Raw genomic sequence first — 130,690 nt, forward strand, 5'->3', positions numbered from 1 at the left:
CTCGTTTGTTTCAGTTCGTCAGTTGCAACAAGACAGCTTACCAACGTGTACGTAATAAGCTAATACTCCTGGGTGCTACACACTACAGTGTACGCTGTACACCTACTTACTGGTTTTGTCGCATCAGTCTGTGTCTCTGAGTTAACTTGTGTTTCTCCTACAGCTCCGGACCACTAAAAATGCGCGTGCTCTTTGTGAGCTCGTTCTCGTCTCGTAACCAGCGCGTTCTGCCGTCAAGGGCGATCATTGGTTAAATGTGATCATGTGACTGATGCAAGCCAGATCCTTTTATTTAGCAAAACTGTGATTAATAGTTAAATATTATTGTTGAGGGGCACAGACAAGACTCCACACGCACACACACATAAAAAAAAAAAAAAAATTTTTTTTAAAAGTTGCCTTATCAAAAGGGCACTTTGGGCACCCATCAGGGAAGGGGCGGGTGCTCAAGCCCCACCTCTGCACGTGCCTGATGCACATTGGTAGAGTTTATGCTATAAAGATGATAATTTTGCCTAAGTGGTTATATTTATTTCAAAATCTCCCTGTGTTTCTTCCTAAATCATCCATTGCGTGTTTCGGTCTGTGTGTTTCCTGTTTTATTTTGATAGTTCCTTGTCCCATGTTCAGTGTTTTCAGTTTTCCTTCTTCCCTGTCTTGTTATGTGTGATTACTCCCAGCTGTGCTCTCCTCTTGTCTCATTCCCTCGTTCCTCCTCTGTATTTAGGGCCTTTGTTTTTCTCCGTCTGCTGTTGCGTCGTTACCCCACATTGCTTGCTTTTCCTCCGTGCTTCTGGTAATTTCTAGTTCTCTGTTCCTGGCATAGTTTCCTAGTTTGAGTTATGTGTTTCTATTTTTTTTAGTTTTATGTTTAGATATTTTGATACTGCAGTAAGGATGTCTCCCTTGGTTCATTCCTTTGTTTGGGTCCAATCCCTCCTGCCATACCGCGCTACATGACAAACTGGTTTGAAGGAAATGGTCACCTTGCGATTAAAGGTAATAACATAACATATAAAAAGACTCGAGTATAATTAAAGGCCCTTCATTCAAAGCATTACTGAAGGTAATATGTATGATTAACATAAGGTAAATGAACAACAAAAAACAGAAATTGCCTTGTTTAAGTATATTTCTGATTCATAGTACATTAATTTACATGTCTTCTAATGTATATACTGCTGAGTTGTTTAATCTATTATTTTGCATCGTAATTGTAATCTATAACATCAATTGTGCATGGTAAATGTAGTGTGGAAAAATATCATTTATGCCACTGAGGTGTGGTGTTGTTGAAGTACATGCACATAATTTTCATCAATCAAATTTGTGTTTAAATAGAGGTCACTATAATTTGCTACTAAATAATGTGAATAAACATGCTGGACTGTAACGCTTTCTGATCTCTTAAGATTCATTTTGATGGCAACTGCAAGTTGATTAGGTGGCGCTTGGACCTGCATTGCTGTGTTGATGGCTTCAGCCAAACTATTATATACTTACTTGAAAGACTAAACTCAGAGTTGTATGAAGACACATAAATATTTTTAACTTTTTGGATTCACTGAATGAGCTACATTATAGATTATACATTATGTTTATTTGACAAGGAACTTGACTGAGGCAGGCGAATTTGGAAATATTAAAACCTTGACAAGTTAATGCGCAATTTCAGGCAGCAATACACAGTAAGGAAAAGTATGGTCATGCATTTTTATTTTTCCAAGCGAGACTAAGACAAAAGAGAAACACGAAAAACTCATACAGCATAATGTGTTCATACTCTGTCAGACCTGGAAGTGTTACGTAATGCAATAATGAAAGGTCACTGGCAACCTAATGCAGTTAACAAACGTGTCGCCAAGAGGGAAACTACTGTAGAAAAGCAGTCATCTCCTCTATGAATAACTCAATGGAGCGTGCTGGGAAAAAGTCAGTAGGTGGCACCATAGTTGCTCTTGTTGCAAAGGCCAATATCTTCCGTAATTTGGAAAGTCCTTCTTATTCTGCAAAACAGAAAATGAATAAAATGTTATTACAACTGAGAGGATACTTAAGGGGCAATGGAAGCTGTGTAGTCACCGTTATACAAGTATGTTATGTAATATAAAAATTTCAGAAATGTGTTTATTGTAAACTAAATTGCCAATTACTTTCTGCATCCTGGAAAAAAAATCTCTCCAGAAGGTAACAACCATCTGCTCAGCAGCTCTTCTGTTGCTAGATGAGATAGATGAAAAGATCATCCACCTAAATCAACATCTTCCTCATTTTTGCCTAATTTACCTGAGAATTGTATACAGATCATCAAGTTGTGATCATAAGATATCCTTTGGAGACATGCAAGGCTTCCTTCTGCACAGCAGCGTGTTTTATATTAAATTTGCACTGCTGGTTTTTTTTGCTAATTTTGCTCCAGCAGTATCTGTTGAACTTGCACTTTTTCTGCACTAAAAACTGAAAATAAAACACAAAATTAAATACATCAACCACGTAATCATGTTACAGAATTTGAGAAACCGGTCATGGATAACCAGTTAATGCAATTTATGTGTCATACTCATCACAGAGGTTTAAAGCCAAAGTTTTATGTTGATTTGACATTTCTGGAAAGCTATAATCAAACTCAAATTCTGTGGGTTTGCTGCTCACATGTGACTCTCCAAGCTCACAATAATAGCTTGATTAAAATGCTTATCATCTGAAGAACTGCCAGAAAGAGATGCCATTAGAGTTAAATATGAAGAGTAATCTTCATCATTAACACTCATGGTTAACCCTTTAAGACCTACCATAGAACCAAGTCCGCCAGAGCTTATATTATATTTTTACATGGTGTGGTGCCATTTTTGGGAGCATTTCAAGTTGCTATACATCAATACAACAATTATAGCCCAGATTTTAATAATATGTATTCATTAAGTGCATAGTAATTACATAAATTGCAAAAAAGTGCAATAAACTACAAAAAAACTGAAAATCGTTTTTGCTTTTTTAACATATATTTCTAGTTGGAGAAATTTAAGAGGCTTATCCCTCAAAACTGTAAATACAAGAAAGTTGCACAAAATAGTTTCCTACCACAGGAAATTTATTTTGAGTGTCTTCATAGTTCTATTTTTGAAATATACCAATTTTTATATACTGCAGGAAAAACGAAAATAAATATTATACTGCAAATTTGCAAAAAAAGCAGCATATGCATCAAAATAAACTATTTCTAGCAGTGCAATATGAGTCCTAAGCATCCCAGAAACGACACAGAAAGTCATAAAGTCAAAGATAACTCTTAAAAAGACCAGTATAGGCCCTGATGGTAAAAAGAACTACATTTCCGCGAAAATGACGTCACTTCCGGTTTCGGGCAGGTAATGGCGGACATGCAAAAGTTCGCGCTGACGTCTATTCCAACGTAGGAAGTGTTATGAACAGCTGATCGGATCGGCAAAGCGTGTTTCTGGAATATTATGTTTTTGTTGCTGCAAGTGCTTTTTATGCAGTTTTTGCAAAGCTTTAAGTGGAAGGAAACCGTGACCGAGGACAAGCTGATGGCATAAGATGTAAGTACAACTCCTCCGGTTTCATATGCAAAAGAAATTATTGCGCTAGCTTACGTGGTTGCAGAGCTACCGGGATTTAAAAATAGTTACGCAAAACAGAGCGTGCCCGCTCCGACCGGCTCTAAAGGGTTAAAGGGCAGGGGTAGCTCAGTAGGTAGAGTGGTGGCCCCATGATCGGAAGGTCAGGGTTTCGACTCCACTGAACGGCTACCCTGAGGTACCCCTGAGCAAGGTACCGTCCCTACACACTGCTCCTCGGGCGCTGCACTGGTGGTTGCCCACTGCTTCACTGGGTGAATGGGTTAAATGCAGAGAAACTATTTCACTATGGGGACTAACACATAACACATACACACATGGTAGGGATGTAATCACTTCTTGCCATGTAGGCTTGATCACAAATGCTGCTCCCATCACTTCCTTGCTTTGCTCTTCACCTTTTACCAACACTCCTGGCAATCCACTTGTTGCCAGTATCATTTTATTCATCACTGCTTGTGCCAGGGTCGTCACCTTTAACGTGACTTCTTCTGTTCAGTGTATCACAGACCTTAAAACGCTACTGGTGTATTTCATGTTTTAAATAATAATGATTTATATCTTTGGCTTCTTCATTTTGTAACACTCATTACACGAATACACACAGTATCAATAAACAATAGTATTTTGCTTGACATCCTCTCAAATGGGTTTAGCAAAGCTATCTTTGATGTGTTTCACGACAGTTTGGTTGTCCCAGGTCTTATGGAATTCAAAAGCACTGAGGATGTGCCCATGTTTGTGTAACCATGATTTTGAACCTTGTTTGCACACTACTTCCCATGATTGATTTGGAAATAGTGTTGTAAGTAAGCATTCTTGTTGAAATGGTCATGCTGCTGTTCCCTAGTTCTGAAATATAACTATTAGATATCATAAACAACACCAAGTGTCAACTAATAATGCTGAAATGCAGACAGCAGAACACTATCCAACCCTCTGCATGCAACACTTCCATAGACCAAATTGTTAGTTAGGTAAACAGAAGGGGTCATTTATGTATATAATTAAAAAAAGATTCCTCCCACAGTCCAAAGACATGCACTTTGTGGGGATAGGTTAATTGAACAATCTAAATTGCCCATAGGTGTGAATGCGGGAGTGAATGTGAGTGCGAATGGTTGTCTGTCTCTGTGTGTTAGCCCTGCGACAGACTGCCGACCTGTCCAGGGTGTACCCCGCCTCTCGCCCTATGACAGCTGAGATAGGCTCCAGCGCCCCCCGCGACCCTGAAAAGGATAAGCGGAAGCAAATGGATGGATGGATGGATGGATGGATGGATGGATGGAAGATATATTCCCCTCTTACCCCTGCGGGCAGTCTATCCTTCAGGCTCAGGTCCTCTATCAGAGGCCTGGGAGCTTGAGCGTCCTGCACACTATCTTTACTGTTCCTAGGACTGCACTTTTCTGGACTGACAGCTCGGATGTTGTTTCCGGGATGTGCTGCAGCTACTTGCCTAGCTTGGGAGTCACTCCACCTAGTGCTCCAATTCATGTAACCTGTTCTGCTGGGGCTACTTGCCTAGTAGCATTCCAACAGCACCCTATTTTCGTCCCTTTGTCACAGCCCGTGGCTCGGCATCCAGGGAGCCGTGGGAGGCTGCGGTGGCCACACCCTTGGGCTGGGCCGCCTCCTAACCACCTGCGTCTCATCTGAGGCAATCACCGGAGGACTACTTCAGCCAGCTCTGACGGCTTCTCCTCGCCAGTCCGTAAGTCTCCTCCCAGTGTGACCAGCATTCGGCGTGGAAGCCTGTGGCCTGCCTGTCCTCCTGCCTGACTGCCTCCCTCCCTAGGATTCCCTTCACGGGCGCCTCTCCCCTCCAAGCTCCACGGTCCTGCTCTACCTGTAAGCCTCGGCAACTTATGAAGTCTAGCTGTTCATTTCTTGACAACCTGCGTGCTGTTAACTGTGTCTCCCCTTTCTGTTGCAGTTTCCCCACAGTCCCGATTACGGCGCTCCTGGGCTCCACGCTCCTCGTTTACCCCCGTGGCATGAGCCTTAGTTTTTCATTTCCTTAGCTGTGTTAAAAATATTCCTCAGTTAAATAAAACTTGTACATAGTTCTGAGCTGCGGTGTGCTGAGTCCGCTTTTGGGGTCCTGTTACCTGAACACTCCGTGTTCTGTGACACTCTTCCCCATCTTGTTCCAGTAGTCCACTTCTCATCAGGGTGCCTTGGTTCCTCAACACCTGACATGAACCTTGTTAATCCGGGTGACGTCCGAGCCAGTATGGCTTCTTATTTATTTTAACATATTTACTATATGATGTAACCATGACATACAGTCTATTACTTGAATTGTTGCGGCAAGCGGATCAGACTCAGGCACAGACTAGAATCACAAGTTAAAAGTTCTTTTATTTACACAAAAACACCAGGTGCAGAACATAGGTGGGGGAAAGCCAGGGGTTCCAGTGGTCCACAGGAAAGATTCGAGGAAGAGAAACCGATCCTTCTCACTCGTTCGCTCTGTTTGAGAGATCCCACACATGCCACTTCAAACTGCCCAAATCCACGCTTAAGGTTCCAAGGTTCGGGGAGTCTAAGCACAGAGTCATGAATAGGTACACACATGAACATACTAGAATTCACCAAGCTGGATTTACACTAACGTATCAAAACTCAAAGTCCAGCTCAGAGCCAGTGCCTTAAGAAGTTGCCCGAGAACATGATGTATCACCGGTGTGTGATTATGAGCAGGAGCATGGGCCAAAGAAGCAGAAGATAACAGTGAGCACCACCCAGGCAGAGCAATGAGAGAGAGAGAGCAAAACCAAAACAAAACATGTAGCCTTGCAGAGCCACCCGGGTAGACACAGGGGCCATGACATAAAACATATGTTTACTTTTTCTTTACCGTCAACACATGTTCCACCATTTTGATTTCAGCCTATAAATCTACACTGTATCCTAAATATTAATATATGTTCTAACATGAATTATCAGTCCAATTTATTATTTACTTACAGTAAATTAATAAAATGAGTATTAGAAAAACAAGTTTAGAAACATTCATATAATTTGAGAAATAAGCACACCAGTTCACCAACTTTGTTTCAACTTCACATCGTGGATCAAACGCGAGTTTGATAAGACTGAAGTTGTCCCTGTCTGACCTTTCTCATCATAGCTGAGAGCCTTATGTGAATAAAAATGATCAAAGTGCTAAAACAGAGATTTTCCCTATTTTCCAATAATAAAGCATTTTTATTCTTAATGAAACGTGTATGTGTAACTGAAGTAAGAGTATTTAAACTAAATGAAACATGTAGTAAATTATTATCACGTCTGACCAAATGTTTAAATGTGGTGGAATTTTCTCTCTGTTATAGAAAAGATGCAACTTTAAAAAGTGAAGTGATTTTAAAGTTCAAGGTTTAAAACTCTGTTTTAAATCACGTATGTGGAAAAAAGCTTTCTCTTCCCTTTTGTCTTCTGCGAAATCAGCAGTTCTGAAGCTTGGACTCAAGACATTGAAGGTTCCAGAGACACTAGACGGACTGACCCAGCCTGACCTTTGAACCTGCAAATTGGTTGCATGTTTTTCATTGTCCTCCCTGCTCATTTTTGCCATGTTAGATGGGGTTAACTCAGAAAGATTTACATTGTACTTTCACTGAATGCCCAGGGGATGCTGCTTTCCTGTTCTGTGATTGTAATCAACACAGTACATGGGGATAAGTGCATCTTCTGATCCAGTTGTGGTCATCCTTCCTCCGACCTCTCCTTACCAAAGATGAGAACAAAATCAGCATTAACTCAGAGTAGGTTAGTTAGATAAGTATAATTGAGGTGATTTGATCATTGTTTGTAGTTGAAGAGTCTGGGTGCTAAACTGGTTCACCAACTGAACACACTTGGCACATCACGGAATGAATGTAGCTATAAATAAAAGAAAACAGATAGAATTAACAAAGTTGATTGTAACAAACTTTCTATTTGATTAAAAGTCATTATGAAAGGAAAAATCCCAGCACACAATGAAAAACCTGTTTGACTGCCACACGAATAGCTTTAGTTGCTAACTGCGATGGCATTTTAGTTGGCTGACAGCACTAACACATTAACCCAGTTGTGCTTTCAAAATTCTGGGTTTAGGAATTAGCTTTAGCTGCGTACTTTCAGTTTCATTTTATACCCACCCACCAGCAGTAAGGTCAAAATAAAACAACTAATTTGACTGCATGTACACAAACTGTTGGGATTTCTTAAATCTAATCTACAATTCACAATTTATATTCTGTTTTGTGTTACTAATTGTGTCTTTGTTAAATTCAAATACAACCCTTTGCCTATGACTCATAAACACTAAGTGATGTACTCCTACAGAGTGCTTCCATTCATAGCCTGCAATAAGAATGAGAATTTTACTTAATAAGATCATGAAGACACTACAAATCAGACACTACCAGATACGGCAAACTAAGTTAAACTTGTAGAGATTGTAATGACATTTACTGTTGAAACTGGACTGCCACCCTGTGATGCTGCAAGGCCTATAGTGTAAGTGTGTGATAATATTAATAAATAATTAAAAAGTAAAAATGAATTTGTCCTACATTACACAGATATGTATTTTCCCGTGCACATACCTATTTTTTTCAGTTTCTATGAACGTTGTCTCTGTCACAAATCCTTAAACATTCCTTTGAATAGTGGAGGGAGGAGCATTTCATGATCTAAGTACAATGCACAATCAGACATAAAAACAGTCTGTGCTGAGAGCAGTGAGAAGTAACTACAACCATCATGGAAAGAAAAATTATTTGCTGGATAATACTGCTTGGACATTTTCATGCAGCACAGAGTAAGTAGTTATTACAAGTCATATCTGTATCATTGTTTGTGGGATAGTAAGAACTAAATTATATTTATTTTAAAGTAAATAAATGTTCCAGGATAACTGCATGCTTTCAGTGCATCCTCAAAAAATAATTAATATTCTCATAAAAACAAAATGTCAACTGTCCAGACGACTTCCATATTTATTCCATATTTCCACAAATAAGCTCAAACCTGGACTGAATTGTTGTTTAGCTGTTAGCCATTTCAAAGTACTGAGTAACGACAGGGTAAGTACATGCACTAGAGCTAGAAGAAAGTATCATTCCCAATGCACATTTAGGTTACATGTATAAAATAATACAGTACCTTAGTAAATTGGGTCGGAGATGGATGGATCAACAGCTCTAGATTGCATTCTGGATAATACATTTTGGACAATATCCATGGAGACGAAAGGGAAGTGCAAAGAAAACCAAAAGATTCCATATAAATAAAATGGTAAAAAGACTGATCAGCATTGTTTAATATGACTGGTAGACAATTTCTTGTGGCATTTATACATTAAAATAAAATAAAGGAAGTAGTTAAAATTATACATGGAGCAAACATATCAAATTATAATATAGAGGGTATTATTAACCCTTTCACGCATAGTGGTCACTACCGTGAACAGCTATTCAAAGACTGTTTCCTTGTATTTGTGTTAGTGTTGAATGTATACATGCACATAAACTACTACATTGGACACTCATGTGTCACTCTATACCCTGCCACCCACTGGTCTTTCAACGTTATTTTCATTGCAATTATTGTTATTTAACCCTGTCATGGATGAATTATGACAACCTCCAGTAGCGGGTTGGCAGGGGATTTACTGGCTGGCTGGAGCAGCATCTAATAACCAACTCGCAAAATAAAACAAAATAAAAACAAACCAACAAACACGAAAACACCAGACATTATGATACAGACTTATAATTTGCACCGATGTTTTTTCGAAACTCTACAAAGTGAGCGCGAGAGCCCTCGGTGCGCCTGCTTGCTGCTGTGCTGAAGTCAAAGTAAACTTTATTGTCATCTCCGCTATAAACAGTACAGTATAAAGAGAGACAAGACGACGAGGCTCCAGTTACAACAGTGCGAGTAAATGTCACACAGTGGAAATCTGTGTTTTTATGTTTTATCAATCTGTGTACTGGTACATAGTGTTGATTTCATTTGCATGATTTGATTGTGATATTTATATTGCATGGTTTTATCCTCATATTTATATTATGTATTTTAGTGTTGTTGCACAATATTCTTCTAATCCACTGTGGACTAAGCAGACAATTGTAGGCACCTGTGAGGTGGGGGCGTTCCCCGAGGTGGCCTATCAGCCGCCAGGCTTACCTGTTAAAGGGGATAGTGAGTGCAGAGACAAAAGAACGACGCACAAAAGGTGAGCAGGAGAAAAAGAAACGTGTGTAAGCCCACACCTCACAGGTGCCTACAATTGTCTGCTTAGTCCACAGTTGGAGGAACTGCTGCCTGACTGTGGGGTGCAACGAGCCTTCGGTGATCCAGTCCCAGCGGCATACTATGCATACTCTCTCTCTTCATATATATATATATATAAAAAAAAAAAAAACACCCAGCACGCCCCTGCGGGCGGTTTATCCTTCAAGCTCGGGTCCTCTACCAGAGGCCTGGGAGCTTGAGGGTCCTGCGCAGTATCTTAGCTGTTCCCAGGACTGCGCTCTTCTGGACAGAGATCTCCGATGTTGTTCCCGGGATCTGCTGGAGCCACTCGCCTAGCTTGGGAGTCACCGCACCTAGTGCTCCGATTACCACGGGGACCACCGTTACCTTCACCCTCCACATCCTCTCGAGCTCTTCTCTGAGCCCTTGGTATTTCTCCAGCTTCTCGTGTTCCTTCTTCCTGATATTGCTGTCATTCGGAACCGCTACATCGATCACTACGGCCGTCTTCTTCTGTTTGTCTACCACCACTATGTCCGGTTGGTTAGCCACCACCATTTTGTCCGTCTGTATCTGGAAGTCCCACAGGATCTTAGCTCGGTCATTCTCCACCACCCTTGGGGGCATCTCCCATTTTGACCTCGGGACTTCCAGGTTATACTCGGCACAGATGTTCCTGTACACTATGCCGGCCACTTGGTTATGGCGTTCCATGTATGCCTTGCCTGCTAGCATCTTGCACCCTGCTGTTATGTGCTGGATTGTCTCTGGGGCATCTTTACACAGCCTGCACCTGGGGTCTTGCCTGGTGTGATAGACCCCAGCCTCTATGGATCTTGTGCTCAGAGCTTGTTCTTGTGCTGCCATGATTAGTGCCTCTGTGCTGTCTTTCAGTCCAGCTTTGTCCAGCCACTGGTAGGATTTCTGGATATCAGCCACCTCCTCTATCTGCCGGTGGTACATACCGTGCAGGGGCCTGTCCTTCCATGATGGTTCCTCGTCTCCCTCCTCTTTCTTGGGTTTCTGCTGCCTGAGGTATTCACTGAGCACTCGGTCAGTTGGGGCCATCTTCCCAATGTATTCTTGGATGTTCGTTGTCTCATCCTGGACTGTGGTGCTGACACTCACCAGTCCCCGGCCCCCTTCCTTCCGCTTAGCGTACAGCCTCAGGGTGCTGGACTTGGGGTGAAACCCTCCATGCATGGTAAGGAGCTTTCTTGTCTTTATGTCAGTGGCTTCTATCTCCTCCTTTGGCCAGCCTATTACCCCAGCAGGGTACCTGATCACGGGCAGGGCATAGGTGTTGATGGCCCGGATCTTGTTCTTACCATTCAGCTGACTCCTCAGGACTTGCCTGACCCTCTGCAGGTACTTGGTGGTTGCAGCTTTTCTAGCGGCCTCTTCATGGTTCCCATTCGCCTGCGGGATCCCCAGGTACTTGTAACTGTCCTCTATGTCTGCAATGTTGCCTTCTGGTAGTTCAATCCCCTCAGTTCTGACTACCTTCCCTCTCTTTGTTACCATCCGACTACACTTCTCCAGTCCGAACGACATTCCAATGTCATTGCTGTATAGCCTGGTAGTGTGGATCAGTGAATCGATGTCTCGTTCACTCTTGGCATACAGCTTGATGTCATCCATGTACAGGAGGTGGCTGACAACTGCTCCGTTCCGTAGTCGGTATCCATAGCCAGTCTTGTTAATGATCTCACTGAGGGGGTTCAGGCCTATGCAGAACAGCAGTGGGGACAGAGCATCTCCTTGGTAGATCCCGCACTTGATGGTGACTTGTGCTATGGGCTTGGAGTTGGCCTCTAGTGTTGTACGCCACATCCCCATTGAGTTCCTGATGAAGGCTCTTAGGGTCCCATTGATCTTGTACAATTCTAGGCATTCCAGTATCCAGCTGTGGGGCATTGAGTCATAGGCCTTCTTGTAATCAATCCAGGCAGTGCACAGGTTGGTCAGTCTGGTCTTGCAGTCTCGGCTGATTGTTCTGTCTACCAGTAGCTGGTGTTTTGCGCCTCTGGTATTCTTGCCAATTCCTTTCTGTGTCCCGCTCATGTATTGACCCATGTGCCTGTTCATCTTAGCCGATATGATGCCTGACAGGAGCTTCCATGTAGTACTGAGGCAGGTTATTGGTCGGTAGTTGGAGGGGACCGGTCCCTTCTTGGGGTCCTTGGGGATCAGGACCGTCCGACCTTCGGTTAGCCATTCCGGGTGTCTCTCGTTAACTAGCAGCTGGTTCATTTGTGCTGCTAGACGCTCGTGGAGTGCAGTCAGCTTCTTTAGCCAGTAGGCGTGAACCATGTCGGGCCCTGGTGCTGTCCAACTCTTCATACTGGAGACCCTTTCTTGGATATCTGCCACTGTGATGGTTACTGGATCCTGTTCGGGGAGGTTGCTGTGGTCTGCCCTCAGATCCACTAGCCACTGAGCATTGCCGTTATGGGTTGCGTCCTTCTCCCATATGCTCTTCCAGTATTGCTCGGTCTCCAGCCTTGGTGGTGCTGTTCTCTTATTGTTCCCTTGCCACTGAGAGTACACCTTTGCTGGTTCTGTGGAGAACAGCTGGTTTATTCTCCTGCCTTCTATCTCTCTGGTGTACCTTCTCAAGCGGCTGGCCAAGGCTGTGAGTCTTTGCTTGGCAGTTTCTAAGGCCTCAGGTATGGACAGCTTGCTGTATTTCTTATGCACCTTCTTTGTCGCACCTTTCTGCAACTCCGTTAGTTGGCTAACCTCCCTCCGTGCTACTTTGATCTTGCCCTCTAGCCTCCTTCTCCATGGAGGGTACTGCCCCTTGTGGCTGTTCAACTTGTAGCCAAGCATCTCACTGATCACTGCTGCCGTATTGTAGATCAGCTTGTTAGTGTCGGTAATCGTAGTTGTAGGTATCGTCCGTAGTGCTGCATTAACATCATCTAGCAGACCTTCTGAGGGTACTTCACGTAATCTTGGTAACCGGCTACGGGGGATCCAGGTTTCAAGCTTGGCCATGATCCTATCTTTCAGGTCAGTTCCTCTCGCACTTAACGATCCTTCTCCTATCGCACTTGGGGCTATGTACCCAATCTCGGGTGGGGGTGATGATATCGCCCCCCTGACCTGGCGTCCTGACTCCTCCTTGCCGTAGCATTTGTGTTGTACCTTGTCAATCTCTAGCTGTGAGAGCAGTCCCTTCTTTCGAATGTTGGAACACTGAGCTACTAGTTGTTTCGCCGTCATTGTGGATGTTGGGTATCGAAGAATCCATAGGTCCCTCAGCCTATTCATGTAGCCCCTTCCGCCAGGGTTACTTGCGTAGTAGCATTCCAACAACGCCCTGTTTTCGTCTCTTGCCCACCTATATATATATATATATATATATATATATATATATATATATATATATATATATATATATATATATATATATATATATATATATATATATATATATATATATATATATATATATATATATATATATATCCAGCTATCCAGCAGCAGCTGGATAGCGTAGTGGTTAGACTACACGCCTTTGGAACAGAGGATCGCAAGTTCGATTCCTGCCTGGGGCGTCTGTATCCAGTAAGGGTCCTAAGGCTAGACCCCCTATGCTAAGCAAGCCTACCGCAGACATGAGCGAGACAGATAAATATGAAGGCATGCCGGCTCGGACGTCGCCCGGATCAACAAGGTCCGCGTCAGGTGTTGAGGAACCAGGGCACCCTGACGAAAAGTGGGCTACTGGAACAAGAAGGCATCGGTGGGCAAGAGACGAAAACAGGGCGTTGTTGGAATGCTACTACGCAAGTAACCCTGGCGGAAGGGGCTACATGAATAGGCTGAGGGACCTATGGATTCTTCGATACCCAACATCCACAATGACGGCGAAATAATACCAAGGGCTCAGAGAAGAGCTCGAGAGGATGTGGAGGGTGAAGGTAACGGTGGTCCCCGTGGTAATCGGAGCACTAGGTGCGGTGACTCCCAAGCTAGGCGAGTGGCTCCAACAGATCCCGGGAACAACATCGGAGATCTCTGTCCAGAAGAGCGCAGTCCTGGGAACAGCTAAGATACTGCGCAGGACCCTCAAGCTCCCAGGCCTCTGGTAGAGGACCCGAGCTTGAAGGATAAACCGCCCGCAGGGGCGTGCTGGGTGTTTAGTTTTTTTTTATATATATTTATATATATATATATATATATATATATATATATATATATATATATATATATATTAGGGGTGCAACGATACACAAAATTCACGGTTCGGTTCGGTTCGATACTTTGGTGTCACGGTTCGATATTTTTTCGATACAAAATAAAATGTTCATGCCTTTTTAATTTGTCATTTATTAAAATTATAAATATATATTTTAACTCAAAAGTACAGTTTTTAAATTTAACCCTAACCCTTGTGCGTGTTTTTTATTTTGACAGCGAATGCGCACCTGCGGACCACTTATGTGCACCCCTGGTTATTTAGCTCATCATATCGCAGCCACAGAAATTCTTTTGTCCATGAAACCATAAAGCTGCACTTTCTTTTTGCCTTATAGTCTGATTTGTCATAACTTTTCCGTTTTGTGGTAAGCTTTTCTTTGGCTGTCACTTCTTCACCCTGACCTGTCTTATTTGGCTCAGCAGAACTGAAATATATATCCTGCTGCTTTTACACACGCACTCACATAAGCTCAGCGATTCTCTGCGCGATCAACCTCTCACATGTTTAAGCTTGCTGCGGGAGATTTCACTTGTCATATTTGCATAGTAAGCTAACGATTAATAAGATGATGTCAGAGGAATTGGTGCACAAATTATCATCACTCACCAATCAGTGCTGTCGCTCTCTATACACAGTTCACGCGATTGCAAAGTGAAAGCAAAAAAACAAGCGCAAATTCAAACGCGATTTCTATATGTCACATATTGACAGTGGCTCACCGATGCCAATGACATAGTTACCCAGCTGCATTTCTGAAAGAATGCAAAAGCATTGACATATATTTTTCCTTCCTACAATAGCCCGACGGGCAGGGCAGAGATAGATTTTGGTACCCGACTGGAAAAAATCGCTAGCCCCTGGACGTCGGGCTAGCGATATTGCGAGCCCTGTATCTGATTGAGGAATCACTCATCTTTGGAAAAGAGAGTTTATTACAGAGAAATGGCTCTTTCTAAAATAAAAGCTATACTATCCGCTTCTTCTGGGCTATATTCTCAGCAGCATATTAAACATATCAGGTCCCCATAAGGAGAATCATGTGCTAACGGCTGTCTAAATGACTCGGGTAAAGTTTGTAGCATGCTTGCTTGTTGTTTTTGTCTTTGCACTAGGATGATGTCGGCGTAAATGTGCAGTCATATTCGTTGTGTTCTCACTAGTGCTTTCAGGTTCACCTCGTTAAAATGACCTTAACGCCACAACACGGCAAATCTCCGTTAACGAGCTACCCCTGATAGCCCTGTGCATGGGGCTAGACGGCCAACACGTTAACGAGCTAACTGCGCTAACACACTAGCTCCCACCCATGTAATTGAGCATTGCGTGGCACATCCAACATACTGTTTTACTTTAGTCCATGACTCGCTTACCTTCAGGGTCATACGTCACATGAAAACCAAAATAATTCCAAATGCCAGATCTGAATGAGGGTGGGGGAGGTTCAATTTGCCATGTTGCAAGGAGAGCTTAACTTCTGTCTCGCTAGCTTGCCCTGCGCTCTTCCTTCTGACTATGCTGTCTGTGTGGAGCGCTCAGTGGATCTGCGCTCGACAGTGCAGCCTAGGCGGAGTAGTCGAATGCAGATTCACTGAGCGCTCCACACAGACAGCATCGTCAGAAGGAAAGTTGATAAAATAAATTACAAATGTTGTATTGTTCGATACATATGCGTACCGAACCGAAAGCACTGTATCGAACGGTTCAATATCAATACGAATATCGTTGCACCCGTAATATATATGTATATATATATATATGTGTGTGTGTGTGTGTGTGTGTGTGTGTGTATTTATGTTTATCTAGTTAAATTCAGTATGGTTCCAACCAAGGTTTTTACAGTAAAATATATTTTATATGTATGTGCAATCCTTAATATACATATATGGAGGTTGTCAGAATTAATGCATGAAAGGGATAATTAGTAAAGCGGTTCCATTGCTTTAGTCTACTATAATACGCACAGTACAACATGAAAACTGTAGTGATGAAGTAAAAGTTTGTGTTAGGGCTGGGAAGTCAAACTAATTTATGGCGCTCTTCAAAACTATTTAAAAAATAAGAATAAACTTTTGCATCAACAGTCATGACGACAGCACAAAGCACAACGCCAGCAACCACCACTACAAAAGGAGCAACAAACACCACAACGGCACTACCAACAACTGCAAGTGGACATCCGACATCCACAACAACAACACCTCCAACTATGACAACAGAACTACCAACCACTACAACAGCATCGCCGACCACCACAACAACACCACCAACCACTACAACAGAACCTTCGACGACCACAACCACACCACAAACCACCACAACAGCCCCACAAACCACCACAACAGCACCACTGACCACCACAACAACACCATCAACTACAAACACAGGGCCTCTGACCACAACAACAGCACCACCAACCACTACATCAGCACCACCAACCACTACAACCAAAGCACCAACTACCACAACAGGACCTATGACCAGCACAACAACACCACCAACCACTACAACGGCACCTGCGACTACCACAGCGGCACCACAAATAACCATAATAACACCTCTGACAACCACAATGACAACCCCAACCACTACAACTGTACCTCCAACCACTACAACAGCACCTCTGACTATTACAACAGCACCACAGACAACCACATTCACAACACCAACCACTACAACAACAGCTCCAACCGCCACGACACCACCACCAACTACAACAGAACCTCCGACCACCACAACAGCTCCACCAACCACAACAACAGCACCACTGACAACCACACTCACAACACCAAACACTACAACAGCAGTTCCGGCCACCACAACAGCACCACCAACAAGCACTACAACAGCACCACCGACCACCACAACCACAGCACAAACTACCACAACAGCACCTTTGACCAGCACAACAGCACCAATAACCACTACAACAGCACCTCCGACTACCACAGTGGCACCACAAACCACCACAACAACAACCACAACAACTGTACCTCCAACCACTACTACAGTACCTCCAGCCACTACAACAGCACTACCAACCACTACAACAGCACCACCGACAACGACAACAGCTCCACCAACCACTGCAACAGCATCTCCAACCACCACAACAGCACCTCCGACCACTACAACAGCACCACCAACAACCACACTCACAACACCAACCACTACAACAGCACCTCCAACCACCACAAAAGCACCAACAAGCACTACAACAGCATCACCGACCACCACAACGGCAGAACCAACTACAAACACAGAGCCTCTGACCACAAGAACAGCACCACCAACCACTACATCAGCACCACCAACCACTACAACCAAAGCACCAACTACCACAACAGGACCTATGACCAGCACAACAACACCACCAACCACTACAACGGCACCTGCGACTACCACAGCGGCACCACAAATAACCATAACAGCAACTCTGACAACCACAATGACTACCCCAACCACTACAACTGTACCTCCAACCACCACAACAGCTCCACCAACCACAACAACAGCACCACTGACAACCACACTCACAACACCAACCACTACAACAGCAGCTCCGGCCACCACAACAGCACCACCAACAAGCACTACAACAGCACCACCGACCACCACAACCACAGCACAAACTACCACAACAGCACCTTTGACCAGCACAAAAGCACCTCTGACTACCACAGTGGCACCACAAACCACCACAACAACAACCCCAACCACAACAACTGTACCTTCAACCACTACTACAGTACCTCCGGCCACTACAACAGCACTACCAACCACTACAACAGCACCACCGACAATGACAATAGCTCCACCAACCACTGCAACAGCATCTCCAACCACCACAACAGCACCTCCAACCACTACAACAGCACCACCAACAACCACACTCACAACACCAACCACTACAACAGCACCTCCAACCACCACAAAAGCACCAACAAGCACTACAACAGTGTCACTGAATACAACAACAACACCAGCAACCACTACAACAGCAACTCCACTCATCACTACAAATACACCACTAACCACTACTACAACACCAACCACTACAACATTAACAAACAACACTATAACAACACCACCAACCACTATAACACCACCAACAACCACTACAACCACCACTACAACCACCACTACAACAGCACCTCCAACCACTACAACAGCACCTTTGACCACGACAACGACATCACTAACCATTACAACAGCACCCCCAATCACCACTACAACAGCACCTCCAGCCACAACAACAACACCAACACCAACAACAATTACAACAACACCAACAACCACTACAACATTACCTCCAACAACCACTACAACCACCACTACAACAGCACCTCCAACCACCACTACAACAACACCACCAACAACCACTACCACCACCACTACAACAACAACACCAACCACTACAACACCACCAACCACTACAACATTACCAACCACCACTATAACAACACCACCAACTACTACAACAACACCAACCACAGTTACAACAACACCAACAACAACTACAACAACACCTTCAACCACCACTACAACAACACCACCAACCACTAGAACACCACCAACCACTACAACAGCACCTTCGACAACAACACCGACAACACTAACATCTACAACAGCACCTCCAGCCACAACACCACCACCAACCACTACAACAACACCAACCACAGTTACAACAACACCAACAACAACTACAACAACACCTTCAACCACCACAACAACCACCACTACAACAACACTAACCACCACTACAACAACACCTACCCTTACAACATTACCAACTACCGTTACAACAACACCAACAACCACTACAACAGCAACTCCAACCACCACTACAACACCACCACCAAGTACTACAACAACACCACCAACCGCTACACCACCACCGACCACTACAACAGAACTTCCAACCACGACAATGACAACACCACCCACTGCAACAGCACCTTTGATGACAACACAAACCACTACCATGACACCTCTGACCACTACAACAGCACCCCCAGCCACATCAACACCCCCAACCACTACAACATTACCAACCACCACTATAACAACACCAACAACCAATAGAACAGCACCTCCAGCCACAACAACACCACCAACCAATACAACAACACCAACCACCATTACAACAACCACGACAACAGCTCCACCAACCGCTACAACAACACCACCAACCACTACAAAATTACCAACCACCACTATAACAACACCACCAACCACGACAACAGCACCTCCAACCACCATTACAAGAACACCACCAACCACTACAACACCACCAACAACCACTACAACAGCACCTCCAACCACCACTACAACACAACCACTAACCGCTACAACAACACCAACAACCACTACAACAGCACCTCCAACCACCACTACAACAACACCCCCAACCACAACACCTGTACCACCAACCACTACAACAGCTCCTTCGACCACAACAACAACAACACAAACCATTATAACAGTACCTCCAACCACAACAAAACCACCAACCACTACAACACCACCACCAACCACCACTATAACAACACCACGAACTACTACAACAACACCAACCACAGTTACAACAACACCAACAACAACTACAACAACACCTTCAACCACCACTACAACAACACCACCAACCACTAGAACACCACCAACCACTACAACAGCACCTTCGACAACAACACCGACAACACTAACATCTACAACAGCACCTCCAGCCACAACACCACCACCAACCACTACAACAACACCAACCACAGTTACAACAACACCAACAACAACTACAACAACACCTTCAACCACCACAACAACCACCACTACAACAACACTAACCACCACTACAACAACACCTACCCTTACAACATTACCAACCACAGTTACAACAACACCAACAACCACTACAACAGCAACTCCAACCACCACTACAACACCACCACCAAGCACTACAACAACACCACCAACCGCTACACCACCACCGACCACTACAACAGAACTTCCAACCACGACAATGACAACACCACCCACTGCAACAGCACCTTTGATGACAACACAAACCACTACCATAACACCTCTGACCACTACAACAGCACCCCCAGCCACATCAACACCCCCAACTACTACAACATTACCAACCACCACTATAACAACACCAACAACCAATAGAACAGCACCTCCAGCCACAACAACACCACCAACCACTACAACAACACCAACCACCATTACAACAACCAAGACAACAGCTCCACCAACCGCTACAACAACACCACCAACCACTACAAAATTACCAACCACCACTATAACAACACCACCAACCACGACAACAGCACCTCCAACCACCATTACAAGAACACCATCAACCACTACAACACCACCAACAACCACTACAACAGCACCTCCAACCACCACTACAACACAACCACCAACCGCTACAACAACACCAACAACCACTACAACAGCACCTCCAACCACCACTACAACAACACCCCCAACCACAACACCTGTACCACCAACCACTACAACAGCTCCTTCGACCACAACAACAACAACACAAACCATTATAACAGTACCTCCAACCACAACAAAACCACCAACCACTACAACACCACCACCAACCACCACTATAACAACACCACCAACCACTACAACACCACCACCAACCACTACAACAACACCAACCACCATTACAACAACTCCAACAACCACTACGACAACATCACCAACCACTACACCAGCACCTCCAACCACCACTATAACAACACCACCAACCATTACGACAACACCACCAACCACTACAACAGCACCTCCGACCCCGACAACAACAACACCAACAACTACAACAGCACGTCCAACCACCACTACAACAACACCACCAACCAATAGAACACCACCACCAACCACCACTATAACACCACCACCAACCGCTACAACAGCACCTCCGACCACGACAACAACACCAACCACTACAACAACACCAACCACCAATACAACAACTCCAACAACCGCTACAACAGCACCTCCGACCACGACAACAACAACACCAACCACTACAACAGCACCTCCAACCACCGCTACAACAACACCACCAAGCACTACAACAGCACCATCAACCATTACAACAGCGAAAGGTGAGTCTAATTTCTTGGAAAAATATATAGCATATGATAATACACTGAGACTTAAACAGATACCATATGGCTGAATAGATCCTAATGTGTGTTAACACCATGCTTGTTAAATAAATGTCTAACATACCACACAGAGTGAATGGGTTAAATGCAGAGAGGAATTTCCCCATGGGGATCAATAAAGTATACATTATTATCATTATTAGAATTTCGATCCATAATCAAAGGAGCTTGCAAAGAAAAGCATCTGGACTTCTTTAAGTTACTTGAAGACGTTTCACCTCTTATCCTAGAAGCTTCTTCAGTTCTAAGGTCAAATGGTGGAGAGTCCCAGATATAAACCTAGTGGGAGTATCCCCCCACAGAGGGACAAAAGGACCCCCTGATGATCCTCTAATCGCCTGAGCCAAGGTGTGAAACTGGGTGTGGGTCCCAATCAGCCAGAGTTTCGGGTGAGTTCATTGTGAAACCTGGCCCCACCTTATCATGCGAATTCCTGAGATCAGATGGCCCAGGATGTGAGTGGGCGTTCAGGCGTCTGGGAAGGGAACTCAAAACTGGATTATAGATGGCAGAGAGTTGGTGTCGTAAACCACCGCCTCTGTTCAAAGATGGTCGCTCACAGTGGACATAGATGGCTTCTTTCACTCCTCTTTCAAACCATCTGTCCTCTCTGTCCAAAATGTGAACATTGGCATCCTCGAAAGAGTGTCCTTTATCCTTAAGATGCAGATGGACAGCTGAGTCTTGTCCTGTGGAGGTGGCTCTTCTTCTATGTTGTGCCATGCGCTTGTGAAGTGGCTGTTTGGTCTCTCCAATGTAGAGGTCTGGGCATTCCTCGCTGCACTGTACAGCATACACCACATTGTTAAGTCTGTGTTTTGGCGTTTTGTCTTTTGGGTGAACCAGTTTTTGTCTGAGCGTGTTGCTGGGTCTGAAATGCACAGGGATGTCATGCTTGGAGAAAACCCTCCTGAGTTTTTCTGATACACCGGCTACATAGGGGATGACAATGTTGTTGCGTCTGTCCTTCTTATCCTCCCTCGCTGGTGTCTGATCTTCTTTTCTGTGCCTCTTTGCTGACTTTAAGAACGCCCATTTAGGATAGCCGCAAGTTTTGAGTGCTTCCTTTACATGTGTGTGTTCCTTCTTTTTTTCCTTCAGGCTTAGAGGGAACATGTTCTGCCCGGTGGTGTAGGGTCCTAATTACTCCAAGTTTGTGTTCCAGAGGGTGATGGGAGTCAAACAGGAGGTACTGGTCCGTGTGTGTGGGCTTCCGGTAAACTTCGATGTTGAGGTTGCCATTCTCTTCAATGTGCACGGCGCAGTCCAGGAAAGGCAAACAGTTGTCCTTTGTGTCTTCCCTGGTGAACTTGATGTTTTTATCCACAGCGTTAATGTGCGCAATGAAGGATTCCACTTCTTGTGTCTTGATTTTGACCCAGGTGTCGTCTACATATCTGTACCAGTGGCTGGGTACTCTTCCTTTGAAAGAGCCAAGAGCCTTCCTGTCCACCACCTCCATGTAAAGGTTGGCTACAATAGGTGACACGGGGGAGTCCATGGCACAGCCATGTTTTTGTCTGTAAAAGCCTTCATTGTCTCCCTGGATTTTGAGGGGGACTGAGAAACATGGAGAAGCACTGCTTACTTCACATGTCCAAAGAAAGCTGTTAGTTGCAGCCTACCTCAATCTATAGCTACCACACTCGTGTCAGAGGCAGACCACTTTCAGACTGACGTAACTGAAAGTCACTATGAAGTGGCAGCTGTAGTGGTAAGGGCATTAATGTGTTTACTTCATGTTCGCTGCTATAAAGTAATCAGTAACTAATTACTGATTACTTATTTTCAAAAGTAATTAATTACTTAGTTAGTTACTTTTTAAAAACACGATTTACAACCTGAAGAGGTGATAAAGTGGTAGATCTTTCAGCCCAATTCTACTTTTTCTGCATAATCCATTATACAAAATGTAACCAAATGGAAAAGTATCTTTTTTTAACTTGTTTTATCAGTTTTAATCTTTTAACTTTATGCATCAAGCAAAAATTAAATTATATGCACCATTCTTTGACTTGAATAAATTAGTTTAACATTTAAACCTATTTTCTGCACATTCCAGCCCATAAAATAAAATATTTTTTGTGTTTACACTCAGTCTTTCAAATAGATGCAAGTATAACACAGCAGAAAATAAATAAAGTCAAAGACTAACGGTCCTTTTGCTCTATTTTCACCTGTAAAGCAGGAGTGGGGTAGGCGGAGGTTTACCCTGGTGCAGGTGTGCTGCAGCGGTCAGTGGAAGAATCCGCGAGTTTCTCTGTGAATTTCCCATTACGGCGTAGCGCACGTGGTGCTTGTTTAGGGTTTTTTTTTTCGCTGTAAAAATAAGTTTTCTTCCCACGCACAACGAACACTAATGTTTTTGTCACTTTTTATGGAATCAAACTCAAAGTAAGGTCAGTACTTCCACACTTTAAACGCTGCACGCTTATACTCTCTCCCGCACTGATATATTATCCATTGTTGATCTGCACACAGCTGATCAACAATGGATCACGAACGTTGCACTCGCTTACGTCACTGTCATGAGACATTCTCGCAAAAAAATCACGGTTTTAGTAACGCAGTAACGCAGCGTTCCTATGGGAAAGTAACAGTAATCTAATTACCGTTGTTGCAATAGTAATCCCTTACTTTACTCGTTACTTGAAAAAAGTAATCAGATTACAGTAACAAGTAACGCATTACTGCCCATCTCTGGTGACTATAATGCAGCTGCTGGTCTATTTTTCTGTTGTATTACTGTTATATTGGTAACCAGGCTTACAGTACACAAGCTACTTAAGGTGTGTTGTTCTGCTAAGGTCGTTCCACTCACCAGCTAGTTAGAATTGGTGGAATGAGACAAATGTTTGTGAGGAAAACACAGGGAGGTGCATCCCATAGTGAGACGTCTCACTTATGCTACTCTGACAACTGAGGTTATGCAAGTAACATAAAGTTTTTACCAGTTTCAGCAACAGATTGAATGAGATTTTTAAAATGAAATTGTTACAAAAAAATACTTTATCTTTACATTGTCCTTTTGCCAATGGCAACACATTTGTTTCTTAAAATACAAAAATATATATGGGTTTCAGCTGTAAATTAAATCAGTACTTTCAGGTTATTAATTAATCATATTGTCCTAAAAGAACCAGAAGTGTGTCACAAAGTGAGACTGAATTGCATTTTAAAAATGTATATTCTTTATATTATTTTATTATTGACTTCTAAATGCAATGTTTTCAAACTCTAAAGCCCTGCAAGCACTGGCACATATGAAGATGAGGATAACTACCTACGGAGAGGTCAGCAATGCAACCATCATTAAACTTATTGAAGAGGTATGCCTATAAAATTATATTATTATATTCATATAACATATATTTAAAATTTGTTTTCTTTGTGGATTATTTAAACTTGCTTTTGAAACTGAAGTAAATATTTAGATGTTTAGTCTTTGTGTTTTCTCTCTTTTTAGTTTTTTAGCAACCAGATCCTGAATGGAACAGCCCACAGTCTCTCTGTGACAAATATTCAACAAGTGAGAGTTGGCCCATAAAAGCTTTGCATGGACAGAAGTCAAAAGTGACTGAATAAAGACAACAATTCAAGGATGTATTTGGTTTAACATAATGTGAAGCAGCAGTATGACTGAACTGTCATACTGCCTCTTCACATGTCTTGAAATAAAGCAAGCCATCAATTTACAATTCAAGAAAAGAATTTCTGAGTAAAAAAGAAGATTAAATTACAACCAGCTTTGTAATTCCACACCTTTGCCTGTATTTTACATAAATATGAGAATTGGAAATGTGCTCTTGGTGTGAGTGTCAACTTGAAAAGTATAATAGAAATCTCAAACCAGGAAATTTGATCTGTCACAGATTTGTAAGAGGCGTTATCAGTTCTTCAGCTCGAGAAGCAGAGGTCACTCTGACAAGCCTGGTAACCAAAAACTGTAAAGCAAGCTTCTTGCTTATATAGACAAAGAAAAGTGAGTGAAGCATACCAAGTGCATGAATACTGTCCCTCAAATCGGGAAAATCAATTGTCTGTCAGATATTACTGGCAGAACTTTTTTATTATGAGTGATTCTGTTGTACTCAAGGTCACCTTTCCAGTTCATTGGCAAGACAGAATTTGAAAGCATTCCTTTGTATTTTACTTTAAAGAATAACTAAAATTTGGAGGATGTACAACATACTGTGTGTTCAGAGAAACTCTGAGAAAGTTTCTGTCACAAGCATCAGGGATCACTGCAGTCTGGAGAGAATGGTCAAGAAAAATCCATCCTTCTTTTGATATAGGATAAATTTGAATAAAAATGAACTAATGCCTATACGTGTGAGTAACTCCTCTTAGCTACAAAACCTCACGTTTAGTATAACTTATGAGAGGTTCACTCTGGGTATTCAGGATACAAAGTGCTGGCAACCTAATGCAGTTAACAAACGTGTCGCCAAGAGGGAAACTACTCGCTTGGCGACACAAAGCAGTCATCTCCTCTGTGAATAACTCAATGGAGGGTGCTGGGAAAAAGTCAGTAGGTGGCACCATAGTTGCTCTTGTTGCAAAGGCCAATATCTTCTGTAATTTGGAAAGTCCTTCTTATTCTGCAAAACAGAAAATGAAAACAATATGCTTTAAGGTATCTTTATATTATCTCATTTGGCCTAAATAAATTGCCAATGTGTCATGTCTGAGTTGTTTTCCTGAATGGACACAAAATGCAGACACGATGTCTAAGTTCATTGTGTTTATTTATAGTGAATGATTTGCAAATAAAGACAATTGAAACTTCAGAACGTTAGTGGTAGCAGGCAACTCCAAGCCGTCTGATCCTCAACCTCCCAGTTACAAAAGATACCCGTCAACACAATTGCTTCTTCCTTTCACTTTAGTAACTCATGCGTTTCATCTTTCAACAGTCTCAAGGAACTATGTAAAAATGTTATTACAACTGAGAGGATACTTAAGGAGCAATGGAAGCTGTGTAGTCACCGTTATACAAGTATGTTATGTAATATAAAAATTTCAGAAATGTGTTTATTGTAAACTAAATTGCCAATTACTTTCTGCATCTTGGAAAAAAAATCTCTCCAGAAGGTAACAACCATCTGCTCAGCAGCTCTTCTGTTGCTAGATGAGATAGATGAAAAGATCATCCACCTAAATCAACATCTTCCTCATTTTTGCCTATTTTATCTGAGAATTGTATACAGATCATCAAGTTGTGATCATAAGATATCCTTTGGAGACATGCAAGGCTTCCTTCTGCACAGCAGCGTGTTTTATACAGGGAGTGCAGAATTATTAGGCAAGTTGTATTTTTGAGGAATAATTTTATTATTGAACAACAACCATATTCTCAATGAACCCAAAAAACTCATTAATATCAAAGCTGAATGTTTTTGGAAGTAGTTTTTAGTTTGTTTTTAGTTTTAGCTATTTTAGGGGGATATCTGTGTGTGCAGGTGACTATTACCGTGCATAATTATTAGGCAACTTAACAAAAAACAAATATATACCCATTTCAATTATTTATTTTTACCAGTGACACCAATATAACATCTCCACATTCACAAATATACATTTCTGACATTCAAAAATAAAACAAATCAGCGACCAATATAGCCACCTTTCTTTGCAAGGACACTCAAAAGCCTGCCATCCATGGATTCTGTCAGTGTTTTGATCTGTTCACCATCGTTCCACCACTTGACCTCCGTCAGACTCTCAGCCAGGTTCCCCATAGCACTCCTTTTATTGTGGTTACATGAATATGCATAGGGTCATTAACATATAACATCTTACATAGGTATACATGTGAACAAAGAATACTGTGTGTGTGTGTGTGGGGGGGGGGTCAGAGTGTGGCCCCATAAACGACTTCCCTTAACCTGCTGGTCTGGAAAATCCAACAGTTCATCTATATGTAAAAAGGCGCTTAGACTAAAACTGACATAGCTACGTTAATCCTACCGTAAAGCAATAAAACAAGGTACGACCTCTTCCCATGCTCCCAGGGTGTAGGTGTGCATTCCAGAGTGGAATGCACACAAAGTTTGCAGACTATTAAGGATCAAACCTCTACCAATCTAAAACTAATTATAAAACTCTAAGCATATATAAGTAGATATTTCTAAGCATAAATGACAATCGACAATACAAAACCTAACAGAAGGTGTCTTCCAGAAACTGGCAGTAGGACTGGGAGTTGAACTTGACTCCATCCTCAACCCGAAAAGGCCCAACAAGCTCATCTTTGATGATACCAGCCCAAACCAGTACTCCACCTCCACCTTGCTGGCGTCTGAGTCGGACTGGAGCTCTCTGCCCTTTACCAATCCAGCCACGGGCCCATCCATCTGGCCCATCAAGACTCACTCTCATTTCATCAGTCCATAAAACCTTAGAAAAACCAGTCTTGAGATATTTCTTGGCCCAGTCTTGACGTTTCAGCTTGTGTGTCTTGTTCAGTGGTGGTCGTCTTTCAGCCTTTCTTACCTTGGCCATGTCCCTGAGTATTGCACACCTTGTGCTTTTGGGCACTCCAGTGATGTTGCAGCTCTGAAATATGGCCAAACTGGTGGCAAGTGGCATCTTGGCAGCTGCACGCTTGACTTTTCTCAGTTCATGGGCAGTTATTTTGCGCCTTGGTTTTTCCACACGCTTCCTGCGACCCTGTTGACTATTTTGAATGAAACGCTCGATTGTTCGATGATCACGCTTCAGAAGCTTTGCAATTTTGAGACTGCTGCATCCCTCTGCAAGATATCTCACTATTTTTGACTTTTCTGTGCCTGTCAAGTCCTTCTTTTGACCCATTTTGCCAAGGGAAAGGAAGTTGCCTAAAAATTATGCACACCTGATATAGGGTGTTGATGTCATTAGACCACACCCCTTCTCATTACAGAGATGCACATCACCTAATATGCTTAATTGGTAGTAGGCTTTCGAGCCTATACAGCTTGGAGTAAGACAACATGCATGAAGAGGATGATGTGGACAAAATACTCATTTGCCTAATAATTCTGCACTTCCTGTATTAAATTTGCACTGCTGTTTTTTTGCTAATTTTGCTCCAGCAGTATCTGTTGAACTTGCACTTTTTCTGCACTAAAACCTGAAAATAAAACACAAAATTAAATACATCAACCACGTAATCATGTTACAGAATTTGAGAAACCGGTCATGGATAACCAGTTAATGCAATTTATGTGTCATACTCATCACAGAGGTTTAAAGCCAAAGTTTTATGTTGATTTGACATTTCTGGAAAGCTATAATCAAACTCAAATTCTGTGGGTTTGCTGCTCACATGTGACTCTCCAAGCTCACAATAATAGCTTGATTAAAATGCTTATCATCTGAATAACTGCCAGAAAGAGATGCCATTAGAGTTAAATATGAAGAGTAATCTTCATCATTAACACACATGGTAGGGATGTAATCACTTCTTGCCATGGCTTGATCACAAATGCTGCTCCCATCACTTCCTTGCTTTGCTCTTCACCTTTTACCAACACTCCTGGCAATCCACTTGGTGCCAGTATCATTTTATTCATCACTGCTTGTGCCAGGGTCGTCACCTTTAACGTGACTTCTTCTGTTCAGTGTATCACAGACCTTAAAACGCTACTGGTGTATTTCATGTTTTAAATAATAATGATTTATATCTTTGGCTTCTTCATTTTGTAACACTCATTACACGAATACACACAGTATCAATAAACAATAGTATTTTGCTTGACATCCTCTGGAATGGGTTCAGCAAAGCTATCCTTGATGTGTTTCACGACAGTTTGATTGTCCCAGGTCTTCTGGAATTCTTCCCCATCTTGTTCCAGTAGTCCACTTCTAATCAGGGTGCCTTGGTTCCTCAACACCTGACGTGGACCTTGTTAATCCAGGTGACGTCCAAGCCAGTATGGCTTCTTATTTATTTTAACATATTTACAATATGATGTAACCATGACATACAGTCTATTACTTGAATTGTTATGGCAAGTGGATCAGACTCAGGCACAGACTAGAATCACAAGTTAAAAGTCCTTTTATTTACACAAAAACACCAGGTGCAGAACATAGGTGGGGGAAAGCCAGGGGTTCCAGTGGTCCACAGGAAAGATTCAAGGAAGAGAAGAGTTCAAGGTTTAAACTCTGTTTTAAATCACGTATGTGGAAAAAAGCTTTCTCTTCCCTTTTGTCTTCTGTGAAATCAGCAGTTCTGAAGCTTGGACTCAAGACATTGAAGGTTCCAGAGACACTAGATGGACTGACCCAGCCTGACCTGTGAACCTGCAAATTGGTTGCATGTTTTTCATTGTCCTCTCTGCTCATTTTTGCCATGTTAGATGGGGTTAACTCAGAAAGATTTACATTGTACTTTCACTGAATGCCCAGGGGATGCTGCTTTCCTGTTCTGTGATTGTAATCAACACAGTACATGGGGATAAGTGCATCTTCTGATCCAGTTGTGGTCATCCTTCCTCCGACCTCTCCTTACCAAAGATGAGAACAAAATCAGCATTAACTCAGAGTAGGTTAGTTAGATAAGTATAATTGAGTTTACTTGATCATTGTTTGTAGTTGAAGAGTCTGGGTGCTAAACTGGTCTGCATGCAGTCTACACCGTTCACCAACTGAACACACTTGGCACATCACGGAATGAATGTAGCTATAAATAAAAGAAAACAGATAGAATTAACAAAGTTGATTGTAACAAACTTTCTATTTGAGTAAAAATTATTATGAAGGGAGAAACTTCAGCACACAATGAAAAACCTGTTTGACTGCCACACGAATAGCTTTAGTTGCTAACTGCAATAGCATTTTAGTTGGCTGACAGCACTAGCACATTAACCCAGTTGTGCTTTCAAAATTCTGGGTTTAGGAATTAGCTTTAGCTGCATACTTTCAGTTTCATTTTATACCCACCCACCAGCAGTAAGGTCAAAATAAAACAACTAATTTGACTGTATGTACACAAACTGTTGGGATTTCTTAAATCTAATCTACAATTCACAATTTATATTCTATGTTTTGTGTTACTAATTGTGTCTTTGTTAAATTCAAATACAACCCTTTTCCTATGACTCATAAACACTAAGTGATGTACTCCTACAGAGTGCTTCCATTCATAGCCTGCAATGAGAATAAGAATTTTACTTATTAAGATCACAAAGACATTACAAATCAGACACTACCAGATACGCTAAACTAAGTTAAACTTGTAGAGAGTGTAGTGATATTAACTGTTAAAAGTGAAAGGATGCCAATGTTTCTAAAGTGTGATGCATTTTACTATTAATAACAAAAAACAAAAAATTATTTGTTGTACATTACAAATACATGTATTTTCCCGTGCACATGCTTAGTTGTTTCAATCTAAATGAAACTGGTCTCTGATAATAATTGTTTAACTCTCCCTTTGAATAGTGGAGGGTGGAGCATTTCATGATCTAAGTACAATGCACAGTCACACCTAAAAACAGTCTGCGCTGAGAGCAGTGACAAGTAACTACAACCACCATGGAAAGAAAAATGATTTGCTGGATAATACTGCTTGGACATTTTCATGCAGCACAGAGTAAGTATTTATTACAATGTGGGATTAATAATGAGCAAGAATAAATATTCAAAAGATAAAAAACACAGCTCTTTCAAATTGAACTGCGCTTTAGTTTCCTTTTTAGATACTGCTATCTTTTAAAAGATTATTTTACGTTCCATACAACAGCAGTTCCGACCACCACAAGTGCAATAACTATACCAACCACAATCAACATGACCTTTGCTACAAACATTATAGGAGAAAATATTTAACACTGTTATATACTAACAAAATGCATATTTACAGTACAAGAGAAACTTGTAGGCAAAGTGAGAATGATACAATAAATAATCATGTAAGGGTTGGAAAGTCAAACTGCTTAATAGTTATCTTCAAAACTGTATCAACAGTCATGACAACAGCACAAAGCACAAGTGGAGCATCAACCACCACAACTGCACCTCCAACAACAACTAATGCAGCTGCGACTACCACATCAGCAGCACCAACAATAGCTACAGCAACACCAAATAACGTGACCGCAGCACCAACCACCAAAACTGCAGTACCATTTATTACAACAACACCTCCGTCCATCACAACAGCAGCTCCAACCATCACAACTGCAGCTCCAACCACCACAACTGCTTTTTAACTTTATTGACAAACAACAGTATCAGCGCAACGGAGGCTAGACCGTCCCATTACACAAGCCTCGCACTTCCGGCCTTAGCGGTCTTTGAGTACGCGGCCCTTGAGGATCGTTGAGGCTGTGTACTTTAAGGCTGCAGACCCTGAATTGGGATACAGCCTCTGTGTTTCATGTAGTCTGTGTTGCGTCGTCTGTGTTCCTACCCTCCATGTCCATCTCCCGGTCAGTCTGTACATCATCGTCATGGTTTTCTGAGTCTCCTTAGTTTATCAGTATCTGTTTCCCAGTTTAGTTTAGGTTCAGTTTAGTCACGGTGTTTCTGCTTTGTGTTGAGACCTGTCATCAGCCACAATAAAGGCTCGCTTTCAGTTTAAGTTTACTCCGGTCTACTCTCTTGTGTTCGCAGCTGGGTCCACCACACACACCCCCACAAGGTCTGTCCCCTCAGATCGTGACACCTCCGACCACCACAACTGCAGCACCAACCAATACAACTGCAATAACACTCATTACAGCATCAACTTCAGTTATCACAACTTCAGCACCACCAACAAAAACAACAGCCACAGAAGGTGATTCCAATATATTTGAAAAAACTATAGAGAGCATATTTATATATTAATATACATATTAATTAGAAAATTACTAGCAGCAGCCAGTAGTACGCCTCAGCCTAGCAGATGCAACTATGACATTAATTTCAAAATCCTACATTTTCTTGTTCTCGCGTTAATGGATTGACAAGGTTTTTAGAAAACTTGACCTCTGAACTCTAACCTTGAGGTTGAGGTAACTGAGATTTATACTCATGAGACTTTTAGTAGACACACCTGTGGCAATTTGCATCTCCTACATCCTACGAAATGGACGGAGGCACATCCCATAGTGAGACATCTCAGGCATTTTACTCTGAGAACTGGGGTTACGTAGGTAACCTAAACTTTACATTTGTGTTAGCAATTGGTTGAATGAGGATTTTTAAAATGAAATTTTTACAAAAACATTTTTATCTTTAAGTTGTCCTATTGCCACTAGCAACAAGTTTGTTCTTGAAAATCAAAAGAAATATTCATCAGTTTCAGTTGCAAACTGAAAAATAACCATAAGTATGTGACAAAGGGAGACTAAATTGCATTTACAATATATTATATAGATAATTTGGCCACATGTTGTTGTAGTTTTTAAAGTGCAGGGCTCAAATACAAAGGCAAACCTCAAATTGATAGAAGTTTTCACTCGTAGATTTTGTTGTCTTTTCATATGTGAAAAGGGTTACATATCAATTAAAAGTTCCACAATTATATGTTCTTTTATTCACTCCTAATTGTAGTGTTTTAAATCCTAAAGCCCTGCAAGCACTAGCACATATGAAGATGAGGATAACTTCCTATGGAGAGGTCAGCAATGCAACAATCATTAAACTTCTTGAAAAGGTATAACTATATAGAATTATCTCTTATTTACAATGAGTTTGGTTTCTGGATTCTTTAAACTTACTTTTAAGATAAAAATTATTTGTATTTTCTTTCTCTTCAGTTTTTTAGCAACCAGATCCTGCATGGAACAGCCCACAGTCTCTCTGTGACAAACATTCAACAAGTGAGAGTTGGCCCATAAATGCCTTGCATGGATCAAAGTCCATATGAAGACATAACATGTTTAGCTGCATGTTCCATAGCACGTTTAGCTGACCTTTCTTACTAAATTGTTGGCTGTCTGAGTGGAGTCCAAAGAACAATGTGGGCTTTATAGATGCTTGGTAAACTTTCTGGGGGAAAATGGGTCTTGTTAAAAGAGATGGTATCCATCTCACTTTGCATGGAGCAGCTCTCATTTCTATAAATCTGGCAAAATTTAATAAACCCTCAAAACGTGACTATCCAGAGTTGGGACCAGAAAACAGAGTTGCAGTCTTACACACCTCATTGCAGCTTCTCTCCTCCCATTATTCCCCCAAAACCATAGCCTCTTAGAAACTATGCCAGCTCCCAAATAGACAAAAATAAAGTAAAAATCTGCAAAAAATGACTTAAACATAAAAGAATCACAAAGAAAGAACATCACAGTATCCACATCTGCACCAAATAGTAAAACAGCAAAATGTAGATTATTAAACTTTAGGTCTCTGTCTTATAAGTCCCAGTTAGTACATGAATTAATAATTCAACAAACTGCTTTACTCTACAGGAAACCTACAAATACCTGATAACAGCAGGATAATTATATTAGTTTAAATGAATCAACACCTCAAAATACAAAATCCCCGAAGTACAAGACGAGGGTGTGTGTGCTAACAATCGTCTCACTAATCTAGAAGATCATCATTTACCTTGGAAAAATAGTTTGCTGCTTTATTAAAATAAGGCCTTTGGTGAAGCTAGAACATCTTACTATTTATTCATGAATTTCTTCACAAATAAAATTTTAACTATTAGAGCAACAATTACTCATAAACAGGCGTAACATTATGTTCAGCTACTTTCAGTAACATTAATATTCCAACTGATATTTCTGACTTACTAATTACTTCCTCCAAACCATCAACGTGTCTTTTAGACCCCATTCCTACAAAACTGCACAAAGAAGTCCTGCCATTAATTAATGCTTCAGTTGTAAATGTTATCAACCTATCTCTAATAATCGGCTATGTACCACAGGCCTTCAAGCTGGCTGTAGTTAAACCTTTACTAAAGCCATCTCTACACCCAGTGGTCTTAGCTAATTATAGGCCAGTCTCCAACATTCCTTTCATATCAAAAATGTGGACTCATCTCATCTCTGTGTTTATCCTGCTAGACCTCAGTGCAGCGTTCGATACTGTTGACCATTATATTATACTATTAGAATGATTAGAACATGCTTTAGTTATTACAGGTACTGCACTGCAGTGATTTGAATCGTATCTATCCTAGAGATTCCAATTTGTTCATGTAAATGGAGAGTCCTCTTCACACTCTAAGGCTTATTATGATGTTCCACTGAAAAGCCATCAGCTGATCCAAAATGCTGCAGCTACAGTACTGTCAGAGACTAGAAAGAGAAAGCATATTTCTCCCATACTGGTTTCCCTTCATTAGCTCAATCCAGAATCGCATTTAAAATACTGGTCCTCACATACAAGGTCTTTAATAATCAGGGCCATCTTATCTTAATGTCTTTATAGTAGCTACCGTATCACTCCATTACAATACTCTCAGACTGCTGGCTTAATTATGGTTTGCAGAGTATAAAAGTAGAATGGGAGGCAGAGCCTTCAGTTTGGATTCGGGAGACAGACACCCTCTCTGCTTCTAAGATTAGGCTTAAAACTTTCCTTTTTGAGTAAGCATACAGTTAGGACTCAATCAGGTGACCCTTAGTTATGCTGCAATAGCCCGAGGCTACTTGGGGATTCCCATGATGCATTGAGTGTTTCTTTTTCAGTCACCTTTTCTTTTGTTTCTTTTTTCTTTTTGTTGCCTGTCCCGTTTGGCTCTTTTGCCATCAGAATTATTGTCTAAAGGCGAAGAAAGATGCCCAACGGATTTACTTTACCAAATGGATCATCCCAGCCTTGCCATAATGGTCTATTTGATTCACCTTTTATTTTTTATTGTATTTTATTTTCACTTGCTAAATACGGGACAGACTTGACTGGGGAAAAGAAAGGGGAGAAAGAAAGAGGGAAAGAAAAACAGCGGAGAAGAGGGACGGGGATAAGGGGCAAAAAACAAAAACCAACAAAATAAGCAGACAAAAAATACATATATCAATCACCTGGATCACCTGTTGAGAAAGAAAAAAAGAGAAAACAAGCAGAAGAAAAAGAGAGCAATATAATAAACAACATCACGATGATCTATGGAAATATAACAGTAAATACTAAATATTAAACATTCAGTCACCTTTTCCACTCACATTTTTTGTTTAGTAACATATGTGTTCATACACCTCTCTGCATTTTATTATTAGTTATTACCTTTACCTTACCTAACAATTTAAAACGCTTTGAGACATCTTTTGTTGTGATTTTTTGCTAAATAAATAAAATAAATACATAAATAAAATGTGCTTTTTGGTTTGGTTTTGGATCTAAGACCAGGAAATTAGATCTGTCACAGATTTGTAAAAAGGTGTTTTTGGTTCTTCAGCTCGAGAAAAGCATGCTTCTTGCTCCCTCTTCTTTTTGTATAAACATGGAAATCACAGTGAGTGAAGTGTACCAACTGCATGAATATTGTCCCTCAAATTGGGGAAAACAATTGTCTGTAAGGTATCACTGACAAAACCTGTTATTATGAGTGATTCTGTTGTACTCATTAGCAAGACATTACTTTAAAGTACATGTATAACTAAAATTTGGATGAGGTCCAACACACTGTGTGTGCAGAAGAACTTGGAGGAAGTTTCTGTCATGATTGTTTAAACATCCTTTTTCAAACTTGCCTATCTTGCTATTCAAATATCAATTACATATTTATGTTGGGAAAACAGCTCCCTCTGCAGCTGGATCCTTAGCTTCCTGTCTGACAGACGCCAGGTGGTCAGACTGGGCAGCATCACCTCATCCCCCATCACACTGAACACTGGTGCTCCACAGGGGTGTGTACTGAGCCCTCTCCTGTACTCACTCTACACCTACGACTGCACAGCCACTAACAGCTCCAACATCATTGTGAAGTTTGCGGACGACACTACAGTGGTGGGTCTTATCACCAACGGTGATGAGACGGCTTACAGGGAGGAGGTCAGCGCCCTGACCCACTGGTGTCAAGACAACCATCTCACCCTCAACGTCGCAAAGACAAAGGAGTTGATAGTGGACTTCCGGAGGTGCAGAGAAGTACACACCCCCATCACCATCAACGGCGCTGCTGTGGAGAGAGTGAGCAGCTTCCGGTTCCTTGGAATACATCTGGCTGAGGATCTTACGTGGTCAGTACACACAAACAAAACAGTGAAGAAGGCGCAGCAGCGCCTCTTCTTTCTCAGGAGACTGAAAAGATTCGGCATGAGCCCCCGCATCCTCAGGACCTTCTATCACTGTGCCATTGAGAGCATCCTCACTGGATGCATCACCACCTGGTATGGCAACAGCACCGCCTACAACTGCAAAGCTCTCCAGAGAGTAGTGCGGTGCTCTGAACGGATAATTGGAGGTGAGCTTCCCTCCCTCCAAGACATCTACAGGAAGCGCTGCCTGAGGAAAGCGGGGAGGATCATCAAGGACTCCAGTCACCCCAGCCATAAACTGTTCAGACTGCTTCCATCAGGAAGGAGGTTCTGCAGCATCCGGTCCCGTACCAGCAGACTGAGAGACAGCTTCTTCCACCAGGCCATCAGACTGCTGAACACGTCATAGACACCTCAGCTTCACTACTGGAACTTTAACATTATGCACTCCACACTGTATATAAATGCCACTTGTTTTGCACATATTCAACTCTGTATATTTTATATATTTTATTATTATTATTATTATTATTTTATTTTTATTTTTTTACTATTTAATTTGTAAAAATGTGTATACACACACACACACACACACACACACACACACACACACACACACACACACACACACACGTAGGAAAATATTTAGTATACACATCCAGAAATGCATATACTATTATATATTGTACATATATTTATTAGTTTCAGGTTGGCCATTCTTGTATTTTGCTCGTTTGTGTTGTTGTGTTTGCACATCTCTGTTGCTTGTGGGGCTCGCACACAAGAATTTCACTCGCATGTGCTGTGCCAGTGTGCCTGCACATGTGATGTGACAATAAAAAGTGATTTGATTTGATTTGATTTGTTGTTCTTCTTGTTTTATAGCTATAAGCCTATGCAATGTATATATTTTCTATTTAACCAAATTACTTTTATTCCTAATAATTTATGGAAGAAGATTTTATGGTTTAGTGTAAGTAACCCAAAACTGTCTTTAACATGTTCCCAAGTAATGTTTTACTGTAATCACATTACACTTTTCAGTAACATGGTCATACAATGTGTTACTGTGCTAAATTCAATAATCACAGTTACAATTGTGCCATTATTTGTGCTGCAAAGGTTCTTCCATTGTCTGCTTGAAGGACATATAAATAGAAAGCATCAAACATGGCTTTTTCTTCCTGTGCACTTGCACTGCCGTCACCTGATGTCAGTTAATGTGGCTGAAGGTATAATGAGATGACAGCCACTGACATCTCCTCAAAGAGAGTAAGCCACAGAAGGTCATTTTTAGGAAAGATGCCTGTTCACAGAGTGCTGTATCAAAGAATATGGAACCTTGACATCAACAATGGCTGCAGTCTGGAGAGGATTGTCAAGAAAAATCCATTCAAGAAGTGGATCTGAGGCCCACCCATGTCAGTGCCACTGAACATAGATGCCACCAGGAAAGGACCTACAACTGTCACAATCCTAAGACCAAGCAACTCCTGAACCAGAGACAACACCTCAGCCCACATAAAAAATTAATATTCTGCAGAAAAATGTTCTCTCTAAGTGTTAAATGGATTAAGGTCGAGCTCATTTTAATACTTTCTATTCTGTTTAATTGGAGTAATATCTGTGTCCCTGAAATCACCTCATATCAGTTCAGTTGGCCTAGATTTATTTAGTTAAATTTATAGAGCAGCTGATTTAAAGTTTCAAGTTTTATTGTCATGTACAGATAAACAGTGTAGCCACATTTTAATTCTTTGGCTCGTGCTCCTCAGTTTTACATGAGCATACTGAAAGTGTGAAGTTATATTAAGAAGAAAATAGCAGAGAAAAAAGAGAAAAATAAATAAATATTTAGAGAATTTAAGACAAGTTGTGCAAGACGTGTGCAATGAGCACTTAAGTGGCATCTGTTGAGTGAGTCCTGTAATTGTAATGAGTGTGTAATAGTGTGTATGGAATGTCAGCAATTCAAAAGCCTGATGGCTTGTGGGTAAAAACTGTCTCTGTGTCTGGTAGTGCAGGGTTTAATGCTCCTGAACTGCCTGCCGGATGGCAGGAGTGTGAAAAGTCTGTGGCTGGGATCAAAGAGGATCCGCTGCGTCTTTCTCACACAGTGCTGTCTGTAGAGATCCTGCATGGCTGGTAGTTCGGTCCTGGTGACGCGCTGTGCTGATCTCCCCACCCTCTGAAGAGCTTTGCGGTCCAGAACATTACAGCTGCTGTACCAGGTGGTAATGCAGCCAGTCAGAATACTCTCAATGGTGCATCGATAGAAGTTTCAAAATGGGACTGGAACTCAAAACACAGCTTTATTGCTGGCAAAACTTTTTCACAAAAGCAAAACTCAGAACAGAGGTGCTGGAAGACTGGACATAACAAACACACAGCATGTTGAGGATACAACACAACAGAGGGTAAAGGCAAACACAGGGCTTATATACACAGGGGAGTAATCAGGGAATGGGAAACAGGAGGGAGACACAGCTGGGAGAGATTAGGACTAACGAGACAGGGGCAGGTAAAACTGAATACACTGACATAGGACTAGGACTATCAAAATAAAACAGGAAATAAGAAACAAATCACAAAAATGCAAACTCGACACTGAGAGACAGACAGAAAGAATATAACACATAAAACAGAGAAGACAGTGACTTAACGTAAAGAGAACAAAACCAAGAATAACCCTTAATACAAAATCAAACCAGCACAACTCAAACCCCAAACAAATCATAATTTAGAAAAACACCAAAACAGAAACAGAAAAAGCTGGGTCAAGATGAGCCAGAACCGTGACAGCCAGATGGAAATGAAGGAATATAGTGTATAATCTGAGTTTGTTGTGAACTACATGTTTGAAAAACTGTTTGGCGACTTCACTAAGTGGCTTTCTGTTAAAGGCTTTTTACTAGGTACCATGACTTTTAAGCAGTGTTGGGACTGACGCGTTATTAAGTACAGTAACTACGTTATTATTATGGTAACGATCACGGTAACTAGTTATTATGCGAAAACCAGGAACGCGTTACTCGTTACTGGGATTTACATTGTTATTCGTTACTTTGTGTGGTGGTTATCGTGGAGCTTCCACAGATTCAATAACATTAGCAAGTGGTGGAGGCCAGCAGGTGGATGAGGGAAAGGGGAGGCAGGAGGGGGAGAGACCCGAGGCGGCCGCAGGTCCAAGTGTCAGGTGAACTGAACTTCAGGTAATAAGTTATGACCTGCAGTCTATCTGGGTCAGTTATAAACCAAGTTTAGGTGGAGTTTATTTTCGTTGTTCTGACTTTTTCGTACTGCGTACTAGCTAGCATAACGGAGTTTCTATACAGTTGGGTGGGTGCTATGTTACTGATGTTGAACTTTATTTTGTTCATAAGGTTAATTATTAGTGTTGCCAACCGTCCCGTAAAAAACGGAATCGTCTCGTATTCAAAGAAAATATTTCGCGTTTCGTATTGAGGTGAAAAGGAACACAGTTTGTTCAGCTACAATGAAAAAGACACAAAGCTGGAGTTATTCTGTGTTCACGCTGCACAGCTGCCTCTTCTCCTCTCATTCTCTCCTCCTCTCTCTCCTGTTTCTACTTCAATCATTAAACTGATCAATGATCAGCTGATCGGCCTTTCTCTCTTGTTTGTTTATCGCCCACTTTGCGCCAGAAAGAGGAAACCAGTCGCGCTAAACAACAGCAGCATGTTTAAGCTTGATCAGCTGTTGTTAGAATTTATTTAATATTAATTTCTAGTATCAGCTGATGTTTGCTGGAGCCACAGCTGTAAACCTGCTGGTCTTGATGTCGGTTTGGATATGTGGTGAGAGGGAAACATGAAGATGAAACCAGGAGACGTCCTTACTGAATCATCAGAGCTGAACAGTTGATGGAGAAACAGGTTTACCTTTTAGGTGACATGAATGAGTTGAAGGGAAGTTATGAACTGTTTCTGAGAGACAAATAACACTAGGATCCTTTTCTAAGTAGCTGACAGCTGGTAACTGTGCAGGGGTGGATCTAGGAAAGTTTTGCCAGGGGGCAGGTAGGGCATTAACAGGGAAAGGTGGGGCACAAAGACATACTTTTCTTTCTTATTCTCATTTAAAATATCTAGCTTTTATTAAATAATTATCTAAATCTTACAACCAAAGTTTTTATCTGACGTAAAATGTATAGAAATCATACATATACCAACAAGACTGTGTACATATGGAAAAGATATATATAAATCTTATAAAGTTTGTATCTGTCTTGTGTGAAACTTGTATGAAAAGCATACAAGAGTAAAAACAGATATAAGATCCCTTGGAAAAATTATATAATGAAACTTGTATGTTTTGGATACTTACTAAAACAATATATCCCCTCGACTACAATTCGGACCTTTCCCAATCAAAAACCTTGGGTTGACTCTACTGTCAGGAGAGCTCTCAAAGCACGGACCACGGCCTACAATATGGGGCTCACATCGGGCGATATGACCAACTATAAAGCAGCTTCTTATGGTTTAAGGAAGACTGTGAAAGCGGCTAAAAGGCGTTACAAGGACAAGGTGGAGTCGCATTTCCAATGTGGCGACTCCCGACGTATATGGGACGGGCTACGAACAATCACAGATTATAAACCCAGCACTGTGAGATGTACGAAACCGGAATTAGCTGACGAACTCAATGCTTTTTTTGCGCGTTTTGAGGCGCCTCAGTTTCAATCTCAGAGCCCTGCACCCGCCCCCGCTGCTGAACCAGCACCACTGATACTCTCTGAGCATGATGTGAGGAAAGCTCTGAGGGCAACCAACTGCAGGAAGGCAGCGGGACCAGATAGCATACCGGGACGTGTGCTAAGAGTATGTGCAGATCAGCTAACTACAGTTTTCACTAACATCTTCAATGCCTCCCTGGCCCAGCAGGTAGTCCCCACCTGCTTTAAAACATCAGTGATTGTTCCGATCCCTAAGAACACCCGCCCAGCCAGCCTAAATGATTATCGCCCAGTGGCCCTAACATCTGTAGTGATGAAATGTTTTGAGAGGCTCATGAAACCCTTTATTAGTTCTTTCCTCCCTCCCGACTTGGACTCATTGCAGTTTGCATACCGGACAAATAGATCCACTGGAGATGCTGTAGCACAGGTCCTGCACACCACACTGAGCCATCTAGATGAGGGACGTGGGAACTATGTGAGAATGCTGTTTATAGACTACAGCTCAGCGTTCAACACCATAGCGCCCCACATCCTTACGGATAAGCTCTGGGATCTGGGATTCAGCACATCCTTGTGCAGGTGGATTCACAGCTTTTTGACTGCGAGACCACAGTCGGTGAGAATAGGGGATGTGTACTCTCATACCCTTTCACTGAACATAGGGGCCCCCCAGGGATGTGTGCTTAGCCCTCTTCTTTATTCCCTCTACACCGCGGACTGCACGGCCAGATACCCCACTAACTCCATTGTGAAGTTCGCTGACGACACAGTGGTGGTAGGACTCATCTCCGGGAATGACGAGAGGGCCTACCGAAGCGAGGTGGACGGATTAGCAAAGTGGTGTGTGGCAAACCACCTCTCCATGAATATCAGCAAAACAAAGGAGATGGTGATTGATTTTAGGAGACAGAGAGGCAAGAAAACTCACACCCCAATTCAGATCAATGGAAACCCTGTGGAGAAAGTCTCTAATTTTAAATACCTCGGTGTTTATATCAACGAGGACCTTATTTGGAACACACATACGGACTTCCTCATCAGCAAAGGCAGACAGCGCCTCTATCATCTGAGGCGTTTAAAGAGGTTTAAGATCTCCAAGAACATCCAGAGGAGATTCTACACCGGGGTCATTGAGAGCATCCTGTGTAATAACATCACGGTGTGGTACGGGAACTGCACAGTACAGCAACAGAAAGCCCTGCAGAGGGTCGTGCGCACAGCTGAACGCACTATGGGAACATCTTTACCAACACTGCAGGACATCTACACTGAAAGGTGCAGATCCCGGGCCATCAGGATCACTAACGACTCCAGCCATCCCGCTTACAAACTGTTCAGGCCACTGAGGTCAGGGAAACGCCTCTGTAGCCTGAAAACAAGAACTGAAAGGTTCAGGAGGAGTTTTTACCCACAAACAGTGAGACTCCTCAATCAAAACACAAATCGGACAACATGATGGACAATTCCATACACAGTATATAATTTTCCTTTGAGTTTTATCCTTATTTTTATTTGTATTTTATCATATACATCTGTATTTATGTAAATACGTACACTATAGCTCTTAACTATTACAGCGTAATATTTTGCACGATATTATACATTTTTATACTTTTATATAGATATTTTTTATTATAAGTTTAGTAAGATGCACAGTCGGGGGGGGAGTACTTTTTAGCCGGAAAAAACATTTCACTGTGTGTTGTACTAGTTATAACTACATGTGACAAATAAATAAAGAATTGAATTGAATTGAATATATGAAAGTAATGAGAAAGTGGCCACTTTCATGAGTAAATCATATAAGTTTTTACTATTTCTTTTCCATATGGGCACTGTCACAACAGCATTTGTTTTCATTCAAAGGCTTTATGGCTTTAATACCTGGTGGGCCGGTCTGTAGTCAAAATGCCCGATTTTCTGTCCCAGTCCAGCCCTGCAGGTTAATACTGGCAGTGTCACCATGCCAGCTGACTGTATTTCATCATCAGCCAGTGTTGTTCTTTATCAATATTACCAAAGTTTACCATAAGTCAGCATAGAAAGTATTTACTTGCTTTCAGGTTTTATTCAAATGTTAGTCTTTTCAGTTGTTTCCCCACTTTTTTCCTGTTTCAAAATCAAACACCAGTTTGTGAGAAGATTATCTTCTTTTTTTAACAGGCAGATAAAGTTTTACATTGGAACTGACTAATTTGTCAATTGTTTGTTACAAATGTTCGTATTTTAATATTCAAAAATGCTTTTGCCCAAAACATATGTGCACTATATGTCAGTAAAAATACTATGCAAATATTGCTGTCCTTGAATGCTGAGAAAACACTGACAAAGCACTGATTGTATCTCTTGTACTTTATCAACGCAGTATCTAAAAACTTTGCACCGTAATGGTTAAAATCTCATTCTAATAAGAGTTAAAAGCGCATTCGGTTATTAGGTTTATAGGATTATTGAATTGTGGTTAACGGTTGGTAGAATATTTTTTAAACATTATCTGCCAATTACATCTGCCACCCTTCTCCAAATCTGTGCCCCTACCTGGCCCCCCCAACAAAGATTTTCTAGACACGCCACTGCTGGTGAGAGGGAAACATGAAGATGAAACCAGGAGATGTCCTTACTGAATCATCAGAGCTGAACAGGTGATGGAGAAACAGGTTTACCTTTTAGGTGACATGAATGAGTTGAAGGGAAGTTATGAACTGTTTCTGAGAGACAAATAACCCCAGGATCCTTTTTTAGGTAGCTGACAGCTGGTAACTGTGCAGGGGCGGGTCTAGCAAAGTGTTGCCAGGGGGCAGGTAGGTCATTAACAGGGAAAGGGGGGCACAAAGAAATACTTTTCTTTCTTATTCTCATTTAAAATGTCTAGCTTTTAAAAAATAATTATCTGAATCTTACAACAAACGATTGATAGATTGATGCATATATACCATCAAAACAGTGTACATCACTGTCACAACAGTGTTTATTTTCATTCAAAGGCTTTATGATTTTTCCTATAATGGTGGGCCAGTCTCTAGTCAAAATGCCCAGGACGATTTTTCGTCCCAGTCCAGCCCTGTATGCAGCTCATCTGCAGTCTGGTGTTGCCTACATCTTCCTATTCAAAAGGCAGAATTTCCGAGTTCTGAGTACAATCGAAAACACCACGACTGCAGTTTTTGTGTTGGATGTAAAAGGCACACATGACGCTGTGACGTAGGCTAGAATCATGGCAGCAGTCAATGACGGTCCAGGCATGGGATTTCTCTCGTGAAAATATGCACATTATCTTTTCCTTTCTATTGGTAGGTGGCACAGTGCACTTGTGGCAAGTAAGCAAGCTAGAAGACTGGCAAAGTTATGGAAGAAACACATTAACAAGAGAATTCTGAGTAAAACCAAAGTTACTTTCCCTAGTAACTAGTTACGTTGAAAGTAACGAGTAACTTGAAGTAACTGAGTTACTTTTGAGAGAAGTAACTAGTAATGTAACTAAGTTACTATTTTAAAGTAACTAACCCAACACTGTTGGTACCATAACGAGCGGCCCAACCTGTTCTATAGCCCCAACTACTGCAGCACCAACCACAACTACTGCAGCACCAACCACAACTACCGCAGCACCAACCACAACTACTGCAGGACCAACCACAACTACTGCAGCACCAACCACAACAACTGCAGCACCAACCACAACTACTGCAGGACCAACCACAACAACTGCAGCACCAACCACAACTACTGCAGCACCAACCACAACAACTGCAGCACCAACCACAACTACCGCAGCACCAACCACAACTACTGCAGCACCAACCACAACTACTGCAGGACCAACCACAACAACTGCAGCACCAACCACAACTACCGCAGCACCAACCACAACTACTGCAGGACCAACCACAACAACTGCAGCACCAACCACAACTACCGCAGCACCAACCACAACAACTGCAGGACCAACCACAACAACTGCAGCACCAACCACAACTACCGCAGCACCAACCACAACTACTGCAGCACCAACCACAACTACTGCAGCACCAACCACAACAACTGCAGCACCAACCACAACTACTGCAGCACCAACCACAACTACTGCAGGACCAACCACAACAACTGCAGCACCAACCACAACAACTGCAGCACCAACCACAACTACTGCAGCACCAACCACAACAACTGCAGCACCAATCACAACTACTGCAGCACCAACCACAACAACAGCAGTTCCAACCGCTATAACAACAACAACAACCACAGAAGGTGATTACAAATTATTTGAAAAACATATAGCTAATGATTAACTACAGAGACTTAAAAAGATGCCTTAAATCTGAATAGATTCTTCGGTGGGTCAACACAAGTAAATCTAAAATTCACCCGGAGTCAGAAATCTTTTAAATAGTAGAAACTGGTGCTGCAGCTGACTGTGTAAAATAAAAATGAATAAAAGATTCTGTCATGGGTGTTGTTTAATCCAAAATTACACCAATTACTTTGCTTTTTCTTATATTTATCGACCCCCTGTGTATTCCTTAGAAGCAGTTTGCACTACTATGCAGTCATTATTCACACACCTCGTCTCACTTGGGGGCATTTCTCAGCCAGATATGGCTAGCTAGTCCAACTGTCCACTGGCAGGAGTGTTTAGCTAAGCTCTGTTGTCGGACACTACATGCTTTTTCTCATCTGAGCCTGAGTCTTCATCATAGATTGATGCATTGTACCATTAACCCTCCAGTAAGGTTTTTTTATTTGTACAGTTTAGGAGTTCATGTAGCACTTCCCTGTGGTCACTCCGGCAACCAAACTGACCTGTTGGGAACAGTTCTGCCCTCTGTTCCTCTTTCACCTCTTGTCCCAATGTGCTGCTCCAGTAGGGGAGGAGTAAACCAATGATGATCTCAGGCTGTGTTTCTCAGCCTCCCCTGGCACTGTCACCTGAACACAATGCACCACCTCCTCTGTAGCTGACCCACAAACCGCATACTCCTACTGCTTGACTAGCGAAGGCAAAGGGCCATTCCAACCTGATCTGAAAAAAGCAGCAGTGGTCCTCTGGAACAAGCCAAAGTTGGCCCCTCACTGCCACCAGAAGGCTCAGCGCCTCTCCAAATAGAAGTAGCAGCCGCATATAAAAATATTGGAGAGCTCAAATGCAAACTTCTGTAGTTTTGAAAGACATGTAACACTTTTCACATGGAAGACTAACAACAAAATTCAGTTTTAAAATCTTATGCTCTTTTATTCACTTCTGATTGTAATGTTTTTAAAATCTAAAGCCCTGCAAGCACTAGCCCACATAGAGATGAGGATAACTACCTATGGAGAGGTCATCAATGCAACCATCATCAAAGTTCTTGAAAAGGTATGCCTATATAAAATTATATCTCATTTAAAATAAGTTTGCTTTGTGGATTCTTTAAACTTACTTTGAATAATAAGAAAGTGAGATAAACATTTAGATGTTTAGTCTTTGTGTTTTCTCTCTGTTTAGTTTTTTAGGAACCAGATCATGAATGGAACAGCCCACAGTCTCTCTGTGACAAACATTCAACGAAAGAGAGTTGGCCCATAAAAGCTCCACGTGGACAGAAGTCAAAAGTGTCTGAATGAAGACAACAATTCAAGGATGTCTTTGTTTTAACATAATGTGAAGCAGCAGTATGCCTCAGCTGTTTTATCAAATCTTGAAACAAGACAGTTGTAGACACCGGCTGTTTCCACAAGCCATCAGATTTACAAGTCAAGACAGTAATTTCTGAATGAAAAGAAATAACAAACAGTTTTGTAATTACAGACTTTTGGTTGTATTTTACATAAATGTGAGAACTGGAAATGTGCTTTGATCTGTCAGAGATTTGTAAGAGGCGTTTTTTTTTTCAGTTCTCCAGCTTGAGAAGCAGAGGTCCCTCTGACAACCCTGGTAACCAGAAAACGTTAAAGTTGGCTTCTTGCTTCCTCCTCCTTTCTATATTAAAAATAAGTAAAATTACAGTGAGTGAAGCATGCCAAGTGAACGAATACTGAACCTCAAAATGGGAAAATCAATTGTCTGTTAGGTATTACTGTTATTGTGACTGATTCTGTTATACTCAAGGTCACCTTTCCAGTTCATTGGCAAGAAAGAATTTGAAATCACCCCTTGTTTGCTGAAGGTTGTGTATTTTTACTTTAAAGTATAAATAAAATTTGGAGGAAGTCCAAAACATTGTGTGTGCAGAAGAAGTCTCAGGAAGCGTCTCTTGCTATTGAAATGTCAGGTAGATATTAACTATAAGTCTCATGGGACCACCACTCTACCTACTGAGCTATCCCTGCCCCCAAAACTAAATACCAAACGAAATTTGTTTCTAAATATTTTTGCACTTTGTGGTGTAATATATACTGTATAATATAATGTATAATGCACTTTTGTATAACAATTTTGGGATTATAGTAGCAACATTCACTAAAAATGTCCTCTTCAACATGTCATTTGGGCCACTGTGGCCAGCCCACCTGGGCCCGACTGGGCAAGCCTCACATGTGCTTTTATTTGAGCCACCAAGTGGCTACTTTCGGCTACTTTCTTTTTCACATGGGATCACACCACAGTTGATGTGGTGACACCAAATGCCCTTCTTCACACAACCCACGATAGATTTATGTTTTATGGGGCGATCGTGGCTCAAGAGATGGGAGTTCGCCTTGTAATCGGAAGGTTGCCGGTTCGAGCCCCGGCTTGGACAGTCTCGGTCGTTGTGTCCTTGGGCAAGACACTTCACCCGTTGCCTACTGGTGGTGGTCAGAGGGCCCGGTGGCACCAGTGTCCGGCAGCCTCGCCTCTGTCAGTGCGCCCCAGGGTGGCTGTGGCTACAATGTAGCTTGCCATCACCAGTGTGTAACTGTGTGTGGAGTCATGTGTGGAGGTATTTCACCTCCACAAACACCCAAGACATGGTTTGCGATACATGTGGCAAGACAGTGAGGTGTTGTGGCAACACCACTAACCTCGTCAAAAACCTCAGAGTAAGTCATATCACAGAATATGACGAGCGTATGTTGAGGCGAACTGAAGAGGAGGAGAGGGACAGGTGCTGCTAGGGGGAGAGAGACGTCTCTTGCAGAGTCCTTCAGTGCGGCAGGCAACATGCTTCAACTTCAGGAGTTTTTATTCTATATGATTATTCTGCATTATTAAGCAATAAGAACAAGTCGTCTGATGTCCTGTAATCATTATGAAGCTATATTATTATATTATTATGACAATTACATAATACAATTATATATTGTATTATTTTGGTATCGATCTGATACCAAGTAAATACAGGAACAGTAATGACGATGCCAATACTTTTATGTAATAAATTTATGTAGGGAAGAGCCGTGTATCATGACTCATGAGATTAATTATTAATTTACAAATTTCTAACACAATAACTAAATCATTGTTAATTAAACAAAACACACCTTTCAGCTTTTCGCGTAATTTGAAACTGGCTTTTTTGAAGACCTGGAAAGTAAATGTGTCTGTCTCTGAAGCTCTTTTGGTCAGCTCCTGTTCTTTTAATATGTTATACGCTATAAATAACATTGATGTGACAGTCAACACAAAAAGCTGACAAAAAGATTTTTCATTGTGCATGTTTGAGGTTCAAAAAAGTGATTCAACACAATTCAATATTGAACGTAGAAGAGAGAAACAAAGTATCAACCCTATTGTGCTAGTATAATGTCGATATCATTGATATTTGGATCGATTTGCTCAGCTTAAGCCAGGGCTCAAAGTCCAGTAAAGTGTCGGAATTGTAGATCAGAATTAATAATCACAAAATATATTAATAAATAAATGCAAAATACTAAAACACACTAGAAGTGACAACATGTTACAAGCATACATAAAATAATATTTACAATAACTATAATTGTTGGTCCATAAAACCTCATGTGCACAGAAGACTAAAGTAAAAGTATGAAAGCAACAATTCATGAGTGTGTTGGTGGATTTGTTTTAGCAAATGCGGAGCACCCGCTCACTTTATCACATCATGACATATATGTTTCATGTTGTGGCAATACAAGACATCAGCTGTGTTGCAGGGATCACAAAGTAACATCCACAACACACCAGATTGGTAGACTTAGTTTCCAAGTGTAAGAAAGTATTCCGACTACACAGAACATTAGATGATCTGATAAGTTTTATGATCATTTTGTGAAATTAACTTATGTTGGCTTATTATGGTTGTTTGTCATTTAAGTGTCAGCTTGCACAGTACATCAAGGATATTAAACCAGACAATCTGATCAAAGACCATTTGAAAGAGGTGTCATTACAGTTTTTTACAGTCGCTAACAAGCGTTTGTCCAAACAGTTGTCACATTTGCAAAACTCTAAACACAATTAGCACAGGATCGGTCTGTTGTGGCCATACCATTCACACATTTCATGTCGTGTTCACCCAATATGCAGTCAGTGAACACATTTCCACAATGCTTACATTTTCTTAACAGACAAGTTATACCTCCCAACAAAACTATGGACTGTTCTTGTAGTATCTACGAATGTTAACACACAACATCCCACAATAGCAAAAACAATATTCCAAACCTTAGATACAGTATAAAAGCCTCTGCTTCTGCAATGATATCAGTACAAAAACAATATCAATATCAAAAATATATCTCAGCTGATAATAAACAAACAACTGAATAATTGAGACACAGCTTATTTATGTTGGGTAAATTGGGCCAACCACACCTTCTTCCATTCTGGCTTAGACTCAGTGGGGTTTATAAGGCAAGACCTTGAGGAGTGATGTTTTTGGAAACAAAAAAAAGACAAACACTGTAATGTCTGGTCGAGGAAGAGTAAGAGCAAGGGGCCCAGGGAGAAGAGCAGGCCCAAGGAGAGGGCAAGGTAGAGGTGTAAGAATGCGTGGTGGTGGCATTCCAAGGGCTGCAAGAACAGTAGTCAGTGATGAAATCCGTGCCACTATCATTGACCATGTAATCAACCATGGTCTTTCACTAAGAGAGGCTGGTGAAAGAGTGCAGCCCAATTTGAGGCGGTCAACGGTTGCCTCCATTATACGCATCTTTCAACAAACCAACAGGTAAGTATTGCATTTTACATGGATTGTTTCTATTCTCACTTGACATGTCAATATGGTCATACAGTAATGCATATGTTGAATTTTTTGTCTTTCTAAAGAATGCAACGTCTTCCACCCTCTGGGGGAAGAGGAAAGCTCCTCAGTAATGATCAGGAGCTTGCCATTGTAGAAATGGTTACTGCAAATAATGCAATAAAACTGCGTGAAATTCAAACTAGAATTGTGGCGGACCATGAGATATTTGACAATATCGATAGAATCAGCCTCACAACCATTACGCGGACATTGTCCAAACACAGAGTGCGGATGAAGCAGCTCTACACTGTTCCCTTTGAGAGGAACAGTGAGAGGGTCAAGGAGCTACGACGACAATATGTCCAGGTATAGTGTATATTCAATCCAATGTCCAGTTCTATAAGCTTTGCACTTTGCAAGTAGGTAACCTACACAATACTAGGTTACAGTACAGTATGGTATACAGTAATAACATGACTTACATAAACTTTGTTTCAGAGAGTTATGGAATTGGATGCCAACCAGGCCCCTCATGAATTCATATACATCGATGAGGCAGGATTCAATCTGGCCAAAAGGCGTCGACGTGGACGAAATGTAATTGGAAAAAGGGCCACAGTTGATGTGCCAGGACAGAGAGGGGCAAACATCACCATGTGTGCAGCAATTGCAAATGCAGGATTACTCCTTCACAGATGTCAGGTTGGACCCTATACAGTTTTTTACAGTCGCTAACAAGCGCCTACCCATACTTCAGATACTTTTTCTAAACTCTTAACACAGACCCACACCTACAAAACACAATTGGCCAAATGGATAATATCCTTCCCAAAAATACACTTTGTTAAATATATACTAACTCCTCATTTCAAAATTAGAACACATCTTTCTCTGCACACACTAACTGTACAAAAACACTATAAATCTGACTCAAAATGAAATTAGTCTGTCAAAGAATAACACTTGTTTTCACTTCACAAGGTACATGCAGTCAATCAAAGTACACCAGGTTTCAAAATACTGGCTATTATTGACATTACAAAAACTGCATAGACTTTTATGTTTCAGTGTCACAGGTATTTGCATGCGAAACATGCAATCCACCATATTGACACCAGAAATGTCTTGGTTGGTAACTGTATGTCCACATGTACAGTAATGTTCACATTCAAAAGCATTCCAGTAAAAAGCAAACAAGTTTTTGTTTCTTTACTGTTTACCACAGGAGGTACAGTAGAAACACGGTATGATAGGACAGAGAAAGTTTTACAGTATTGCTTACAGTGAACAAAATATCCATGAAACACACAAGAGCATTCTGAACAAAAAAACAACAGCAAAAAGCCAAGATCAAAAGGGGGGGAGGGGGGCTAAAAAAAAGGCAAAAACTTTGCATCTAATCTCTGCGATCTTCAGGGTTAGGCCACATTTTTTCATCAACATCACATCTGATGTTATCCAAGTCGATGCACCTGGGATAGAACCGCCTGGTATGTCGGATCCACCCTTGGCAATCGTCAACTGTGATGTCCCTGGAGCCAGCATCCATGGCTTCGAGGAGGGACATCTGGTCATGTGGCTGATGGTCATAAACCTTCCACCTCCATGCAGAAAAGAACTCCTCTATGGGGTTGAGGAAAGGTGAATAGGGTGGAAGGAAGAGACTTACCAGTCTTGGGTGGACTTCAAACCATGTTGTTATTGCTTGCGAGTGATGGAAAGCCACATTGTCCCAGGTAATTACAAAGGTCCTCATGTTTTCACCCTCCTGACCTTGCTCTGGAACCAGGCGCTGGTGGAGATCATTGAGAAAGGCAAGCAAGCGCTCTGTATTATAGGGTCCAACCTGACATCTGTGAAGGAGTAATCCTGCATTTGCAATTGCTGCACACATGGTAATGTTTGCCCCTCTCTGTCCTGGCACATCAACTGTGGCCCTTTTTCCAATTACATTTCGTCCACGTCGACGCCTTTTGGCCAGATTGAATCCTGCCTCATCGATGTATATGAATTTATGAGGGGCCTGGTTGGCCTCCAATTCCATAACTCTCTGAAACAAAGTTTATGTAAGTCATGTTATTACTGTATACCATACTGTACTGTAACCTAGTATTGTGTAGGTTACCTACTTGCAAAGTGCAAAGCTTATAGAACTGGACATTGGATTGAATATACACTATACCTGGACATATTGTCGTCGTAGCTCCTTGACCCTCTCACTGTTCCTCTCAAAGGGAACAGTGTAGAGCTGCTTCATCCGCACTCTGTGTTTGGACAATGTCCGCGTAATGGTTGTGAGGCTGATTCTATCGATATTGTCAAATATCTCATGGTCCGCCACAATTCTAGTTTGAATTTCACGCAGTTTTATTGCATTATTTGCAGTAACCATTTCTACAATGGCAAGCTCCTGATCATTACTGAGGAGCTTTCCTCTTCCCCCAGAGGGTGGAAGACGTTGCATTCTTTAGAAAGACAAAAAATTCAACATATGCATTACTGTATGACCATATTGACATGTCAAGTGAGAATAGAAACAATCCATGTAAAATGCAATACTTACCTGTTGGTTTGTTGAAAGATGCATATAATGGAGGCAACCGTTGACCGCCTCAAATTGGGCTGCACTCTTTCACCAGCCTCTCTTAGTGAAAGACCATGGTTGATTACATGGTCAATGATAGTGGCACGAATTTCATCACTGACTACTGTTCTTGCAGCCCTTGGAATGCCACCACCACGCATTCTTACACCTCTACCTTGCCCTCTCCTTGGGCCTGCTCTTCTCCCTGGGCCCCTTGCTCTTACTCTTCCTCGACCAGACATTACAGTGTTTGTCTTTTTTTTGTTTCCAAAAACATCACTCCTCAAGGTCTTGCCTTATAAACCCCACTGAGTCTAAGCCAGAATGGAAGAAGCTGTGGTTGGCCCAATTTACCCAACATAAATAAGCTGTGTCTCAATTATTCAGTTGTTTGTTTATTATCAGCTGAGATATATTTTTGATATTGATATTGTTTTTGTACTGATATCATTGCAGAAGCAGAGGCTTTTATACTGTATCTAAGGTTTGGAATATTGTTTTTGCTATTGTGGGATGTTGTGTGTTAACATTCGTAGATACTACAAAAACAGTCCATAATTTTGTTGGGAGGTATAGCTTGTCTGTTAAGAAAATGTAAGCATTGTGGAAATGTGTTCACTGACTGCATATTGGGTGAACACGACATGAAATGTGTGAATGGTATGGCCACAACAGACCGATGCTGTGCTAATTGTGTTTAGAGTTTTGCAAATGTGACAACTGTTTGGACAAACGCTTGTTAGCGACTGTAAAAAACTGTAATACAGAGCGCTTGCTTGCCTTTCTCAATGATCTCCACCAGCGCCTGGTTCCAGAGCAGGGTCAGGAGGGTGAAAACATGAGGACCTTTGTAATTACCTGGGACAATGTGGCTTTCCATCACTTGCAAGCAATAACAACATGGTTTGAAGTCCACCCAAGACTGGTAAGTCTCTTCCTTCCACCCTATTCACCTTTCCTCAACCCCATAGAGGAGTTCTTTTCTGCATGGAGGTGGAAGGTTTATGACCATCAGCCACATGACCAGATGTCCCTCCTTGAAGCCATGGATGCCGGCTCCAGGGACATCACAGTTGACGATTGCCAAGGGTGGATCCGACATACCAGGCGGTTTTATCCCAGGTGTATCGACTTGGATAACATCAGATGTGATGTTGATGAAAACATGTGGCCTAACCCTGAAGATCGCAGAGATTAGATGCAAATTTTTTGCCTTTTTTTAGCCCCCCCCCCCCCCCCCCCCCCCCCCCCCCCTTTTTTTTTATCTTGGCTTTTTGCTGTTGTTTTTTTGTTCAGAATGCTCTTGTGTGTTTCATGGATATTTTGTTCACTGTAAGCAATACTGTAAAACTTTCTCTGTCCTATCATACCGTGTTTCTACTGTACCTCCTGTGGTAAACAGTAAAGAAACAAAAACTTGTTTGCTTTTTACTGGAATGCTTTTGAATGTGAACATTACTGTACATGTGGACATACAGTTACCAACCAAGACATTTCTGGTGTCAATATGGTGGATTGCATGTTTCGCATGCAAATACCTGTGACACTGAAACATAAAAGTCTATGCAGTTTTTGTAATGTCAATAATAGCCAGTATTTTGAAACCTGGTGTACTTTGATTGACTGCATGTACCTTGTGAAGTGAAAACAAGTGTTATTCTTTGACAGACTAATTTCATTTTGAGTCAGATTTATAGTGTTTTTGTACAGTTAGTGTGTGCAGAGAAAGATGTGTTCTAATTTTGAAATGAGGAGTTAGTATATATTTAACAAAGTGTATTTTTGGGAAGGATATTATCCATTTGGCCAATTGTGTTTTGTAGGTGTGGGTCTGTGTTAAGAGTTTAGAAAAAGTATCTGAAGTATGGGTAGGCGCTTGTTAGCGACTGTAAAAAACTGTAATACCATTGTTTTACTGCTATAAACGCACATCTCACTCTGAGAAGCCTGTCGACTAGGAAAATAAACTTCTCACTCACTCCTCGTCTAAACAAGGAAATTGACGGCTGTAATTTTAGTGTGGGGAGCATACCAAGTGTTTGAGTGTTGTATCTTGTACCTGTTGTACGACAAAAGGCCTCTGGAAATTTCATCCTGAACTATTATTCTACTATTCATCTTTCCAGTTCACTTGATGAACTTTAAAGCTCTCCCTGTTTGTTATTGTGTACTGTTTGTATTGTGCTTTGAAACACTATAACTAAATTTAGAGCTGGTCCAAGACATTGTGTGTGCAGGGGAACCTTTTATTATGCATCATTAGTTATAATTATAATTCTTATTTACATTTGTAGATACACTGGCACAGATATCCATATGACAATTTAAATCTGGCACACAAAAAACAAACACACAAAAAATAAAGAAAAATGCAAGTATAGCATTTTTCACACTTTGAAGTTATTGTTGAAATATTTATTCATGTTTCAAAGTTCCCTAGTTTTATAGTATAAATTATTTTAATTGTTCTGGCATAGAGCAAAATAAAAAATGTCATGCAGTTTGGGAAAATGGAGCAACAATTGCATATTTTTAGGAAAGTCGATGAGAATTTGTGATTTTTGTCCACAATTTGATACATGAGTAAATAAATCTTAATCTTTACCACAGTTGTCACATGACTGTAGGAACAGTAATGACAAAGCACAAGAGCAATGAATCCAGTCCAGGTGTGTATCCTTCTCAATGCTGCCACCTCCTGATGGAGCTGAGGAGGCGCAGGCTGAAGCCCTGGAAGGTTTCTTTGGACAGAGGCTCCAAAAAAAAACACGACAGATGGAGCTGACAGCAGAGACTGCACACAGGACCAGGAGCAAAACCATTTACAGAACAATGACTAAATAAAAATAAACTAAAATTATATTTTTGTCAAACATCAACAAGTTTTTTTTAACTTTCCAAAAGCTAAATTAATAACTAACACAAACTCCTATGTTTAATGTTTTTTATTATTATTATTTCATTCATTTAGCAGCAGACTGGGTGCATTTCTGCTTTATTCAGTGCATGCTCATACTAAAAGACTACATTTGTCTAGTAATTACACTTTCATAACAAATACATTTTCATCGCTGCTTGCTTTTGTACTTTTCTCAATTAAACTATTAAAAGCTATTTTAATCAAAGGTGGGTGCCTTAACATGACTAAACATTTTAGCCAAGATATCTGTGCCTGTGTTACTCACTCTCACAGTTTACTGGTGCATTTTGCTAAGCAGGCTAACTAACATTAGAAAGAACTGAACTTGCATCACTTAAATACAGAGTTGTTACTCAAACTTTTTGGTGATAAGACTTAGATGAGGCATCATAGCAGAGCAAAGTTTAACGATGGTAGGAAGCTCATAATAACAGATGACGCACATGAACGCTTATAGACACGGATCTTTGAAGCCTACATGATAACATTATTCCAGCAACAATGTGGAGATCAACTTGTTTTTAGATCCAATTAAAATAAATTAACTCAAAAAGATCCTCTAGAACAGTGGTTCCCAAACTTTTTTGCTGGGCCCCCTTTGTTTTAAAGAAAAATGTTCGCTGCACGCTCATACTCTCTCCCGCACTCGATATGTGATCCATTGTTGATCTGCACACAGCTGTTGTCATGAACGTCGCACTTGCTTACGTCACTGTCGTGAGACATTCTCGCAAAAAAAATCACGGTTTTAGTAACGCAGTAACGCAGCGTTCCTACGGGAAAGTAATGGTAATCTAATTACTGTTTTTGCAATAGTAATCCCTTACTTTACTCGTTACTTGAAAAAAGTAATCGGATTACAGTAACGCGTTAATGCCCATCTCTGGTGGTGATGATGGTGAATTGGAGTCATGGCAGGCATCCTGGCAGCTTTATGAGACCATAGATTGACATGCTTGATCTTTTCCAGATTGCCTGGTAGAGAACCATTGGTCATATCATCCCGTAAAAGTGCTGACATGGTAAGGAAAGTCTTCTGATGTTGTCCTGTTGGGATGCCAGCTTCGCCTTCATCATACTGTGTCTGACATGCCCTGTTATATGGAACTTGGCCTTTAATTTTGGAATAGAACTTGAGTCTTATTCCTTAATATCGCTGCAACTTGATTTTGTAGAACACCAGCTTGAAGATGTTCTATGCCATCTGTCAAATGTGGCACGCTTGGTGCAGACACCAACTGACAGCTGTAGCAGGGTCCATGCTTACAGATGCTGCTAATCAGACAACAGTCAGGCACCTGATTATCAGCACCTGGCGTACCAGAAACTCAGCACAAGTCAATAGCACATACTTCACATGCAATTCAAGTAAATAAATTTGAGACTGGCACTATGCATAAATTTAGTCAATAAATACATACAAGTGGCAGCCCCTACAAACAAACAAATATGTCAAGCGATATATATGAAGTTTATTATACCAAGTGATAAGCAGCACACAGGAAAACTTAAATAAGAGTGTAAGATTGCCATACATCTCATAGGAAGAGTAATAGCATTTTAATATAATTACAAATGCTTTGAACCTGGCAACTGCTCTGCCAGGAAAAACAAAGTGACTGAATGAATTAAACTGTAAAGTGTTCAGTAATTACAGAGATTAGTGGTGGCTAAGGTGAAAAGCAGGATGACCAGAATAAAAGGTGAGCTACATTTTATGAAAAACTGGTTTGCCAACTTCTGTGACGATTTCCAGTAAGTCATACTATGACATAGGTTGACGTTTTTTAGTTTAGGTGAACTCACATGGCTGAAAGCACTGTACTTCCCTCTTGACCTCGGAAAGTTGCTTTTATATCCACTGTGTTGTTTGTGTGTGCTGTTTTTCTACAATTGTTAAACAATAAAAAGAAAGTGCAAGCTACACCTGTTGAAAACAAATGAATGGCAAGTACTGAGCAAATATATATAAATATCTTTTTGAAAACCCAATGTATTTCAGTTAATTCCACAGGAAGGAAAATAAGTTCATACTGAGCAGTTAACCATCAGGGTGCAATCAAGGATCTGGCTATTTGTTCTATTATGATGATTTGTAGTTCCTTTGAAGCTTTAAAGTGTTAGTCCTTACATACTGCATCAGTATTGTCATAACTCAGTCACTCAGATTTGGAGATTGGCAAAGCTGAAGAGAATTTCACAGCAAATCTATAGTAGAATATTAAAAAAAGAATACTTCAGTTCTCAAGCACTTCCAATATTAACTTGAAGTAAAACTAATTTCATCTATGCTTCCCCTGTTACTACACTTAACATACTTTTAATGAGGAAAAGCTCTCAGTATATGTACCAGTACTCCTATCATGCAATTAAACATTTAGTGACATTTACTCATTTTGAACTTTGTGGAGCATTTTTACTATTTAACTTGACCTGCATTATATAAAGATGTAAGTTTCAGTGCACATACCTTTGGTTTGTGGTTTTTCAGGTCATGTGACACTCTTTAATATTGGAGGGAGGAGCAAATCATGTCATCTAAGTAAAGTGTGCAGACACAGAAAACAAACAGTCAGAGTCTGAGACAATCTGGGAGTAGTGAGTAGTAGCAGAGTTCATCATGGATAAAAGAATACTTTGCTGGATATGTCTGCTGGCATATTTTCAGACATCTTTGGCACAAAGTAAGTGTTTATTGCAAGTTATAGCATTGTTTGTACTTTTTATATTAGACAGCTTTAGAGTGATTCAACTACAACAAATGTAGTACAATACTAAAACAAAATGATAATAGCACAGACTCCACAAAATATTAATAATCAGCTTTTTTTAAACTGTAGTACTGTGAGCAAAATTTTGGTTACCTCCAAGAACATACATCCTGGGATCACTGGAATGCACAAACTCCTGGAGAATGAAGACTTCAGTGATCCCATGTAACAATATGACTAGAGCATCCAAGGTGCTCTAGTCATATTGTTACAATTTAATAAACACAAATAAGTTGGGGAATTTGTGTTTATTAAATTGTAACAATATGACTAGAGCACCTTGGATGAGTAGGTTTAATGACAGTTTATTAAACTGTAACATTGGATTGGGTGTATGATATATGTAATGATATGGCATATAAAACCCATTTTCAGTTCATGTTTTTTATAAATCAAATTTTCTGTCTACAGATGGCTTCTTTGAAACTAAGTGAAGTTGAATATTTTCATGCTCTGCTGACCACACAGCACATATTCAAGATGAAGCTTAACATGTTCAATAAAGCTTACCTTAAGTTAGTGCTTCTAAGCTTATACAGTGGGTCAAAAAAGTATTTAGTCAGCCACCGATTGTGCAAGTTCCCCCACTTAAAATGATGACAGAAGTCAGTAATTTGCACCAGAGGTACACTTCAACTGTGAGAGACAGAATGTGAAAAAAAAATCCATGAATCCACATGGTAGGATTTGTAAAGAATTTATTCGTAAATCAGGGTGGAAAATAAGTATTTGGTCAATAACAAAAATACAACTCAATACTTTGTAACATAACCTTTGTTGGCAATAACAGAGGTCAAACGTTTACTATAGGTCTTTACCAGGTTTGCACACACAGTAGCTGGTATTTTGGCCCATTCCTCCATGCAGATCTTCTCGAGAGCAGTGATGTTTTGGGGCTGTCGCCGAGCAACACGGACTTTCAACTCCCGCCACAGATTTTCTATGGGGTTGAGGTCTGGAGACTGGCTAGGCCACTCCAGGACTTTCAAATGCTTCTTACGGAGCCACTCCTTTGTTGCCCGGGCGGTGTGTTTTGGATCATTGTCATGTTGGAAGAGGGTGCATGGGAGTTTGCCCAACCAGTCCAACATGTGTTTTGTGGACTTGGAGAAGGCATTCGACCGTGTCCCTCGGGGTGTCCTGTGGGAGGTGTTGCGGGAATATGGGGTGTCTGGCCCATTGCTACGGGCCATTCGATCCCTATACAACCGTTGCAAGAGCTTGGTTCGCATTGCCGGCAATAAGTCGGACTCGTTCCCGGTGGGTGATGGGCTTCGCCAGGGCTGCCCTTTGTCTCCGGTTCTGTTCATAATTTTTATGGACAGGATTTCTAGGCGCAGCCAAGTGGCGGAGGGCTTTCGCTTTGGTGGCCTCAGAATCTCATCTCTGATTTTTGCAGATGATGTGGTTCTGTTGGCTTCATCGGGTGAAGGCCTCCAGCTCGCACTGGAACGGTTCGCAGCCGAGTGTGAAGCAGCGGGAATGAGGATCAGCACCTCCAAATCTGAGGCCATGGTTCTCAGCCGGAAAAGGGTGGAGTGGCCACTCCGGGTCGGGGATGAGTTCCTGCCCCAAGTGGAGGAGTTCAAGTATCTCGGGATCTTGTTCGCGAGTGATGGGAGAAGGGAGCCGGAGATCGACAGACGGATTGGGGCTGCAGCTGCAGTAATGCGGACGCTGCACCGGTCCGTCGTGGTGAAGAGGGAGCTGAGTGTAAAAGCGAAGCTCTCAATTTACCGGTCGATCTACGTCCCTACCCTCACCTATGGCCACGAGCTGTGGGTAGTGACCGAAAGAACGAGATCGCGGATACAAGCGGCAGAAATGAGCTTCCTCCGAAGGGTGGCTGGCCTCTCCCTTAGAGATAGGGTGAGAGGTTCGGCCATCCGGGAGGGGCTCAGAGTAGAGCAGCTGCTGCTCCACATCGAAAGGAGCCAGCTGAGGTGGTTCGGGCATCTGACAAGGATGCCCCCTGGGCGCCTCTTGGGTGAGGTGTTCCAGGCATGTCCCACCGGGAGGAGGCCCCGGGGCAGACCCAGGACACGCTGGAGAGATTATATCTCTCGGCTGGCCTGGGAACGCCTTGGTATTCCCCCGGACAAGCTGGAGGAGGTGGCTGGGGAGAGGGAGGTCTGGGCCTCTTTGCTTAGGCTGCTGCCCCCGCGACCCGGCCCCGGACAAAGCAGAAGAAGATGGATGGATGGTCATGTTGGAAGACCCAGCCTCGTTTCATCTTCAGTTCTCACTGATGGAAGGAGGTTTTGGCTCAAAATCTCACGATACATGGCCCCATTCATTCTGTCCTTAACACGGATCAGTCGTCCTGTCCCCTTGGCAGAAAAACAGCCCCATAGCATGATGTTTCCACCCCCATGCTTCACAGTAGGTATGGTGTTCTTGGGATGCAACTCAGTATTCTTCTTCCTCCAAACACGACGAGTTGAGTTTATACCAAAAAGTTCTACTTTGGTTTCATCTGACCACATGACATTCTCCCAATCCTCTGCTGTATCATCCATGTGCTCTCTGGCAAACTTCAGACGGGCCTGGACATGCACTGGCTTCAGCAGCGGAACACGTCTGGCACTGCGGGATTTGATTCCCTGCCGTTGTAGTGTGTTACTGATGGTGACCTTTGTTACTTTGGTCCCAGCTCTCTGCAGGTCATTCACCAGGTCCCCCCCTGTGGTTCTGGGATCTTTGCTCACCGTTCTCATGATCATTTTGACCCCACGGGATGAGATCTTGCGTGGAGCCCCAGACCGAGGGAGATTATCAGTGGTCTTGTATGTCTTCCATTTTCTGATGATTGCTCCCACAGTTGATTTTTTTCACACCAAGCTGCTTGCCTATTGTAGATTCACTCTTCCCAGTCTGGTGCAGGTCTACAATACTTTTCCTGGTGTCCTTCGAAAGCTCTTTGGTCTTGGCCATGGCGGAGTTTGGAGTCCGACTGTTTGAGGCTGTGGACAGGTGTCTTTTATACAGATGATGAGTTCAAACAGGTGCCATTCATACAGGTAACGAGTGGGGGACAGAAAAGCTTCTTACAGAAGACGTTACAGGTCTGTGAGAGCCAGAGATTTTCCTTGTTTGAGGTGACCAAATACTTATTTTCCACCCTAATTTACGAATAAATTCTTTACAAATCCTACCATGTGAATTCATGGATTTTTTTTTCACATTCTGTCTCTCACAGTTGAAGTGTACCTCTGGTGCAAATTACTGACCTCTGTCATCATTTTAGGTGGGGGAACTTGCACAATCGGTGGCTGACTAAATACTTTTTTGCCCCACTGTACTTGAAACTCCTGTCAATATCAAATGATTGCATGGAATGACTTTGAGTTGCTACTAAGATTAGTAGACAGATTATTTTCTGTCGAGTTATTTGGAGAGGGGCCAGCAGTCTGTGGCTGTTACTGAAATTATGAATGAAAGTTTCATCGTGTTAAGTCATTCTAATCTGCGCTTAACTCACTGTCTTTAAGCAACCACAACTGCAGCACCAACCACAACAACTACAACTGCAGCACCAGCAACCATAACTGCAGCGCCAACCACTACAACTGCACCAACAACCACTACAACTGCAACGCTAACCGCAACTGCAGCACCAACCACACCTGCGTCACCAACAACCACTGCAGCACCAACAACCACTACAACTGCAGCACCAGCAACCATAACTGCAGCACCAACCACTACAACTGCACCAACAACCACTACAACTGCAACACTAACCGCAACTGCAGCACCAACCACACCTGCATCACCAACAACCACTGCAGCACCAACAACCACTACAACTGCAGCACCAGCAACCATAACTGCAGCGCCATTCACTACAACTGCACCACCAACAACAACCACTACAGCTGCAGCACCGGCAACCATAACTGCAACAGTAACCACAACTACTGCACCAACAACCACAACACTAACCACCACTACAACTGCAGCACCAACCACCACTACAACTATAACACCAACCACAACTGCAGCACCGGCAACCACAACTGCAGCACCAACGAATACAACTACAGCAACAACCACAACTGCACTACCAACCACCACTACAACTACAGCACCAACCAACACAACTACAACACCAACCATAACTGCAGCACAAACCACTACAACTACAGCACCAACAACCACAACTGCAGCGCCAACTACTACAACTACAACTAAAACTGCAGCACAAAGCACCACAACCCCTACAGAAGGGTCAACCACCATTCAAAGTATGTGATTTAAATTAAAAGTACTTAATGTGTGCAACAGTTTCTCTTCCTACCTTCTGTTGTCCTTCCAACATTCACACTCTAATACTAGGGTGGGAAACTCCAGGCCTCAAGGGTTGAAGTCCTGCAGGTTTTAGATCTCACCCTGGGTCAACACACTGGAATCAAATGATTAGTTCATTACCAGGCCACTGCAGAATTTCAAGACATGGTGAGGAGGTAATTTAGCCATTTAAATTAGCTGCGGTGGTTCTAAAACCCGCAGGACACCAGCACTTGAGGCCTGGAGTTCCCCCACCCAGGGTTGGACTGGGACAAAAAAACGGCCTAAGCATTTTGACTAGAGACCAGCCCACAAAGTACTATAGGAAAAGCCATAAAGCCTCAAATGCTGTTGTGACTCCTGGTTTCATCTAAAAATCTAAAAATGTTATAGTGTAATTGTTTCAGTATTGAGGGAAATGTGCCTTATAGCAATAATCAAATGCATTTTATGGTGTATAATTACTTTACACTTACCAATTATACTTTTATAATTCTTTTTTTCAGTTCCAACAGGCCCACAAGCACTTGCACATCTAAAGATAAAGATGACTACATACGGGCAGGTTAGCAATGCAACCATCATTGCCCTTCTTGAACAGGTATAGCTATATCTTAAAGTTTGCTTCGTACATTCTTGACTTATCAGTAATTTCACACACACAAATCACGTCTTAAAAATTCAAATGTTTAATCTCTGTGTTTTCTTTCCATTTAGTTTAACACCAAGGTCCTGAATGGAATACCCCACATTCTCTCTGTGACAAACATTAAAAAAGTTGAAGCATAAAAATTGAATGTGGACACAAGTCAAAAATAAAAATATAAAGGCAAGAATTTAACAGTGAGTTAGTAGATTTGTTTCAACATGATCCGGAGCGGCAGTTTGCCTCAGTCGCTTCATCATATCCTGAATGATTAGTACGTTGGTGTGAGAAGGAGACATCAGCTGTGCTGCAGTGGTCGACAGCCAGATGGGCTTGGATTGCTCTGTGAATGTATGAAACCTAAACCTGGGTGAAAGCAGATCATATTTAAATATCAATCCCCTTACATGATCATTTCTGAAATTAAATCAAACTGCAGAAACACAATGCTGTAGTTCCCATGAATTACAAATGCGCTTTTGGTTTATCATCTTGAAAAGTACAATAGGCATCTCAAACCAGGCAGCTGGCTAATAATGTCAATACTTACTCACTCTGACAAAATGGTGACTAGGAAATCAAATAATTTATATGCTTTGAAACAAAAAAAATATTTTATTTATTGGTTACGTGTTTTAGTAATATCACTTTTGAGTCATTTAAAAGTTCAGATCCGGAAAAGCATTAATTGTACTGCACACACAGCTAGGCCTCTGAGAAAGTGGGTGACACTCAGTGGGTGAGAATTCCACAGGTGTTAACTTACTGCTCACCGTGTCAATAGATTTTAATTAAATTTCCGTAACAGATTCTTGTTAACTCGGCTTTTCCACATGGAAAACAAGGAAAATTATTACTGTTGGTGCATAAATACTGCACCCTAATGAAGAAAATAAATCAGTTTTCAGATATTACTGACCAACAACACACTTTTTCCCCCTTTGTGGTATTAGAATCAAATCTGTTTTTCACAATTTGTTTTTGTATGTCTGCTGATTTGTACTGTACTTTAAACTGTGACTAAATTTTACAAACTTGTCACTCCTGCTACTAAAGTCTCATATACACAGAAATATATCTGATTCTGATTATTCTGAATAAAGAGATAACCATTTGTAATGGCCATTCTTTGTATCATTTATTCTTTCAGAATTCTTTTTAAATGAAACTTTATTCAACTTGTGAATTTAAAGCAGATTTATACCCATATACAGAATATCAAGAACAACAGCTGTTAGAAAATACAAGAGAAAGTGAAAACATAGATTGCTATTCAATGTTAAATGTGCTCTTCGTAAGTGCCATTTTAATAATTAATGAAAGAAAACACACACCTTATCTGCATCAACAAATAAACTCAACATGGATCCATCAACTCTGACTTGGCCCTGCCAAAAACATCTAAGACCTTGTGTGTTGAGTACCATTCCTTCCCGTTCTTTTAAAATACATGATTCTACTTATCAAAAAATGCGCACAGGTTCTATTATAAACACTACACGGTTTAAAACCATCAGACTGAGGTCTTTACAAAATACAAACACTGGTCTAATCTACAGCATCGTGTCACCAGCACCAAAGTGCACACAGAGCAAATTGCGTCCTTTTAGTCATGTTGTTAACATCACACAGAAACGTTTAATCTCCAGTGAGAGGGAATTCTCTTCATAATCTCATCATCACTTCTCTTCAGTTGTCCTCTCCGTCTCGCAGCACCTTGTGCACAGCTCTGTTTAACAGGGCCAGCAGGTCCACAGCCCCAGCCACTCCCCTTGGCAGGTAGAGCTCCAGAGAAGAGGAGGCGACATGAGGCAGGCGCAAATCTTGCATGCTGGCATCCTGAGAGGGGGAAAAAAAAAAAAAAAAAAAAGGAATAGTGAGGGAAATGTGACAAAGATTCATCTCTTGACAAAGGAAAAGGAGCTATATTTTATCACCTTGGATAGTTGATGCTGGTGGTGATTCTTGTGAATTTGAATCACAATTAAAGGCAGGATTTTAAGGATTTTTATGTTAAACACCAACCTGAGAGTAAAAACACAGAGAAATGAATCTGGGGAAGCCAAGAGGAGGCAAACGGTCAGCTCCTGTGATGAAGGTGAGGAGGTCTTCAAAGGAAAACTCTGCCTTGCCGTCTGATTGTGCAAACAGAGACATATTTTATCTAACCTGAAACACTAGAAGCATCTTTATTCTTTCCACCACACCCTCCAACCTTACCACGCACTAAAGTGAGGATTGTTTCCCAGTGTCCAGCTGTGGCCTCCTCATCTGCCCTCAGTTGGGCATCTGAAGTGCTAAAGCTGATGGTAAAAAGCTGCTTGAACTCTTCCAGACTCAGAGGCTGCTGCGGTGCACTCGTCATAACTGGGGCAAAAATTTCCCAGTGGGACTGAACCATGTCCCACAGCCCACCACAGCTATTCAGCCCCTCAGTAAACTGGGAGATCATTTTAGTCACCCTGAAGGACAGCAAGTGGATTAAATTTAACTTTTGTATTTAGAAAGGGCAACATTTGCATGTAGCTCAAGTTGAAACTGTCGACACCATGTGTATGACGTATGCTTCTGTGTGTGCACTACCTGTCGTAGATGTAGTGTTTTACCAGGCGACTATAAATGGCTGGCATTTCATCAGAGTTGGCTGAACAGATCTCAGGGATCCCACAGCGTGACACCCAGTCGCACAGACTGGGAGACAGCAGCTTTACATCAGTACAACTATGTAGCTGTGAGAGCAGAGGAACATCATTTGTGTGCGGCACACAGAAGGCAATTATGTACACAGGACTGAGGGTTTAATACAGAGAAGAGTTTAAAGGTGAGGGGGGAAAAACTGCCATACAAACAGTTCATCATTCTACAGCTGAAGGCAGAAACAAGATGATGTTATTCAGCACTGTAATTATGCTACAGTCACATTAGGAAACCACTACAATTGCCATGGTATATGCAGTGATCTCACAATCTCATCGAAATGGTTACTTAAGACAGGGACCAGGTCTGTGACCTGTGTTCAAAGGGACTATCACACATCAGGAGGGTGATTGAATGGCAGTAAGATGCAGTCTGCTATCAGACTGTATTGAATAGGGTCATTTGGCAGTTACAAAGTCTTTTGTCATCCGTTGCTTTCTCTACTACACAGAAACTCACAGTTCCCAGTTATTTTTAGTGTCCAAGCAGAACCTCACAAATATGAAAAAGAAATTCCTTCACAAGTTGTTGCACAACCAACTTCTGGGCAACCAGTGGGTTGGTGCAGCTATGAGGTTACCATCCTATTTTTACTCCAGTGTGACCGATCCATCAATAAAATAACTGGTTTATATTAAGATCATCGTTATCCAAACTAACCATGTATAATAACACAGGTACAGCAGTATATCAAGTTTTTAAATATGTTACAATTAGAGTTGTGAGTTTTCTTCTTGTGTGCTACCTCTTTCAGTTGGATTTGGACTTCGGTATCAATAATGTCCCGCCAGTTGAAGTCTTCTAATGTTATACTGTGGCAACACATCACCTGTGACAGTAAAATAAGCCATACAGACAAAGATTGTGCTGGTAATACCTGACACAGCTACAGGGCATCAGAAAAAGTAATCTAATATCACATTCGCAAAGAATAGGCAATACTGTATGACAAATTCTTGTAGTGCCTACACTAGCACACATTCAGTTAAGGACTCTACCTGATACAATGCAGGGTGAAGGCAACAAAGTCCAGGCCCACCCTGAGCCAGCGACCAGCCAATGAGAACCCCAGCTTCATAGTACTTCCTCTCCTCAAGAGCTGTGAAGTTGCAGGTCATGAACAGACTTCCTGGAAGACCCTCAAACACACAGCTGTGCTGCAGCTCCAGCAGCATCAGCCTGCATGAGAAGAAATGTAGATATGAATTAACAAATGACACCTTTATGCTTTGGTGTTTTGGCAGAAACCTCTTTCAGAAGAACTGAACATTTCTCTCAGAATGGTGGAGCACCAAAACAAACAAAACAAAACAAAACGAAAACGAAACCTAGATGCCATTATTATGTCATTCATCAAAGAAAAAAAGAAAAATCAGCTGCTACCTTTCCATTTTGTATTGCTGTAAATACCATCTGTTCACATATTTGGGGTTTTGGACGGTTGATCAAACAACACAATCAGTTTTATTACCACACCGTCTTCTGGGATCCTGAACTATCATGATGAGCATTTGACACAATTTTCACATTGTTTACTGCAGCCCCAAAATGTATAGAATATGATCCTATTATAGACTACATGCTACCATGTGGAAATCTTTTTGTGAGCCAGATTTCCAATTACAAAAAAAAGTGAATATTAAATCTTGATGAAATTCATACAGTCATGTTGGATCAGAGTTTGAATAAATTAGCTTCAGTATAGAAAACCATACAACTTATTTTATGCCTGAAGCCATCAGCTCCAGCAATAATTTCAGGGAAATGATGAGGACCTGAAAAACTCCCTGACAGGGGCCTCGTGGCTGTCGGGCTCTTCTCCACTGAAGGAGATAACAGGCGTCGCCCTGAAGCAGAAGTCGGGCCTCCTCACCACCTCCAGAGCGCCGTGGAGTAGATCTGTCCGCCTCACCTGGATGTGAGTTTTCAATCCTGGATCTACGTTCTCCTGTCTGAACGCTCTCAGGATGGTGTCCAGGTCAACAGTGGACTGCGCACAAAAGATGCAAGTTTAACAGGAGACAAAGATGATGATGATAATAATAATAATAATAATAATAATAATACAACAAACTGAATTTAGGATTGACTTTTTTATCTTTTATCCTCCAAACTCACCTTCTTTGTATCCCTGCAGATGCTAGGCTTGATTATTAGCTCACTTTTACCATCTTGGCAGCTGTCTGTGCTGCTCCCCCCCCCCAAAAAAAAAAACCACACAAATTCAGATAATGCAGCTATTTAGTTTGTCACTAATCATTTCTAAATGTGTATTCACAGGAAATGTTTTCTTGCCTTTTTACCACAAGTGTCTCACTTGCTGACCCTTCAGATTCTGTCTGTAAGGAGAAGAGAACTTTATAAACTACAGACAAAATGGAGGCAGACTGAGCAAAGCTAAAGCAGATTGGAGAAATAAACGAAATAATTAAAGATCCCGTGTTCCCCGGTTCACAGGAACAAGGCGTCCAGGGGTCCATGAGCCATTTTAAACACTTGCTGTCGTTTCTGTTTTTTCACAGAAGCCAAATTATCTTTAAACTGAATCTTAACACACAAAGTTGTCTTTATGGCTTTTGAAATATAAAAATGTATCAGATCCAAGTCCTACTTTTATAATGATCACATCAGGGTATTAGTAATGAAGCAGCAGTAGTTACCTCTGAGTAGTCGTGGTGGCTCAGGATATATAAAGCACCATGTTCAGAGATCCTGAGGACCTGCTCTCCAGTCCAGCCCTCTGAAGGGGTGTCAGGGACAAACAGCACTCTGGAGCTCTGCACACACTGGAAACAACCACCACATTCAGCAATGTTCTGTGTACTAAAATGAACAGACTTTAAGACACCTCAGGCAGAACACATCTCACACCCACCTGCAGATATGTAAATGAAAACTTTTGTCCTGCCTGTTTTACAAAGTGCCCCTGAAAGAGCATCGCCAGTCGACCCTTCACCTGAGTGGCTGACCAGCTGTGGTCAATGGTGATGCGAGCAGTCATCATCATGGCTTCCAGAGCTGCTTGGTCTTTATTCTTTGGAACTATTTGTCTGGAAGAACAGAAAATAACATTTACTTCACTGAAAAATGTTATGAACAGTAGAGTAGATTCAAACAGAGCTATGTAAACACCTTTTATTGCCACAATCATCACTTTAGAAACAGTGGGAGCTACTCAAACATTCACTGACCTAAAATGGCATTTTGAATAAGATTTTATGGTATTCTTTCCTACATAAACACTCACCTGTCCAGCTGTGACATAGAGTGTCCTCTGGGTAAACAGACCACGTCTTTAACCACCAGTCTTTTCTTCTGAGGAATCAGTCTCTTCCATTTGAGATGACCAGCTTTGTTAGAATATGGCTGAAATACACAGAATAAACCCTCAGTGTTACATGTTGGATTCACGAACAGGAGAATATCCTAAAGTTACAATGGGGCAAAACTGTGCAGGAAATGGGAAATATGGTTTCCATTTTGGCAGAAAATAAAGTTTGAAAAAACTGATTGAACTTTGATTAAAAAGCTTAAATCGTTGATGATAAATAATGTGCTGGAGACTGAAGTCAACATTTTTCTGACACTGTGGAAGAAAGATGAACAGATTCATCAATATTAAGGTCAAGCCTACAATAAAAATATAAAGTAGTAGTAGTAATGTAGAAAGAAAAAGTTCTTTTTTAATACACTTGAAAGTGTGAATTGTGAATATTTTCTGAAGGAAATTTTATTTAAATCTTATGATGTCTAATTCATTTTTCATTTTTTATTGTCCGCCTGGTTTGGGATGAAGAACCAATTTCATATAATACACACGTTAACCAATGTTAGGGAGGCAATTTAAGCTCCTTGAGGCGACTGTTGTTCTGATTTGGTATGAACTGATTTGAATTAACATTGCTGTGCTTTGTTCTAATTCCAGTAGGGGAACTGGACCACTGCACCATATAGTTATATACTGTTTGCACTGCTCTCACTGTTTGTATGCAGCATCCCTGCTCTAGAGTCCAGGCTGCAAATCAAATGCCTGAGTCGGTGATATGTTATGAAGAGTCATGACATATCAGTAATGAATAAAGGATTCCCTGACTTTACCATTGCTGGATGACTCTTTGACTTTCTGATAGAAGGAATCACCTACAGGAAGGAAAAACAAGAAGGGTGAATAAAAACAAGAAATGTGAACTAAAAAAAAGGAATACAAATAAGATGAACATTGTAGAGAAGCAATAAAGTAAAGTAAAAACCCATTCCTGGAGGTCCTGACCAGCTATTTAGCATGGGATGTCTTTTTTTCTACTACAAATTTCTTACTTTCTTACCAAGTGGTTTATAACTTCTGCCTTATTACTAACCTCCAGCTCTATCGCTACTTCTTGTTTGCAGACCACAGCAGAGCAGTGAGGTTCTTCCTGGTCTGGGGAATCTGTTTCAGCCTGGTGTCTGGGTTGAGTTTGGACCTGCTGCTCAGGGGCTTCCTCGGAGTTGGAGAACAGAGGACTCGCCATGTATCGCTGTGTACAAGAGGAGGACAAGGAGCTGGCTTGTTATGTATGAGCACGCGAATGATGCAACAAAAGAATATGTGAGTCCGCATCATTAACCATCAGGCAGCAAAACACCATTGTTGTTTTGAATACATGAGTTGTAGTTTCAACATTGTGGATCCACTACAACATCAGAACAATTCTACTCACTGCAATGATGAGAGCTGATTAATCACAGTGTTTTGAAATTATGGCTTTGGCTCTGGTTCAGTTGTCCTTTTGCTTGATTGAACAGTTTCAGTGATGTATCTGAAGCAACACTGATTGTTGGAATAACAACAATCAGTGATATTAGATCATGTTGTGGCTTGTAGTCTAACTTGGTGCATTTTGCTTGACAGGTTTGACAGCAGATTGTTATTTAGCTGTACCAACAGAATTTCATCAATTTTATATCAGAAATTCTTGAGAGAGTAGTAGTAAAGCTAATCATCTACAGAGAAATGACTTATCTGAAGAGTTTCGGTCAGGTTTCAGAGCTCAGAGTACAGAAACAGCCTAAGCAATGGTTACAAATGGTGGCCTCTGACAGTGGCCTCATCTCTGTGCTTGTCCGGCTAGAACAGATTGATACTGTTGACCATAAGATTTTATTACACCAATGAGAACATGCAGTGGGTATTAAAGGTACTGCACTGCAGTGGAATCATATCTTTCTAACAAACTCAAATTTGTTCATTCCATTTACATTATACATGTTTCCTTTAGGCCAGAGGGCCACTTGCATCTCACGTCATCCCTATATCGGCGTAAAGAAATATAATGCAGTTTGGCTCTTTAAGTTTTTGTTTTTTTTGTTCAAGAGGATTTCTTTGTTGTTGAATGCAACATTAAAATAAGTTCTTTAAAAAGCAAAGAAATTATTTAATGATGGCAAACGTGTCGAGTGATTGTCTGTGTTAGTTCAGTGAGAGTTATTCGCAAAGAAAACAATTTTCACCTGCAGTCAATAACTAATGTCTGCATTATTATTTTGATAGATTCAAACAAAGTTATAGCAGAAGTGCTGCCATGTGTCTGGCCAGAAAGACAGTACCAATTTGTTTATTTGGCAGTTCAATGAAAGTCTTCAGTTTGTTAAGAGTGAGAAGAAAAAATGTGCGTTTACGTGATTGATGATGATTGTTGTCTTCCCATTCATTTACCATTCATTTTCTCTGTTGTACCATTATAGGATCTACCTTACAATATAAAAAGTGTCTAGGGGCGACTGTTGTTATGATTTTGCACTGTATAAATAAAATTGAAGATGTCTTGTTGATGCTAGAGGTGAGAAAGCATATGGGCTACAGGAGCAAAAGTCCACACCAGGTGCCACTCTTATCAGCTAAGACCAGGAAACTGAGGCCACAATTTCCATGGTCTCAGAAAGATTCATGAACAGAAGATTGGAAAAATGTATGTATGTATGTATGTATGTATGTATGTATGTATGTATGTAGTAGGAGACATCTTCTAACACATTTGGTGCACTTGGTACCAACTGAGAAAATGCCACCAACTGGGATGTGGTAGAACAAGAGAGTGTAGCTGACAAATCTGCAGCAATTATGTTGTTGAAAAATGCCATGAAAGCAGTTCTAAATTGAAAAAGGGTTTCCATCCCAGTACCAGCAAGGTGCAAGTGAAAGTAAAGTCTGAATGGAAACGCAGAACAATATCTATACATCTACAGTTCTACATACAAAGTAAAACCAAACAGGTTTGGTGAGTATTTAAAGCAATACCTCTCTGTACTGTCTAGAAGTAGGACATCAACCCTTTAAGGTGTATTTATATGTTAGTTCTGAGGTTAGTCAAAAGATATTGGATCTGATTATGATATACCACCACTCTGCTCATCATATGAGCTTCAAAAAGTTTCCTGATGGGGTCAGCACTATTTATAAATCACACATAATGTCTTGCAGTGAAGTATTTAAAAAGACACACCTGGTGAACGCTGTATTCCTCCTCTTCCTCCTGTGTTATCAAGACCTTACAGGGCTCCTTGGAAGAAAACACTTTCATTTCAATGTTTTCTATAATGACCAGTGACACTGGTTTCTTCCCACACGCCATCCTTCCTAAAATGACACCGTTTACGGTATCTAACCTTTGCTTGTTCTTTATTTTGTCCTTATTCTTATTACCTCTTTTTTGCAGGCTTCTTGTGACTCAAAGCTGATTTCATGCTAATTAAGTGTTCTCTTGCTTAGCTGAGAGGGAACCACCAAACATCTAAACAGGTGAAGTTTCATTACCTCAAGCTGCAACCTATCAGTCTAAAGCTGTAGTTGGCTCACAGTTGTGTTCTCAGGCTGTGATTGGTTGTGTGGATAATCTAGAAGCTGATATTTATGGGAGTTCTGTTCAAAAACAGTGTGACTTTTGAAAGGACGGTTTGTGTATAGGAAATGAATTACTGCTGTACCACGTGTGAAACAAAATAAAAAATGAAATGAAAAAAAGCTCTGCCTGATTCAAAAGTAGCTTTAGAAGTACAACATGTGGCCCAATCAATGCAACTTTGTCTCTGTAGAGCTTGAAGGAGACTTGTCCTCAAGTTATAGACACTGTCATGAGAAAAGGTCACTAATCATGCTATCCTAAGAATTTCTTTCATCATAAGGCTGATTATTAAAATACTGCTCTTAAAGCTATCATACCATTATTAACAAAAACATTCATTTACCTTATTAAAATATGGACTGCAAGGAGAAAGTCTGTAACACATTATTTCAGAATCCATATTTTTATTTCCTTCTTTAAAATTATTATTCAGGCTTAATTTTCATTCACTTCAACTTTCCTGTTAAAAGTACTGCAAAAATTAATTGTTACAACATGTAAGTTTACAAGGAAGACATTTCAGGACCTTTGATTTGAAACAGTGTAAAATAACAGCTAAAAAATGATAAAGAAATGACTTAGGCTTAAGCGTGAGCTTTGGTAGCAGGTACTAGGAAACAATGATTCCATATCTAATTATGTTTATTCATTTCACTGAGACTGTGGCGAATAATAAAACCCCACACTGAACAGTCTTTAATCAGCAGGATCAAAAACTGAAAATTTACCATTTAATATCCTTCATGAGGTTCAAATGGATCCAATGAAATGTCACATGGATAAATCGAGTTAGTATCTTTGTGTATTTCTTAAAACTTAAATCAGGAAATTTATTTTTACATGGAAAGACCTGGTGTTGGATGCTTTCACCAACACCACCTTCTTTACGCTTTCCCCCTGATTCCTTCAATAATGTTTCACAGGGTCAGACAGTCAGAGCTCAGGGTCCTCTTGGTGGCACCCAAGTGTCCATCAACAGTCTGGTTCCCTACTCCCTGCAGGGTCTTGAACAGGGACCTGTGGCAGCTCAAAAGGAGAATGGACCTTAGCTGTAGAAATATTGGTATGGCATTCATCTCCAGGTTTTTTCCAGCCTTACAAATGCACTTGAAGGGAATCTGTCATTCTTGACTGACCTCAAGCCCTTAGTTTATCATACCATGCAGAATTTAAGTTCTTCTCCAACAAGGAGACCATGTCAGAGGCTCTGGGCTGCATTATCTTTGCAGTACAGAAACTGTGATTTGGATTTGCTATATCCACTCCAGTCATTGCATCTGAAAGTACAAGGGATAAGGCTCTGTTCAGACAGTGACTTTCTCACTGGCTTGGTGACACAATAAAACAAGAGTATGAAGCAGCACGTGTGCCTGCCCCCCAGGGGAAATCTGTGCAGTGGCATCCCAGACAACATTTTACATATTCACTAGGTTCTACTGTCTTAATGTGGCCTTTGGGTCCATGCTGTGATCAAGTGTTCTGCCATTAGCATTTCTTCCTATTGACACTGCTTTGTCCCATCATCACCTTTCAATTCTAAGGTTTTACATATAAAAATATAATAAAAATTGTCTGGTCTTTTTTTTTTTTTTTTTTTTTTTAAACAATTGGGTAGATATAACCTCAGGTGAACAACATATGAATTAATGCGCTGTCATTATTTAAGAAAAGCTAAGCCAAATGCAGAAGGTGTAAGTGAATCGCTAAAAACACCTTACTGCTGCCATTAAAAAGGAAAGCAGCAGCCAGGTGCTTCTATTCGAATGCTTTTGGTTAACCGACTAATTTTCTAACTATTTAAAGTCCATGCTTGTGTAGTGAGATTCATTAGTGGAAAGACTTGCTAGTCCTCTCTGGAGTAGATCATCAATAGACTCAACCAGCTAAACATGTTAAATGTTTATTTTATTTTGCATTTTTGTTAAATAAACAATTAAACAGTGGAATCTGTTGTGTGCAATTTTACACCTGAGGTTATATTTAAATTATTTTAGAAGCTGCTAAAGACCAGATTATTTTTAAAAACCATGTTCTGATATTAAAAGAAAACTTTTAACTATGACTGCAAGCTATCCACTTTGTTTACTGCCACTTGCAATCAGGAGAGAAGGGAACAGAAATTATGATGGTGGTCCTGTGTTTCCTGATAATGGTGATTCGCGGCAGTCACTCCAAATGTCTTGGACAAGATTCTGAGAAGCCGGGTGTGAGCTACGACTTGGTATTTCTAATGTTACCTTTGTTTATCACATTATCTAACTTCCAAGAAGTCTTGTGCATTTCCTTTTCACTGTCATGGAATGCATACTGCTCCATGCACCATCGTTTTCCCTGAGATGACTGGAGGCTGATGTGTGTCACAAGTTTGGCCCAAAAAATTGATTCTGTTCATCTGGACGTAGCATTTTCAGTCGGAGAAACGTTTCGTAACTTTTCCAAGTTCTTCAGTCTCAGTTAACTGCAGGTTTTTCTTATAAACAGTACATTTGCATAATGACTGAAACTAGCACCACTGAATGAACAATGGGCTGTGAGGTCAGTTCCCTTGATGCAAATTGTCATGACCATTGAGCAACAACTACTGATCAATGGCCATGAGTACAATTCACAGAGAGTTGGGGAATGGCTGCAATCACAGCCTTGTAAGATGGCAAAAGATGGACCCTTTGGCCCCCTCCTCGATTGCCAGAGATGGTCTTTCCCTTTTCACATAAATGGCCTCCTTGACTCCCCATTCAAACCAGCGTTCCTCCCTGTCCAGGATGTGTACATCCTCATCATGGAAAGAGTGTCCACTGGCCTGTAGGTGTAAATAGACTGCAGAGTCCTGGCCTGACGAGGTAGCTCTTCTGTGTTGTGCCATCCGCTTCGCCAGAGGTTGTTTGGTTTCCCTGATGTATAAATCCTGGCAATCCCCATGCACTTAACAGCGTACACTATATTACTCTGTTTGTGTCAGGGGACCCGATCCTTGGGGTGGACCAATTTTTGGTGCAGTGTGTTTTGGGGTTTAAAGGCTACAAAGACACGGTGTTTAGAAAAAATGTGTCTCAACTGCTCTGATACTCCTGATACATACAGGATCACTACAGGTTTTTGCTTAGTCAGCGGTTGTCCTTCTCTCCTGGATCGGCTGGAGCTTTCTTTAGGTGCCTTTCCAGCTTTGACAAATGTCCAGATGGGATAACCACATTTACTCAGGACTTTCTTGATGCGATGTTCTTCTGCCTCCCGAACCGTTGTGTCTGATCTGTATGCGTAGGTTTACAGTACACGTCAGCTTTTAGATGTCCCCCATTACTGATGGAAATCTCACAGTCTAAGAAGGCTAACCTGCCACTTTTCATATCCTCCCTGGTGAATTTGATGTGTTGGTCCACCGAGTTAATGTGATCCGTGAAATGTGGTACGTCCTGAGATTTGACTTTCACACAGGTGTCATCCACATACCTGAACCAATGGCTTGGTGGTGTTCCAGGGTAGGATAGCAAGCCCTCTTTTCCACTTCTTCCATGTACAAATTGGACACGGTGGGTGAAACTGGGGAGCCCATGGCACACCCATGTTTCTGCCTGTAGAAATGACCCTTGAATGTGAAGTAGGTGGAATGAAGACACAGTTCCAAAAGCAAACACACTTGGTCGATGCTGAGAGTGGTCTTGTTGCTGAGGTTGGGGTCATCCTGTAATCTCTTAAGGACTACCTCCAACGCTTCTGTGACTGGGATGCAAGTGAAGAGAGATGTAACATCGTACAAGACCACGGTTTCATCTGCCTCCATAATGACATCTCTCACTTTCTCAACGAAATCCAGGGTGTTCTGGATGCAGTGTTCAGAGCTGCCTACCGACGGGTTGAGGATCGAAGACCTCCTATCCCAGTGTTCCCTCAGTGGTGCTGGTTTCAGCCATTCTGCAAAAGTACTGTTTATAAGATTGGGGAAACCTGCAGTCAGCTGAGACTGAAGAAATCACTTGGATGAGTGACGAAATGTTTCTCCCACTGAAAACACTACATCCAGATGAACAGAATCAACTTTTTGGGGGATTTACTTACCAGGGTTATGATAATAATAATAATAATGGATTGCTTTTCGGGGCCCTCAAAGCGCTTTACAATTCCACTAGTCATTCATTCTCACATTCACACACTGGTGGAGGCAAGCTACAGTTGTAGCCACAGCTGCCCTGGGGCAGAAGCGAGGCTGCCATATCGCGCCATCGGCCCCTCTGGCCATCAGGTGAAGGCCAGTAGGTGAAGTGTCTTGCCCAAGGACACAACGACCGAGACTGTCCGAGCCGGGGCTCGAACCGGCAACCTTCCGGACACAAGACGAACTGTAACCGATAACGATCGCCCCGGGTTATGAGGAATCAGCTGTGTGAAGACAGATTCCTCATAACCCTCACTTGACTGCATTCCTCTGCTCAACATTTCCTCTTCCTTAACCTCCTAGGACCTGGTGTCCACATATGTGGACATCACATTTTGGGACGTCTAGACCAAAATACTTAATTTAAAAAAAAAAAATTTCTACAAGGGCCTGATATTCACTTACGAGGACATTATACTGCCACTGTTCTATCAAAATTTGATACAAATGTCCTCATATGTGGATCTCATTTTTCTCAAAAACAAAAATTAGGTGTAAAAAGAAAAAGAAAAAAATCTGGTAATTCTTTGTTTTTACATTCTTTAGGTCCCAATCAACCCAAATAGCAAAGAAAAATTAAAAATGCATGCAATGAAGGAGTTCGGGTCTTAGTTGTTGATTTACACGATGAAATATTCAAATAAGTTTTAAAAGGCGTTCAATGGAGAAGATGTAATTGATTATGATAAATGATTTTGTTCACAAAACCAATATTTGTTCTACTGTGCTTATTGTTTACCTGAATCCTAAAGTGTTTGCAGAACCCAACTACTTCACAAACACTTTCTGGCCGCTTCAGCTGTTCATGGAAAGTTAGCTGCTGCAATGGTAGACTGGTTGGCAGCTGCTTGGATACAGTATCTCTATATCTGCTGCATACTCAGATGATATGTAACACTTGCTTGTGACAAACAGGTTTAAACTTTCTGTGGCCAAAACTAAACTTTCACACTCTGTGACAATCCGATTGTTCAGTCTGACGTCACTAGCCTGTCTGGGTCTAAACTCCGCTGCAGGTCCATATATCAAACGATCACTATGGCATTACTGAGAGTTGAAAAACTGTCTAAAGTCTTTCATCTTTAATAAAATGATCAGCGTTCTGCTCTACCAGGTGTAACAATTGAGTTTAACATCCAGGCATCCATGAAAACGGAATTTATGACATTTAACGGAGTTAGAAGTTAGCAGGAAGTTAGCTCGCTAGCTTCTATCTAAATACAATATAACATGTCCTGACTGCGGGGTTTTGGAAACAAATTAAAACGTACAGCTCTGCTATCACTTCCAGCATAAATGAAGACAGAAAACTAAACAGCAGTGACGTTTGTAGGGTTACTGAAGTTGGGCTAGCTGGTATATAATGATGTGCTACGTGACCGCTAGCGACACAGCTATGTTAGCATAATATAAACAAGCTAACTTTTTTTCCACTCGATAAAAGTTAACGTGAGTGTTCTCGGTGGTCAGGAACAAATGTAATCGCATGGCAAGATGCTGTAAAAGGACCAAACTTCAGCCAGGAGAACAACTGAGATAATCCATCCACAATACGAGGTTAGTCATTCATATACTGCTGCATGGGCTGGGCTGTAGTTACATCCTAAGGTTTTAAAAACTGAGCTTAAATAAATGATTAGCGGTAATAAAAGCCGAGGGAGGTCAACAGTGATCACTGACTGTTTTAGGAGCTTTTTGAGATTAAATAGAAGAAAATACATAACATTAAACATGTTAACAACACAAAAGCCATATTAAACGCAGACTACTTTAGACCCGGAAGTAGGATTCGTCGCGTCATCACTGAACAACCAGATACACAGTAAATACAGCAGGAAGAAGACGCCGGTATGTGTTGAGGTATGTATTTACCGTTTATCTGAACAGCATTATCACTTAACAGACATCCATGCAATTGTTTAAAAAAAAAAAAAAAAATCAGTGGACAAATCAGTGCTCAAAGGTCACTCACTTCTAAATCTCCACACTTAAGAACTTTAGTTTAAAAAAAATAAATAAATTGAATGTTCCTCTGCAGTTCTAACAGTATTTTAAAGTGTTTCATAAACACATAGACTCAACAGCCACTTTGTTAGGTACACCTGTTCAATGCTAAGTACACTCTGATGAGAGAAGTAGCTCCAACTCAGTACTAGCAAGGTGTACCTAACAACGTGGCCAGTGATAGTAGATTATGAACGGGAAAACAAAACGATATCTACATATCGACAGTTCTGCAAACAACCCCACCCCGACTCCATAAAACCAGATAAACAGGCTTCAGCCCTGAGGAGGGACATTGCTAAAAGCTCTCCATGACCTAAAGGGGATACTATGAAGCAACTTCAGTGTAGGAAGGCTTTCTTTGCGTCGCTCAGACATATGAGATTGTTGATAACCTCTGTTACTAACAGAGCTTGATGTAGAAAACCTAGTGCAGCTTCACTAGTAATCTGGGCTTTCCACTTCAGGGTTGAGAAACTTTAATAACATACAAGAAAATATCATGCCAAAAAGCAAAATGAGTGAGGTGGAACAAATCCAGCAAAAGAGAAACCGTGCAGGAAAGTGTCTTAATGCCTGCTCAATCATCCAGGTACGTAAATCTCCAAAAGTTGATTCTGTTCATCTGGACGTAGCATTTTCAGTGGGAGAAACGTTTCGCCACTCATACCAGGACTGTGCAGTCTTTTTATACCTACAGGCCAGTGGATACTCTTTCCATGATGAGGATGTACACATCCTGATGAGGAAGGGATGCTGGTTTGAACGGGGAGTCAAGGAGGCCATTTACGTGAAAAGGGAAAGACCATCTCTGAATCGAGGAAGGGTACATCTTACAAATGCTGTGATTGCACCCATTCCCCAAATCTGAATTGTACTCATGGCCTTTGATCAGTGGTTGTTGAAGAAGCCTGACGAAACGTTTCTCCCACTGAAAACGAACAGAATCAACTTTTGCAGAGTGCAGAAAAGTGTTCTTTTCTTGTGAATTTATAACTGATTATCGGCAATTAAAAAAAACAACTGGTAAGTGACCAAACATAAAAGAATACCGTATGTGAACATTTGCTGCATCAGTAACCAAACACCTGTAAATTCCAGTGACAATGTGAGAGAGAAAGCATGAGTAACCTAACTGCATGGTTTAGGTTAAGTGGCGTTACTAACGTACCAACCAACAGGTCTGCATATATAAAGTTCTCTTGGGTAGTGATCTAACCATGGTGCGTGCTTTCATTAACAGAATTTATGATAATGGAACTGGTTTTAAACCTAAACTCTAAACACACCTCACTAAGCCATTAATCTCACATAGTACACCCCCGGCAGGCCTGTTCCTGTATTTGTTCAATCACATCAAATAGGAGATATGTCCACCATAGTACTCTAAAGCCTTTGAGTTTAGTTGCACAGTGCTTATAATACATGATTGCTTGATATCAAACAAATAGTTTAAATACTGCAAGTTGAGTCATCCACAGTGGCTGGCCAAAAAACACAACTCTGAGGACTCTTCTGAAATGTTTTCTCAGTATTCAGTGTGTGTGTGTATGCACACTTCAGGCCAGCACTTGTCTCTGGCTGCACGTCAACAGGTGTGGCAAGAAGTATGATGCTGTGCCATCATCAGGGATGAGCTCCAGGAATTCTGCGGGGCTCATCTCCATAGCAACTACGACAAGCGTCTCTGTTGACAAAAAACAAGTCTCATTAAACTCAAGTACACACACACAGGAGATGTTACTTCCTCATACTTCTAGTTTCTTTGCCAGTATCAGTAAGTAATTTCCTGATATTTCTTTAATTCCCATCATAATATATCCACTTACAGAAGTGGCTTGGGTGTGCCCAGTCTACCCAACCCTGCTACACCCTCAGAGTTCACTTTGTTTAATCATATTGTAATGAATTGCTATTCATTCCCCAGCACAGATATCCAACACTTTCCCAATGACAGCAATTTAGTTGCTGAAGTTACAATTTACTGATGTTCCCTGAACACATTTCATGCAGGCAGTCAATTTTGCTTTTGAAAAGAGGACGATGACGATTGACGGTGTCTGTTCAAAACATGACTACACAGAACAGACAGACAGGGGGTTTGGGCTTTCTTGAGAACCACTTTTTCAACCAAGATGAATGACTGAATGAAGTCGCTTGGCACACAAAAACAAAGACCAAATGGTAAAATAAAATTACATCCAGCTATTTTTTTAAGAACCAGTTTAAGTTTTAGACCATTAAACTGATTAAACTGTTGAAACTGTTTGAAGATCTGGACTAAGATGACTTCATTGCTTGTCATTTTAATATTGTATTCTACAGTTTAAATGATTCAAATCTGTTCCCTGAGCACGGAATCCATTATTAATTACAGGGTTCTGAATAGCTGAGGATGTGACTTAAAGTAGGGATTTAATGGGAATTCATTTCATGTCAAAAAAATTTTCAAACCTGCCAGACGGCTTTGCCGCATAATAAAATTATAAGTCTGAACAATACAAGGTCATTAGTGAGTCATGACTGACGAAAGCACAGCAAATCCTAATTGTTTTAAACGAAAGTGAAAGCTCTTTGGAAAAATACCTCTACCTTTGAGAGCAGCCAGGAGGATGCTGTTGTCTGAGGCTGCTCTTGTGCGATCACAAAGCTCTGGGAGGAGCTTTTGCCACCAAAGTGCCTGCGGAGATTAGACATGTGATTGAGACGGGAGTTGAATTAGGTGCGAAATTAAAAATAAACTAAAAAGTGTAGCTACAGACTTCAAATGTAAGCCCCGTGATCAGTACAGACCATGTTTTTCTCCTGTAACTGGTGATTGGCGTAGGGTATGATCGCTTGAGGACATCTGTCCAGCAACTTCTCAATGCTCCTATCATACTGCCCCCTTCTGGTAGCGCAAAGGAGGTGCAGGCTGAAGCCCCATAAGGTTTCGTCTGACAGGCGCTCCAACAAAGGCACGACGGAGCCCACAGACAGAGATGGACCACACAGCAGAGACTGCACACACAAACAGGAACACTTAAAAATACAATTACAGAATAACAGCAGCTAGATTTTAAATTAAAGTCCACGAGAAGAAAAAGAAACATAAATAAACTGCTATATGTCACCAAGTCCACTACTGATAGCACAGATAAAATGTTTTCTCTTCAAATGTCACTGACCTACATATTTATTGCAACAAGTTCACAAGCCATGGAATGCATGATGGCCCCGTATTACTATAAGTTCCAGTAATGACCGTGAATAGGGCATCACCCTACGTGGAATGCAGCCATCAATTGTACACCTGTGCTTTGCCAGCTGAGACAAGTCAAACGTTTGTCACAAACAAAATGTATTTGTCACTGTGGCGGGGTGTTGTCTGCAGTGCCTCTGCAGGTGAGATGGACACACCTACGCGGCATTGGCAATCATGCCTCGCCGGCATAAAAGCAGTTCCTGACTGTCTTGTTGTAGTCGGTATGTAGTTGGCTGGTGGCTGAAAAGCTGCAGCTGTGTGTGTTTCAGAACAGCAACCGTGTGTTAGTAATAAAGATACTGAAAACCATTAAACTGTCAAAATTGTCACACACTGAAAGTCCCCGGGGGCTGAAAAGCGCAGTTACTTCAATGGCCAGTTGAAGATGGCTCCAAAAAACAGCTCCCAAATTTATAGCAGAAGGAAACATTTACAGCAACAAACAAAATAGATTTCCCTCTTCATAATGAATGCACTGGGGATATTTGTTTTGTTTTATAAAAAGGCATAAACCACAACTATCAGCACTTTCTCAACAGGAGTTTCATTTACTGCTGTAGGAGTACTGAGGGTTTTATTGTAAAAGCATTTAAGGGTTTTATTGTGAACAGGAAAAAAAGGGGTCTCTTCACAACCGAGTAGAAGAAATTGTGTTTCCTGCACAGGTTGGGCAGCAATTCAGTGATGTCTCAGTGGCTGCATTAGTCTGTTATACACTAAGGTCCAACTATATTTGGACAATGACAAAGTGTTTTTTCTTATTTTACCTGTTTACTGAAATATCTTCCAATTATAGTTATATAATGGAGATCAATGGATTGCATTTGAGGATATCCACATTAAGATTGGATGAAGGGTTGAGGAGTTTTAGCTTGTTAACATGTTCCACCCTCTTTTTAAAGTAATCGGACAGTTAACTCAAATGCCATTTCATGGGCAGGTGTGGGCATTTTCTTTGTTATGTCATTATCAATTAAGCAGATCAAAGGCCTGGAGTTGATAGACCTGTTTTTTTGCTGTAAACCGACAACATGCAGTCAAAGGAGCTCTCTGTGCAGGTGAAACAAACCATCCTTAAGCTGCGTAAACAGAAAAAACCCATCTGAGAAAGTGGTACTATAGTAGTGATGGTGTGATGAAGCCCCGTGAATGTGTCAAATCTTTCCGGCCAATCGGTTCACCAAAAGGCAGATCACACAAAGCAACGTTTAACAGCTCATTTGGATGTGCTGACATCTGCTGGTCATTCCATGTACAGCAGCCCTACTGTGATAATGCAAGGGGCTGACATAACAGTCGATATATAAATGTAAAGATGTATCAATTGGAGAATACCGATATGAGGTCCTGTATAATACACACACACACACACACACACACACACACACACACACACACACACACACACACACACACACACACACACACACACACACACACACACACACACACACACACACACACCTCTTACTAACCATCCTCTCTGAGACTGATTTAAGACTTATTATTGGGCTATAGCATGTCAAAATGCCCCCTAACTGCTAATATTATTCGACCTTTTCGGTTGCTCCATAATTCGCTAACAATCTCCGTGCGCTCTCGTGATGATCCTCGGAATCACCTCAGATCCAGTTCATGCAAAAAACTAATTTTCACATCTTTTCAGCAGCTCCAATCACATAACCGGACACATCATTTCAGAGAGTCATTGGTCATTCGTCACGTGATATTCTGAAGAACCATACAGGCCTTGACATGGGCTTCATTTGGACACGTCCCCTTTACTCGGCAGTGCCGAGTGAGCTGTCAATGGCCATGAGTACCATTCACAGAGAGTTGGGGAATGGCTGCAATCATAGCATTGTAAGATGGTGAAAGATGGTGAATGGTACTCATGGCCATTGGTGGTCTTTGATCAGCGGGCCTTGATCAGTAGTTGTTGATCAATGATCATGAGAATTTGCATAATTATGATGAAGGAACTGACCTCACAGCCCATTGTTCCTACAGTGGTGCTAGTTTCAGTCATTATGCAAACGTACTATTTATAAGATTGGGGAAACCTGCAGTTAACTGAGACTGAAGAAGTCACTTGGATGAGTGACGAAATGTTCCTCCCACTGAAAACGCTACATCCAGATGAACAGAATCAACTTTTGGAGAAAGAAAGCACTGCTGAACTCAGCAACGCTAAAAGACCTGAACACCCACAGGAGACAACAGTAGTGGATGATCACAGAATCATTTCCATGGTGATGAGAAAACCCTTTCACAACAGCCAACCAAGTGAACAACACTCTCCAGGAGGTCGGCGTATCGATGTCCAAGTCTACAGTAAAGAGAAGACTGCATGAAAGTAAATACAGAGGATTCACTGCGAGGTGCAAGCCACTCATAATCCTCAAAAATAGAAAGGCTACATTGGACTTTGATTTAAAAAAAAAAAAAACATCTAGAAAAGCCAGCCCAGTTCAGGAAAAACACTGTTTGGAAAACTGAAACCAAGATTAACCTCTACCAAAATGATGGAAAGAAAAATGTATGGAGAAGGTGTGAAACAGCTCATCATCCGAGGTAGTGTGATGGCTTGGACATGCATGGGTGTTAATGGGACTGTGACACTGGTGTTTATTGATGATGTGGCAAAGGACAGAAACAGCCAAATGAATTCTGAGGTATTCAGATACACACTGTCTGCTCCAATCCAAAAAAAAAAAATACAGCCAAAGCAACCCAGGAGTTCATTAAAGCAAAGAAGTGGAATATTCTTGAATGGAAAAGTCAGTTACTTAACCCAAGTGATCATGCATTTTACTTCTTGAAGACTAAACTTGGGACAGAAATCCCACAAACAAACAGCAGCTGCAGGGAAGGCCTGGAAGAGCATTAAAAAGGAGGAAACCCAGCATCTGGTGAAGTCCATGAATTCAAGACTGTCATTGACAGCAAAGGGTTTTCAAAAGGTTTTCAACCAAGTATTAGAAATTAACATTTTATTTTCAGTAACCTTTGAGCACCTGAAATGAAGGGATTGTGTTAAAAAACACTTTAGTTCCTCACATTTTTATACAATCTTTTTGTTCAACCCACTGAATTAAAGCTGAGAGTCTGCACTCCAGCTGCATTTGAGTTGTTTCATTTAAAATATATTGTTGTAACATAGAAGCAAAATTAGAAAAAAAGTTGCCTCTGTCTAAAAATTTATGGACTTAACTGTATTGAATCCATGCAGTCAAAGCAGACTTTAGAAAATACCTGCAGTTTGTGCAGCGCCTCCAAGTGTTGGGAACTGGTAATGTCTGTTGGACTTAGAAGAATGAGCCATGGATACAAAGCACCGTAATGAGAGCACGAGTTGACCTGGAACAGACACAAACATGGGAGCAGCTGATTGCATGAAACTCGTGTCTTTATAATCTGGTTATTGAACAAATTAAAAGAATTGGGGGGGGGGGGGGGGGGGGGGGGTGGTTACTAAACAGAGACCACCAAGTAGCCGTACCAGGTCATCAGCACTTTTCAGTGACTTGCGCTTTGGAGCTGTGTGCTTTTCTGACTTTGTATTTGTTAGACGGTCGATGTAGACAGAAGCCAGCCGAAACAGAAGCTCCTGAATGACAGCGTCATTTGATGATGCCATGAGCATCGCCTCCCAGAAGTCGACCTGCAGGCTGTTTTCACAACGCAGCTCCTAAAAGCGTAGAAAGCATCAGATTCTGCAAAACTGAAATTAATTCTACATCCAAGTGTAGAAAGGCAGTAATACAAATCAGCGGGTTGATATACTATCCTCCAGGCACTGCACTTCCAGGTGCCAATAGTACCTTGAATATGTGATCAGCCTCTTCCAGCTTAACTTTGCTGTTCTCATGTAAAGCCACCATGGCAGCCACCAGCAGTCCAGGCTGAGAGTCGGCCATCTGGCGGGTTAAAGCTGTGGGATAAACACGTCTATGCTGGTTTGCACATCCACCATAGAGCAGCAGCCTCGGCTCCTCGATAAACCCGTACACTAGCAGCATCTACGCACAGAATGGAAAGGGACCAACTTTCTTTATTTTGGTCCATTTTGTGTGGAAAAGTATATAATATAAAAAAAAAATATGGACATACAATTTTAAAAAAAAAAGAAGCAATATCATGTAGCAAACTTTGACCTTGCACTGCACCTTGAGCAGTTAGTACACCAAAGAAAACAAGTGAAATCCTGACCTCAGCATGTCTCTCCATCAGCTGTGTGTACTGCTGCAGGTCACCCAAACGCAGCATCATGGTAGCCATGGTGATTGTCAGTGAAACCGACACGCCCACCGAGTCCTCCAGATTTTGTAAAATTTGCAGCGTCCGAGCAGGACTGACATTTATCATGCAGGGGCTGGTGCACATGCTTATGAGCATTACAGGCTCTGATTGGCTGAAAATGTCAATGACCTGATCAGCTGCTTCCTGCAGGGAAAGAAAGATTAAAAAGGTTCCCCGTCTCTTTTGATTCAATATTTTGTATTTTTTTGTTCCCTTACTAATTTCTTAAGGTTTGTTGTGCATATTTGTCATGTTTAAAACAAATTTTAATATTTGACAAAGACATTCTAAGTAATTACAAAATGGTTTAAAATCATTATTTAAATTATTAAGGGAAAAAAGCTGACCAGCTGTGTGAAAAAGTAATCTCCTCAACTTGTTAAATCATGCTCATTTAGATCTTGTGTACCTGACTGAGGGTCTGCTCTGAGTCTTCTAACAGGAAATGTTTCAGGTAAAACAGGAAGCCAGGGCCATAGGAGGAAGGGCTGCCCGGAAATGGCCGATTCCTGGACATGACCTCTGTGAGTGACAGACCAGACATCCTGTAGTACGGCAGAGCAAGGTGACACTCCCTCTGACCGCCCCTTAGAGAAAAGAAGAGATTAAAAGTTTTGCTGAAACAAATTTTAATAAAATAGCCAGAAAATACAAAAACTGAAGGTAAAGGTGTCCAACAGAGTAAAATCTCATTGACTGAACACATTTAAAAACCCATAAAATGTTATTATCAATACAGAATGTTGGTTGTGTGTTACCTGCTGAAACTGTCTCCCAGCTGGGCACAGTTCTCCCTCAGCGCCTCCTCCAGCACTTGTCGATCTGTCCTGTGATCTGCTGGGCCACCTGGGCCCGTCTGTTGCTCGTCTGATGCGTGTAGTAGAGCAGCACGCAGGAGGAGGTGAGCTTCGCTGAGGAGGTGTCGCAGACTCTGGGCCTGTGGGTTGGTCTCTGCATAACGCTGACTGTACTCAACCTGAAAAACACACAAATCACAAGTGATTGCACAGCAGATCTGTATTTGTTTACTTTTTCATATTCATCATCAACAGTTGCGCAACACACAATTTGGGCAAATGAGAGTTACCATCTCCTGGTAGAGAGTAAAGGGGGGGACGGTGTCCACAACATAGAGGTTCCATCCATGTCCCGCTGCACTGCTTTCTTTGGTAGAAGACACTGTCCACCTCCTGCTCCTGAGATCAAACATTACACAGCAACATATAGAAAAATTAGCAAAGATTTTGACCATTGAGTCACAACATACACAGGAAGAATCCTGTACTTATACCCACCTTTGTTGTGATCTGTTGTAGATATTTTAACTATTAAAAGAAAATTGCCTTTACAGGACATCAACAAGACAGTACAGACACAATTTTACAAATTCAAACAAACTGTTAAACTGGGCACACACTAAACAACTGTCAGAATGATCATGAGGACATAATCTAGCCTATAAGATCTGCTTCATTTGCTCTCAGTTTTTAGAACCAATTATTGCCTGTTCATCTTTAAACAGGTTTATCATTTGACACCAACGAGTACAATGGTAGCCTGTGAGACTGTAAGTGCCCCTGGCTCCTCGCTTAGTAACACTGCAGTAGGTCTAGATTGATACACCACTTTCCATTTAATTATTAGTTATTAATGATGTTTTTGTCCTGTCTTCCTCCCCTGCCATCTGGTAAACTGCAGATTATACCTAATTTTTTGGCACATTTAGATCACGTGAAGCTACAGATAGACAACTATGATCGTTTAGCTCTCTACATGCGCTGTGCTACATCAGTGGCTAACACTTCACAGCATAATTCAGCTGTTTGTTAAGTGTCTGCCCAGCTTTAACAAACAGTTAGTGAACAGGGTAACAGGAGCTTCATACCAAGGGTATGTTGAGGTGTTTGTTACACGGTGAGGGGCTTGTGTGTGTGCATCCGTGTCAGTCAAAGAGAAAGAGTTACAGGAATCCAGGAACCTCAGTGATAAAATTGTCTTTTTAGGTCAATTCTAACACGATTAGTTTGTGAGAAAAAAAAAGACACAAACACACACCGAGGGCAGTTAGGCAGGTTACCATGGCTAGGTTTAGAAACTAAAACAGGAAGTGCTGTCTCTTTTAGACCAAGCTGCAAAACTCACACAAACACTTTAATCATTTGGTTTTTTGGGGCGATCGTGGCTCAAGAGTTGGGAGTTCGTCTTGTAATCGGAAGGTTGCCGGTTCGAGCCCCAGCTCCGACAGTCTCGGTCGTTGTGTCCTTGGGCGAGACATTTCACCCGTTGCCTACTGGTGGTGGTCAGAGGGCCCGGTGGCGTCAGTGTCCGGCAGCCTCGCCTCTGTCAGTGCGCCCCAGGGCGGCTGTGGCTACAATGTAGTTTGCCATCACCAGTGTGTGAATGGGTGGATGATTGTGTATAGTGTAAAGCGCTTTGGGGTCCTTAGGACCAAGTAAAGCGCTATACAAATACAGACCATTTACCATTTTTTAAACAGAAATGACTGACTGCATACTGTCACAGGGTTTCTGAACTTCTTCACAAAACATGCAACTTACTTGCTTAAGACCTTTTCTGCTAGTTCTTTATTTCTTATGAATCCAAAAAAAAGCGATTTTAAATTTTTATATAATTTTATATTTGCCTTTCTTTATTTTCTATATCAAACGGCATGATCACTAAGTTCTTATCAATGAAATAATATGTTGTCTGTGATTTTAGGTTATGCTTTTGGTATATTTGCATTTCTTTCTGTCTGTCAACACGATAGCTGGACAAGTTTTGAATGGATGCTGATAAAAGTTAGTAGAGTCGGGTCATGTTAACAATACGTTCAAATTCTGCCTTACATCCACCAAGGTCCTTAAAATCAACACCATGATTTATTGGTTGACAAAAAGCTTATAACTAAGAAACTATGATTCTTACAAGTGTGGTGTGTATTGTCAACATAAAGAAAGTACCGTATAAGTATTTAAAATATGTAAAATTTGACCTCTGACCTCTCTTCAATCAATAGATTGATCTGAAGGTTGCACGGCTTTTAAAAACTATGTTTCTTAAATAAACTTGTGATCAAAAATTAATTTTACTAAAAAATGAATTGAATCCCACACATGTCCTATATTAACATAAAAAAATAGGTTTCAGCAGGGCAAATAACAAACACCTTCACGCTTTGCTTATTTTTGCTGCACTGCAAACTCCTTAAAGTACGTTTAAAAAGAACAGAGATATACAAATGTACTGAAAATACAACACTATTACCTTAAAGAGTAAATACTGCTTAGAAAGTGACCTCCCTTGGTGGAGGTTTGTGTTCTTGGAGTCCTTTTAGTTTTTTAAAATGTTTTTAATGGAGTTCCTCTAACCTCTACACAGAAGCAAAGAAGAATCATTTAGTCTTGTAACATAAGATTAACAAGGGTTACAGAAGGGGACTTTATAAAGATTTCATTTGAGAACGAGAGTGTTTTGAGGGTCTCGTCATTGCAGCTTGGCCTGAAAGTGACAACAAGGACGGGGGTTGGATGGGTTTTGGGTTTGTCTTACAGTAAGGGGCGTGATAGAAGGCTCTCCAGAGCTGGCGTGGTTGCGGGATCAATTCCCACCGCTAGGAAAATACCAGTCAGCATGTTGTGTTCTTTCAACTCGCTATAATAACAACAACACACACGTACACACATACAGTAAACAGGCTCATAAATGTTCAAATGTTTGTGCGTACATGCATGCACATGCAAGTAACTGCAGGGAAGTATCTGAGGTCAAACCTGAAAAAGCCTTTAAAAATCAAAAGGTGTACAAATCAACATGGCGGCGTGTTTGTGCGTACAACTTACAGGCCCCTGCGCTGTGTGCCGCGTTCGGTCTCCTCCGGTGTCTCTGCGTCGGCGGCAGAGAGCAGGATGACATGGCGCCCGTACACGCACATCGACCGCAGGCCGATGAAGAGCTGCATCCTGAGCGCACAGACCTCCAGGCTGCAGGGTGGGCAGGCCTTACAAACAAACAAACACACACACACACACACACACACACACACACACACGTAAATGTTAAATGTGTTCTCATTTACAGACATGTAATAACAATCCATACAGATATTAGCGCCACCAACTGGATCTCTGCAGTGAGGGGAGCACTGAGGCTGAACTTTCTTTTAAATTAGCTTCGTTTATTGTAAATGCCAGGCTCATACCTTCATGGTCGTATCGATGTAGGGGTCTTCAATCCTGGCTGCTAGAGCTGCACATCGTACTGTAAAACACTGCAATGCACTCCTACCAGCCACACAGAGAAATGTACTTGTAATCCACAAAGAAAGTAAGAACCACAGATTAAAAAATACACACCAACTTTTCTATATTTGGGTATAATTGGAATATCATGGAAATAAGGCTTGATGGGTTTGATGAAAAAGGTAATCTATCTGATGTTTGGTGAACTGTTGAATTTAGAGCCCTATTTTTTTTAAACCCGTGTAAAATGTAAATACACACAGAATGCAGGCTCCTTCAAGGCTGCAGACATACTTTGTTATAACATGCAACAGGTGGTCTGTTAGCGCCGCCTCCAGGACCTTCTCTGGATACTGATATGCTGACAGGAGCTCAACTCCACCCTTCAGACTGTACAGGTAGCCCGTGGTGGGGAGGGAGAAGAAGCAGAACACACATGTCGCTTCATCGGGAGACACTGACTGGTTACCTGGGGAGAGAGTAACAATCCCTCAAAAACAATGATTGGGCAAAAACGCACACAAGGACAAAAAGAAAAAGGATTATTTTTTACAACATGAGCAAACTGCACCGAAATGTGAAGGTGCTGTAGAAATACCACAGAGATATCTCTATAGCAATGAAGCTTTACATGCACTCATCACGGGCATGAATGTCATGGTATGACACTTCACTGAAATGCAATGTTTTTTTAAAGTCATTAAGGATGCGTGCTGTGCAATCATTTCACACTAGAGCAAAACAAAGAGTTCAAAACATCATTAAAAGTCCAAAATTACCATGAGATTCATGCCTGTGATGACTGAATGTAAACTCCTGAACATACTACAATGTCTCAGAAAAAAAAATTCCATTTCTCCTCATTTCAAAACAGATCATCTTGCACTGTTAACTCGACACTGATGTTGTACTCACCAGTGAAGAACGGGTAAAGCTGCAGGGAGTGAAGCTGCATCTCATCCATGCTGCATCCTTGGAAGAACTCTGGAGAAAAGTGCCTGCAGGACCGGAGGGAGTTCAGTCAAACCTCAGCTGGGAGAAATATTCTTAAGGAACAAACTCAGAAGTGCAGACACACCTGAAAAGAACGTAAGAAAGTGCATACTGCCTTCCTTCTTCCAGCCCGGTTTTTTCAATGCTAACTGGGATGTCGCAGTCTTTAGCTCGATCGCCAAGTAACTCCTGGTGTCTCGGAACAACCAGAAAGTCAGCCTGGTCTTCCAGATATTCTGCTGTGCATGCAGAAAGATCACAGATTGCATATCACAGGTCACTCCTACATTTGATAAAATGTCTCATGCTCTGCTGCATGTGGACAATTTCAAAGTATGAGCTTGAATGCATTTTTTATGTTGTTTTCTTAATATTAAATCTGTAGAATAAAACCAAAAAGAATGCTTGAGAACTCTGTAAAAATGTCTAATTGACAGCTTCAGTAATGTAATTCATATTCATAAAGGTCTCTGTACTCATCCCTTTCTAGTTAAATAGAAAAAAAAATCACCCCAAAGCCACGACTTAAAACACATTATAGAGCATTTACATGTGTGCCGTTACCGTTATTTGTGTCCAGTGGTTCCTCCAGGGTTTGGGGTTCAGAGGTTTCATCCAGTTTTAATATCAAGACTTCCAGCTCTCCTTGCACAGCCACATATGTGTCGCACAGTGCCACCTAGCGGTCAAAATATTTAGGAAAAAAAAAAAAAACAAGGAAAAATGCTTAAGTTAGAAATTTCCCAGTACGACAGAAATTGTTCTCTTTCTCTCATTATGTAAATGCAAGCTATCCACTCAGAAAAGGCTTACATTTTTAAATATAAATAGGTGCAGTGAACATGGTTGATATAACAGTTTGACACAGTCACAGATAAAAATAAGTGAAGAAAAGCACCTGCTTAGGTGTGATTTTTGGAAGGTGCAGGATGACGGAGCGTTCAAAATCCAGGACGGAAAGATTCTGGCTGGAACTTGAAGACTGAGCTGTTGGTAGAAAACAGGCCTATTGAACAGAAGCTTTTTAGTCCTAATTCACATCTAATGTAAACTCTTTGCCATATGAAATAAAATACACACGGCTCATTGTAAGACATCTTTCTCTGATCAATGATCAGATGATGATTTATAGATAGTTGTGATACAAAATGAGTGTTTGACTGAAAATATCTTAATAAATTAATAAATGTGTGTTTTTTTAGTTACCTTGACTCTGACCGCAGCGCTGCCGAGTGTTTGGCCAGCTGCTCTGAAGACTCTGATTCTCCTGATTTTCCTCCCAAAGAAACAAACATTATTCCAGTGTAACATAGTGTGTAGGTTATCAGTGAGTCTGCTCATTTTCGATGAGAGACGTTACCACAACATTTGATCTTTTTACAGCCAGCTATTAAAATAAATGGTGTTAAGCTGCCACCTTAACAAAACCTTGTAAAGGTACTCATCATATTTGGAAAATACTTTAAAATCTTCTAAAAAAGAGTGCAAGTTACCAACAGTATGTGCGGGAAAAAAATCTTTATGTCCAAGACGTCATATTATATTGAAGAGATATTATTTAAAGCAGGGATGTTAAACATAAGGCGTGGGGGCCTGAATTGGCCCATTAAAGACTCCCATCTGGCACACAAAGCACCATATCACAAATCAGTACCACAAAATGGTGTATTGAATAAATGCAGCATCCATTCTGTCCTGAGTCCAGCATGAGAGGAAGACCAAAGCCCAACGGAGATGCTTAAGAAGCACTGAAATTACTGTGGAAGGCATTGTGGAGCAGCAGACAAAGGTTGAAGCACCTTGAAATCGACCCTTATCAGAGAGAAGCTACACCGGTTTGCGCAAAAAAGTAACAAAAACTTAAATAAACAGTCTTTAACAAATTAAAGACATTATTGAATTGTAAATTTAAATGCAGATAAACTCCATAACGTCAATAAAGCAGGTAAACTTTGATTAAGAATTGAGTTCTTACCAGGTTCTGCTGGTTGTGTTGTCTCAACGTAAAGAGAACCAGAGTGTTCTCAGAGCCAACCAGCAGGTCTCCTCTAACCGGGCAGCAAGACACGGCAATGGGCCGCTCTGACAGAGGGATCTCAATAATCTCCATCTGCACTCCACCCCACACAGATGCTCCACCCAGCAAGTGGCCCAACAAACGAACCCCAACGCGGGCCTTCTCCTCTGCCTGAACAGAGGGCAAATAAGGCATTAACATATTTCCCAGTGTGTAATTAGAAAACAGCAATATACATGACAGCTGCAGACTGCCTTTGGTGGAATATAATTTGCTTATTTCTTCTTGCTCTCAGCATAATTTATCCATAACTATGCACATGTTTAAACGCCCTTTATACCATTTGCTTTGACAGTCTGTCTCTAACATAGGTAAGCTTGGACATATGACCATTGAGACTAATTGAGGGTGCTCGTGACCTCAATTTGAAGGTTTGGTATAGTGTACTGCAATATGAAGATAACAGGATGTACAGTTCAAATTAAGACAGCTAGCTAGAGAGCTAGAACAATCTGACAACAACATCTGACTACCAGTTTCAAAAAATTCACAGTTTAAATCTGAGAGATAGTTTTTTCTTACAAAAGCTTATTATATTCCTTAGTTTAATCACATTAAAGCAACATAAGATTTATGCATAGAACCATAATTAAACTAATTCACAATGAGCCGAGTCAAGTTTGCCATTCCAATGAAACACATTGGAGATGATCTGCATCCATTAGAGCAGACTGATTGACTGACTGACTGATTATGTGTTAGCATCTATCTGCATTCGTAATCTAGATGCTAGTTATTTACAAACCTTTGTGAGCTACGCTTTGTGAGACTGACCGCAGTCATTTCTAGGTGGACTGCAACTGCTTGGAGACAGGTTGCATACCACCAGAGTGAGGTAATCCTAGTTAAAGGTGGTGTGCATTCAACCTCTGGCCAACCAGTTGGTCACTGCAACTACTTGCAATCTGCCGCCGAATGAAAAATCACCTCGCAACCACTTTTTCCCCTAACCACAAGGAGGTTTCTGTCCTATTTTTAGTCTTGGTGATTTGGACTCGAGATGGTTCTTGTGTACCTGGTAACGCCAGTTGGTGTAGGCTCTCAGGTAGGTGGCATTGTTCTTTTCCTCAATGGTCACCAGGTAGTCTCCTAGAAGTGAGTGAGCACAGAGGAGGCAGTGATAAAACCCAAGATTTTTCAGTGTCTAGAGTCTTTATTTTTGATGCCTTTCCAGTTTACACTGTCATCACTTGAAGCCATTTTGCTCACATATGGGAGACAGACAGCAAAAAAGTGAATGTCAGTACAGAGGGTAGAGGAAGACAGGAAATGTCTTTACCTATCTTGCTATGCTGGATGCTCCTCACAGCGCCCATGGTGGAAAAGCGGCAGATGAGGGGGCAGCCCTCCACCTCCACATTGTACGCCTCCACCTGGATTCAGTTCAGCACAACAGTGTCAGGCTACTACAAAGGGTTAGTTACTAAATGCTTAAGTAAGATGAGGAAGACAAAACATCAATAATAACCTTTGAGCATGATGTAATTCAAGTGGTCTGGAGCGAAATTAACTCGTCCCAGTGGAGTTAACGGGACTGATATGCCCTCAAATACCTTTGCACATCTGGTGGGAGAGGCTTAACACAAAGCTGACTATTTTATCTTATTTTGCCTCGCTACCACCAAAGTCATTACTAAAATAAATACATTTTTAAAAAGGTCACAAACTGTAAACATAAGCACATTAAAGCAACCTTGCATCCTCCAGTCGCCACCACAAAAATAGCTCCACCTCCACAGCAGACCAGTCCGGGTTCCTTCTCCACCTGAGCCACAGAGTGGGAAAGCAGTGAAGACGAGAGCGTAGGTAATAAAACACGGCTGACATGGGATCAGCGTCAGTCAGGTTTCACTTTACCTGCACAATCTGCTGAGAGGAGAAAGGATGGCAGTTGTAGACGTGCACCATGTTTGGTCTTCTTCTGGCAAGAGGACTCTGTACAAGGTGGAAATTTAAAACAAGAAAAAAAAACCCAAAACATTAGTTAAGGTGCTTCATTCTTACTTTATCTGTGTTTCTCAGAGGCTTCATCCATCAGGGTAAACAGGACTACTACAAGAAAAGGGATGCACTTAGTCTCAGGCGCTGGATTGTTTATCGATGAGGACTGATGCCATCTGGAAAGTTTTCCTTTATTTGACACATTGGGCTAATTTGCATACTTGCACATATAATTCTCGTGCAGTTTTTTTTTTTTTTTTTTTACTTTTTACACATAAACATCATATCACACACACATGAATTTCACACGAAAGTGTACTTCCTCCATTTCTTTGGTAGATATTTTTTGGCGTTTACTAGGAAAAGTTGTTGTTTTTTTACTGATCTGCAGGTCTGCGTCACAATTCAACTTACTTTTGACCAGTGAATTAGGCTAAAAACTCTTTCTGCAGACTTTCTCTCAAACTTTAACATCAGTCAGGGGGGGGGGAAGGCGAAACTATCGCAATTAAATCTCAGAGAACTGCGGGAACAACACGGTTGTAATAAAGGTAAAAAGAAAAAGAAAAAACACACTACAAACCTCTGCATTCAAGCCTGAATTTCTAGCCGTCCATGTGGGCCCGAAGCAGGGCTGTGGTCATCCCTGTGTCTTATTTCTGTAATCGATATCACATGCAGCAGTCTTGTGAGCAGCAGCAGCCCCCGATTGTCTCACTTCACATCACATGAGCTCTTCGACCGACTATTTTCGTTCTTCTTACTTTTTTGACTTTTTACATAAAACATGCGACAGACGTTTTCCTTCGTGAAGTCGCTTTTCTCGCGGATTCTCCTCTCTTCCTACTTGAGCTTCGCTGCTGCAGTTTATTGATTTCACGCCGCAAAGAAAGAGGAAGTAAAACGTCAACCACAACAATCCAGCGCCCGCCCTTTTCTGGTTTTGATTGGCTTACGAGCCTGCTTGTATTGCGTTCAACTTTTTTATTGGTTATCGAGCTGTCATAAAGTAAAGGGCTGGTTCTGTTTTGTCTTTTGTCTTAAATATTTGTTGACATTTTTCATATACTTTCGTGACTTCTTGTAACCCATTACCATTTTGCAGATAGTATGATATATCATAGTATCGCAGAGCAGTTTGCCTCCTCCATCCAGCTTAGAGTATGAGTCCTGAGAGACAGGGCACCACTAAGGAGGGCCAGGGGGGGCCACTGGCCACCCCTCAAAATTTGAGGGTCGCCCCGGTAAGATTGTCTTATGTTGGTAATAATTTTAATAAACGTGAGCACAAGAGAGAGGAAGGCACCCTGCAATGAGTTGAAACATTAACTTGTTATTTATTCCTGATTATACAATTTTTGTCATTCGGATTGTGTCACTTTGCATGTTCCTCACAATTTCCAGGCGTCACCCCCTCCCCTCTGCTGCACCCCTGCACTCTTCTGTTTTTGGTGTGCCAACCCAATATTTTTAGTGACCCCCCATATGGCCACCCCATTAAAAAAAATCTGGAGGCTGCCCTGCTGAGAGAGACATCTTACTTCAATAAAAGTAACAACTAAACTATTAAAGTAAAATAACAAATTAAAAATTAAAATTAAACTTTAACACTGCAGATTAGTCTTCACAAGTGATCCCTACTATTTTAACGTATCAAATACAGCACCTTCACCAAAGCTGGAATGTCGCTGTCTAAAGAGAGTCTAATTATACTGTGAATGTCACATCAGCACCAATTCACCCATCAGTCAAATGTGAAGCAACACTGGGGCTGATTTATGTGAAATTGTAACTCAGACCACTGGTTGAAAGAACATTACAAATGACACACTTTGTAATTATCAAGGATTTATTTTTACATTGGTGACAGAATTATTTTATTATGTATTTATTTTGTAACTTGTCAGATCAGATCAGTTTTATGTTGCCGTTTTAGGTGAATGGAAAGAATAAGGTGATGTTATATTTTATAGAATCAATAATCAACTTCCAAAGGATGAAAATTAAATAAAAGAAAACATTTAACAGATTTGAACATGACAGCAGATATCCAAAGGGGGGCTACCATCATATCTGCCCTCTAACCTCTGTATCTGTAGATAACCTACAAAGGGGCACCAGATATAGTGAATCAGTGATTGATTACCTCTGTGAAATAGTGACTGTATCTCTAAAGGGACAGCTGAAAATATTTCAGAAGTCTTTTGGCACCATTTTACCTGATAATACATACATTTTTCTATTTCCTCTCTGCCTACTCTTGAGAACTACTCGTGGTACACTATTAACTATTTATTCAAATTTCATCAGTTCAAAAGACTCAGAACAAAATAATTTCCACATATTTGGAAAAGCAGTTTTCCAGATGAAATACATAACATACAGTGCAGATTAGGACTGTATACCAATAATGTTTCTATAGCCATTTAAATATATGACTTTCAAAGCTCAACGTTAGTGGAGTAAAGGTAGTGCTACTTTGGAAAGAACCATTTCAATTTGTGGCTTTCCATTTTCCTCCACAAGATGGCATCGTCCCTTCTTAAATACTACACGATTATTCCCAGTTGTTGCCCAGTAATACCAGTACTTAGATATTGTGATGCAAAGAGCCGTATGCGTTTTGGGATCAGCCCCTCTTGAGGGATTGTTGCTGATTCGCTTACGTTTCTTGATGAATTGATTTGCTATATTTTGTAACTTAAAAACCGTCAGATTTAGTTTCAATCAAAAAGTGTAACGTGAGGTGACAAATACAACAAACAAACAACAACGCAGAACAAAAACTCACGTATAAAGTTAAGTGGTTTTAGGTTTTAGTTCAGTCTTTATTTTGAAGACGGAAGTCTTTTATTTTGAAAGGAAGACGATTTCGCCAGAAAGTAGCAGACGAAACATGAAAGTTAGGGAGACCAGGTGGAAACGTACATTTAATTAAGTTATTAATTCTATTTTTCTAAAAAATAAAGTCTACAATGTGAACAAGGTATATACAACTTTAGAGTTGGCTAATGACTATTTGTGGGTTGATTTTGTTTCACCTTTTATGTCCAGGTTTAAACCAATGACTATAGAAAACAGTTTTCTACAGTCATTGGTTTAAACTTAATTTGAAAAGGCGCCCGGTTGATTAGCATGTAAATTATCAGGATGTCTAAGCCGGAATGCTAACTAGCTACTGCGTTCGAAAGTTTCGTATTCGTTTAAATATTTTACTTTTAATTTTGCTTACCTTTGCTCTTGAAAATAAATACATCGCAAATGGTGCTAACTGTACCACCTGCAAGTGACTCAGTAATCAAGTCTGCAACCCAATGGCCATAATTAGATTTAACTTACACTCAAAACCCCGAAAAGTCTCGTGTAACCTAAACGTTTGATGATATTTTAATCGGGGTTTTATTTAGATCATAATTTAAAAGAAATGACGGTGCAGAGAAACAGAAACGCCTCTAGCCTTCACAGCGGATAACACGCACACGGGTTCCTTTTCTGACAGAGCAGGACACCCTTTAAGTCCTGCTCCTCCACCCTCCAAAGACAGTGCTGCCGGAGGGCTTTTCCAGCCAATTAGCACCACCTTGATTTGCATTTGCCCCGCCTGGTCCTGCCACAGCATCAGAAGGTAACTGTAAGGTAGCCAACGAAGCGCCACTTTTACATGCCTTTTAATTGGCACTAGAGAAATAAAACGAAGACGCGTACTGTAGTTCAATTTTTCGTTGTCTGCTGCGGTCCTGACAGATACTCCGGGGTCGGGGCTTTTCTCTGACTGTAGTAACTGAAATGGATGATACCATCTGCCCGCTAAGACTACACCGTCCCAAAACCAGGGTGCTGTAATCAGTACTCTGGCAGTGGGGGTCTCCTATCAGCTTTGCATTACATCCCCAGCAGATGTGCAGGCTGCAGGCAGCAGCCCGTCTGTGTCGCTCTGCAACTCTCTCAAGGTAAGACTGGTGTATGGGCACTTTTACCTTTAGGATTATTTGTTGCAAAAAAGCGAGAGAAATACGGTAAAGCTCCGGAGAGTCTTAACCATTTAAATCCCTTCTAATCGCTGCACTGAACTAGTGTGCATGTTTGAACTGCTAGGAGTTAAGACTTTGTGTGCTTGGAGGTGAAAGTGAAGCAGAACTGTTTTGCACTCACTTCTTTAACTTCTTTTACTGTTTTTCTAAATTGGCTTTTTAATGTAACTATTAAGTTACAATTATTGCAGGACACATTCAAGTTACATGGCATAAAAACTTCCTCACAAATATCCCTCAAACACTGGATGGTTTTGTTTTTTTAATAACATGCTGAGGACATTTTGCTGTATTTAGCAAGAAAGATGAAACTGCAGAACTGCTAAATTCCACACAAGTAATAACTAGCTGTAAATTATCCTGGGTACATATCTGCAGTCATGTTTTATAGGCTAGAAATCTGTTGGCTCAGAGCTCATGAAAGCATTTCAGAGATTCAACCAGGGGTGTAAAATTAAACCCAACACACACCTTTAAGCGTGAAACAACTCTTTATGATATTAATTTAAATCACATATCAATTGTTGTCAGTCAAGCTGTTATAAGTATTGTCTTTGAGGGAAAGAGTGCAGTGTAGGTGATCCTTTACTGGAAATTGTTTACTTTTATGGGCTTAAATTACACTAAGTATTTTCCTCTTTCCCTTGAGGGTTGTAAAGATGCTTGTATTTAAATACTCTAATAAATCAGTGTAAATTTGCATCCCATAAAACGCTGAAATCATCTTGGGAGAAGAGAATGAAAACTTTGAATGAAATGTAACTTTTGGAGGCAAAAATCCAAACCAAATGAAAGTTGCTGGTATTGTGGTGCAGTGTGATAGTAACTTTTCTCTTTGGACCAGGAGGACAGTGAAAGTCTTTCAGCGTTTCGTACAAATAAGATGTTTGCTGTTGTGTGGCTACTTAGCTGCAAGCCTGGCCTTGCTCGATATGCAGGTGTGTGTGATAACTTGATGACGTTGTTAAATTCACATATCCCCTTGGGCAGTGGTTTAGCGTCGGCACACATATACGCGTTCACAAAATCCTGGCAGCTGCCAAGCAGATTTAATTCTGTTTCTTTGAGACGGGACTGTAGAGCAAATGGATAGAAATGCATAGATGATGGTAGGGAGGACAGCTGGAAATGAAAAGGATGCACAAACATGACGTGAGGAGGATGAGGAAAACACAGATGATGAAAGAAAATGAAGAGAGGGGAAGTAGATGGAAAACAAGAAGTTTTTCTAAAAGAAAATAAAGTGAAAGGGGAGAGACTCAAAAGTATTTTTGCAGACTAAGAGGAGAACAAGCAACAAGAAAGGTTTTTTGATTTTGTCCTACTATGGTAACTCATTGACTTCTCCTCATCTGTTATATTTCTTCTGCTTCTATAGTTACTGTAACCTACAGATAAACATGTTTTGAAGGCGGCTTCAGACTTGTTCTTAAGGCGAGCACCCGACCACAGGGAGAAAATGATATTCCACATCATTCACATATTTATTTTCACACCTCTGAAGAGGTCGGGGAGTTTTTTGACTAACTATAATGTTGCCTGCATTTCAGTGCACAGTTCAAGTTTCAGTGAACACATTCAAAGCGAGTAAATTGGTGTTTATGGTGCTCACATTATAGATGTATGGTTTTTCTACTTGGTTTTTGATGTGCTGCAGACATTTATGCCAGGTAAGCCCTGCAAAGCCCAAGTATTGCAAATGTACCCTGCATTGAGCTGCAGTGATGCAAAGCAATGCTGGCAAGCAGCTGAGATCAGTAATGAAAAGATGCATGCGTGGTGTGTAATTTGAAATGGGGGAATCAGTTCTGTTAGATGGCTGGATCTGCCATCTGTGATAATTTCCAGTTGCAAATGACTGCATGTTTGAGTTTACAATAAATACTGAAAGATGGGAGCTGCCTGGGTCCAACTGTTTGTCTTCCAGTAACGCATTACCATAACTAAGGGTAGGTGTTTTACAAATAGCACACCATATAGAAACAATATAAAAAATAAGGTTTTCTTTTCCTTTTTATAATAGCAAAAGTTTGTTTTAATACCTCATTATTATGATTATGTCTCTTGCTATGTATTGCTTCTATAAGTGGCCCCACCCTTTTTAAAAAAAACTAAAATTCCCCCAGTTGTTTTTGCATTTTTCCAGCTAATAGCATAGTAGCATAAAGAGTATGACATTTGAAAAATGTGCAAAGTGAGCTGAAATTGGTGGATGCGTTTCAGCAGACAAACGTGAAGAAACCTTACCTGCCACCTGGAATGTTGGCCTTTTGTTCTATGTGAGGGGAAAGCATCTTCTCTCTGCCCAGTGCCCTTCATTTAAAATAATCAAACACTTTGCTGCGATGCTGAGTAACAGGAGCTGGAATTGCCTTGGTGATGATGCTGATGTTATTTTTGCAGCTTAATTCAATTGGTTGGATTGTGTCAGTCTAATGTGATTGGCAAAATGGATACCCTTGGAGTATAAAAGGCAGCCAATACAGGCTTTAGACAGTGGCTGGGGGGGAAAGGGAAATTGTCCTCTAATGCTGTCTTGGCTTCTCTGGCCTTTGAATTTGTTGTTTGCCATAGCTGCTTTGGTATTCGGTAAGTATCTATCAAATAGCCTGGCCTCTTTAGATCATACAGCAAGGGAGTCTATTTATATGCTATAATAAAAATGCATGCTGTGACAGTGCCCCAGAGAAATGTGGTCATGGGAAACAGCTGAGGTCAAACCAACAGGAAGTGGAGAGGAGAGGACGAAGAACTCTCAAGGGACAGAGTGTAGTTTTCTTGATGGTGAACTTGTTGACTGGTTCTACTGGAAATTCCAGTATGATTCTTTACTGCTCACTTTATTTGTACTCATGTGCTGGTTTCTTCTGAGCTTTTATGTTCTGGCAGCTCTATTGGGAATATGCTAGCAGATCCCATTCTTTGTATATTAAAGAAAAATGTAGAAAAGACATCCCAGAAATTTCTGATGAGACCTTTCTCTTTGCCCAGTTGTTGTCATCTCTATCGAACTGCCTTATGAAGGCAAGAAGGGCATGCAATATATGACTTTTTCCCCAACTTATCCAACTCCCTTAAACCTCCACCACAGTTTTCAGATTTGTTCCTAGATTTTGGGATCATCTGGAAAGACTCTGTTATCTTCCAGCAGCCATGTGGAGCCTTGTAAAATCTTTATGAGATAAACCACTCGCAATATCTGGGAGAAGCCTCAACACTTTAAAATGATATACAGCTGTTCAATAGTCTACGCTACTCAGTTGTTACACGAAGCATCTGGCTGAAAGATGCAGTGAAAAGGTCTTGATATCAGTAGTAGACAGGGTGTGGCCAACACTGGTTCACTAGCATCCTTGTACTGCACAAGCTCAGTTAACCCAGTCATTAAATTTCCAAGACTGGATGGCACATTTTTATAGTAACCACGTAACTTCGACCTTTCTCGATCTGTTAACAAGCGAAAGTGAAATGGACAGTTTGTGAACCTCACTTAGATCAATTTCTGTTTGTTCTTGCGAGTTGCTTCACATAAAGCATGCTAGAAGAGTAGATTAAAATTGAGAACAAATTTAAAAAGCTTATGCTAGTGATCTCATAATGCGGTTTTAGAAAAAAAAACTCTCAACGAGTTTTAAGCCTCTGGATTGTCTGCTAATGTATCATAAACTGGATGACTGGACCAGTTACCTGTGACCAAAGTGTAATAAGGTGTGTGAGTCAGAATATGTGTGTATTTATGTATTTAGTGTTTAAAACGTGGCGTCCCAGTACTCATTACTCATTTTTGTTAAACCTTAGAAAATGTCAGTTTTACCATAAAACCTTACAAAAACATTACATTAACTACACATCTGTGTAAAGGACGACCAAAACAACAGCACTGTGGCCAGTATTAGTGGCTTTCATTAGAATAAACAAGCGTACTATAGAAGGTTGGGTTATGGTTCAAAGATTTGGTAGGTCTCTACTTCAAAGGTCATGTAAGTTAATAACACAGCGAGTGTGGAAGTGTGGCAGGGTGTGTGTTAAGACAGTGTAATGACAGCAGCAGGATGAGAGGTGGAGATGACACATTGGAAGATAAGAGGTCACTTGTGGTCTCAGCCTTTTTATTATGCACTGCTTTCTGAAAATCTTGTGAATGCCATAACTCAAGATGGAAGTCATCTAGGATCTTCAAATACAGGGAGTTCAGAATTATTAGGCAAATGAGTATTTTGTCCACATCATCCTCTTCATGCATGTTGTCTTACTCCAAGCTGTATAGGCTCGAAAGCCTACTACCAATTAACACATACTGTGTGAAAAAGGTGACTGAAAAGGAAAAACTTAATGCATCATGGGAGTCCCCCAGCAGCCTATGCCTATTGCAGCATAACTAAGGGAGGATTCAGGGTCACCTGGTCCAGCCCTAACTATGTGCTTTACCAAAAAGGAAAGTTTTAAATCTAATCTTAAAAGTAGAGATAGTGTCTGTCTCCTGAATCCAAACTGGAAGCTGGTTCCAGAGAAGAGGTGCCTGAAAACTGAAGGCTCTCCCTCCCATTCTACTTTTTCATAGCAATGGCTATGAAAACAGGAATTGCAATGAGCAATGTGTGAGCTAGCATCGCAGTTTTGGTATAAACTTTAATGCACCATTTATTAAAGTTTACAGTGCCTCTAAGCATCACAAGTATATGCATCAATACGTGTAATGTTATCATAGACCAACACAGAGGTCACAGGGAGTCCTAAAATAAATAATATACAGGACTAATAGCAGGTTGTATGTGACAAGCCTGGTTTGATGCAGATGTAGAGGATTGTATGAAAACATCATCCTAAAATGAAAAAAATTATAATGGAATGAGTTTGATTTAGAGTGTTTATAAAATGAAGGGGAGGAGCAGGAACAATCCAGCATCAGAATAAAGATTACACCACCATGGATGGAAGATGTTTCTATGAACAGCTTTGCACATCACTGTCTACACGTTTACCTCCATAAGGTGTTGTGTTACTGGTGTTAGAATAGAATTAGAATTCAACTTTATTGTCATTGCACATGCACAGGTACAGGGCAACGAAATGCAGTTTGCATCCATCCAGAAGTGCTTTAGTGATATAGATATATTACAATATATATTAGCAATAATATAGATATGTAAGTATATTACAGAAATGGGTCTATTATGGTATGTTATAATGTACATGGTATGAAGTATGTTGTGAATATTCTAACTATAGGTATGTACAGGCTGTAGTGAGTACAAGCTATGTACAGGCTATGAACAGGATATAAATATGAAAAACTATACAGAATATGAAATAACTTTACAGAAATCTGAGATATACAGCTAAACAGAAATGGGAACTATGCAAGTTGTAAACAGTTGTAGGGTTAAAAATTATCGTATGTACAGAATGATTATTTACACAGAGCTATACAGTAGTGCAGTTAAGATAAGTGAGGGTGTGGATAATTTCTACAGAGGCTATATAAAGTGCTAGTGGTTGTGAGTGGTGGTTCAGTCCATGTTATTATTGTGTGTTTGAGGGTACAGTTGTCCATTGTGTGTGTGTGTGTGTGTGTGTGTGTGTGTGTGTGTGTGTTCAGTCCATGAGTTAACGTGGGTCAGATGTCAGGAGGCAGAGTTCAGGAGTCTGACAGCTGTGGGGAAGAAGCTGTTCCGGTACCTGGTGGTCTTAGTCCGGAGGCTCCTGTAGCGCCTCCCAGAGGGCAGGAGGGTGAAGAGTCCATGTGATGGGTGACTGGGGTCTCTGATGATTTTCCCAGCCCTTTTCAGACACCGCTTCCTGTAGATGTCTTTTATGGCAGGAAGTGGTGCTCTGGCGATGCGCTGGGCAGTTTTCACGACCCTCTGTAACGCCTTCCGGTCCGAGGCAGAGCAGTTCCCGTACCAGACTGTTATACAGTTGGTCAGGATGCTCTCGATGGTGCAACAATAGAAGTTCACCAGGATGTCTGAGGACAGGTGGTTCTTCCTCAGAGTCCTCAAGAAGAAGAGGCGCTGGTGAGCCTTCTTGACCAGCTTGGAGCAGTTGGTCGTCCAGGTGAGATCCTCGGAGATGTGGACTCCCAGGAACTTGAAGCTGCTCACACGCTCCACAGCCGTCCCCTTAATGTGGATGGGTGGATGTGGGTCAGCATTCCTCCTGTAGTCCACGATGAGCTCCTTGGTCTTCTCGATGTTAAGCAGCAGGTTGTTTGTGTCGCACCACTCAGCCAGACGATCCACCTCCTCCCTGTAGGCGGCCTCATCGTTGTCACTGATGAGGCCAATCACCGTGGTGTCATCTGCAAACTTAATGATGGTGTTGGAACCATCAGCAGGTCTGCAGTCGTGGGTGAAGAGGGAGTAGAGGAAAGGGCTCATCACACAGCCTTGTGGTACACCGGTGTTGCTTCATACTTCATGTTGTGCAGGTTGGGGGATCAGATGTCCCTCTATAAGGGGGACTGCACAGCATTTTTATGCTTTCCCCCCTCTCCCACATCTTGAACCAATGTCCCACATTTTACAGGCTCTGCAGGACATCCACCTTTCTAAACACTGGATTTTCCTCAGTACATATAAAGTTGGTGCTTTTATCATGAACAAATATATCATTCTACGCAATATAGTGGAAAATACCACAAAGCAGATAACAGATATACTGAGAAATAGAGTTATTTTTCAGTTTCACATAAGAGAAAAAATGGTGTGAAGCGACACAGTATATTTGTGTGATATTTGGCTAAAGATTCATAAATTGTCAGCTAGTGCTCCAAAAAGACCTATGGATACATCCTTACTCAAACCTATAGACTGTTACCAGACAGAACCGCAGCTGAAATAACAAGGGGGAGTGAAAACTTCCCTTTATTCTTATTGTGTTTACCTAGCAAGAGTTGAAAAGTCCGACATGCGGCTTATTGTGATCTAGTCACCCTGTGTGCATGTCTGGTGTGGCTACTCAGCAGCCATACATTACAGGGAATGAAAAAATCTTTTCAATTTGTTATTGTTGCAATTGCATTCTCTTAATAAAACCCAGTATCTACAGTGCAGACTCTCCTACTGAAAGTTTTTGAGATACCTACAAAAAATGTCCAGTTCACCAGCAGTTTAATGCTCTAAAGATTTATTTCAGTCCTTCATGTTGGAGTCTCAGATGTTAACACATGGCAGCACTGCACTTTAAAGATGTTACGTGGAGTCTGCTGACTCCATTGCTTCTTCTGGCACATTTGCAAGTGGCAGGACGTCACGAGGAAAGGTGTACTCAGTCATGTTGCAAAGTCCGGACACCACACAGCAGCTCAAGGCGCTGCGGAAAATCTCCATGTTGCACGCCTCATACCACTCATTGGTTAAAGCGTCGTAGTACTCAACGTTCGAAGTGGTGGTGAAGCCGTTGAAACCCCCGACGACAAAGAGGCGATCGTCAATTACCTCAATGCCAAAGTTGCTGCGGGGGGTCAGCATAGAGGACACGAGGTTCCACGTATTGGAATGTGGGTTGTAAGCCTCAGCGGTGTGCAGACAGTTGTTTCCATCGAAGCCACCAACCTAAAAGTAAATACGTGGGTCAAATGATTGAATGTAAGTGTAACCAGCTTCACCGTACCCCTGTAAGAAAATGTACCTGCTATATGTCTTTAGCTGTTTTTGCACAGATACTCCAGAAAATGACTGAAGAATTAAGTTGCAATACTGTCCAAAGTTAATATGTAGCAGATACAAGGAGATTGTTTACCTTAGGTGTGATCTGACTACTGGAAATACTCTGATTGGTTTAGGGTTTTACCTGGATAAAGCGAACAGCTACCTGACATATTCTCATGCTGTTATATGGAGTTTACACATAAAAGTTGTTTAAAAAAGGCCCATTAACGTCCCAGTATTTGCATCCTCACAGGCCCACATTTGTTGGGAATGTCTAGAAAAGATCAGGGTGCAGTGGTGTGTGAAAATGACTTCTGAATTAAAAGGAGAAAGTAAAATAAAGTAGAAGCCAGCTGTTGTGGAAGTCTGTATGAGACCTTTTTTCACTCAAGCCTCAACTACAGCTATTAAAGCACTGTTGTCTATCACACCACGCTATTATCAACAAAGATGAATAGCCCTCGACAAAAAGTATTTGTGTTTTCAGTATAAATGTCTTCACAGCTCTTTTGCCTTTAGTCCAAAAAGGAACATTGAGTTCCAGTCCTTTCTTCCTATAACAGATTAAAGTAGCCCTGACAGGCCTTGGGGCCTAAAAGCCTGATCAAAGACCCTGAGGTCAGCACCAGGGTAAGGTCACTGCATTCTGCTGATAATAACTTTTCCTTTATTTGAATAGAGACTTAGTCTGAATAGAAAATAAATACTAAACGGTAGCTAGCTAAATAAAGAAAGAAGTGTGTCTCAGAAGGTGAGACTAAAATCTTTGCTTTTTACCAAAGGGTGCAGCTGCAAAACAACTAAATAAGTGGTTTTAAGGCAAATAGCAAGATAAAATTTATAGCTAAAATGCCTACCGTCCCCAGAGGATGAGTTCTAATCACTTGGCTTATTCCCTCATTTTTCTAAAGGTGTTGCAGGATGAGTTTGAAATTGTCTCTAACATATGTCCTCTATGGAACGATGAGGATGACAATGTTGGTTTTGAACAAGTATTTCTGTTGTACTGAGTGAAATGTGAAATCATGAGTGAAATCATTAAAGACACAACATTTTGGTAATGGGGAACATGAAAAGAAAAATGAGGCAGAAACATCATTAATCGGTTAAATTAATACATAGAATGAGTAAGAATGCCTTCTCTGAACCTGTGGTCAGGATAGGAATCTGATCATTGATAAATACAAAACAAAGTTAGCAAAATTCTGTGTCAGCCAAATCTGTGTTAAGCCTTGCTGATCAAAGAACATTACAGATTTGATTTGTATGTTACGTGAGTGTCAGCACTACTTTGTGGTCTTACTGCAAAGACATGATCCGCATATGCAATGACACCTATCCCGCTGCGGCGGCTGTTCATGGGACTGATCATCGTCCACTGGTTGCTCTCTGGGTTGTAATATTCAGCTGTCTGCAGAAACTCGTTGCCATTGAATCCACCACAAATGTAAATCTGAAAACAAAAAAGGGACATTAAATATCTTTACATTTCTTAGATTTCAGTTGGAAACAATGTTACCTGTAAGTGAAATGTTTCCACATCATTTGTGAAGTAAGACCGATACTCAGTACCCAAGTGTCCAACTGAACAAAACAAATGTGTAATAACAAATGTGTGTGTTTTACAATTACCTGTCATAAAAACATGTTTATGCACCCAACTTTTACCTGAGTATGTGGGACTTCTTTCAGTCAGAAAGCCAGAAATGAATCAAACATAACATTCAATCAATAAGGCTAATTTTTCTGTTCAGGAATGCAGATAAATAATTGTAATCTGGGATCTTAATATAATAAAATAATGATGTGTTTTACTATTTTTGTAATATCTGTTATATTTTAGTTGACAAGTCAACTCAACTAAAGTACTGTACATAAATGCAAAGATGCACTTGTGATCAGTTAGAAACAAAATAGATATATATTAGTATATTTTTCAACTTTTTAAACTATACTTTTAAATTTGAAAACATGAACACAGAAACCAGTTTGTGACCTATCTTGCGCCTCGCTTCACTGTAAAAATGTGTATTCCCTGACTGGTTGGCAAGTGGTTGCTGGAGGTTGATGGCTGTCACTACCGTGAAATTGTAACCAGGAAGGTGTTGCACCACAAGCCTCCTTGTGTTTCCTTTGGTCGTAAGCAGACTGTTGAGGTTTGCATGGAGTACTCTGACTTGTCTGCAAATACTCACAAACTATTTGCTGTAGAAATCTGTAGAGTCTTTCATACAATCACTGCCTAACCAGCTGAGGAGTACACATTTTTCCCTAGCAACTGGTTGTTACCAAAGGTTGCTGACAGGTCTCTAGGCCTGTGTGCCTGAGACCCTACTCTATTTCTCTGCTACTCTTTTACTTCACCCACCCGGTTGTTAAGTGTTGTGCAGCTGGCGTCGCTCCTCTGTTCGTGCATCGGTGCAATAAGACTCCACTGGTTGATTTCAGGTTGATAGCGCTCTGCACTGCTGAGTTGTACATGCCCGTCGAAGCCTCCCAGGGCATAGATGAACCCATTCAACACAGTCACACTCACATAGCAGCGGCAGGAGTGCATGGGCCCCACCTCCTTACAGGAGCGAGTGGTCAGGTCAAACCTACAGACGCTGGTGAAATGCTCCACCCTGTCGAAGCCACCAATGAAGTAGACGTACCCGTTGAGGAAGGCGGCTCCATGATAAGCACGAGGAAACTCGAGGTTGTTCGTTACGTTGACCCAGCGGTTAGCCCTGCAATCGTAGGCCTCGATGCCGTTAGTTGGATTACCACCACTCCACCCCCCAATGGCCAGCAGGATGGAATGAGGCAGGCGGGGACGAACAAGAGGGTGACACAAGCCAGACATGAAGGGTCTGCTTCCTAGACCATGTATGTCTAAGATGGCATTACTTATCATGGACAGGCACTCAGAATTGGCCCCCACCAGCTCACTAGACAGCACATTGTCCTTTAGGTAGTCTGACGTCATCAATCCCAGTCGGACCTACAGAGAGATGACAGAAGAGAATATGACTTAGAGCAGGGGTGCTCAATACGTCGATCGCGATCGACCAGTCGATCGCAAAGGTAGTATTGGTAGATCGCATGGCATTAAAAAAATAGATGCCAGCCTATCATCCATCCCGTCACTTGATTGATACAGGGAAGCCAGTCAGATGACATCAGATTTTTTCTGACGCTTAGGTCGCTGCGCATGCGCAAACAGTGGCGCGAAGTGTAGTAAAACTGACAAGCTAGTCAGCGAGTTAACTCCAATTTTTAGCTCTCGGTTTTTTCTCTTAAACCTGGCCGTCAGCAGCTACTGTCCGGACTATGCATCCCAGGCTGATTCAATTTAGTGCAAGTCATCAGAGTAAACTCAGGTAATGACAAAAGATTTACATAGTTAATTGTGTTGTGAAATATTGGATATTGCGGTTATGCATGTATATACATTGTAGATATAAAGAATCCTCAATATATTTATAAATAAGTATATGTTTTGGATTTTTGTAGTGGGTAGATCATTTTGACTTGGTCATTTTATAAGTAGCTCACATGCGGAAAAAGTGTGAGCACCCCTGACTTAGAGAATAGAAAAAACACTGAATTTCAACTACATCAGTTTTAGTAAACTCAAGCTTCTTTAGGATAATGCTCCTAATGTTGTTTAATTTTCTTATTGATAGCAAGAGAGCGACCAAAGTCAGACACCATTAGCCTTTTCGTCAGCAGGGACAGTTTTTAGTCATAGCCCTAGCAACTATACTTAATAAATATAATTTATTCTATAGTATGTGTGTAGAGATCTGATACGGTTTTAATGCTCTTGAAGAGAATTTCTTAAATGTGGTTTGGCTACAGCTGAAAAGAGCAACATCTTGAGATATTAAAGCATCCTTACACCCAGATGGAACGACTCAATCTATGACTTAAATGCTGAAGATTTAAGTCCAAACTAAATGTAGTAATGAAAGTTTATAGACCTTGGGCAACAGAGCGGTGAGGTGTTGTTTCCGTTCTGCAGGTACATGGCTAATCCACTTTGTAAGCGCTTCATACACAGTGGTCTCCAACTGCACATTGAGGTCGTCTCTATCAAGGATGTCAGCAAGTTCCTCCACAGTTAGCTGCAGGAACTCCTCCTCAAGAACAACCTGCTTAAAGTTATTGATGATGTAGTGGTAGGCCTTGGCGCGTAGTTCGGGTGATAAGCATACTTTTGTGAACTGCCAAATGCCAACGCAGTTCTCTGGGCACAGTTGCTCCCCGAGGAAGTCAGAGCAGAGTTTCACAATGTCCATTGCATTGAGTTGATCAGCTGCCATGAGAAGTTCCACTACATTTTCCTCCGTTATGGAAACTGAGCCGGTGTATGCAAAGTTAATGATGAGTTCCATCATCTCAGGAGACAAGCCAGGTATGTTGAAGACCTGTTTGTCTGGGTTGCTCCAGCGGATGAAAAGAGCCCTGAGGGTAGAGATGGAGACAGAGTAGAGAATATTAAACGGTGTGGAGGCAACAAGATAATAAACTATGTCATGCACAAGTAAGATAAATATATAAAATCTGTTGACAGGAATGGAAATGATTTCCTAATTACATGTGTTACTATGTGATTACTGTGATAGTCTTGTAATGTCTAGTCCATATTGCCATAGAGTATATAACTCCAAAACAGAGTTTGTACATGTTTAGTGCGCTTGATTGTTGGGTTTTCAATGTCTTTATTACATTGGCACCATGTTTATGAAGCTTTTGCCAAACACAATGCAGTCCCACACCACGACAGAGCCTCCACCGTGTTTTAAAGTTAACTCTAGACACTCACTGTTGTACCTCTGTGACAAATATTGAAATCAACTCCATAAGGCCAGTTTGCCCTGATCTTTAGTCTAGTTATTGCATAATTTGGCATACCTCAGTCTGTTTCCTTTCCTTATGGAAGTTCCAGTGCATGTTGCTTAATTACAGTCTCTGTTTCCCTTCCACAACCATTTCTTTTCTTTTTTTTCTTAACATTTATTTATTGGTTTTAACAGGTTTTACATGAACCATGAAACCATTTCTGATGAGGTTTCATGATAAGTAGATGGATTAAATGGTCTTGTGTCATGAATTTGCTGCATTCTTTCTTTTTTCTTAAGGACATGACTTTCAGATACTGTTCATTTGCTGTAGAACATTACTTTTTTTTAATACGTGCTACTCCTTGTTTTGCCTCTGTCAGTGTGCCCCGGGCAGCTGTGGCTACAACGTAGCTTGCCATTGCCAGTGTGTGAATGTGTGTGTGAATAGGTGAATGACTGAATGTAGTGTAAAGCGCTTTGGGGTCCTTAGGGACTGAGTAAAGCGCTATACAAATGCAGACCATTTACCATTTGTCTTTAAAATTGATTCTTCACCCTAAGTATGCGTTATGTGTAGAAACAATAATGGTTCATCCTTTGAGTTTTAGTGTCCTTTTTATGCTTGAATGATTCATATATCAGCGTTAAATGGCTTAACAAACAAATAAACAAATGAACAAAAACAAAACCATTCCTCGGGTACAAGCACTGGACTAAAAAGGGTGAAAAATGTCCAAACGAAACCTTTACAAGTCTTCAAAAAAACACGTTGAGAACTATTGCTCAAGTGGACTTTTAAAAAATCATCTGTTTCAAAGCAAAATATAAAAAAATGAGAGGCAACTCAAAACTTTTGCTCAGTGTATAACTGTATAACAAAATTCAACATTTTTAGTATCAGGAAGTCTGGTGTGTCTTACTGTATCAAACAGTGGGGAAGATATTAATATAACTTAATAAAACACTTCAATTAGACTTCACACAATCACCAAGTGATTCACAGTGCTTTTTAAATGGCACATTTACTGAAGTGGAATCTGGAGCTCTGTGAAGGTAAAGATGAAATCTGCAAATGTTTGCATTATGTTTTGGGTGTATCTGTCAGTTGACCGTGACAAAGTCTTTCTATCACAAAAGTTTTATGATTCAACCCGTTCCTTTTTGTTGGCACTGTTTCACAGACTAAGTACATGAATTACATTTTTCACAGGTATAAACCAGTCAACTGTCCTTCACATTATCAGGTAAGCAACTCACCTGAAGTACGGCGTACGGTTACACAGGATGACCCTGTGGACCGGAAATTCAACATCCTCCACTTTGATGATTGCATCACAAAATTGCCCCTCCGAACGGAGTTCATTATACACTGAGCTCGACTTGTATGGCGGCTGGACTTCTTCACTCATCTTGAGTTTTGTGACTGTTTTTCTTAGTTTTTTGTCTGAAGTTTGTCTTGAAGTGTTCAGATCACAAAATCAAACCTAACTGTGGAATTTGGGGAATGGAGCCTATGACATCATCATGACTTGGCAACAGTTGCCCCATAGAATTGTTTTGAAATGTATATTTACATTGTTTTAATGAACCTTTTCATTGCATAAAAGCTTTGTTTTGATTTGATTTGGATTTAAGAAATTGCATATGAGCCTCACAGATAGCATTTGTATGTTTGCCTCACAGAGTTCAAATAGTAAAATAAGCACTTCAAAACACTCTTACGAATGGACTACAATATCATATTTAGCTCATATTCAACGTTAATAGGACGTTTTTTCAGATTTTTCTGCATTTTATTGTTTCGTGTGTTGGCTCTATTATTACTGAGGTTCCAGTTGTTGGGGACGTGCTGTACTGGACTCCGTTATGTTGAAATAACAGTTCCCAACAAAAATGCAATCCAGTTTATCTCCCCAGGAAACTACAAACACACAAATAAACATTTGTAACCATCAGTTTTTACCCACGTTTTAATACACAATGCTGTAACATGAACAGAGTCAAAGTATTGTGGATTAGTGATGGTCCTGTTTTTATGCATGCTAGGTCATTGGCACAATTCTTTGTGGACACTACATTATATCCCCTGTACTTTCCTTACTACACAAGCCAAAATATTTGTTATTAAACATATGAGTCTAAAAATACATGACAGTGCCAAACACAGATATTACAAAGTGTGATTCATGGTTAAGCTGTTTTCTTGGGTTGTATAAGACTTTTATCTAGTTGGAAAAATGGGCTCCTGCACTTTACTGATGTACAATAGTAGTAAGAAAGAAAGAAACAAACAAACAAACAAAACACAGGTTTGTGATCTAAATAGATTTTTATAGAGCCACAATATATGATATACGCACTGCATGTATAGTGCAAGACTGTTAATGATGGTGCATGACAGTGTTACCACAGACAGGTGCAAGCAGTCACCTGTCTGAGCACAGACTGCACGCACGTCCAACTCTGTTGCTGAGCAATTGCTCAAAGATATAATATATACGACTAAAAGCAGGTTGTATATGACAAGCCTGGTTTGATGCAGATGTAGAGGATTGTATGAAAACATCATCCTAAAATAAAAAATATATAAAATGGAATGAGTTTGATTTAAGGTGTTTATAAAATGAAGGGGAGGAGCAGGAACAATCCCGGGACACGTTTGTCTGCTTGCAATAAGAAAAATGTAAGAAATGTTTACAGTAAATTCATAAATCAATCAATTCAGCATCAGAATAAAGATTACACCACCATGGATGGAGGATGTTCCTATGAACAGCTTTGCACATCACTGTCTACACATTGGTTTACCTCCATAAGGTGTTGTGTTACTGGTGTTACTTCATACTTCATGATGTGCAGGTTGGGGGATCAGATGTCCCTCTATAAGGGGGACTGCACAGCATTTTTATGCTTTCCCCCCTCTCCCACATCTTGAACCAATGTCCCACATTTTACAGGCTCTGCAGGACATCCACCTTTCTAAACACTGGATTTTCCTCAGTACATATAAAGTTGGTGCTTTTATCATGAACAAATATATCATTCTACGCAATATAGTGGAAAATACCACAAAGCAGATGACAGATATACTGAGAAATAGAGTTATTTTTCAGTTTCACATAAGAGAAAAAATGGTGTGAAGCGACACAGTATATTTGTGTGATATTTGGCTAAAGATTCATAAATTGTCAGCTAGTGCTCCAAAAAGACCTATGGATACATCCTTACTCAAACGTATAGACTGTTACCAGACAGAACCGCAGCTGAAATAACAAGGGGGAGTGAAAACTTCCCTTTATTCTTATTGTGTTTACCTAGCAAGAGTTGAAAAGTCCGACATGCGGCTTATTGTGATCTAGTCACCCTGTGTGCATGTCTGGTGTGGCTACTCAGCAGCCATACATTACAGGGAATGAAAAAATCTTTTCAATTTGTTATTGTTGCAATTGCATTCTCTTAATAAAACCCAGTATCTACAGTGCAGACTCTCCTACTGAAAGTTTTTGAGATACCTACAAAAAATGTCCAGTTCACCAGCAGTTTAATGCTCTAAAGATTTATTTCAGTCCTTCATGTTCAAGTCTCAGATGTTAACACATGGCAGCACTGCACTTTAAAGATGTTACGTGGACTCTGCTGACTCCATTGCTTCTTCTGGCACATTTGCAAGTGGCAGGACGTCACGAGGAAATTGTCGGGTCTGCTTATGAACCTCTGCGCACAGCGTCTACAAATCGGGGCTGTAAGAAGTCACATCATCTTTACACAAAACTGCAAGCTGTCATCTGTGAGGCGCGAGCGGTGTTTGTTTTTACCATAGTTCATGGTGGAGAATGGCTGCTCTGCTGAGTTTTGCTCTCTGTAGCCGTTTGAATGGCAAACTATACTGATTAGCGGCAGCATAGGCACACTTAAAATTTCTTCTGAAATTTTCGCTTTCTAGTAGGGCTGCCACGATTAGTCGACTAGTCACGATTACGTCGACTATCAGAATCGTCGACGACTGATTTAATAGTCGACGCGTCGTTTGAAGCTTTGTAAGATCACAAAAGACGCAGGAATAAGTAGTAGAATTTAAGAGTGTAATAATGGACTGAAACAGAAGATGGCAGCACTGCATGTACAAGGATGCCAGCTGCCGTTAAACCCCGAAGAAGAAGAAGTAGCTCTGTCCCAGAATTCATAGCGGTGCCCAGCTCAGTTTCCAACAATGGCGGCAGCTAGTTAGTTTTAATATTACTCTTATTATTCTTTCTGGGTCACAAAATAAACGTTTAACATATTTTCAGGCGAGAATGTAGCTGTGTAAACCTCAAATATCTGCTCAGTTTATCAAGACACCACATATTTTCAAAAGTGCGCCGACGTTTTCGGAGACGTCTGTTACCCACTAGCTCGATAGCTAGCCGAGGGCATGGCTCACTAGAGCCGTGAGAACACCGGACTCCCAGCAAATCATTTTCAAACCCACCGCCGTCTTTAGCTACTCAGGTTAAACATATATAAGTCACTTAGATAACTTAAAAATGTTATTGCTTGGCTTTTTGTGGTATTTTATTTGTTCCTGAGTAAATCGGTTTGGCTGAGATTAAAGTTATAGTTATTACAACACGTTCTCACTCCCAACTCGTCAAACGTGTGATGCATGGTCAGGCTCCCTCTGCTGCACTTATGGACGCGCAGGGTACCCCCCTCGCGTCGGGAATTGACGTGAAGGGTCCTCCGATTGAAGAGATTGCTGCGGAAGAGCCTGTTGTCGGTATATTTAGACATTTTCCAAATCACATTGTAGTGACGTATACAGAACACAATAAATTATATAATGTAAACAACTACCTGAAAAACAGGTAGAATGATACTTTTGTATGGTTTATTGCATTTACGGAGGGAGTGATGTATGCTGGGTAATGGCACAGCTAGCTACTGGGTGACTTTATTCACCCGCTTCGGCTGTTATCAGTCCATACAATGGGCGTTATTAGCACAAATCAGTCCCATAGATATGGGCCATCTCCTGCTAGATTGTTCAGAAGGTTGTTCTCATCCATCCAGATGGAGGATCAATAACAGGAGCGTGGAAGACTCCAGAATCCACTCTGGCTGCAATCCGGTGGATATGCAGTGTTTACAGGTAAGACCATTTAAACGGACAGCATTTATAGAATGACTATTAAAAGGCAGCGAGTGTCAGTAATGTTAATGTGGTTATGTTAGTAATACACCGAGTGCTAATATAACAGCTTTAAGATGCATTTGTAGATATTATTACGTGTTTTACCGTCTTTATGGTGCTAGCTTAAAGTTACGGTGTAAACGTTAGCTTATATTGGAGGAAAGCTGTTACTGGTTAAACGATGTTAGCACAGAAATATTAGCTTCTGTCATGACTGATGAAGTTACTAGTTAATAAAGTTTCCAGTAAAGTGATTAATCGCAGCCACAGACTGACAGCAAATATCTCGATTAGCTTCAGTGCATCTATAATAAATATGTGCAAGTTTCAGTGCTTCGTTTAAACTGTATGATACTTATACTGACCCAGGGTCAGTGTAAAATACAATCCCAGCTGTGTGAACAAAGCCTGGCTCCTTTAATCCTGCATGACAAACCTCAGGATGCAGGCTATTATTACTCTTTCCTGCTGGCACACCTGTCACACCTGAGAGTCAGCTAGAAACTTACAGTGACGTGGACATCATGCAAAGATTGCCAGACTCTGTAATACTGCAAATGATCAGTGACTCAGGTTAACACTAAACTTTAAACGGCACCTCTGTGTCTCTGTGTGCTGAACATCTAGGATTGAGTCAGGCTGCAGTGACTGTGGGACTTTAATGTGTTAAAAGCAGGTTGAAGACGGCTCAGAAACATTTGAAGATTAAAATTTAGCATTATGGCTGCTGGTGGTTTGTAAAGCCTCTACTCAGCTGTATTTTTGTTACTAACTTATGTTTGTTGTTGTTTAACACAGATTTCAGAAGAGCAAATATGCTTAATAGTTTAACTAGATTTCATTTGTCAGTGTGCGACTGCTGAGTCACCTGAAGAACTCATTTCATTCATTCTCCACATGATGTTCATTTACAGAAATGTTTCACAGGAACTGATTTCTCCCAAAGGTTGAACTAGTGTGTTTCCATAGATTACCTCTGTATGAATGTACTTCTTAAATGAAGGCAAGTGTTTGTCCTTTTTTGTTCCTCAGGTACAGTACGTGATATCAAGGGCAGGCGGTCAACACTGGGGGTAGACAAGAAGCAGACGTACTTCCAAGAGGGAGCTGCAGTGAGGTCAGAGGTCAGAATCTGAAATAGATCAGGTTTATATTTTAGAGGTTATAAAAAATCAAAATGTATTTATAAAGAAACCTTTAAATAATAGTCATAATTATGATGACCCTAACCCTAAGAAATATCAAACATTTAAGTGGATTTTCTGTTACACATATCGTGTTAGCCCTGCAATAAACTGGCAGCCTGTCTTTGTCCTGTATCAGCTGGGATAGGCTTCATCCTCCCGCGACCCTGAATTGGATACATTGTATTCCAATTATGTAATCTGATCATTTACAAACTCCAGGTATCTAATCAAAATGTAAGTAATAGTTATAAAATGGGAAAGCAGAAATAAGTGTGACATGAATTTAAATGTGTGAGCTGACGTAGAGGACAGCTACATGTAGTCTGAAAAACCTTTGTTGTCAAGTTTGCAGGTCTATCAGCACGAGACATTCTTGCATAGAAGAGTCTGTTAAAGTCTCTAACTCAGTGAAGCATTATTGGTCCCGTCTGTTTGGATAAATATAATAACCTGATGTTTGTCCATTTATTGACACATTTTCTTAAGTGCTTATCCAGTTCAGGATCACAGTGGAGCTGCAGCTGGATATGTTCACTAAATAAACTTTACAAAAGTTAACAATAAACCTGCATCCATGTACGTTGTTGTCCACAGGATGAGAAAATCAAACTGGAAGACTGTGGAACATGTTAATAAATATTTGTGTGTTTATGTCTGTGTCTTTCACAGGAGGCACTGGAAGGTTTCCCTAATAGTTCCTGGTGAATCAAAGCAGAACCATAAAGGTTGCTGGACTGCATGATGGCCTTACCCCTGAGCAGTCATCCTGTTAAAGGAGGAACCAGTTAGAAGCTGTTTTCAAAGTAGCTGAGCAGATTTCATCTCAAGTAAGCGATTAACTGTTTGTTCGTTTGTTCTGCCACTTAAAGAGCATTTAAGGACGTCTTTTGAGTGTCCAGTTGAATTAATTCTACTGGCTCTCATGGTCATTTGTTATTATAGACATATTTTTCATGTTCATCCAGCTATTTAGTAAATTCTATCTATTTAGTAATATCCGTCAGCTATAAAATGTAATATAAATATAAAAATATCTAAATATCTCCTGCCCTTTATGTTTTAATGATGTAAGTCTGTTATCGTGTTACATTAGCATTCCTCACATATCAATGAGATGCTGTACAGTACAATCCTACTGACACAGCAGAGGGATAACGACGGCTATTCAACATCGTTACACGACACATTCGAGCTGCATGACACAGACAAAGTGACTAAATCATCTTTTTTGTGGTTTATTGTCTTCAAACCAGCAGACAAAGCTGATGTCAGAAGATGTCAGAGAAGAACTTCAGGCCGTGTACTGAAAAGGTATTTTTGTCTTGTTATCAAAGACATTTGGAGTGGTAGCTTCTACAACTGGTTGTGCTGAAGTAAAGCTTACAGTCTAAGAAATCACAGTGTTGATATTCAGCACAAAGAGAAAAGCTCACTTGTTTGAATTTATTTACAATCATAGTTTTATAAATTCTGACTGTAAACAGCGTTTACAGCTGTGATATTGTTTGACACTCGATATCAGGTGAAAGGGTTTAATTTAAAGGTTTCTGTGTCCCAATGAGCCATTTACACTGACCAGTGTCACTTTAACTGTAACACATTCATTATTTAGATTCAACAAAGAAATAACTGAATGTAAAAAATGGCAGCCCTCAGGCAGGTTTATAGAGATATATGCATGCATTATGAAATTTATGTATCCCAGATAATTGTTATTCATCTAGTCATGGCAGACCCACCTCTTCCTCCCAAGTTAACTGCAACCCAAAAGAACTAGTGGGGCTATTTACACACTCACAACCAGTGTGGGGTAAAAAGAGCCACCAAAAAGCTGTCAGCCACAGATGTGCTAGAAGAGTTAGAAACTCTACTTATGGAGAAACTTTCTAAGCCTAACAGGGGACAGGTACTCCTGCCCAAATAACATGATATAACCCCACATACAGCCCAGCCATAAAATGAACCAAGTCATTTAGTTAAAGACAGCATGGGACCAAATGCATGTAACCAGCCTGCATCAACCTGACATTTCTCCCTCCTGAATTAAATGAATGAATGGATGAAAGTTAAATGACTACAAACCTAAAGCCACTAGTTCCCACACTGGAGCTCCCTGACACTGTGTGTTAACCGTATTTAGCTTGTATCAACAGTTGTAACAGGCTAAGATACGTGAGACACTGCATTGAATGATTGTTCCTGTCTTAATGGTTTCAGCTCAGATGTTCTGCTTTTTCCTTTCAGTAGATCAAAGCAGCTCGTGCTCCTTCTGCTTCCAATTTAGAAGAAGAAGAAGAAGAATGCTTCAGCGAAGTGGCGTTCATGGTCTCAGTGAACAGTCACGGTCACACACTGCATGTGGTTTTAAAAGCAACATGTCTGTTCACCACAACAATGGAGATGTGTAATATTAGTGCAGCTACGGTTTGTTCTTGAACATCAGTTCTGTTTTCTACTTTGATCACTTAGACCAAAAAAGTGTTGTTTTCAGATTCTTTCTTTTACATCTATAAACTACCTGTTCATTTTTTATTACAATTAGTTTCACATAAATGTTAGTGTTTCCTTTATGATCTTTTAATGCTTACACTACACTGTACATGTCTACATTAGAGACATTTCTGTTACCTGTTTCTGTTGACTCAGAGTTGTGAAATGTTCTTTTATTTGATGCACAATATGAAGCTCATAATTTTCTTACAAATAAAACTCTAATGACAAACATGAACAGCTGTGCTTATTTCTGAGACATGAGTTTTTGAATGTGTTCATATTTAGTCAGTGTGCATCTGTCTGCTGAAACTGTGATGGTGAACCTGAGGTGATGGTAAACAGAAGGCAAATATATATCAATATAAAACAATATTGAAGTAATGTCTTTACCCTCTGCAGCGTGTGGACGCTGTGCACGCAATCACCTTATTCACTGTAGTAAACATGCACCGCTAGCTCACGTGACTGACTGTCTCCATGGTTACATCGTATATTCTTAGCTATGCAAACAGCTTCCAAAGATACCGCCATAGCTCTCTGCAGCTGTAACACTTTCACACTTTGCAAATCATTTCACGTGTTTGATAGTTATGAAGACAGAATGTGTTTTTAAGGTCATGCTAGGCGGTTGCTATGGTGGTTGCTGTGGACTTGGGTGGACCGCGTCCGATTCCTGTTATTAGCTGTCCGCCGTAGGAAGGCTGCGTTCCACTTACAAGTAGTGACAGTCTGCTGCAACTCGGACTCAAACCCCGCTTTGTTCTTTAATTATAGGCCTTTTATAGCCGTTCATGACACGCACACACACACATAAAGCACTTTGCCTCACCATGAGAATGCAAGTTTACCTAACCTAACCTTAAAGTATCTGATATAGGATAGAAAAATGAAGCAACCAGAGATTTAATGATGAAGACTCTGGGTTCTGTAGTTCACGTTTTACAGTCCTGAATGACTCTTTGCATATGATTTATTGAAGAGGAGTTTAGAATGCACTTTACATTTAGACTGTTGCTGTTTCATTTTTTACATTGTTGCCGTGTTATGTCATGAATAAGGTTCACCTGCTGGGGGTTTGATGGATCAGCTGGACAATACAGTCAAAGACAGACTTCATTCATCATATGCAAGAATCCTAGTTGGATTTTTGTTGTCACTCATGTTTTTGAACCAAATATTGAAAACAATTCTGACAGACTGGATACCTGGTCAGGTGTACAAGCATCCCAGGACAGAGCCCTGCCCCACCATGAGCCTGGGTGGATACGTGGTTATAATATAAAAGGACCAATACTGAATATGAATATTTCATGAAAATTGAATTATAATACAAATTAGTAATAAGGGTTTCTCTGCGCCCTTCTCCACCCCATACTCAGCTGCGGGCAGAGAGGGTGACAGGAGAGGATGGCACTGAAGAGAAGTTGCTCGGTTTCTGGAGTCTCCTGGTCCTGTCAGTATTAGTAGGATGCATCTGCTGTGTCTTCTCGTGGATGCTCACCTACCTTGACTCGTTCCAGCCTGGTATGGATTTCCCAACACTGCGGACAGTGGCCCACGTCAGAGACGTTTAATATTGATTACATATGTCTGAATTGCTAACCCTAACCCTAGCTCAACAGACCACAATGCCCTGGACTGTCAGTATTATTACATGCTGTGAACATAAGTACCTTTGATCACAGTTTATGTTGTAAAAGAGAAGGAATATTGAAAAAAAGATCAACATTGTGATATTATTTCTTCCAAACTGACCAGAAACATGCTTGTCAGACTCTCACAGCAAAGGATCAGACTCACTGTGCATGACAGCTCAGGCCAATGATGTCTGTTAGATTGTCAGTTGTTTAGTGCTTCTGTACAGTTAGAGTCACGTCTCTATTTCAGAATAATTAATATGCAGAAAACACTAAAAGTTGATTGTCTTCCAATATTCTAGCATAATTAAAAAACTTTGACTTTGTAAGTACCGTATTTCCCGGACTACAAAGCGCACCTGAATATTAGCCGCACAAGCTAAAATCAGGGGAAAATCCTGTTTTGTACATACATTAGCCGCACCTGACCAAAAGCCGCAGGTGTTTCAATGTTGACTTATCATATGTAAGAGAATATGCACAAAGGGAATTGTCAGGAAAGAGATGGCTGTTTGGAGACACACCCCTTTTATTAATATTTTGAAAAACAAGTTATGGGTACATATTTGCATAACTTTTTAGGTATATGTACAAGTAGCGGTAATTACAAGTACGAAACATGTACTGTGCTTCATAAATGAGTAACAAATGTAGTACATAACAATAACCTACAGCACACCAGAAAAATAGATTCAGACTACCTTTTAGGCTCAGGTGCAGTGACACGGCTTTAACAAGAAGAAAAGTCAGTCATTCACCACCATCTTCCTGCGCACTAAAACCACCAAAGTCCTCTTCTCCAGTGTCGGATACGAACAGGCTCAGGATGGCTACGTCATCCACTCTCAGCTTCTCTCCTTCGTTGTCACTTACAAAACCAAAGAAATCCTCGTTGTCAGTGTCAGAGTCAAACACCCTCAGAAGGGCCGTGGCGGTGTCCTCCTCTCCATCATGCAGCAGTGCAGCCCTTCAAAATCCGTTGGTGATCGTGGATGTTTTCACACTTTTCCACGCTGTCAGGTTCCACCGGTGGAGTTGAGCATAACTTGCTTTTCGCAAGTTTATCGCCGCTCGTCATCCACGACTCCCGCTGAACGCGTAGCGTTAATTTGAAGTTTGTTTTTCGCGCTACTTGTACGGCACTATGTTGCCTGGCGGATGGACACGTGACCAACATACCACTCTTGAACCCAGATACTGTGTGTCTGATCACATGCCCTTCCGCCAGGCAACGTAGTGCCGTACAACAGCGGAACAAACAAAACAAATCGTCTTACGATATGACAAAAATCATGGACAATCCATAGAAAAGCCGCACCTGACTAAAAGCCGCAGGGTTCCAAGCTTGTGCAAAAAGTAGCGGCTTATAGCCCGACAATTACGGTACATATTATTAGTCCTAATGTCAGTATGATTCTTCATAACTCCTGCCCCTGAACTTTAAAATTTACCTGATGAAAGATAGTTTACAGTGGCACTCTGTCAGGATGATTCTGACCATAAGATCACTGTATTAATCTGAATCCTTCTGCAATGTGCTGTGAATGAATGCTGATGCAACTCACTGTGGGAAAGCTGTTAATAAAATGAATCTGTGACACATGCAACACATTCACAGAGGAAGAGGACACAAAGGGAGGACACGCAGAGGCTGTGTTGAAGTCAGACATCCAAATCTTTATTAAAAAACAGGCAGCGGTAACAAACAGGAAGACAAGCAGTCCATCAAACAGTCTACAGGGTCAAACATACAGAGAATTCAAACAGCAGTAAAAAATAACCGGACACTGAAAAACATAAAGCAATGTGTGACGCAATAAAAGGAAGCAGCGCAGCATATTCACTGAATTATCATCAATTACAAAAGAGAAAAACGACGATTTCTAAGGATTATTTTCTTAAATGCAGTTAGAGTGTGGCAGGTAAAGATGGAAACATACAGAATGTAAACTGTGTGAGTTTGTGAACTTTGTTAGTAACAAATGAGGTAAAAAACAAAACAGACAAAACAGAGAAAGAGGCTCTCAGTATTCATTCATAATTAGAAAGAAAAATTCTGGTTGTGGATTTTTACAGTCTTAGTTCCGCTCGCTGTCATCATTATAATCATCATGATCAATGGCGAGGTCCTGAGGTGGGCGGGGCTGTCTCTGGTGATGTCACCATGAAGGAACAGCATCTGGCACGTGTTGCTGAAACATCCCAGTACACTGGTGTAGTTTCCTCTCCAGCTGTTTGACATGTGACACTTGAACATTAAGGGGAGGAAGAAGAAACAGTGTTAGGTCAGGTGACCACATGGTTTCTAAAGTAACTGACAGGAAAGTAACCAGGCCGTTAGAAATGGATGGCATGTGTTTAGAGTTACTGAAGTTGGGTAACTCTACTTACCAAAAGCAGAAGCACACAGATGAAGGATCAGATGCTGAATGTTGCAGGAACATGCTCATGTGTGGTGGTCATTCAGTGCTGCAGGTTAGACAGTCCAAGACTGATATGCTGCCCATCTGAGAGTTTGAAAACACACATGCAAAGATTTATTTTGTATTACAGTCAAAGTTGGATGTTCATTTTTGTCCTTTAAAAATGTTTGTGTATTTGAAAGCACTAACGTTTAAGGATGACTTGGATCGTCTCCTTTAAAGGGGAGACAAGTGTGTCCACGGATCCACGTCACTTTACCTGGATGATGACTCCTCCCTCCTCCCTCAGAAACACTCCTAATATAACCAAGCAAATAAATAATATTGAAGATTTACTTACATCATTACAAAAACATCAAAAACATCTCCCTTTGATTCTATTTCTGCATTCCTGCTGAAAATCAGGCAACAAATATCTCAATAAATCACAGTAAAATGTAAAGCACATGTTTTCTCTGCTTTGTCTAACCTCTGCAGAGCCTCTGTCAAGAAAAACATAACTTTAAGCATAAAACAAATATACATTTCATAACACGTCACTGGACAAACCTCGGTCAGTTGATTTCCTCTGTGCAGTGCAGACGAGCATCAGTCAGCAAGTGACTCTGCTGGTTCTTCTGAGGAAACACCACCGTCTCTCCACACCGTCACCATCTGTGAGCACAAACTGCTGCTCTGCTCTGCCAGCATGTAGGAATCACATATCACACACAGGGGTGAAGAAACATCAGAGCTCAACTTTGGATACTTTAGATCTAAACAGATCAAAGTAGCTCTTAGTTTCAACAATCAGACAAACAATGATACCAAACTGATTCTGTATGAATACAATATGGTATTTTCAATACAGGTGTCAAATTAATTTATTAAAACTAATACAGATATATGTATATTTTTTTTGATAAATTAGTTTGCTAAATTATAAGAATATATATATTTTTTCATTTATCAATTGCAACTGAAAGAAATTAAATATTGAACAAAAATATACTGTCACATTCTGAGCATGCTCAGCACGCTGACAGACTTGAAGTTGCTACAGATTTTAAGAAGTGATAATTATAGGGAAGAAACTTCTCTTTTTCATCCGTTTAATCAAACATTTGATGCCTCAGCTGTCTCAGTCTATAGCGTTCTGCAACTACAACTAACCTGAGGCTTGGATTTGGCTGCAGGTGCCCCTGTACATCCTTCTCAGCAGCACACATGTGGGTACCATTTAATCCCACTTCTTCCTGAGCTTTGCTTCATCACAAGACCAAAGGTGGCATCCCGTGTCACAGTCTTATCATCATCCAGAAGAAACATTTACGCGCCTCCTGGTTTTGTTTTCTGATCCTGTGAAAAGACTGAGGACAACAAAGCCCAGAGAACACGAGATACACAACATCCAACATTCAGACTCAATGAAGTGCACCAGGTTGGTTCAGTTATAGTAGATATAAGCATACTTCACATTACTGGGTATGAATAATAATGAGGAGGCAAACTTTGAAGATGCAGAGCATGATGTCCCATCATCAGACTGTAAACAAACATCCACCAGGCTTCTTTGTTGGCAGAGGTGATGATTCTCCCATCAGGAATCAGTAGAGTGTATTAACCTGTGGTACAAGCAGCAGTCACTGAAATATTACTCTTTCAGATAAGAAATCAAGCACATAAAAGCCAGGGTGGGAGGGATCTCTACAAACTGACTTACCTCTGCAAGTGTGAAGCTCAACAAAAATCTGACTCTCCAGTCACAGACAAACAAAAACTCCAGCTGGGAGATAGAAAACACTGTCTGGGTCCTGCTGGATGTTGCTGGTCAGAGTCCACACATTAGCAGAGTGCTTCTTGGTCCCACTGACCCATGTGGACAGCGACTGTGGAGAACTGTTCTGGAAAACAGAAAAGAGAATTAAAATAACAAAAAGCCAAACAGAATTTCCACAAAGACTCTTTTGGAATCAGCAATCAAAAAATCACTGGTTCATATTAAATATGAACAGGTTCCTTAAATGTACGCAGTTCAGATCTGATTTAATTTCCTTCACACAGCACATTCGTCCAGGCTGACAGGTAAACATAGAATTAATCTCAGGTAACATGACTCATAGTAGAGTTTCAGTAAGAAAGATTGCAGGCTCTAATATTATTACCACACAATCCAAGGACACACCAACAGCTCAGATTTGTAGAACTATTTAAACAAATGTCTTCTGAATATTCAATTCATGTTCACAGTGGGAGGGTGGGGGAGGTGTCGTGGAATTTTTTAAATAAAGTCTGCAACACAGAAAGAGCTGTGATCAAGCTATTTATTACTGCGCCAACACACATCAAACATCACAGTTCAGTCATGTCAGCGCTGCCACAGAAGTGGTGCTCCTCCTCCTTTATGCATTCCAAGGAAGAGGGAGGAAGTTACAAACTGATCCTACCACACTTCACGTGTCTCGCTATGAAACCTAACGGATCAATAGTTATGCTGTTTTGTGCCCTTATCAGCACCTGTAAAGGGAGTTGTTTTCTCAAACTGCTGACGCTGAAGTAAGTTCATCTAGTTTTAGAAAGTTTCACTGAACAGTAACAGTGTCACAACTAAGCATATGCATAAGCACTTAAATACTTTAAATGAGAATACAGAACATTTCTATTACAGAGGCTAGAGCCTGTCCCAGTAGTCATAGGTAGAGCACACCTGGACAGGTCACCAGTCTGTCAGAGGACTAACACAGAGACAGACATCAGAGTTCATCAGTTCACTTTTAGTCTACTTTAAACAGACCTCACAAAAGGCTGATGTGGCTGGATCAGTAGTCTGATTTAAGTACGATACCTTTGGCCAGGGATTAATCTGGTGCATCGCTTCACTGCAGTCTTACGTATTTTCCCCACACCCGAATAAAAAATACTGATATATACAAATAACAGCTTCAGCTGATGCAGCCTGACTCAATCCTAGATGTTCAGCACACAGAGACACAGAGGTGCCGTTTAAAGTTTAGTGTTAACCTGAGTCACTGATCATTTGCAGTATTACAGAGTCTGGCAGTCTTTGCATGATGTCCACGTCACTGTAAGTTTCTCGCTGACTCTCAGGTGTGACAGGTGTGCCAGCAGGAAAGAGTAATAATAACCTGCATCCTGAGGTTTGTCATGCAGGATTAAAGGAGCCAGGCTTTGTTCACACAGCTAGGATTGTATTTTACACTGACCCTGGGTCAGTATAAGTATCATACAGTTTAAACGAAGCACTGAAACTTGCACATATTTATTACAGATGCACTGAAGCTAATCGAGATATTTGCTGTCAGTCTGTGGCTGCGATTAAACACTTTACTGGAAACTTTATTAACTAGTAACTTCATCAGTCATGACAGAAGCTAATATTTCTGTGCTAACATCGTTTAACCAGTAACAGCTTTACTCCAATATAGGCTAACGTTTACACCGTAACTTTAAGCTAGCACCATAAAGACGGTAAAACACGTAATAATATCTACAAATGCATCTTAAAGCTGTTATATTAGCACTCGGTGTATTACTAACATAACCACATTAACATTACTGACACTCGCTGCCTTTTAATAGTCATTCTATAAATGCTGTCCGTTTAAATGGTCTTACCTGTAAACACTGCATATCCACCGGATTGCAGCCAGAGTGGATTCTGGAGTCTTCCACGCTCCTGTTAGTGATCCTCCATCTGGATGGATGAGAACAACCTTCTGAACAATCTAGCAGGAGATGGCCCATATCTATGGGACTGATTTGTGCTAATAACGCCCATTGTATGGACTGATAACAGCCGAAGCGGGTGAATAAAGTCACCCAGTAGCTAGCTGTGCCATTACCCAGCATACATCACTCCCTCCGTAAATGCAATAAACCATACAAAAGCATCGTTCTACCTGTTTTTCAGGTAGTTGTTTACATTATATAATTTATTGTGTTCAGTATACGTCACTACAATGTGATTTCGGAAATATATACGGACAACAGGCTCTTCCGCGGCAATCTCTTCAATCGGAGGACCCTTCACGTCAATTCCCGATGCGAGGGGGGTACCCTGCGCGTCCATAAGTGCAGCAGAGGGAGCCTGACCATGCGTCACACGTTTGACGAGTTGGGAGTGAGAACGTGTTGTTATTACACAGCTGAATAAACATCAAGCAGACAACTGATTATCAGAAGTGTGAGATGCTCGAGAATATACTCCGGTGTCCCGTTATATTTTAGATAGCAAGGAGTTTATTAAACTTCACCGAAACAATCTGCAAATTTCATTAAAATTTAATAAACTATCACCTTGTCTTTATTTTTAGTTAGCACAGACCTTAAACACTTAAAGCTATAAGCTAATAATAGTTATATAAGAGCAGATGCATGCTGCAATAAGCTGTACGTCCAATGGATCTGATTAGTCGACTAATCGCAAAAATAATCGGTGACTGGTCGACTATCAAAATAATCGTTTGTGGCAGCCCTACTTTCTAGTATTACTCTTATTACTGTTTCTGGGTCACAAAATAAACGTTTAACATATTTTCAGAGAGAATGTAGCTGTGTAAACCTCAAACATCTGCTCAGTTTATCAAGACACCACATATTTGCAAAAGTGCACCGACGTTTTCAGAGACATCTGTTACCCACCAGCTTGATAGCTAGCTGGGGTAAGGTTCACTAGATCCGTGTAGAACAGCGAACACCCGGCACATCGTTTTCAAACCCCCGCGGTCTTTTGCTACTCAGGTTAAACATGATATATAAGTCACTTAGATAACCTAAAAAATGTTATTGTTTGGCTTTTTTCAGTGTTTTATTTGTTCCGGAGTAATTCGGTTTGGCTGAGATTAAAGTTATAGATTTTACACATCTGAATAAACGTCAAACAGAAAACTGATTAAACAGAAGTTTGAGATGGTCGAGAATTTACTCCAATGTCCTGTTAAATTTTAGGGAGCAAAGAGCAGACGACTTAATTTATTAAACCACTGAGACAATTTCCAAATTTATTAAAAGTCTAATCTATCATCTTGTCTTTATTTTTAGTTAGCACATACTTTAAACACTTCAAGCAGTAAACTAATTATAGTTATATAAGAGCAGATGAATGCTGGTGCAATAGGCCGTATGTTTTACGTCCAATGGATACATCATCTGATTAGTCGACTAATCGCAAAAATAATTGATGACTAGTCGACTATGAAAATAATCGTTTGTGGCAGCCCTACTACAGACAATAATCAAGTTTATATGAAAAACTATATTTTTCTATCTCCAAAGTTGATTCTGTTCATCTGGACGTAGCGTTTTGTGGGAGAAACGTTTCGTCACTCATCCAAGTG

At 40.9% G+C, this 130,690-nt stretch overlaps 4 protein-coding genes and 2 long non-coding RNA genes across 14 annotated transcripts; 2 read left to right on the forward strand and 4 right to left on the reverse strand.

The window, feature by feature from the left end:
• The first annotated feature begins 58,238 nt into the window (after positions 1-58,238).
• LOC146649322 (uncharacterized) lies at positions 58,239-64,498 on the forward strand. Its single transcript, XM_085387324.1, has 4 exons — positions 58,239-58,373; positions 61,952-62,707; positions 63,257-63,351; positions 63,468-64,498. The coding sequence occupies exons 1-2, from the start codon at positions 58,336-58,338 to the stop codon at positions 62,652-62,654; spliced, it is 741 nt and encodes a 246-aa protein (XP_085243450.1). The 5' UTR covers positions 58,239-58,335; the 3' UTR covers positions 62,655-62,707; positions 63,257-63,351; positions 63,468-64,498.
• A 188-nt stretch (positions 64,499-64,686) lies between these two features.
• LOC146649323 (uncharacterized) lies at positions 64,687-72,808 on the reverse strand. Its single transcript, XM_085387325.1, has 15 exons — positions 72,576-72,808; positions 70,452-70,610; positions 70,192-70,233; positions 69,341-69,459; positions 68,969-69,143; positions 68,754-68,879; positions 68,389-68,432; positions 68,212-68,281; positions 67,869-68,083; positions 67,092-67,272; positions 66,839-66,922; positions 65,980-66,125; positions 65,617-65,858; positions 65,422-65,531; positions 64,687-65,235 (listed from the first exon to the last, which is right to left on the reverse strand). Exons 1-15 carry the CDS (start codon positions 72,702-72,704, stop codon positions 65,086-65,088), a joined length of 1,992 nt encoding a protein of 663 aa, XP_085243451.1. The 5' UTR covers positions 72,705-72,808; the 3' UTR covers positions 64,687-65,085.
• A 6,172-nt stretch (positions 72,809-78,980) lies between these two features.
• On the reverse strand, positions 78,981-96,836 carry hps3 (HPS3 biogenesis of lysosomal organelles complex 2 subunit 1). 5 transcript variants are annotated; one of them, XM_085386382.1, is made up of 25 exons: positions 96,513-96,836; positions 95,846-95,923; positions 95,682-95,753; positions 95,268-95,361; positions 95,004-95,077; positions 93,887-94,099; positions 93,118-93,178; positions 92,810-92,898; positions 92,476-92,590; positions 91,997-92,150; positions 91,834-91,916; positions 91,213-91,387; positions 90,879-90,960; positions 90,520-90,677; positions 90,230-90,331; positions 87,765-87,873; positions 87,436-87,653; positions 87,087-87,264; positions 86,588-86,821; positions 86,200-86,397; positions 85,878-86,066; positions 85,631-85,735; positions 81,925-82,131; positions 81,724-81,811; positions 78,981-80,818 (listed from the first exon to the last, which is right to left on the reverse strand). In XM_085386382.1, exons 2-25 carry the CDS (start codon positions 95,894-95,896, stop codon positions 80,691-80,693), a joined length of 3,177 nt encoding a protein of 1,058 aa, XP_085242508.1. In that variant the 5' UTR covers positions 95,897-95,923; positions 96,513-96,836; the 3' UTR covers positions 78,981-80,690. The 5 variants fall into 5 exon arrangements, with proteins under 5 accessions (XP_085242508.1, XP_085242507.1, XP_085242506.1 ...); XM_085386381.1 differs by having other exon boundaries at positions 91,997-92,147; positions 93,118-93,189; positions 93,886-94,099; XM_085386380.1 differs by having other exon boundaries at positions 93,118-93,187; positions 96,513-96,835.
• A 2,697-nt stretch (positions 96,837-99,533) lies between these two features.
• LOC146649325 (uncharacterized) lies at positions 99,534-121,518 on the forward strand. Its single transcript, XR_014908130.1, has 6 exons — positions 99,534-99,879; positions 117,494-117,572; positions 118,647-118,738; positions 119,471-119,628; positions 120,055-120,112; positions 121,046-121,518. It is a non-coding gene; the product is annotated as an uncharacterized LOC146649325 (long non-coding RNA).
• Positions 107,154-114,907, reverse strand: LOC146649326 (kelch-like protein 10). The gene is made up of 5 exons (XM_085386631.1): positions 113,699-114,907; positions 111,578-112,061; positions 109,981-110,595; positions 108,916-109,065; positions 107,154-107,516 (listed from the first exon to the last, which is right to left on the reverse strand). The coding sequence occupies exons 1-5, from the start codon at positions 113,848-113,850 to the stop codon at positions 107,154-107,156; spliced, it is 1,764 nt and encodes a 587-aa protein (XP_085242757.1). The 5' UTR covers positions 113,851-114,907.
• A 3,252-nt stretch (positions 121,519-124,770) lies between the features above and the next one.
• LOC146649327 (uncharacterized) lies at positions 124,771-127,091 on the reverse strand. Of its 5 annotated transcripts, XR_014908191.1 has the most exons (7): positions 127,057-127,091; positions 126,816-126,958; positions 126,507-126,703; positions 125,904-126,034; positions 125,544-125,651; positions 125,323-125,438; positions 124,771-125,179 (listed from the first exon to the last, which is right to left on the reverse strand). It is a non-coding gene; the product is annotated as an uncharacterized LOC146649327 (long non-coding RNA). The 5 variants fall into 5 exon arrangements; XR_014908193.1 differs by having other exon boundaries at positions 125,904-126,024; positions 126,507-126,958; XR_014908190.1 differs by having other exon boundaries at positions 125,904-126,029; positions 126,507-126,958.
• Between the last annotated feature and the right edge of the window lie 3,599 nt (positions 127,092-130,690).

The sequence above is a fragment of the Rhamphochromis longiceps genome, linkage group LG17 (assembly GCF_057381845.1).
Source record: "Rhamphochromis longiceps isolate RC_006_pf linkage group LG17, R_longiceps_female_GT1.1, whole genome shotgun sequence".
Taxonomy (NCBI): domain Eukaryota; kingdom Metazoa; phylum Chordata; class Actinopteri; order Cichliformes; family Cichlidae; genus Rhamphochromis; species Rhamphochromis longiceps.

What these genes read in the sequence shown, in the direction of transcription:
- hps3 (XM_085386381.1), bottom strand. Translation starts at nt 95,896, where the DNA reads ATGGTGCACGTCTACAACTGCCATCCTTTCTCCTCTCAGCAGATTGTG. An exon ending in CCTCTCAGCAGATTGTGCAG is followed by an intron (nt 95,754 to 95,845) that starts GTAAAGTGAAAC and finishes TCTGTGGCTCAG; the next exon opens with GTGGAGAAGGAACCCGGACT. An exon ending in TGATGGAGAGACATGCTGAG is followed by an intron (nt 86,398 to 86,587) that starts GTCAGGATTTCA and finishes TTCTGTGCGTAG; the next exon opens with ATGCTGCTAGTGTACGGGTT.
- LOC146649322 (XM_085387324.1), top strand. Translation starts at nt 58,336, where the DNA reads ATGTCTGCTGGCATATTTTCAGACATCTTTGGCACAAA. An exon ending in TCAGACATCTTTGGCACAAA is followed by an intron (nt 58,374 to 61,951) that starts GTAAGTGTTTAT and finishes ACTGTCTTTAAG; the next exon opens with CAACCACAACTGCAGCACCA.
- LOC146649323 (XM_085387325.1), bottom strand. Translation starts at nt 72,704, where the DNA reads ATGGCGTGTGGGAAGAAACCAGTGTCACTGGTCATTATAGAAAACATT. An exon ending in TCTATGTCACAGCTGGACAG is followed by an intron (nt 69,144 to 69,340) that starts GTGAGTGTTTAT and finishes CTGTTCTTCCAG; the next exon opens with ACAAATAGTTCCAAAGAATA. An exon ending in CCTGTCAGGGAGTTTTTCAG is followed by an intron (nt 67,273 to 67,868) that starts GTCCTCATCATT and finishes CTTCTCATGCAG; the next exon opens with GCTGATGCTGCTGGAGCTGC.
- LOC146649326 (XM_085386631.1), bottom strand. Translation starts at nt 113,850, where the DNA reads ATGAGTGAAGAAGTCCAGCCGCCATACAAGTCGAGCTCAGTGTATAAT. An exon ending in AACCGTACGCCGTACTTCAG is followed by an intron (nt 112,062 to 113,698) that starts GTGAGTTGCTTA and finishes CTCTACCCTCAG; the next exon opens with GGCTCTTTTCATCCGCTGGA. An exon ending in TCACCGCTCTGTTGCCCAAG is followed by an intron (nt 110,596 to 111,577) that starts GTCTATAAACTT and finishes ATCTCTCTGTAG; the next exon opens with GTCCGACTGGGATTGATGAC.